Source organism: Ambystoma mexicanum, chromosome 5p (genome assembly GCF_040938575.1).
Source record: "Ambystoma mexicanum isolate Mex_15411 chromosome 5p, UKY_AmexF1_1, whole genome shotgun sequence".
Classification (NCBI taxonomy): domain Eukaryota; kingdom Metazoa; phylum Chordata; class Amphibia; order Caudata; family Ambystomatidae; genus Ambystoma; species Ambystoma mexicanum.
Genome location: NC_090930.1, coordinates 122,938,958 through 123,083,136, shown reverse-complemented (window position 1 = coordinate 123,083,136; position 144,179 = coordinate 122,938,958).

Below are 144,179 nucleotides of genomic sequence, written 5' to 3'. Positions count from 1 at the left end.
ACTAGCTGTGTACGGGCTGCCTCCCCCCGTGCCCTTTCCCCTCCCATGCGCAGCGGCTGTGTATGTGGTTGGGGATGTGGGGCCACCACCATGTCCACGGCCAGGCCCCGGCGTGTTGCAACGTTGTGCAGGACACATGCTGCCACTATGATCCTGCACACTACTGGGGGAGCGTACAACAGCTGCCCGCCAGAATGGTCAAGGGAGCGAAAGCGTGACTTTAGCACTCCGAATGTGCGCTCCACTATGCCCCGGGTTGTAATGTGGGCTGTGTTATATCTTACCTGGGGTGGCGTGGTGGGGTTCCGAATTGGCGTCATCATGTGGGGGCTGAGAGGGTAGGCACTGTCCCCTGTGGAGGTGGTGATTGGTATCATTGGTGGGGTTGTGACCTTGCTCAGTATCTGACATGCATGCATGTGCAGTGGCATTCATACTCACCAAGCAGCCATGTATCGCCATGCCACCCAGCTTCTAGGTCCCGGCTTAGGGTGGACATTCGGTAAATGAAGCTGTCGTGGGTGGACCCGGGATAGTTGGCATATACTGAGGTGATGATTCCCTTGGCATTACATACTACCTGCATGTTGATGGAATGCCAGTGCTTGCGGTTCCTATAGATGTGCTCTGATGCCCTGGGGGGACGTAGAGCCACATGGGTGCAGTCGATGGCACCTAGCACTTTGGGGAGTCGTGCCACACCGTAAAAATCCAGGGCGGCAGCATGCCTTTCTGCAGGTGTTCTGGGCAGGTATATGTGCCTGCGGACTGATGGGCGTGCAGTGATGATGTTCAAGACCTGGTGTAGGCAGCGTGACTGGGTGGCCTGTGATACCCCACCCACTATGGCACTTGTCCGCTGAAATGATCCAGTGGCTAAGAAGTGCAGTACATTGAGGACCTTCTCCAGGGGGCTGAGTGCTTGGGAGCACAGGGTGGGTGATGTGAGGTCATCCTCCCACTCACTCACCAGGTCCAGTATTATGTGTGGTGGAAACCTGTACCTCCCATACACCTGGTCATCAGGCATCCCGAAAAGGCTGGTTCTGGGTGTGAATATTCTGGCCCTGACTATCCTCCTCCTCCTCCTTTGGTAGCCCACGCCCACTGTTGCTAGGAACGGTATGTTCATCCTGGGTCTGAGCTTGTTATTTTGTTAGCGCGCAAATTTATGCGTTGCGCGTGTTGTAGGCGAGCGTGTGACCCGCGCACCCCTGAAATCCAGTACCCAGTCCAATAGCGTGTGGAAATTCCAGCACACCCCGGGATACAGGTGCGCTGACGTACTTGCGTGTGTAAGTGCCCGCGCACCCCTGATATACACGTACATAGGCCAATCGCGTGTACGCGCACTTTTGTCCAATTACACGCGATGACACTCTGACGTGCTGTCCAATTACACGCGATGACACTCTGACGTGCAGTCTTTCCACGTGTGCTCTGTCATCACGTGCTGTGTGGGAAACACCCGTGCGGGTCACGTCACAGACGCGCTTACGCGCTGAGGGCCTTTGGTCCAATAGAATCGCGTATGCGTGCTGACGCGCTTACGCGCTAAGGGCCTTTCCTCGATTTTCACGCTGACGTGCAGGATTTTCACGTGCCAAATCACTCCGTATCTAGCTGGCCACACGAAAACACACGGAAGACCACGCTCCTGCCCAGAAGGCCGAATTACTGCCCCCCAGTGCACCGAGCAGCCTCCCACGTGCCATCTGCCTGCCTGCTGCCACCGTGCCCTGCCATTTGGTGCCTGCACATCAGCCATCTGCAGGGGTCCAGTTGCTGTGTCCACCCCTGCTGGAACTGAAGACTCCCGACTGGGATTACATCGCTCCACAGCCCAGCCCCAGGACCCAGTTGCCCACCCACACCTGCCTCTGGGGTTGCCATGTCGGGCACTTCCACATCTGGCACCAGTGGCAACCCCAGGCCAGAGGGGCAGAGGGGCACCAGCTTCACTGCCACCGAAGTTGGTGTCCTGGTGGAGCATTTCCTGGGGCAGTATGATGCACTCTTTGGATCGTCCCGCGCCAGCAAGGAAGGACGGGAGAGGATCTGGGCCGACTGTGTGGTTGCCATCAATGCGGAGGGGGTGGCAACCCGCGACGACCAGAAGATCAAGAAGCGCTGGGAGGACTTGAGGTCCAGGACCCTCGTGAAGGCCCGGCGCCTCGTGGAGGGGGGCCGGGGCCGCATGAGTTCCATCCAGATGAGGGTCCTGGAACGCGTACGCCCAGCGCTCCACACCCAGATCCTTGAGAGGGAGACCCGTCTGGAGTTGAGCGGTAAGTGTCCAAGCATTGCTGTGTGAGACAGGGCATGTTGCGGTGTGCTGGTTCTCTGATACTTGCCTGTATGTGTGACATAGGCCATGTATGCATGTATGTGTGCAGGGACATCATGGTAATGCATGTGCGACCAGTGATGTGTGAACCACATGGTTGTTGCATGTGTTTAAATGCCACATGGGGAGCCCTATGCAGATTTTAGACATGAGAGCATGCCAGTCTCTGTTCCTGGACATGGGTGGGGGTGAGGGATGGGTGCTGATGGCAGGTACATATATGGTAGCCATGTCTGTGTGCCTGACCTGCGTGTCTGTGACTTGTGCATGCCATGGATGCATGACACATGTGTGTGACAATGCACAGATTCACTGATGCAGCCTAGTTACCCTTGTATCCGCTGTGTTTGGGGTGTATGGGGCCAGATGGATGTGACTGAGGTGAAGTGTGTGCATGTGATAGGCATGACCCATGATGCATGTGAGTTCCATATCATTGTATGTTTCAAGAGTCCATTGGACATGTATGGAAATGTCCATGGCATGCTTCATGCCTGTTACTGTGTGTGTTTTGCCTGGACTGACCCATGTGTTGTGGAGGGACATGATGGAAGTGTACTTTGACAGTGGTACTCATCTGCTATTGCTTCCTGTCTAGGGGACCATTGTACAGTACCCTGATGCTTGTGTTCTTTGTCTCCCTCTACGCAGCGGCTAGTGAAGAAGAGGGCGGAGACGGCGCTGTGGAGCAAGGCGGCGGGGATGCCCCCGCGGCTGCAGTGGAAGGGGTGGGTGAGCCCCCACAGGGGCCTGCTACGGTGGAAGATGGTGAGGAGCCATCCAGGTTGGTGGTTTCCACAGAGGAGGAGAAGGCCGCCACAGGGGCACACATGGGGCCTGGTGGGGGCATCCCTGCTGGTGCAAGTGGTGCAGTCCAGGGCCAGTTGCAGGAGGCAGCACAGGTCACCGTGGAGGGGCCTGTGCATGTCGCTGTCCCTGACCCTGTGAGTGCACCACCATGCACCAGCAGGGTTGCCCCGTCCCAGGCCCGTCCGCAGGTAGAGGGGATGTCCATGTCACCTGACTCCCCTCCACCTGCGGACGAGGGGACCCGTGTCCGTATGGAGAAGGTCCTGATTGTGGTTGCGATGCGCGCGGGTGCAATTCGTGATGACGTGCGTGCTTCCCGGGAGGAGCACGCACATCATCACGAAGAGCACCGTGCCGACGTGGCCCAATTGGGATCTTCCATGTTCGGGGGTTTCCTGCATGTGTCGGCCAATCTGGCGGCCCTCTCCTCCTCTGTGGAGGCTATACGCCAGTCGTTCTCCTTGCCGTCTTCCGGCCCAGATGCCACCAGGGCCCCCTGTGGACCTGCCCTGACCTATGCAGCCAGCTCGGTGGGGATCCCATCCCTGCCACAGTCGGGAGTCGGAGGTCAAGCAGGGGTGGACACCACAGCAACTGTACCCCAGCAGATGGAGGATGTGCCGGCATCATCAGGCAGGGCACGTGCATGATGGCGTCGGTGGATTCCATCAGCCTGGATGCCGTCGTGCTGGCAGAGGCAGTTGCGTCGGAGGCAGCAGCAGAGTCAACGTGGGAGGCATCATGGCTCAGGGCCATCAACATCGGAGGGGCAGGCATCGGCCGGAGGGCAGGAGGACCCAGGACAGGAAGTGTCTTCCGTGTGGCTGCGGTTGGGCCAGCAGATAGGTGCGGAGCGGCGGCGGGCGGAAGAGGAGCGGCTCACGATGGTCAGGGCGGAGAACTCCATGCGGAGGGCCCTGAGGCGGGCCGAGTGCCTCGAGGCAATCCGCAAGGGGTTGGAGGAGCAGATGGCGTCGTCCCTGCGGACCCTCGGGGCCATGGAACAGGACCGCCTCCGGGACATAGACGAGGAGTTTGATGATGCCCTGGCCCGGAACACTACGGAGTGAGCCGCTGGACTTGCCCGCCGCCTTTGTATATAGTTCTTTAGTTTTAGGTTTCATTTGTTTATTCTTATGATTTGGAGTCGACGGACACAGCTCCACTTTTTGTATATAGTTGCATTTTTGTTAGGGTTTTTTGTAGGTTTCCTTTGTTCAGTTGGGCTCATGGACCCTTGGATATTTTGTACATAGTTCTTCATTGGATTGTTTTATTTTTTAATTTTATTTTTTCTTCTCCATGGAGCAATGGTGTTTGGATTTTATTTTTTTTCTGTCGGATTGATTTCATTTTTAATGTGACTTTGAAGTACATTTTTTTGGGTTTTGGTGTTTTTCATTTTTTGGGACGGACATGCACCTTTTCTTTTTTTCATTGGCATTGTAGTTTGTTTCATTTCATTTGCATTCATATTTTTTTAATACATTTTTGCTTTCATACTTCACTGTGTGGTATCATCTCATTGGTTTCATGCATGTCATGTTGGGTGTTTTCAAATTCATTTGCAACCATTGTGTGTGACAGACATGGGTTCATTTGCTTTATGTACGTTGGGGTTGTAACATGTAATTTTCATTTCCATGTGGGTGAATGGGTTACTTGGTAGGGCCTTTTGTCTGTGGAGGCTGATCATTACGCACATGGTTGGTGATTGTGAGGACCTGGGTGCAGGGGGACATGGGTGGGCGCCTGGTGGAGGCTGCCCCTGGTGGCTGGGGGGTGGGGGTGGTGGCAGACATGAGTGGGGGCCTGGTGGAGGGTGCCCCTGGTGGCTGGGGGGTGGGGGTGGTGGGAGACATGAGTGGGGGCCTGGTGGAGGCTGCCCCTGCACTGCTGGGGAGTGGGGGTGGTGGCAGACATGAGTGGGGGCCCGGTGGAGGCTGCCCCTGGTGGCGGGGGGGTGGGGGTGATAGGGGCCATGAGTGTGGGCCTGGTGGAGGGTGCCCCTGGATGCTGGGGGGGTGGGGGTGATAGGGGCCATGAGTGGGGGCCTGGTGGAGGGTGCCCCTGCACTGCTGGGGGGTGGGGGTGGTGGGAGACATGAGTGGGAGCCTGGTGGAGGGTGCCCCTGCACTGCTGGGGGTGGGGGTGATAGGGGACATGAGTGGGGGCCTGGTGGGGGCTGCCCATGGTGGCTGGGGGGTGGGGGTGGGTGGGAGACATGAGTGGGGGCCTGGTGGGGGCTGCCCATGGTGGCTGGGGGGTGGGGGTGGTGGGAGACATGGGTTTTGGCCTGGTGGAGGCTGCCCCTGGTGGCGGGGGGGAGTGGGGGTGATAGGGGCCATGAGTGGGGGCCTGGTGGAGGGTGCCCCTGCACTGCTGGGGGGTGGGGGTGATAGGGGACATGAGTGGGGGCCTGGTGGAGGCTGCCCCTGCACTGCTGGGGGGTGGGGGTGGTGGGAGAAATGAGTGGGGGCCTGGTGGAGGCTGCCCCTGGTGGCGGGGGGGTGGGGGTGGTGGGAGACATGAGTGGGGGCCTGGTGGAGGGTGCCCCTGCACTGCTGGGGGGTGGGGGAGGTGGGAGACATGAGTGGGGGCCTGGTGGAGGGTGCCCCTGCACTGCTGGGGGGTGGGGGTGGTGGGAGACATGAGTGGGGGCCTGGTGGAGGCTGCCCCTGGTGGCGGGGGGTGGGGGTGATAGGGGCCATGAGTGGGGGCCTGGTGGAGGGTGCCCCTGGATGCTGGGGGGTGGGGGTGCAGGGGGACATGAGTGGGGGCCTGGTGGAGGGTGCCCCTGCACTGCTGGGGGGTGGGGGTGATAGGGGACATGAGTGGGGGCCTGGTGGAGGGTGCCCCTGGTGGCTGGGGGGTGGGGGTGGTGGGAGACATGGGTGGGGGCCTGGTGGAGGGTGCCCCTGGTGGCTGGGGGGTGGGGGTGGTGGGAGACATGAGTGGGGGCCTGGTGGAGGGTGCCCCTGGTGGCTGGGGGGTGGGGGTGGTGGGAGACATGAGTGGGGGCCTGGTGGAGGGGGCCCCTGGTGGCTGGGGGGTGGGGGTGGTGGGAGACATGAGTGGGGGCCTGGTGGAGGCTGCCCCTGCACTGCTGGGGGTGGGGGTGGTGGGAGACATGAGTGGGGGCCTGGTGGAGGCTGCCCCTGGTGGCGGGGGGGTGGGGGTGATAGGGGCCATGAGTGGGGGCCTGGTGGAGGGTGCCCCTGGATGCTGGGGGGTGGGGGTGATAGGGGCCATGAGTGGGGGCCTGGTGGGGGCTGCCCCTGGTGGCTGGGGGGTGGGGGTGGTGGTAGACATGAGTGGGGGCCTGGTGGAGGGTGCCCCTGCACTGCTGGGGGGTGGGGGTGGTGGGAGACATGAGTGGGGGCCTGGTGGAGGGTGCCCCGCACTGCTGGGGGGTGGGGGTGATAGGGGACATGAGTGGGGGCCTGGTGGGGGCTGCCCATGGTGGCTGGGGGGGTGGGGGTGGGTGGGAGACATGAGTGTGGGCCTAGTGGGGGCTGCCATGGTGGCTGGGGGGTGGGGGTGGTGGGAGACATGGGTGGGGGCCTGGTGGAGGCTGCCCCTGGTGGTGGGGGGTGGGGGTGATAGGGGCCATGAGTGGGGGCCTGGTGGAGGGTGCCCCTGCACTGCTGGGGGGTGGGGGTGATAGGGGACATGAGTGGGGGCCTGGTGGAGGCTGCCCCTGCACTGCTGGGGGGTGGGGGTGGTGGGAGACATGAGTGGGGGCCTGGTGGAGGTTGCCCCTGCACTGCTGGGGGGTGGGGGTGGTGGGAGACATGAGTGGGGGCCTGGTGGAGGCTGCCCCTGGTGGCGGGGGGGTGGGGGTGATAGGGGCCATGAGTGGGGGCCTGGTGGAGGGTGCCCCTGGATGCTGGGGGGTGGGGGTGATAGGGGCCATGAGTGGGGGCCTGGTGGGGGCTGCCCCTGGTGGCTGGGGGGTGGGGGTGGTGGTAGACATGAGTGGGGGCCTGGTGGAGGGTGCCCCTGCACTGCAGGGGGGTGGGGGTGGGTGGTCGACATGAGTGGGGGCCTGGTGGGGGCTGCCCCTGGTGGCTGGGGGGTGGGGGTGGTGGTAGACATGAGTGAGGGCCTGGTGGAGGGTGCCCCTGGTGGCTGGGGGGTGGGGGTGATAGGGGACATGAGTGGGGGCCTGGTGGGGGCTGCCCATGGTGGCTGGGGGGTGGGGGTGGGTGGGAGACATGAGTGGGGGCCTGGTGGGGGCTGCACCTGGTGGCTGGGGGGTGGGGGTGGTGGTAGACATGAGTGGCGGCCTGGTGGAGGCTGCCCCTGCACTGCTGGGGGGTGGGGGTGGTGGGAGACATGAGTGGGGGCCTGGTGGAGGGTGCCCCTGGTGGCTGGGGGGTGGGGGTGGTGGTAGACATGAGTGGGGGCCTGGTGGAGGCTGCCCCTGGTGGCGGGGTGGGTGGGGGTGATAGGGGCCATGAGTGGGGGCCTGGTGGAGGGTGCCCCTGGATGCTGGGGGGTGGGGGTGCAGGGGGACATGAGTGGGGGCCTGGTGGAGGGTGCCCCTGCACTGCTGGGGGGTGGGGGTGCAGGGGGACATGAGTGGGGGCCTGGTGGAGGGTGCCCCTGCACTGCTGGGGGGTGGGGGTGATAGGGGACATGAGTGGGGGCCTGGTGGGGGCTGCCCATGTTAGCTGGGGGGTGGGGTTGGTCGGGAGACATGAGTGGGGGCCTGGTGGGGGCTGCCCCTGGTGGGCGGGGGGGCGGGGGTGGGTCGGAGACATGAGTCGGGGCCTGGTGGGGGCTGCCAATGGTGGCTGGGGGGTGGGGGTGGTGGGAGACATGAGTGGGGGCCTGGTGGAGGGTGCCCCTGGATGCTGGGGGGGGTGGTGGGAGACATGAGTGGGGGCCTGGTGGAGGGTGCCCCTGGGGGCTGGGGGGTGGGGGTGACAGGGGACATGAGTGGGGGCCTGGTGGGGGCTGCCCATGGTGGCTGGGGGGTGGGGGTGGGTGGGGACATGAGTGGGAGCCTGGTGGGGGCTGCCCATGGTGGCTGGGGGGTGGGGGTGGGTGCTAGACATGAGTGGGGGCTGCCCCTGGTGGCTGGGGGGTGGGGGTGGTGGTAGACATGAGTGGGGGCCTGGTGGAGGCTGCCCCTGCACTGCTGGGGGGTGGGGGTGGTGGGAGACATGAGTGGGGGCCTGGTGGGGGCTGCCCATGGTGGCTGGGGGGTGGGGGTGGGTGGGAGACATGAGTGGGGGCCTGGTGGGGGCTGCCCCTGGTGGCTGGGGGGTGGTGGTGGTGGTAGACATGAGTGGGGGCCTGGTGGAGGGTGCCCCTGGTGGCTGGGGGGTGGGGGTGATAGGGGACATGAGTGGGGGCCTGGTGGGGGCTGCCCATGGTGGCTGGGGGGTGGGGGTGGGTGGGAGACATGAGTGGGGGCTGCCCCTGGTGGCTGGGGGGTGGGGGTGGTGGTAGACATGAGTGGGGGCCTGGTGGAGGCTGCCCCTGCACTGCTGGGGGGTGGGGGTGGTGGGAGACATGAGTGGGGGCCTGGTGGAGTGTGCCCCTGGGGGGTGGGGGCGGTGGTAGACATGAGTGGGGGCCTGGTGGAGGCTGCCTCTGTTGGCGGGGGGTGGGGGTGATAGGGGCCATGAGTGGGGGCCTGGTGGAGGGTGCCCCTGGATGCTGGGGGGTGGGGGTGCAGGGGGACATGAGTGGGGGCCTGGTGGAGGGTGCCCCTGCACTGCTGGGGGGTGGGGGTGCAGAGGGACATGAGTGGGGGCCTGGTGGAGGGTGCCCCTGCACTGCTGGGGGGTGGGGGTGATAGGGGACATGAGTGGGGGCCTGGTGGGGGCTGCCCATGGTAGCTGGGGGTGGGGGTGGGTGGGAGACATGAGTGGGGGCCTGGTGGGGGCTGCCCATGGTGGCTGGGGGGTGCGGGTGGGTGGGAGACATGAGTGGGGGCCTGGTGGGGGCTGCCCATGGTGGCTGGGGGGTGGGGGTGGTGGGAGACATGAGTGGGGGCCTGGTGGAGGGTGCCCCTGGATGCTGGGGGGTGGGGGTGCTGGGTGACATGAGCAGGCGTGCAGGGTAGTCCCCTGTGGTGTGTGCTGCCTGCAGGGGCCGTGGAGGGTGTACAGGGAATACCTGGGAGCACAGAGCCAAATCGCGTGTAGAATTTCCCGCGCACAACTGAAATCCACGTACCCTGACAAATCGCGTGTGGAACTTCCCGCGCACCCCTGAAATCCACGTACCTGGCCAAATCGTGTGTGGAACTTCCCGCACACCCCTGAAATCCACGTACCCTGACAAATTGCGTGTGGAACTTCCCGCGCACCCCTGAAATCCACGTACCCGGCCAAATCGCGTGTGGTACTTCCTGCGCACCCCTGAAATCCACGTACACGGCCAAATCGCGTGTGGAACTTCCTGCGCATCCCTGGAATCCACGTACACGGCCAAATCGCGTGTGGAACTTCCCGCGCACCCCTGTAATCCACGTACCCTGACAAATCGCGTGTGGAACTTCCCGCAAACCCCTGGAATTCACATGCCCTGCCAATTCGCGTGTGAGACTTCCCGCGCACCCCGGTATACACGCACACGTATTTTTTGTCAGCGGGTGTCCGTGTTTGTGGGTACCCCTTTGCACGTCATTTGTCCGTATGGGACATTCATCATGGCAGTATATAGGTGCTATTTTTTGCCGCACCTTTTGGCGCACATTTCTTACAGGCGCAGAGACGCTACCGCCTGCTTTCTTGTGGCGGTCGTGTTTGTGCCTGTGCGCTGGTTTGAGCGTGCACTTTTTTGCCCTATTCTATTCCATGAATACGTGTTGTAGGCGAGCGTGTGGGCGTTCCGCGCTCTTGTACCCTGTACTTCCCCCGTGACGCCCACATTTTGGCAAGTTGTTCCCCATTCCGAGTGTTACGCCCCGTGTTCCGCCTACTTTTGTTGCGTGCGCCGCGCTATGTGCGATTTTCGCTGTGGCCTGTGCGATTTTCGCTGTGACCTGGCGCACGCAGTTAGATGGCCTGTGCGCTAACGTGCGTCGCGCACTTTATTATCGCACATCCGATGGTTTTCTCGCGCACGGCCTTCCATGAATCAATGTGCGCTGCTTTTCGTGCGATTTTCGCACTTGCACTGCGATTTTCGCTATTCCACTGCGATTCGCACGTTTTTGGCCACTTGCGCCGCACTAATTATTCCATGAATCGGCCTGATTATTGGCCCTATCCTTTGAACCATTGCTCAAATCAAAAACTAAAAAAATAGATTTGAATTCAACAAAGCGGTCCCTATCACATGGCTATGTACACAATGTATTGTGTGAATTATTAATGAACTTACATATTTCAATAACTCCATTATGCTTGCAGCTATGAAAACCTGACAGATGTGTACACATTCTGAACTGTATTGTGATTCTGAATATAGAGACCTCAATAATGACACAGTACCATTCAAGGAGTTCTATGGGAAAGTTACATTTCAGTACAATTTGATCCTAATTTCAAATGGGAAGAGTCAAAAGCCTCCCTTTATGACAGGGCACAATACACTGGGTAATTCAAAGCAAAAGGTACGATTGTTGGGGTGTCAGCATGTAAAGAGGGAGGAGGCTTATCCAACAGGAGAAGAGCTGAATGGGGTTCCACATGGATATAGGTGATTGATGAAATCCTGTTTAATAAGAGTGTTCTTAAAGGAAGCGGAATGCAGAAGCCTTTTCCAAGACTGAATCTGGTTACTTTAGAAGGATCTGGGAGCAGGAGACAGGCTGAAAGGAAGACCTCAACTGGCAGAGTTGTGTGGAGCTGTTGATATTCCGGCCTGTCCTAGGATTTTAAAAGGCAAATCATAAGGGTGTACAATAACCGCACTGCATTTAGATATATATCCCAAGAGTCTGTTAACCCTCAGAGAGCAATTAAAGGTCTTTTGGGGAACCATGTTTACTAGCTAGGTCACTAAATTGTGACTGACCCGAAAATGAACTTTGCAGAAGCATATTTAAAATAGAAGGTCATAGAGTTTATTATTTTGCAGTCCTGACAGTATCCAAGTATTAATTCATTCTCAGAGTTTGTTATCTGGACTGGGAGCATGGCGTACAACATGACTCACAGACATTCAGGGGTTGATCTGTGAAAACCACAGCTTGCATAAAATAGAAATCCTTAATAGAGTTCTTTAGTCCCCAAAGTGAAAAATGAAGGGAGTTCATTTCTTCCCTTTTTACCCAGGAAAAGTATTTTGATATGAATAACCAATTATTTTTCATAATAACATTGCTCAGAAAACAAATGATTCTTCCTTATACTCCTTATGCTGATTCCTTTTCTATATCAAATGTGTACTAATGCTTGTGTAACCCTTAAATGAATCTAGATATTGTGTTCTCCAAAGTTAAGGCTTCTATCCTAAACCTTAGCCTCAAGACAAAGTAGCTAAAGCTGTACTACTCCCAATTGTTGTGTCATTGTCTAAATTAGAAACCAGTAATGCCCAAAATGTAGACTAGAATAAGCAGTAAAATAACACAGTTATATGTGCATTCAATGTTTTTCTATGAAGCCCACACTTGCTGATGGTGCCAGAGAAAATTAGGTGAATTATATATTGAACAATTATTGTTTGATTACAGATTGATAATCTGCAGTTATTAATTGTGATTTGTGATTAAATATCCAATCTAAAAATGTCAAAGGAGTTAGAAGTAGATTTAAAAGCAGACCTGATTCAAGCACATTGCTGGATTTGCCTGTATGGGAAGTGGGTGATGCAGGATATGGAGTCTGAGAATGCAAAAAGAAGGTAGAAGCAATATTTGGAAAGAACAGAGCCCACTCGACCTGTCATTGCAGAAGCTGTACATAATGTCCACTAACAAAGAAGAGAGGTATATGCTTGTGAACCTTTCAGCTCATCTCTTTGTCAACCTAAAGCTGGTGGAGGACAGACTATCTGAAAGGGAAACTTTCATAAATGCAATTACAGTAGCTGTTAAAAAAATATCAATGTAAGTGGTCGGTGAGAACAGGAAATAGAACAATTGAAAGAGGCCCTGGGAAACAACCAGGCAACATTGCAGAAACAACACAGTGCGCCTCATTACACGGTAGGCGGTAGCCATGGCGCTATTCGCTAAGGGGGTAATTAGCTATTACCCCCTTACAGCATTGCGGGTCCATGTTCCCGGAATAGGGACTTACCGGGTCATTCCGACCTTGGAGGACCCGGTAAGTCCCCATTCCGGGAGCAATTCCCCATTCCCATTTGAGCCCCCATAGGGCTCAATGGAAATGGGGAAGTAGCTAATAACGGTACCGCAATTTGCGGTACCGTTATTAGCTCTGAAGTCCCTTAACGGGTCCCATCCATAACACCAGGTCAGACCTGGCATTAAGGAAGGGACCCGCTAAGGGACCTCGTAGTAGGGCGGTAAGGGATTACCGGCACCGGTGCCCTTACCGGTGCCAGTAATCCCTTACCGCCTACCTTGTAATGAGGCCCAGTGTCTTTAAGGCAATATAAGACAAATCCAAGGTGTGCAGAAATGCTAAAAAAGTTTAGAAAGAGAAATTTCGAATATTAATAACATTCATGGACAGTGTTTGCAGACACATGACACATTAAAGAGTAAATTACATAATAACACCATTCACACCAATGCATTACTAGAGGACTGTGTGACAATACAGATGCAACACAAAGAAAATCAGGAAAGTAAAGAAAATAGGTTGAGGTCTGAAACACTAGCCAAAGTTCAGAGACAAGTATGTTTCATTGAAGAAGGGAGACTCCCTCACCTACCTGAGACTACATTTCTACTGCCCATATCCTCCCTCATAACAAGCGGATCGGGTACACCTTCTCATAGCCGTAACATAGAGTGCAACAGAGAGCTGATTTCCCTGTCCGATACAGAGCAATATTTAGAACTTCAAGTGAGACGAGGGGAGAGAAGCCCACATAGTATATCAGGAGTGGAAAGGAGAGGAAATGAAAGTACCCCCAAACAGAGAATCAGAGAGGAAATTCATCAAGGTGAGTTAATGGTACATTAATTACGACATATGAGCCAACAGAGAGACAATGGATCCCATCTGCCTAACCATGAGAAATAAGAATTGCAACCTGCCTCAGGAGGGGGCACTGTACCTGATCTGCTCAGCCAGGCCTGGGAGGAGAAGGTTGCCACCATCCTTGACCTCTGCAGACTGCAGGGGATTGAAGATGCAGAGGTTGCAGCAGTATGACAGGTATCATCTAGTGGGTGCTACAAGAGGGGTTGCTGACCTCTCCCAAACACACACCAATAATTATGGGCTACTGGGAGGGGCCAGGGTGTGCCTGATGAAAATCCAGTGGCTCACAAAATCATTCCATTATGCAGCGCCCACAAGAAATGGAACAGAAGTGAGGCCACAAAGAAGGCAAGTCCCCATGCATCAGGGCATCCTTAACGCTAGTGTGAAGCTGGCATGAAAATCCATGTGATAACTAGCCCCATATCATTCCTGCTATTTGTCCACTATTCCCTCCACCCCACCTGGTCAGGGGGAAAAGACAACATTGGTGGCATTGAGAAGTGGGCAGACACAGTTCTGTTGCTAGGAAAGAGGGTAAAGTAGTATGTTAGCAAGTGTGTATTGGGGGTTGAGAGGTATGTCGTGGGAAGAAAATGGGTATGACTATGGCCCTCAGTTATTTTACTGAACAAGTCTGTAAATGAAAATGCATGATAATACATTTCATTCAGAACCATCATTTGTCACTATTCATTGCATTTACTAGATGCATCCCTGGTAGAGGAATTGTTGAGAACGATCCACCAAAGCAGTGAAAGAACACCACTTGCTCATCGTTATTGCATAGACAGGGACAGCATCATTCCTACTGTTGCAATGGATGTAGATTCAGCAACATCAGCACCAATATGCTGCTTTACTCCAGTTGCTGTCCATACTACATTTCGGAGCCACTGTCACATTCCATCACTAGCACCCCATGTTACGTAGCATATTGCTGCCCAGATTCTTACTTGCGATTGCCCTGGTCTCACGGGTACTCCTTCAACATGTAAATCACCACATTTTACTCAACCAGCCCAAAGGCCTTCAATGACATCAATGGGAAGTTCTACAATGTAGCTCTCTTCCAGAACATTATAAGTGCCCAGGACTGCACACATGTCTGTTTGCTCCACCCCAATCGAGCAAGGAGGTGTACAGAAATCAGAAACCAGCAACACACCATCTGCTTAATGAGTTCCCATACCGTGCCAAAGCATATTAGAGTAGGCTGCGACTTCGACGGCTGAAAGATCTATCTAATCTTCTATACTCATATCTATGAGTAGTGTTTGATAGTGAAGATACAAGGTCAAAGTAATAGGGAGAAACCCTGGAAACGGAGTAATACAGTGAGATCGTTTTGCTGAAGAAAGTAGGTGCCCTTGTCACCTCCCATTAGCATAATTTTCACTCCTCCTTTTCTAGCTGTCATGTCGCAGATGTGACAAGGAACCCTCACCACATCGTTATGTGGGATGCCCCATGTTGGGGCACATCCCAGGGGAAGGGATGTTGGGGTTAGGGAGGTGGGTGGCGGGGAAAGGGGCAGTTCCACTTTGTAACACGAATAAAGAAGACGTCCCATAGAACCCCTCTGCCTGCTGTGTCGTTCTTAGGACGAGTGCGTAGCCTCCCGTGCGATGGTAGTGGGCAGTCCCCGTCTACCAGGGACCGCACATTGGCGACGAACAGGTCACAAACCTGCATAGCACAGCAGTGCCCTGCTGGGAAGCTGCCCAGTCCATCACAGGATGGGGAAGAATGAAGTTTGGCATGGTCCTCGCGCGTCTGCCCAACTCCCCATAGTGAGCCCTCGCTTCCTCGCTGACGTCGCAAGCCCTGGTCCCTGCCCCGATGCAAGGAGGGCAAGGGAGCACCATTCCTCCTCCCACTTCGGGCCACATACGGTGCGCTTCGGGAGCCTCAGCCTTGGCAAAAGAGGTGAGGTGTACCCTCCCCCCACCATACCAAGTGCAGCTGACGGCGGCATACAAAAAGAAACAATAGTACGTGCCATGCGGCACTACATAAGGGGAATCAAAAGTGTCATAGATAATAAGGTAAAAAGGAACATTAGTATGTGCTATGCAGAACTACATGAGGGGAATCAGCACGCCCCCCCACCTCAGCATACAGGCCCTGGTGCAGCGAACAGCCCAGGTTGAAGAGGCGAGAAATCTCCCCACAGGGCCCACGAGTGGCCAAGGGACTGAAGGGGCGCAAAGGACAGGGGCCAAGCACAGGGGCAGGACCTGTGCACCCATCACTACATGGGACACTGGACAGGGATCACACAATTTCAAGAGACAATAGAGCTACGCACCACAGGCTCATAAGGGCTACCTCTAGAGTTCACCATGTCAGATCAGGAGGCATCCTCCACATCGGCAGATAGCGCGCCGAGAGGTGCTGCAGGTCCGGCAAATCGCCGGAGGGGCTTCACAAGTGCTACACCTGCCCCATGCTTTAGATCAGCGGGACACCAGCAATCTAGGTCCCAGATGGGCAATATGGGCAATAAGCCAATGCAAACAGAGATAGCACCCGAATCTCCAAACATCACCACTTTCGCAACCCACCTGGGCCTGTTCCAATATAAAAGGCTCAGTTTCGGCATCTCCTCGGCCGCGGAAATATTTCAGGGGGAGATTCACAAGGTCATAAATCACATACCCAACTGCCTCAGACGACGTGTTGGTGTTCGGAAAATCCAAGGAAAAACATGATTTGGCCTTGCATAGAGTGTGTGCCGAACTCCAGGTTGCCAGCCTCATGTTCAACAAGTCTAAATGTGAATTTTTAAAAGGGTCACTTCGGTTCTTTGGGCACATCTTTTCAGAAAAAGGGATGCAGTACGACCCGGACAAAGTGGCGGCTCTCAGTACTGCACAGCCCCCTCAGAACACGTCAGAACGACGTTCCTTCCTGGGCCTGGGGAGTTCGCTACTCACCCGCAAAGATCAGCCGTTTGAATGGTCAAGAGACTGCCAGAGTGCCTTTGAAACAATAGGCAGCAACATTGCCCGGGCCGAAGACATGGCATACTTTGACGCACAATGGAAGACCGAGGTAATCGTAGATGCTAGTCCGGTGGGACTAGGGGCAATCCTGATTCAGAGAGACCCCGCCGAACATTCATCATAGCCTACGCCAGCAGGAGTCTCACGGCCATGGAACAGGCGTACTATCAGGGGGAGAAGGAGAACTTGGCGGTGGTATGGGCATGCAAGTATTTCCACCTGTTCCTGTACGGGAAAGCATTCACCATCATAATGGACCACCAGGCCCTCCTGACAATATACGGGGACCCGAAGGCCAGAATACCCCCAAGATCGCCAGATGGGGTTTGCGCCTACAAGACTACAAGTTCGACATCCAACATCGCCCGGGCAAAGAGGACAATCCAGCTGACTACCTCTCCTGCCACCGGACACGCCAGGATCTTGCGGGACCCTCCATCGCGGATGCCTACATTAGTTACGTGGTTCACCATCTCCAACCGCTCCCAGTAGAGTGGGTTGACTTAGCAGCTGCGTCAGATCAAGACAAGGCTCTTTGCATCGTCACCCATTGCATCAAAGTGGACAAGCCCGAGTTCTTTAAGCATCAAGCCAGGAACGAGGTTGAGTCCGTGAGAGACAACATCCGGTGCTTAGACCTGGTAAGGGACGAATAATCTGTCGTTGATGACCACATCATTCTCAAAGGCTGCAAAGTGGATGTCCCAGTGGGTCTGCATGCAAAAATCATCGGGCTGACACACAAAGGTCAACGGGCGGGGGGTGGGCATGTCAACAAAGCGCCTCCTTCGACAAAAGGTGTGGTTCTCCAAGATGGATACCATGGTGGAAGAAATAGTAGGGAGATGCCCCACCTGTGTGCAAGTAACCCCGCTGCCACACCCGAAGCCGCTACAGATGTCCCCACTCCCTGCACCATATGGGATGAGCTAGCAGTGGACTTCTTTCGATCTGCGGGACACCAGCAATCTAGGTCCCAGATGGGCAATATGGCTGAGGGACTTCAAAATCTATGTGGGGGCCATCGGTCTTACAGACGACACACGCCTAAAGAACACCTTGTCCTCTTCAAAATGGCACCTATGTTCTTGTGCTAATAGACAAACATTCTCGCTTCCCAGAAGCTCAGCTAGTGGAGAGCACATCGGCCACATTTTATCAGTTTATGGAATCCCCAGAGTCATCAAATCAAATCAGACAATGGCCCGTCATTCACTAGCCAGGACTTTCAGAACTTTGCAAAGTACATGGGGTTCCAGCATAGGAAAGTGAACCCCCGATGGCCGCAAGCCAACAGCATCATTGAGAGCTTCATGGCGAGCATCAAGAGGACACTGCAGAAAGCCTCCCTCCTCAAAAAGCTGTTTGAAGAAGCTCTCTATCAGCTGCTGAGGGAATATTGACACACACCTCACAGCATGACAGGGGTGTGCCCGGCTGACCTAATGTTTCGCGGCACATCAAGACGAGGCTACCAGAAGGTCCCACGCTGCCTCGCCAACGCTGCTCGAACAACAAGCAGGGGCAAAGGCCAGGAAGAGAAGACCAAGATGAAGGACCGAGCAGATACCCGCAGGCGGGCTCAGGACTGCATGATCGAGCCAGGAGACCAAGTACTTGTGCGTCAGAACAAGGGTCATAAGAAAGATGCCACTTTTTCTCCCGACCAGCTGGTGGTGATGCAGAAGAAAGGCACCATGATCACGGCTGTCAGGGATGGCCAACTGTCAGTGACGAGGAACTCGTCCCACTTCAAAAAAGTCAGGGCCTTCCCGGCCCTCACAAGGGAGTGGACCTATGACTGTGTTGATGAAGGACAGAGGTCAGTTGGATTCATACTATCTGGGAGATGGGAAGCTGTCGGAAGAGGACAACAGCGGAGAGCGGGAGAACTCGCTTCCCGCCAGTTATTCGCCAGACCCCAAGGCCCAAGCGATGTCACATGAAGTCGCCGCGACTGATTGAAGAAATGGACTGATGAATGTGAGTGACCCCTCATCTTAAAAAGGGGGGAGATGTCATGTTGCAGATGCGACCAGGAAACCTCACCACATCGTTATGTGGGATGTCCCGCATTGGGGCACATCCCAGGGGAAGTGACATTGGGGTTAGGAAGGCAGGTGGCAGGGAAAGGGGCAGTTCCACTTTGTAACACGAATACAGAAGACATGCCATAGAGCCCCTCTGCCTGCTGTGTTGTTCTTGGGACGAGTGCATAGCCTCCCGTGCGACGTAGCGGGCAGTCCCGGTCTACCACGGATCGCACACTTGCCTTAAGGAAGAAGCCAAACCACTTAGTTTATTGGTACAGTAGTTGGGTTTCTTTTTTTTTTTTTTTTAAATATCAATCATCCGTGTCCTGCGCTAAAAGAAACAGTGGCAGCTGAACAGTGGAGTGACGAAGTGGTAAACCCCTACTACGGTAAGTGCAAGTAAGTATGTGGGGCTCAAACAAGCGCCACAAAATGAAAAGTAACACAAAAAGTTGTTGGATTTTCATAAAGTGTATTTAGCAGAGAGTTGCCCTATAGAGACACGTGTTTCGGCGAATCTCTCGCCTTTTTCAAGACGCCGATGCTTGCGAAGGAGACCACCTCTTGTGAGGCGGGATTGATCCCATGAACCTCACCACCTTACTTGAAAATTGACCTATATTTCTCACCAATTGGCCCTGATTGAAAAAGGCTAGCGATTCCCCGAAACACGTATCTCTACAGGGCAACTCTCTTTTGTGTTACTTTTCATTTGGTGGCGCTTGATTTCAAGTGGAGTGGGGTTCTGTTTGAGCCCCACACACTTAGTTAATTGCCTTGCCACAAACAAGGGTATGGTGGCCCCTTCGGTATTGATGTTGAGTTCCTAAGGCAAAGCTCTAGTGCAAAAGTAGAGTAGAAGGAAATGGAGAGTGTCTTATCATTGTAGTCCTTTTTACCCTCTGTCGCTGCTTTTGTGCTGCATGTGCAGTCTGAAGTCTCAATGACATCACCAAATTATGAATGAAGTATCTCAGGGTCTCTCAGCGTATATTCTCCAATTTCGCAAATCTCTCAATCTTTTCAACACCTCCTGACCAAAGCCTAATACCGATGGATGCACAGACTTCAGAGTGCAACTCTCAGTACTGCACTACTGTTACAAGATACTAGCCCAAACACTGGCTACCCACACCCTGTGCAGTGATACGCTGCTCTCGAGCTAGGTGTGGGCTTTCAACAATAAAATACACTAAAAATCCATTTAGGATCTATTTTTATCTAAGAAGAATTGATCAGTAGTATTTGATTCAATGACTTGTGATTAGCAATGTAGCATCCGCTTCATCTCACCCTTATTTGAAAAGGATACCTAGGCCAAGAAAAGCCTTTCCAGCTTTTTATCTGCAGATCCCAGAGGGTTTATTATAAGCATAAGTGTATTATTTGCTTAAACCTGTAATGGGGGTTGAAGGGTGCATCCTGTGCTGCTTGACACAGTTACTCAAGCCCTTCATCTTCCAAGAGATTACACTGCATCCAATCTTGCTACTAGGGATAACATTAACCAGCATCTAAACGGGGCTTGCAGACTAAGAGAAATCAAATGACACTTATTACATCAATCAGTCTCTCCAAAGCATATAAGACGTCATAGCTGTCAAGGGTGAACCAAGCATGGACTGTGCATACTCCTGGCAACTCTCAAAGACATGCTCTTCTGAGAAAAGGTCAATACAAAAGGTACAATTGTCACTGGACATATATTGACTCTCTTTGCATTTATATCATTTCCAAGAACATTGAATACAATACCTTCTAAAAAGATTGATTTCAAAGACTAAATGTTATCATTACTTATTGTGTTTATTAGTTATTTGGTTTTTATTTTCTTTTTTCTTTTATAAACATTATTATAATCACAAAACCAGTAATACAACAATGGCAATCGCTCATTAACATTGCATTAAAACCTTAATGAAACAGATACACCTAAAAATCGAGTTGATACAATTGCATTGTGTAAAAACACCACACCATACTGTGATCTCATAAGCATACACACTCATCTTACTCACTTCCATCCTCACTCACAAAACTCATTCATACGTGTGCAAAAATAAGTTAGTCACCATTTGTTTGAAACAAAGAATAGGCCTAATTTTTAGACCCTTGATGCTGAATGATAATTGATGTCCTCTACCAAATGCATCAATTATTGAATATATTATTGGCATGTGTTGTAAGTCATTCTACCATAGCGAATCGCCACATATAATACAAGCAAAAAATAATCTCATTCCTGAGGATTTCTTTTTTAAAAATTGGTGTCATGTCGACTCGAGTTTTGGGCCTGGCTCAAAAGAAATATCATGCCAGGACCCTCATCAAGACAAAAAGACACTCTTGATTCAAGATCACATTGGTGTATGTTGACTTAGTTCTTTTCGTTACATTTGTTAGTATTTTCTCTGTGTGTTCCATGTTCCAAACAATGAAAAGGTGAATCAGTACCACAGGGAGGAAGAAGAGAGAAACAAACATATCTCAATGAGTCTCTTGCATCAACCCTAACTTCACTAACGAAGCAACATTAAAAACAGAACCATATCTGTGGAATCAATCTTAGGCAAACATGTATAGCTTAATAGAGACTAATCAATTAGACCCACACACCTATCCATCAACAATCATATGTATTGGAGAGGGGGATCTATATGCTATTGCCATTTCCTACTGGAATGTAAGTATTGTCTATCTGACAGGAAGAGGAATATTCTTCCTGTCTAGTCTGAGGGTTGTAAGCTAACCACTACACCAGCGCCATCCACAGCAGGTGTGGAGGGAGAAGGGAGGGGAAACCCACACGCACAATGCCACGGTCAATGGACCTGAACTGGAGAAGGATATGCCGGGATAAACACATAGCACAAATCAGTCATTAGTGCCATCCCTCCTGATCGTAAATCACAAACGGTGTGGTCGATTTGAACAAAACCTACCTAGCATGTTTTATTTGACAGTATTCTATACTGGAGCTCTCTCTTCAATGGGAAGAGCAACTTCTCTAAGTGTCAATCAGGACCATCAACCATCTGTGTTGCCTAGAGACAGCCCGGTCACTCTTTGCTGATCCTGATTCCACACACATGGACCTGTCATGTATACACATGTGTACATCATACCCTGAAAAATACATTCATTTTCTAAAGCGTATTTACGTTTGGTAATAGCTCCTGGGTTGTCTGAAAAGGCACACCCAAAATGTATTCAACTTTTTACCTGGATTACAGGTCCTGCACAACGTGAAACCGGAGAAAAGGTGTCAACAAACAAACACTGAGACAAAAGGCAAAAGTACGCGCTAGACGGAGAAACGCAGTCATGGGCATGGCTACATTCAGTTGCAAAAATGGGAGAAAAAGGGAACAAAAGGTGGGAATATAACAGACCACATTACTCTTGTCCCCTGCCATACTAAGTGATGGTGCAAAATGTCAAATCGTAAACTATATTGTAAACGCAACTTCCCGAGATGCAGATACAGCAAGAAAGGCCATGACCAAAACTATGCAATCTAAGACCAGAAAAACCTCAGCTCTTGTCTTGCTGGGAGATGTCCATCTACTGCACCTTCATAGACCTTAAGAAGTCTTTTAGCGTTTTGCCAGTATCTAGGATGGACATTGGTCCCTTCAGAGAGACCTGAAACGTGCATCGCAGCATGACTACCATGCTGGGCATTCTGTCGCTTTAGAGATGACCGGAGCTCCAGATACCTTCCTTTTAGTTTTGCTATAAGGTGGGGCCTTTGACCCAACTACAAGCTGAAACTAATGCATTGGAGTAAAGCTAGGGAGAGATGAGGAGGGACACAATGCTTGTGGGTGTTATTTGGTTATGTATATAGCAGAATGGGGGCACTATAACTTATCTAACCGCACCTATTATAACATTTTAGTTTATACCCTTACGTCACCAAAAAGGTAACACAACTTGCAAAGGTACTGTGGCACAATCGCACTATATCTGTCTAGTAGTTCATATTAGTCATATACAAAATCTTTGCTTTAATTCAAATTGGATAATGATCAAAACGATAGTATTGAAGATTGTCAACAAATACCACTACAATCATACCAATTCTAGATACTAAAGTTTGATATTACAACAAGATTGTCACTGCTAGTATAAATATGTCAATCAATTGCTCCTAATTAGAACAGAAGTCCATTCAAAATTATCTCAGCAAACACATGTTTCGACCTCTGGGGTCTTTCTCAAGGCTGATTGTGTTAGAAAGTACATAATGGTCATAAGATGTGTGCAGGAACAACCATAATAAATCACATGAACTGAATAGGGTTATAACATGAGCACATATCACATTCATACCCATGCAATCATGTGAAAAAATCCCATTTTCAAAATTGTATTAGAAAATCAAATCTAAAAAGGGAAAAAGAAAGAAAAAGGAAACACAAATAAAAAATGGTTAGTGCTGATACTTCCAATAAATTAAATCAGCATCGTCATGAGCCTTTTTTTGCGTCTCTCTCTTACGAAACAAAAGGTATTGTGCTTATTCTGTTTCAATTTGGTATTGTGTAGTAATGACTCAGAACTAAAGTCCTGGCCTGGTGGCTTCTTTAGTGTAAACCTATTATGTAATAGAAAAGGGTAATGATTAGTTCAATTGAAACATAAGCTTTTAGTTGTTAAATGATCTTAATGTATTGCACAAGTTCTACATTTTTGAATAACCTCTTTAAAGGTATTAATCGTTTCTTAGTATGTATTTCAATGAAGTGTAGTCTCAATGCTTTCAAGCTTCAGGTTATTTCTAAAAAGAAGACCAATGGGTGACAATTGGTCAAAAACGTCACACTTAAAAATAGTTTCAATACAATATACAATACAAGAGTAGATAGAACTGATGGGATCCATCCCTTACCATATAAATAAATGTCGTGATCACTCTTGGCTTATCATGCAGTCTCCCTTATACAGTCAGTAAGAATATTTCAAAGACCATTCATCCTATCTGTCAAAAAACCATAAGCTGTATAGGTTTGCATGTGTGGCGGGTGACTGGACACTGCGTTAATTTATTTCACTGTTTTGTTTGCTTTTTAATACTTTCTTTCTTTGCTCTGTTTTCCTTATACACGCTGACTCCGGCTGGAAGGTGCCTGGCTTCCTCTTTGCAGACACGCATTGCGGTCTGTCTTCCCTCTTCACTCTTTATGTGGGAGGGGCTTGGCTAGCACAATACCATGTGTTGTCAAAAGGGTGGCACCTTCATTCAGCACAGTGGACAAGCGCAGCAGGCTAGACCCTTGCATGCCGAAGTCACGCCAAAGTCTAGCCCATCTGTACTCATCCATGCGCCGGCCGGACAAGGGACGTATCTCAAAGGTAATGCTCCTTTTCATATCTCCTCCAGCTATGTGGGCCACAGTCATTTGCTGCTTCTAGCCACCAATGAGACTGTATGGCCTCCTGGATTCTTCAAATTATCTCCTCCGGCCAAATGTCAACTCAAATCCCCTGCTTTATGCTGTTTCCTATTGAATACTCGTTCTCTGGTCACTCATGCCCTGGACTGTCATGATCTGCTGAATACTTTACAACCTGATCTTCTGCTCATGACTGAGACTTGGCTCCATGACAGCTCAGGCCCTTCCATAATTCAAGCCCTGCCCCCTAACTATGAGCTTGTCCATTGTGACCATCCCTACAGTCATCCCGGGGAGGGAGAGGGGTTGCTTTAATTCATAAAGTCTGCATTTCGGTCTCACCTACCGTCACTTTGTCTGTTCTTGTGGTCTATCACCCTCCGGGCCCTGATAGCATCTTTTGTGCCGAGATTCCTGCCTTTGTGTGCTTAAGTACAGCAACCTTTTGATTGTTGGTGATTTTAATCTTCCTGTCAGTATGGCAGGTCTCCACGTTCTTAGCTTCCATGTCACATCTCGGTCTTCCTCAGCAGGTTGTTCACTCTACCCATCAGGTGGGCAACATCCTCGATTTTGTTTTTTCCCCTGAGACCTTTCTTACCACTACTCCTTCTTTCCCTGTAACTTGGTACAATCACTTTGTTGTGCCGTTCTCCGTTCCAATACTGGCTGCTATTTCGCCTGTGGTCAGACAGGACGTTTTTAAACGCAGCTGGCACCTTGTTTCCGAACCAAATCTTGTGGCTTGTCTCACCTCCCAATGGCTCCTACTTTGCCTTGTTCTCTGATGACTTTGGCTTCTACATTTTCTACTGTTGCTGGCTCCTTGGCTCCTCTTAAGTTTTGTAAAATGAAAAACCGCCCCTCAGAACGGTGGTTCTCTGAGTAACTTAAGGCTTAAATACTTTGCTGTAGGCAGGCAGAAAGGAAGTGGAGAGCTAGCGACAGTGTGGCTGATAACACTCTCTTCCGCCTAGCCACCACTACTATCAGAAGGCCATCTTTTTAGCTAAACAATCTTTTTTTAGTGACAAATTTCAGGCAGCAATAAACCAACCTAAAGCACTGTTCAATTTGGTTCACTTGCTGTCCTCCCTTGTCATGGACAGCGAGTGAACCAAATTCACTCCTACATCATGCTTCCTCACCCTCCTTTCGACGTTCATATGTTGCCCTTTCTCCGCCAGCTTCACTGGCTTTCGGTCGAGAAACGTGTCCTTTTTAAGTCACTCTGTCACAGAGCTTTTTATAAATGTGCCGCTGAATATTTGCAAACTAAATTCCCTCCTTATGTTCCCCCGAGATTCCTTTGTTTGCAATCAGCCTTCCTGATTCAAATCCCTCGGGTTAGACTCTCGCGTATGGGTGGCCGTGCCTTTTCGATAGCAGCGGCCAAGCATTGGAATTCTCTCCCCCTGTCCCTGCGTGCCACCTCTGACCATCTTCCTTTTCGCAGGGCTTTGAAGTCTTTTCTGTTCTGAATCTTGCTTGCTATATCTTTTGTCTGGTGAGCGCCATGATGCTCTCGGGTGAACGTGCGCTATATAAATTCACTTAACATAACAAGTTTCAGAGTAAAACTATAAGAGTTGCTAATTACAGAGGAGAAGGTTGATGGCGTACCCCTACCTTATTTGGAGACTTACTAACAATGGATAACAGTATGTTCAAACTGGCGTTCCACATGCAATTCACTGACATCATGTTTGTTTCATATTTATATTGGCATGATGATGTCATGCGTGTGACGCATGATATCATTGTTATGGTTCTTGTGTGTTATGCGTCCACTTTTGTTTCATATGCTTAACACTGCAATTACCGTGCATAGTCATTATGCATGCATGTATATTAAATGTTGTAAAATGATAGTCATGGTATATACTAAAATATTCAACTGGTATTGATGGAGAGGTTGCCTCTAAATTACTTTAAAGTTCAATCAGTAAATATGATATCGGACCAAAAGACCACACTGTCCTAATATATATCTAGAATGGAAAGTCACTGCTGAGAAATGTCTCTCTGTCAGTTCATTTGGTGGGCATAGGAAGTCCTCCATGCCAATAGCCTGATATGTATTGCACCATTCATACAATGGTGATCATGGTGTGGCTCCTATAGTCATAGTTAGTACCCTGAATAGGTCTCAATATATTATGTAGAGATGGAATGTAGGTATGTCATGCTTCAACAAATCCTTATTGTGCACCAGTACTTGATGTGACCATCATATCTATTAGTAACCTTGTGCTGTCTTAGTGACGCAACCTTAACCACCCACAGAAGCAGAAGGGCTGATGATTTTTACCAAGTCAATTGATCAAAATATACTGATTCGTTACAGACATGTTACAGCCTCAAGACCTTTCTCTTTACCTCTTCCTTCTCCTCCCCTCTCCCTTGCTAATCATACAGTAGCATGACTGGTGTGCAGGGCCCTTATGTATCCCTGGGGCCCTGACCCCCCACATCTCTCATCCCAGCCCTGTCTATTTACTGCACTTGTTTAGGCTCACCCTCCTCACTGCAGGTTGCACTTATGTTTTTCTCCTCTTAGCACTTTACCCAAGCACTTCTCCATGAGCACTACAGCACCTATCCCTTACCCCTTTCCCCTATGCACTTGCACATTCTGAACACTCACAAGGCATAGTAGGTTTGTCTCCCCCTCCCTATCATTCTTCTGATTTGTTTGTACTGTCTTTCAATTATTTATCTTTGTTGGAATTCATTGGGCCTCATTCCGAGTCCGGCGGTAACCCCGCCGGTGCTACCGGCGGGTTGCTACTAGACTCGGAATAATTTGCTGGTGCCTGACCTCCCGGTGCCACGGACTCATTCCGAGTCTGGCGACCGGGAAGTCAGGTGCCTGTAATTCTGTTAATTCCCATTCCTATAGATTCCTATGGGACTCTACGGTAGTGGGGATACAGGAGCACCGACACCATTAGCAATGGTGCCGGGGCTCCAGTGACGAGTCTAACTACCGTGGCCACTGTGACCGTCAGGGTCAGACCTGTCGGGCACAGTGGCTCCGGAAGGCAGACTTGTAGTTTGCTGGGCCGGAAACAAGGGTGCCGGTGAGCTTACTGGCACCCTTGTTTCCATACCGGCAAACTTATAATGAGGCCCATGGTCTCCCTTCCCCTGTCCCCACCATGTTGCCCTGTGGGTGCTTTGAAACAGTTTTGCTAATTGTATAAGTGCCTACCAAGTAGCCAATGAATAAATAAATGTTAGGAACTGGGTTCCCAGGAAAAAGTTCAATTCATGGTCAGTACTGAGGCCATCAAATACGGTATAAAACGTACAGATGTATTTCAACTCCCTATCACCGCCTCGAATTCCACATGTAACAGCTTCCAATCCTACAGGTTTCAGACTTTTTTATCCTCTTGCTGGTGATATTTCTGCCAGTGGGATGTGATGGGGAGCTTTGGGTCTTGCCTCTCCATCATTGCTCAAATGTTCCCAGATCCTTGTTCTAAGCTCGCGTATCGTGCTTCCAAAGTACTTTCTTGCATCCACAGAATATTAAATAAAACACATATTTGGTGAGACAATTAATACATCCTCTAATATTGAAATCACGGTGTCTGCTAATCTTCAAGGTTTTTTAATTCAAAGCAAATTCTGGAAGGTAATCGATATTCATTTAAATGAAATAAGGACTAATGTCCATGCTGGTAGCTAGGTTGCGATAGGCTCACCCCTTAAATGTTCCTTGAGCATCATGTTAATTGAAGAGGGTAGATAATTAACATAGTACTGATTTGCTCCATAGTTTCTGCTGATTGATGATATGTTCAAGATATCCTCACTACATCACCAATTATTTAAACGTGTATTAGATCTTGAGCCCAATGCTGGATTCCCTTGAGCAGGAAGAGCGAAGAACCACCAGACCTCCATGGCCTGTGCTCAAGGACACCGCTGGAATTAGGATACCTAAATTAATTCAATCCATTTTACCAAGCCGCTACACCTTGCCAATTCGAACATAGCCTACCATCATAGGGGATAACAGTGCCTTACTGTCTACCAACCATGCATCCAGTAAGATAGCTCAGCGGGTTGAGCGCTCACTGCTGCGATCTATGTGTGATCTGCAGGTCGCAGGTTTGAATCCCTGCAAGGCCAATTCCGCAGGGTGGATAAATGTAAATATGTTCTATGTACAGCGGTTAGGCATAAGTGCTCCTTCCTCACCTGTGTGTAGAGTGATTGAGAGGGGCTCAAACCCTGATTGCAGCCTCCTTTCCTGTAGATTCTGAGCCACAGTGCACATTGCAAAGATGGTGGACGCAGTTCCAACACATAGAGAGAACGGCTTCCTCATCGGGCAGTCATCCTCGTGTTTGATGCACACTATGTGTGACGCACACTACTGGTACTACTTATGTGCAAGCACCAATCACCTTTGGACCTTCCACTGAAACAGATGGTGGCGATGAGGCTCACAGCCTACAGGATTAACAGTGGAGCAACTAGAATGCAAGCAGCTAAATGTAAAGATGGTGAAGATTTTAAATTGCAGGCGAGAAAAGAGAATCACAAGCATGAAGAGCAGGCTTGAGTGTATGCAACAGCTGCAATATAAACTGACCAGACCGTGGACAATAGCCACAGACATGGAAGATCAAATAAGAAGAGAACGAGAAGATCGAAGCAGAAGAGACAATGTCTGTTTCGTCATAATAACTGAAGAGAAGTAGGGTGATGACATGATTTATAGAATGGCTTATCCTGCTGATATTTGGCACCTCATTTGCGGTGAAGATGATAGATTGCATCTAATAAGACTTGGACCTCCAATGAGGCCACTTATTGTATGCTTTCTACACCATAAATGCAAACAAATTTGCACGCTGGGAGCAAATAGGGGAAATCTTTAATTTACAAAAGCCAGAAGAGTATAGATCACCTCACTTCTCAAACAGTTCCTAGCTAACAAACCAAATCCGGGAAGGTGAGACCTGAGGTATGGTTTGCCGGGTCTGGCCAGGATTCTGCACACCAAAGATGGTGGGAAAGCAAGACAAGTACTGATTCAGAGAAACTATGTGCCTTCCTTCAGCCTTGAAAATCCAAAGTAATGGACACCTAAAAGGTCCCTGGTAAATCACTCACAACCTCCTTTCCTAAAAGTGCCATTCTTAAAGAGTATTGCTGACAATGGCCCTGATATCAATCCACAGGGAGATGCAATGTAAGCCAAAACCTCTGGCAGAGGGGGACTGTTTAAAGGATAAGTCAAGGTCACTTACAGACCAAAACCAGGAAACAAGAAATGACCAGATGGAAAAACTGTGCCGGCCATGTTGAGAGAGGCCTACTTTGAACACCTCCCTCTACTAAACCATAAACCAAGATGTGAGCAACCCTGCTGACAGCGCAATTTTTAAGTCAAACCTGGGAATGTTCTCGGATCTTGAAGAAGACAAATAATATAAGTCCATATCACTGTGAGTGAGACTGATGCACCCCCTAATCACACAACAGACTCCCTGGCACTACATATGTAGTCTTAGGCCTTACACAACAGTGCACAACTACCTCTTTGCTTCTCAATTGCAAATTTGCTACTTTGATTCTTTCAATTTATACAATTTCTGGCATCTCCTGTAGAGGCAATGGTGTTTTTACCTGTTTTACGACTTCTGCTTAAGACAAAGGATTCATGACTTCTACCCTCTTGCTATGAGCATTGTTAACAGGCTGCTTAGCGTAGAGCAGAACAACAAGCAGGGAGCCTCAAGAAAATAACCACACTTATCCAAAGGCCCAGCGGAAACCTCTCAAAGGAGTCTTCAGAGCAGTAAGAGAAAGCCAGTAGTGATTATACTTTACCGAAGCTTACACTTCTGCTTTATTGTTATTCTATACTGATTGCTTGTTGGGCAGATTCATATAATGATTGTGAGAGAATTATTCAGCATACAAGTCATATCTCTTTGTGATGTGACTGAGTGGACTGTCAGAACTCTTGATAAAAACTGATAACTTAAAATGATATTTTTAAATTCTAATGGCATGGACATGTTTCTTAAAAGAGAAGAGGATCATCCCATATTTAAAGTACAAGAGGCCCTTCTTAACCCCATTACCAGACACACATTTGACACAAGTGGAGTCAGACAAGCTCCTCCAGGGCTGAATGAGAAACTAACCTCTAGTAACCTGAAGACAGGCAAGAGATGTGGGGTTGACATCTTAATAAATAGTTTGCTTATATACATTCTGGACAGATGGAGAATAAAGAACCAACGTGCGATAAGAGCACATTTCTTTCATACTGATGGAGAGCAATCACATGCCATTACTGGTGAGGGGAGAACAGAAACTAGCACAAGATGTACTTTTAGAGAGACCAAACGGACATGACTTATCCAAGAACAGGGAAAGGGATATCATAAAAGGTCTGATGATGGATGATTGTCTCATTGAGCCGTGACAAATAATAATGCCTACACGCAAGGATTATACCCACATGTGTTTTCCCCCGTCCATATGCAAAATATGTCTAATTTCATAACTTTAAGCTCATTACTAGTCTTATTTATTGATATACAGGAGGAACAATGCTATATTGATCGGAAAAGATCATACAATAAATAAGAAATCAGATTTCAGGGGAAGCAGTGAGCTTCTTACAATGGGGTGAGTTTGAGGGACATTCTGACCAGGTTGTGGAGGGGAGTAAATGTGACAGTCACCGGGGACAATACATATGTAGACATACATAGATTAAGGACAATGAACATTGGGCATTTTTATGTGCGGGTAGGCGGTACAGCCAACTGTGCTCAGGGTGTGACCATGATGGATGAAGTGCTCGAGTGGAGGCAGAGGAAGTGAGGGACAGAGGCAGGTTAGAAGCAAGGTAAAAATGTTAGCAAGCAGGCAGATGAGAGATAGGTTAAGAGGATACTTCAGAGGTGAGGAGGCTGGATTTTAGTTTGTTTTTGAACAAATCTGTGTGGCCTGATTCTCAGATGTCCGGGGGAAGAGAATTCCATGCAAGTGGAGCAAGAAGAGAGAAGAAGCGGAAGCAACCTCGATATTTGCTTCATTGTCCGTCACGCCATCATCAAGATCAATTTCTAAGACTTTGAATGAACTCTTTGCGAACGAAAGAAACTCTTTGGCAAAGACGCGATAAAGCGGTGAATGATAATCTTTGTTGCTTCTGTCGAACAAATATTGAATCTTCTAAACATTTCATAATTGTCTGTGAAGGAACACGTAGCCAACGTAAGCTGCGTCTAGGGAATTTTGCACCCTGTGATGAAGACATGGAAGCCTGGTGGTCTCAGATCATCTCAGGGAATAATATCAAGCTCTGCTGCGTAGTGGTAGACTATATGGACATGCTATTGAAAACTGAAATTTTATGAAGTGGTGTTTCATTGACGAAGTCTTGAATCGAATCAACTTAATTTGAATTGGTGGCAATCCATATAGTCCAGCCTCTCTGTGTTCGAAAAAACTTGAACTATAAATCAGTGTGGTTATTGGGATAAATAGGTTACTTTTTTGTTAAGAATAAATGTTGAAACAAAAGTTTGAATCTTGTGATTTAAACTGTAGTTTTTTCAATAAAAAAAAGCAGAAGCAAGAGGAAGCACAGGGAGGGCGAGGTGCCATCAGGGTAGTTGAGGACACAGAGCAGAGATTCCGAGAAAACTTGATGAGTTGGAAAGAGGAGGATAGATACAGTGGTGTCTTACTGTAGATAGATTTGTGAACCAGGAGAAGAAATTTAAATCGGCCCTGTTTTGCATCATCAGCCATCCAGCCTGGTGACGGTACCAGGAAGTAGGTGGTAAGCGAGGTAGTTCAAAGAGAGTCCTGGTAGCAAAGTTAACAATCTTGTCGAAAGGACAGAAAGCATAGTTGGGGAGGCCAAAGAGGATGCTGGCACAGTAGTCCAGTTTAGAGAAGATAAGAGTGGTTAGGAGATGCTTGGAGGAGTTGAAAGGAAGGAGGTGCCTGACTTTCCTTATATATAGGTTGTTGAAGTGAGCTACTGTTCCAGTTTTGGAGATAAGAGTAGAGAAGGTGTGTGAATGGTCACAGATGACATCAAGGCTTCTAGCTGAAGAAGAGTAACTGAGAGTGTTAGGTGGGCACTGGATAGGCAGATGAAGACATGAGAGAGCTTTTAGCAGGGAAGAAGAGCACCTTTGTTTTAATAGAATTTAACATCAGAGAATGCAAAGCCATCCAATATCTATAGGCAGAGAGACAGTTGTACATTCTGATGGAGAGATCTGAGGAGAGTTCAGGAAAAAAGAAGATTTTTGTGTTGTCTGAAAAGAGTTGGTATGAGAACCCAAAAGAGGACATTAGTGCCTCAAGAGAAGGGGTGTAGAGTGTAAAGAGGAGCAAACCCAAGACAAGGCCTTGTGGAAAACCAACAGTTAGAGGAGTGAGTTGAGAGGTGTTGTTGCTCCAGGAGACTGAGAATTGGCGTGGTGCAGGTAGGATTCAATCTAGGCAAGGGCTCGATTCTGCATCACAAGAAGAAAGAGAGTGTTAAAGAGATCAGAGTAATCAACAGTGTCAAAGGCAGCAGACAAGTGAAGGAGAAATAGGATAGAGGATAGGTTGGGGTGCTTAGCCAAGGAGATGAAGTTGGACACATTCATGAGAGCAGTTTCCGTGGAGTGACAGGAGTGGAAACCTGCTTGTAGGGGGTCTTGAAGGTTGTGGATATCTAAGAAATTGGTAAGACAGTTGAACACAACTCTTTTGAGCACTTCGGAGTAGTGCAAAAAGAGAGACACAGGGCAAATGTTGGCTGGTAGGTTTGTATCAGCCCTTTGCTTTTTTAGCAGAGGGATGAATGTGGCTGTTTGCAAAATGGAGGGAAAGCAAGGAAGGACAGGTTGAAGAGTTCAGCAAGGTGAGAGGCCACTAAAGGGGCAATAGGCTTGACCAGCTGAGGAGCAATAGTGTCTGCTGGGGCACAAGAAGGGTTAGCCTTCATCAGTAGAGGTAGCAGAACCATTGCCAATATGAATCACAGATCGAGCAACTGTAAATTTGGAGTGTGCTATGGACCCTCTGAGGCCAATTTCAGATGGAGAATGAATTCACAGCGTTATAGGGATTGCATTCACATATCAACTTTCCGAGACACATTGAGAAACTATTTTATGCTGAAAGTCAATTTGGTGATGTCTGGCAAAATACTATGGAGATAACATGAGAAAATGTGCTACACATTTGATCAAAGGAGAAGACACATAATCTCAAACTCGCCCTACCTTTCAATTCTGAAAAATCAGGGATACCTGTGGAGGATACTAGCTTTAATTGGTCTGAGCATTTGTCCACCAGAAATGGTAAAAGGTGAAAGCTACGAAGAAGGAGCACATTGCAAATGAGAGGCAAAGTTGTAGTTGTGCACAGTTGTATAAGTGTGTAAACAATCATTCCTAAGAGTCACACATAATGTACACAAAGCTAAGCATTTCTTGATTCAATAGGTGACCAGATAGGAATGTTCAATCACCCAATTATTGTTTAACTGCCGCTGGAATCTCTGACATTTTCCATTCTGTGCAATGAGTATTATTTGCAGACTCCAGTCTGTTGAACCTGGAAAGGCCCTGAGAATCAATTGAGATGTTAGAATTTTGGGGACACTAATGTAATTAGCTCATATACGAAGAATTCTTGATCGCTACTACAATGACCATGGAAGAATTGTCTGATGACCAATTACAATAGATGCTGAAGGGTCTTAAAGATCTAGGGATAAAGGTTTCCAAAAGATTGTCCCACATGATGGACAACTTGGAAGCACTTTGAAAACACTGTTTCTGGAACTAGACTTATCAATAAGACAGTAATTCCCAAGTTCAGTTATATTTTTGGAATTCCATCCTTAAGGTCCACAGCATCTATTTGGAAGGGTGTTGATATAATACTAAATGCAATTTTGTAGGAGCAGCCAGCCTGACAAATTATATGCTGGACCAGGTTCTTGACGCTTACAAGTCCTGAATGAGCTTTACCATATAATTTAGCAAGTCCCGCTTCTGTTTAAACATTTCCAAGATTGCGGCGCACACCAGACTGGCTTATGATGGAGCAAAATACAAAGCATGCCTCTAATCTCCTAGAGTTACTTTACAGGGTAAAATAAGTTTTGACCAGAAATACAAAATTTGGCATGACCATTCACTTTTGGATGAGGATAATCAGACTGCTCAATGTCTTCCCACATTTCCACTTGGGAGTTCTTCTTTGTAACAATTGAAAAACGACAGGGCCCCTTTAGTTGGAGTGACTGGGTGAGTAGAGGGTTATATTCAATAAAGATGTATTGCAAAATAATACTCTGTCATTTGAGAGATTGCAATTACAAAATCATCTAGAATGTTTCCACATGTGTACATTTGTTCAACTTTAAAGTAGGCCTAAAGGAATCAATGAAGAGTACAAGATTGGTTGTATACATCCCCAAGAGCTGCCTTGCTTGACATGAGATATTGCTTCATCAGCCTATGTGTAGTCACGATAAGCTACCAAACATGTTAAGATGTAATTGGGAACGCTAGTTAAATCTTGCATTTATTGATCATCAGTGGAGTAGAATACTTACTAGTCAAGCATAGAGGATAAGAGAAACAAAATGAAAATGTGTCCAATTTAAATTGCTCTACCTATTATTTCCCGCAGAAATCAGTCAAAGGCGGCCCGCTGGATGATATTATTTAAGAATATAAGTAAAGTGGTCTTGAATATCACCCTTCTTCATGAACTGTTGGTCTTGCTGTGCATTGCTCTTTAAATAAAAGAGGGAGCTTGAATAATGGAGGTACAAGTAATGGGGGGAGAGTTAAATGTTCGGTGCCCTGAGGGAGTACGGTCGTTTAGTGCCGGCTGATGAAGTTAATTGTTGGTTTGCCACATGTTCACAGTATAATCATTTGATTATTTTCCAGATGTATGGAGTCTGACCCAAATGAGCCCAATTGTGATAGGTTCATCAGCAGGATTCATATGGGTTTATAGTTGTTACTGTGGTTTAAAGGACGCATTACCGAAGGTAAGTTTGGGGCAAGTAGGGGTATAGATGGATGATTCTTGTGCCGGTCTCATGATGGAGTTACTGTAATAACCGGGCTTTAGCTGTTTTCTGTAGGTGGGCTTCATCTCTACAGAGGAGCTTGGGAAGGGAACCCATTGTTTGTTTGCAGGGGGACAGAATAGGTATCCTCCATATTGTTTCCTGTTGAAGTTTGATATTGTCACTAGTGCGTTGCTGCTGGATTGGAGTGTACATGTTGAAGAGAAGAGGCAAAAGGCAGGAACCAAGGGATACTTCACATGTCAGGTTTGCAAGGTGGTAACTGGAAAGGGCTGTTTCTGATCTCTCAATCTGGAAAGATGTTACCTACTGTGGATTGAATCCCTTTACCCCAATGTCCTGTAGTCTTCTTAGTATGTTCTAGTCACTGATGGTGTTGAATGTGGTAGGAATGTCCACAAGGGGAGAGCCCTGGTTGAGTCATTGTTGTCCTATTCTTCAGCATGTCCCAAATCAAGCAAAGTGTGGTTTTTATTCCGTTTTGGCCTGAATCTGTGTTGTGATTTATGGCAGGGATTGTTGAGTTGGAGATTGTGTAGTTAGCTGAATTATTTGGGCCATTCGTTTTTTGTGCAGAGGTTTAATTAAGGCTGTTTTGAAAGTGAGCGGCAGAGTCCCCTTATCAATGAAGGCAATAAGGATGGATAGGAAGATAGGTGCCAATCCTGTTTGCTTAATTATAGTTTTTTAAATGTTGGGCTGCACAGGTCTTAAGGAGAACCAGCTGGATTACTCAGTTGACCGTAGAAAGGGCCAAAAGAACGAAAGGACAAAGAAGAAAGTCTACAGGTATTGCTTTTCCTAGTTGGGTATGGAGCTGTTGGTCGTTTCATATACAGATGGTGTTGGGTTGGTCACATATCGCTGGTGAAGTGTGTTGTGATGTATCACAGGTTTCCTGGGTAGGTGTAGGAGTTGTGTTACCGGTTGCATTTTGAAGACTACCTTCTAACTGTGTTGCACTGGATCTATTGCGATTGACAATGGTGTGCTAGCTTGTCTGTTGAGCGGTTGATTCTGCTACAGATGTTATCTAGCATTTTTTTATTTGAATCAGCTATGTGAAAACTTTTTTTGTGACGTTGTTTTGAAAGGCTTGTTTGATGCTTTGGTCTCCAGGGTGATTGTAAATGTTGCTGATTTGATCATCTAGTTTCAGTTGTAATATTTGGTTTGGATGATTCAAGGTTTCTCAGCATAGTGTCCTTTTGGATCTTTTTCCAGGCTTTGGTTAACACTTGAAGTCCTTTGGAGGGTTTTGTGAGTTGCGGCACTTTGGAGAAGATGGTTTAGAGGATAGAAAGGTTGTCTCACCCAAGGTAGGTGGATTGGGGGGAAATGATTGTTAAGTTCTCATTTGAGAAAACGACATCAGAGTTGTGTTCAACTTCGTGTGCAGGTCTTTTAACAAATCGTTTGAGTGGAATCACGCTGAGGTTTGTGGAGAGTAACTTCATTCTGCATTATTCTCCCTCTCAAGCCAGATGTTAAAGTCTCCCAGTAAGATGAACTGTTAGTGTTAAATAGACAGGTTAGTGGTCCCGTCAGCCAGGTCATCTGTGAAAGAAGGATTGCAAGATGGTGGGAAAGTAGGGTATGTTTGATGAGAGTAAGATCAAGCAGATTTAGATGAGGCATTGTAGGATAATATTCAAGGTTGGAGTTGTAACTTTGATTGAGTTTTCTAGCAATACATGAAAAACATCCTCCTCTCCAGGCTGTCCTGTTGGCAAATATATAGTTGTAGCCGGCTTCTGAGTGATCCGTGTAGAGTCAGGTTTCTTTGTTAAAGAGTAATGCTATTCAATGCAAGATCATGGATGTTGGAAGAACATTTGGCAAAGGAATGGGCGTTACTCAGAAGACATCTTATAACAACCCTTCCTGTAAGGTTCCTTCCTGTAGTCTTGAGGCCATCTGATGAATTGTGGTTATTTTCTTCATCCTCAAACAAGCTGAGTAGGTTCTTTGTGGGATCAGGTCGATCATTCTTGTTCCATGGAAGGATGGCTGTGACATGATCAATGGTGACTCCAGGCGAGAAGTGCTTCTGGTAGTTGCTCCGGTCAATCATGTGGATCTAGAAGTCAGCAAGCTGTTTGCTTGAAGGTTGATGTGGCGTTATGCTGGTTTCTCTTGGTTCCGCATGCACTGAGTTGTGGGCATGATGTGACGGTTAATTGTTTGTTGAAAAGAGAAAAATTACAGCCAACAAAACACTCCCTTGGCGACAACCTCTAAAAGTTTCTGAATAGATAGCTATTGTTAGATGACTGTTGTTGTCAGCATGAGTAAATCCTAATGGCTGTGTGGCTGCTACACAGAATCAGTATGAAAGATAATAAGGAATTGGGAAAGGCTTACTCAAATGCGCCAATCTTTTTGGTGGAATGTTCACAGGTGAGTCTGAGTCGTTAATTATATTTTACAAATCTTCTTTATTTTCCAACTTAAATTCAATTTTTTAAACAAATCATATTGAGTTGACTTCACACCTTGTATATATTCTTCAGTTCACATAAACAAATCATGTTCAGTCAGTGTTAGTTTCACACCTTGTGACAAATAAATCCTTACTGTGCTTTAGTTGCAATATATTTCTGATCTCTTTGTTGTACTTAAATTCCAGTACATTGACTTATGTTGCAATTTTAGTTGAGTCTGGCTGTGTAGAATGAGTCTGAGTGTGCAGAATGAGTCTGGCTGTGCAGAATGAGTCTGCCTGTGCAGAATGAGTCTGGCTGTGCAGAATGAGTCTGAGTGTGCAGAATGAGTCTGGCTGTGCAGAATGAGTCTGAGTGTCCAGTAGAGTCTGGCTGTGCAGAATGAATCTGCCTGTGCAGAATGAGTCTGGCTGTGCAGAATGAGTCTGGCTGTGCAGAATGAGTCTGCCTGTGCAGAATGAGTCTGGCTGTGCAGAATGAGTCTGGCTAGGCGAAGATGAATGTGCTTAAGAGGGCAGCTACATCTTGCTACAAGACTAATGATTTGATTCAGTAGCACATATATCAGGCTATGCAAGAGTTGGGTTCAGTAAGCAGCAAATAGACCTGGCTATACGAGTGAGTCAGGCTGTGTAAACATCACTTTGGTTGAGAGAGCAGTAGAGCTGGCTTTGCTCCAATTGTTTGTGTGTCCTTGACATGTTCTGCACCCTCTTCATTCTTCATCTCATCTCTGAAGTGTCTTGTGTATACGTGGTGCATTATAAAACCCAAAACAAGACAAAATAAATAAACCAAATGGGATCAAATAGACGAGAAATGACTAATCATTGGCGCTGATTGGATAATGACGGCCATTAGTGCTACTGAATGCTGTGTTCTCAAAGACTGGAAAATAATTCGCAGAAGCACTTTTCGGCAATTGGAGGACAGGAGCAGCCTCTTTTGGGCACATTTTAAAGGGGCTCCAAGGTTCTGACTCCACCTGCATGTCTGCATGGGGATCATTCATTCTCAGTATGCACCATGGAAGGGATTGAGAGACCTTGCCTAAAGCCCCATAAAGATTGTCCCTCCCACTAGGCCAAGTAGGCACCGGGCTTTATAGGGGCCTGCGACAGCGGATCAAAATAAAGGGGTGCAGAAAATTAATAACGTATTAGGGGAGAATTTGCGTGCGGTAGAGGGTGACATTTCGGCTGCCGAGGGGCCTCCAGAGGGTTTAATCTGGAACTGCTTGGTATGCGAGTCATATGTCCTCTTCTGTTGTCAAAGGAGGCGTAGGGTCCGCTCTACCGCTGCCATCTCGAGCCGTCCTTTGCTGGCCTTCGAAGTGGCCTTGTCAATGTTCGGGTTGATGTGCAGACGGTGGCATTGAGCATCAGGTGGCATATGTTGAAGTGGATTTTGAATCCAACTGGATATTGCAATCTAATAGAGCCATCTCAGGATGCCGCAGCATTTAATTGCATTTCTAGATTTGCCTGTTCCTACGCTACATACCATTGAATGCTTGATAGAATTACCTGTACAAATACTGTTCTCTATACTCTGTTTATCCCTGCAAAACCTTAGCAAAGATTTATGGTTACTGATTAAATTAATACCTTCCAAGCTTGAAAAATCTCTGACTGTTCCCCTATTTCCGAATTTTAGGAAGTAAAACAGACTGGTGTATAATTTATCTGGATGTCTAAGCGTCCCTAATGGACTGACATGTGCTGGAAACACATGTTATGCCAAAGGTATTACCCACATTGACCTTTTACAATTGACCTTTTGCACAATTGACCTAATTATAGTGGTCCTAAATGACCTTCTGCAAAATTGACCTTTATATTATTTTACCAGTACCGCTGCTAGCATCCTGGTCTGCTCGCGGCTGCTGGAATGCACGCCTCGGCTGCTGGAATGCACGCCTGGTCAGACCACACGTGCGCCCGCGAGCAGAACTCGTAATGAGGCGGTGAGGCAACAACAGCGCAGTTAGCACTACGACCGCCATTGTTGCCTTACCTTCAGGGTCGTAATGAGGCCCATTTATTGCACGTCGTAATTCAAGTCACGAAATCAGTTCTTCCTATGAAGGGATATGAACAATGACTCTGAAAAATGAGGTATTGTCATTATGGAAATTGAAAATTAGGACACAGACTTGCCATTTGAATAGGCGGTAAATTGCCATAATCAAGAAATATTCAATGTGCATGAAATGCATGATCGGAGTAAATACCAATGCCGAAATTCTCCAACTTTGAACACTGCCTTTCTCGAGGCTATAATGTTGCCGTAGAAACATTTCCAGGACAATATTTATGAGGGCCTATTGTGTTATGCGTTAGTGACAAGTCCTTGCTGAACAGAAAGGCGCTTTTTCACTTTTATGGGTTCACATCAGCTCTCCAACCCTGGCTTTTCTTCAAAGCATAACGTGGACGGAATGTGAAGAAGAAACACCAGAGACCAGCGCTGAGAAACGAGGACTATATTTCTAAAAATGCGTTTGGAGAACTAAGCCTCTGCTCAAAGAGGCATGCTTCTGGTTAAGGCTGCTGTGTAACCGCGCCGAGAGTATGTGTGCAACACTTCTATTTGGGAGGGGGCTGGGAGGGGGGACACCATATTCTCCAACAGGCATCCAACAGAATGGCAAACTATATTCGTGCGCTAAATTAAAATAAAGCAAATGCGCCTTCCCGCTGCAACAATAATCCAGCGAAAACAAGGCGCTAGAGAGAGAAATTCTTGTCCCGCCATTTGCTCCAAGAGGCAAGACGGAGCTGGAGAAAGCATATTGTTGTAAGGAACTTTAGAGTATGCAACCAGTGGCTCTCCAGGTGTTTTTGGACTATGGCTCCCATGACCCCTTACCATTGAAAATGCTGGCTCGGCTGATGGGAGTTGAAGTTAATGGAAGTTGTCCAAAACCACTGAAGGGAGCAGGAAAATATGTTTATCATGGGGTGCCATTTTGTTGGTCAGGGCCGAGGATGCCAGGCGGCCCTTTGTATGAGATCTATTTGAGGAGAGAGGCAGTACGTGTATGTTAGGATGACTGAATGATGATACATTCATAGATTTTTTTTTTTTTTTTTTTTTGAGCCCCAACTCGGTTAGTTGACTAGAACAACTGAAGTGTGGTTCAATTTAAAAACTTGGCCACACCCTGACATTACATGTTCATGCAACATGTTGCAAACTGTCATCACTTCAGGACAACAAGCATTGAAACAAGCATTGGCAAAGCCAACAGTTTTCGCTTGTGTATAGGTACTAGGAATTTGCCAGACACTGCTGTGAGATGGCCAGGTACTCGCACAATGGCCAGTTAATATCACTAGGGCTTTGTCATGCAAGTTCCTTTCCCATGCCTACACAAAAGCCCAAACTGTTGGCATTGCCAATGTTTGTTTCCTCTTCTCGTTACTGGACTGACAAAGCTGCAGAACGTGCATTACTCTAAAGTGTATGATGTGCCAAGCTACCTATAAGAAAACCAATTTAAGTCAGCCCATTGAGACTAAGCCAAGGGCCAGCAATGCAGAAATGAGACAGACAAAAAAAGGCGAAACAACGCAAAGTGCACCTTGTATGGTAGGATGCACATCAAATAGCTGCGCCTGGCAGGTGCCTTTACCATGTCTAGACAAAAGCCCAAACTCTTGGCATTGCCAATGCTTATCTCATCGAGAGACTCATCCTAGACCTTATTGATTAGGGCCAATGAGTCCTGAGATGTGTTTAGAGTTGGTGGTTGTCCAGAACAGAAAGGACAGGGCCTAGCACTTTGTGCAAAAGGGTGGGGATTTTTGCATAAGGTTTGTCCCAGTCATACTTACCAGGGAGACTAAACTAAAAAACACTGATTAGATTACCCATTCAGGGTTGGCAGGGATGAATCGTGGTGCCTACTGTGATGCCTTGTGGTAGTATGTCAGAGAATGTTTGACCACGTGTGAGTCATCTATACACAGTATGCATAGCCTAACATGCATAGCGTGTGTGAATGTATTCTATGCATAGCACGGGTAGCTAAATGTACAGGAAGCCTCCTCCATCACTTCATCAAGTGCACTGCTGCTATGACAACAGAGGGAAATTCCAGTGCCGGGATCTGCGAGGCAGAAAGGATGCTCTTCGTTGTGCAGAATAAGGTGAACAAGATGAGGATTGAAGGAGAAACCAAAAGTATTAAGACACCAGTGCAATAGTCCCTGATAAACGTTGAGCGAATATGCCGCTACACAGGCAATGCTCAATTACGCTGGGGAAACTCACCCTTGTCACTCGAGAGTGATAACTCTACCCTTTAGTGGTGGGAAAATACATTAAATATAGAGAGAGGTGGGTAGATAGAACCTATCAGCAATTAGGCCATTTGATCTGTCTTCAATACATAATTACAATTTTATTACAAACTCAATATAAAAACACATCAATGTAAAAATATACAATACATACATAAAAAAGACTTATAACTGGTCTTCGTGACAAAGATGAACCATAATCAGGCATCAAAATTAATAAGGTGTTGTACAGAGTATCTTCTTAAATGATGATATTCTGCTGTTCGTTATGAACTTTTAATGCTTTTCTAGGTCTATAGTTACTTAGACTCTTAAACTCAACATGTTTCAGTCCTCAAAACATCACTCTGGGACTTTCTTCAGGGGTCATGTCACGTTGCACTTAAAAACACAATTTCTTTCCAAAATGTATTCGATCTTCATTAATGAATTAGTTATCTTTTCCAGACTGGCATAGCTGCTGATAGAAGAAAAATAAAAATCAGGATCCTATACTTAATATACAAATTCCTATACCTTCAATTTTGGGTATGCTGGGAATAGGTAAAGCCATTACCTTCTCCCGCTTGTAGGTTGGTCCTCAGTTAGCCGAAAAACTGCCTCCAGTAGGCAGGAGTTGGCCCACAGACATTTGGTATTCCAATGTGCCTGTCAAGTTATATATTCATTATATTTTAGGACTCACTATTGTGACTCACACTCTCAATGGCAATTGTCTATTTGCTTGCTTTCATAAGAGAAATGTTTACCTTTGGTGATATCCTTACAGGGAATCACGTGGCCAGTATCTTCCACTTGTTGTTCCACTTGTTGTTAGTCTGGTATTGTCAAAAACCAGTACCTATCCAAGAGGTAACAGGACATACAAAATATCTGTTACTTTCTAAGTGAGTACTGCTTCCTCATTAGTTGTTCTTCATTATAAGTCTGTCAAAAAATGTGGCTCTGAACACTTGCTTACCTTATGCTGTGTGTATACACTAGGGCATGCCCGTTCAGAGTTGTCAAATCCTGAATTATTATATTACTCCTTGCTTAGCATTAGCTGTTATAGTCCTTCCCGTATGGATCTTTACTCTGCGATCCGATCAGGCTCCAGCTATAAAGAAAAACGATATTGCATGAATCCCGCTCATTTCTATCTTTGCTAGCATTATTTTTCTAATGCTCTCAACTACCTAAAGTCTATTTTGCAGTCTCTTACCTGTTTTTCTTCATAACATGTGCGGTGCCTCGCTTCCGCCTTTTAGGTCTAGGAGATTTATTTGTATTCTCCTTAGTTCCGCGTCTCGCGCATGAATAAGGAGCGACCAACATGCGGTCAGCGTTTTAACTCTACCGTGGTCCTTGAGATTGTTTTTAATTAACCTCGGTACTGTATCGCAGTCGCGTTAATTTGTCTAGTCAGTGTGATGGATGAGTCGATGTAGATACCTAAGGTTTTTACATCTTTTGAAACCATGATATTGTTGCTGCCAATATTGCAGATATTGAATTCTGTGTCGAGTCTGTTAAGTCTATTTTAGGTGCCTACAAGGAGCAGCTCGGTCTTGTCGTCATGAAGACATAGACCGTGTTTGGCCATCCAGGTTTGGATGATTTGATAGACGTCGTTTAGGTGTTTAGAATCTGTGTTATAAATACCAGAGATGGGTATAAGGATTTGGGTGTCGTCCACATAGTTTATATAGCAGGCACCCAAATGGTCTAGGTCATCAAAGAGGGGCTTGGTGAAGATATTCTAGAGGGTAGGTGAGGTGCAAGATCCTTGGGGGACTCTGCAGGTGACAGGGGTAGGATTAGCGGAGGCGGAAGATGAGAAAACGTTAGTGGTTCTATTGTTTAAGAAGGACTGAATCCAAGTGGTGGCTTCATGCGAGAAATGTGCTGCAGATAAGAAGTGATTACATGAGACTTTGTGATCCACCAGATCGAAGGCTGCTGATAGATCTAGTACCGAAAGGAGTGCCAAATTGCCTTTGTCATTTATGATCTCCATTGGAGTTACTAGATCTAAAAGAGCAGTGTCTGTGCCATGTCTAGGTCGGAAACCTGATTGGCGGAATCCTTGTAGATTTTTACTTTCCAGATGATGCTGAATCTGTAAGTAAGCAGTCCTGTCCAGAATTTTAAGGAGAAAGGGCACAGTGGTGATAGGGCTGTAGTTCGTTGGGATGTTAGGGCCGAAGGTGGGTTTCTTTAGATGTGGCATGACCCATGCATCCTTCAGATTAGTTGGAACTGTGTTGGTTGCAAAGGAGGCATTGATTAGAGCTGTGAAAAAAAGGTGCAAGATCTATTGCTGACTCTATAATGATTGATGCTGGGCAATTATTGCCTAGGTATCTGGATGCTTTCAGACTCACGATTATATTCTCAACAGCCTTAGTGGTGAGAGGTGTGAAATAGAACATGTGGTCTTTGTCCGGTGGAGGTCATTGAGTAGCAAGCGGGGGTGTACTGGTTATCAGGCTGGTTTTCTTTTTCACTATTTTAGTTTGCAGAAGCTCGATTTTGTCAGAGAGAGCTGTCCGAATATTGGTGCTCCATGTAAAATCTTTAGTGCAGGTTACTGGTGGCTCAGACGGGTTTTCAAGCTCTCTGAGGATGATAAATCATTCTTTTGTATTGGATTTTGCTTTAAAGATACGGTCATTGTAGGAATCGCTTTTGGCTTGGATGATAGCTGTTTTGTAGTTGGATGAGGCTTTAAGGAAATCCTCTTTGTTAGTTGCTGAAGGGAGTCTTTTCCATGATGTTTCAGCAGCTCTTTTAATCTTACGCAAGGTTCTGAGGTGTGGGGTGAACCAAGTGTTTAAATGTGAGCGCGGTTTAGCTTTCCGCATTTTTAGTGGAGCGATTTTATTAATGGTATTCAGAATGGTGGTGTTAAGAAGTGATTACATGAGACTACTAATGATATAAGTCCACTAATGAAGTTCGGTCGTCGCTAGAAGTGGCGAGGTTGGTGATGGGCTGGAGGAGAGGGAGTAATTTTTCAGCAGTTATATTGTGTGTATTTCTTGATAGTCTAGGAGGTGCCACAGCCCTATCTGCAGTAGGCTGGTTGCCATTCTGTAGGTAGAAGAGAATAGTGTGATGGTCAGACCAGGTGCATGGTTGGTTGGAGAGGATGTTAGTATTGCAAATGATGTCACTGATCCAGTCTAAAAGTCTGCCTTTGTTGTGGGTAGGTTGCCAGATACGTTGTGTAAAGCCTAGCTCTGAGATACTGTTGGCAATGGTTAGTGCATTAGCATCTTTGGGGTCATGTAGACCTAGGTTAATGTCTCCCAAAAACAACACTTGCGAGCTTGGCTTTAAGTTAGTTGTGAGAAGTAGGGATATGTCTTCCTTGAAGGATGATAAGGGACCTGGGGGTCTATACAGGAGGTGAATGGTAATGGTTAGCGTAGGCGACAGGGGTACCTTGATAGTGAGGTGTTCGCCTCAAGGGAAGGTTTGGTTGGGGCAAGGCCAAAGTCCTAGTGTTGTTTTAGCAATAAAGGCGGCGCCTTCGCCTTGTGTGGAGGTCCTATCCTGCCTGATGATAGTGTAATCCTACGGAATGGCCAATGAGAGCAGAGGACCAGAAGTCAGCTAGAGCCAGGTCTCTGTACTACCTAAGAAGTCTAGGTCATTAGAGGTAATGCGGTCACAGATGTCAACTGCGTGGGCTGTTAACGATCTAGCGTTGATAAGTCCCCCTTTGAGGCAAGTTGTAGTCTCAGGAGCTGGATTAGTTATCAAGCTGTTGTTGCAACGTGAGGCATTCTTGTTAGGTACAGGTGCCAGTTTTGAGCATGTAGGAGTGTCTTTGGCTAGGTTTTTGTTGGAGTTTTTGGATTGTCAGTGGTTGGCTCTGGAGAGTCTGAATCCAAGTCTGGAGTTTCTAATTTTGGTTGAGCAAGGTTGGTTAGGCGTAGGTCTTGACGCATATAGCTGGATCCATTGGGCGGGAGTTAGTGGCAGGGGATGGTTAGGAGTGAGCGAGCTCTGATAGTTAGGTTTGGTGACTGTTAGGTCCAGCTGTGGTAGGAAGGTGGTGGGCACGATGTTGTGTGATAGTGGTAGTCTAGCGGCCATGGATAAGTTGGGAATGCATCTCCAAGGCAAGCAATGGGCGATTGGTAGAGGGAGTTTGTTGTGGGAGGGAGTTGGGGTAGTGCCTTTGGGTGCTGCCATGGTAGATGAGTTAGAGGCAGTCGAGCTGAGAATCAAACTACAATTTGTCCGACTACAATTGAAACTGTACCGCACTTTTTATTCCTTTGCCCAGGCTATTCCCGAATAAGGGAGGAAATCAAAAAGTGTGCTTAAATAATCATGGTGTCCGCACCCTGCATGAAGCTGAGACCCTGTGTAGAGATTCATCCCTCTCTGACGTGGTGGTCGCTCCCTCAAATTTCATAATGAGAGCCTGGAGACGAAGGCGATCCAAGTTGCGTTCCTTAGAATGATGCTTTTGATACTCTGCAGAGTCTTTGTGATTGAAATCTTAACTGATGTTTTTAATGTTTGGATGTGTTTTTAATTCTTTTTTTGCAAAAATTGTAAGCAATTAATGCAAATAAATAAAAAATAAAAAAATGTTTTTATTTCTTATTTTCTTATGATGATTTTGGGATGTGCTATGTATGAAATGGTGGGATTTTAAATGCTGATCCTGTTTCTACTGTTTTCTATTGTTGTTTGTATTTGCGTTTAAGACTTCATGCCGATATAAAGCTTGGCTTGAATTAAGCTGTCTCTGGCTTTGCTACTTTTAGAGAATCATTTTGTGAGCTCTGTTTCTCTGACAATTTGGTGACGTCACTTGGACTGGTCATGCTTCAAAGGAGTACTGCTGTCCCCAGAACATCTGTGGTGCCAACTGAGAGGTAATGAGTCCTAGGAAAACCTGCAGTGGGGTTGTCGGAAGCAGGCTGGCTGTAGGTTGTGCTTCTTCAAAGCCGCACCGGGAACCAATGGTTAATTCGTTAGCAGGATCAGACACAGAAACATATTTCGGGCAAATGAGTGGTGAACTGAAGTAATCGGTAAAGGACCATGTCTGGTGGATCATTTTGTCAAATGATTCCCTATGGATATGGTCCAATGAGATGTGCCCTTGTGTTAACTGCTGGTCTTGTAACTGAAATAGAGTCAGTTCTCGGTTATGAATGGGGTCTGAGTGGGCCTTGATCCCTTTCAGGACCCCTTAACAGAATCCCTGTCACCCAAACCCTCAGAACAGTGGAGCTCTCCTTGTGTTTGAGTGTGATTGGGAATGGATGTGAAATGGCAGGCAATGAAGTCATTAGTTTCAGATAGAGGAAAGGCGGCATCAAGGCCTATATGTGCCAGAGAGCAGGCAATATAACATTAACTCATCTGCTCATCGATTATTTCTTTTGGAGTACCCATAACCTTAAACAGTGACATGGGTACCCATTTTACCTGTCAAATGGGAAAGGAACTTTGTTGAGCACCACAGAAACAGCTCAAGCTTCACTGCTCTCAACATCACAGTCTGTCAAGGCAGACGAGAGACAGAAAGGTGTACTCACGAATTGAGTAACCAAACTGTGCGCAGATATAAGCCTCACGTGGCCAGTGGATTTTTCTCTCTTACTGAGGGCGATACTCCCTCAGTGGCAGGCCCACCCTGTAGGTAACGGCCCTCTGCCCAAGTGATGGACCAGCCACTGAGGGCCATGTCGCCTTTAGCACCCGTGTAGTTGTCTACACGGGTGCTAATGGTGTATATTTAAAATGAAGAAGACACTTAACTTAGAAGTGCGGCTCGATGCTGTGCAGTTCTGTTGGACAGATATGCCATTTTCTATGTTGATGACATTGGATGGGGGCAGCCCGCGTTCTGAGCCTTCTGATTGGCTGGCGCCCCCTGTAGGATGCTAATGTTCAGTATGCATAGCAAAGATAACAAGAAAATAGGGTTAAGCCCCCTCAAAAGTTTTGTTTGCTCATCCATGGTGCCTTCCTTCCTCTCCACATGTAAAAAAAATTGTCCAGTAATATACACTTCACTGATAGTATTTTGCTTAACTTATGGCAGAGACTTACATGTCTACTGCCAAGCATTAGCACTGACAGGAGCGGAAACAGCTACCTGAAGAACCTGAACAACCCTGCCAGTCCTCCCCATCCCTCCCTGTTAGGTCAAGGTTCAAGTCTCACTGAATGGCAGAGAGTGCTTAGTCTAGGAACCTGAAAAATCATGGCAAATGCTCGAATCAGTGCCAGCTCCAACATAGAGGAAACAGTGAATTTGGGCCACATTATGAGTTCAGCAGTGAAGTCAATTTATGGCAGAAATTCAGTTTCTGCTACTTTTTTGGTGGTGAAGGAATTACTGCCAACTTACTGCACTGCCAAATTCTGAGTTTGGAGGTCAGGAATGCTGGAGGTAAATCCTCCATGTTAGGATTTACCTCCAGCACATAGCTGAAGGTAAATCCAGTGGTGGCTGGTGATTCTTTAATTGGAGGCTGTGAATATTTCTAACAATATGCAAGCAGAACGCATCAAGGGCAGTTTGAGGGGGGATTCTACCCCCAGAGAATTTGTTTAAATGATTGGTTAAAATGGTGCCTTTTACAGCACACTTTTATGAAAAATTAGGTAAAAAAAGCCAAACAGTTTGCAATTGGTTTTGTCAGGTAACTCATAAAAAAATCATTTGCAAGTCACCGACAATGTAGAGAAGCATTTCCCTAACACATGACAGATTTGGCCACGAAATATGCCAACACAAAAACATTTTCACTCTGGCTGTGCCCATACATTTCCATGCTGGCTTCACTAATATATGCCAGTATTCCCACATAAGAACATACACATGTTTGCTTTCCACATTATGCCAGTGATTCTATAAGAAAGCATGTTCACTCTGGTTCTGACACTATATGTCAGTATCTCCTCGTAAGAATATTGACTTCACCATCAAAATTCCATGCCAAAGTATAAAAACATGTTCAAATTGGCTGAACTGAAATGCCAGTCTAGCCACCTAATAATCCATCATGTGTGCTTTATCATACACTCCCAGCAAGAAATGTAGTGCAAAAATAAGAAATAGTTAGGCTGGCTGCACTAAAATGCCAGTCTAGCCAAGTCTTAATACTTATCGTGCTTCCTTTATTATCGATGCCCACTAAAAGATGCCATGCCAAAGAAATACCCAGACTGGCTGCACCAAAATGCCAACCTTATCACATAATAACAATTACCATGCTTGCTTTTTCAGAGATGCTCAATACAACATGTCTTTCCACAGTAAGAAATAGCTAGACTGCTAGACTGGCTGCACCAAAATGCCAGTCTAGCCACATATAGTACTTATCATGCTTGCTTCATCAAAAATGGGCAGCAGAAATGCTATGCCTGCCCCCTGGGCCCCCTACACCCTCACACGCACTCACAATCACATTCATTGTGAATGTGATTGTGTGTGCGTGCAAGGCTCTAGGAGTGTCAGGGGTCACTTTATGTGTGTGAGGTGCTGAGGTGCCCAGAAGACAGATGTGTCATTGTGTAACGTCCATGAAAAACTACAATGCCTGCACCTTTGGTCTCCCTGGGTCTCGTACATATACTTAATCACATACATGATGCTGTTGAGCTGCTGGGGGGCCCACGGGACATCCATGGCATTTCTTTCTGTGGATGGATGCTCTTTAAAAACTGCCATACCTGCATCTCACATTCACAGATAATCACAAGGGGGACCCAAGGTGCAGAAATGGCATTTTTTACTCTCCATAGATGGCCAGTAAAAATGGCATGCCTGCCCCCTGGCCCACCCAGCATCTCACAACCAGACAATCAATGTGATTATGTGGGCATGCGAGGTGCCAGAGGGGCAAGCATGGTATTTATATTGAGCATCTATCAAAAAGTTCATGGCTGCCCCCTGAGCCACCCAGTACCTCGAACAATATTTGCTATTGGGCATCTGTGAAAATTGGTGTACAACCCCCCCCCACCAACCAAACTCAGCTTCCTGACCCAGCACAAACACACACGCGTACACATTCACACAACATTCACTCGCTCATTCACACGCAGCATGCATCCGGACATTCACACCCACACCCATCATCATGCACGCACGCATACACATTCACACAACATTCACTCGCTCATTCATACGCAGCATGCATCCGGACATTCACACCCACACCCATCATCATGCACGCACGCATACACATTCACACAACATTCACTCGCTCATTCACACGCAGCATGCATCCGGACATTCACACCCACACCCATCATCATGCACGCACGCATACACATTCACACAACATTCACTCGCTCATTCACACGCAGCATGCATCCGGACATTCACACCCACACCCATCATTATGCATGCACGCATACACATTCACACAACATTCACTCGCTCATTCACACGCAGCATGCATCCGGACATTCACACCCACACCCATCATCATGCACGCACGCATACACATTCACACCACATTCACTCGCTCATTCACATGCAGCATGCATCCGGACATTCACACCCACACCCATCATCATGCACGCACGCATACACATTCACACAACATTCACTCGCTCATTCACACGCAGCATGCATCCGGACATTCACACCCACACCCATCATCATGCACGCACGCATACACATTCACACAACATTCACTCGCTCATTCACACGCAGCATGCATCTGGACATTCACACCCACACCCATCATCATGCACGCACGCATACGCATTCACACAACATTCACTCGCTCATTCACACGCAGCATGCATCCGGACATTCACACCCACACCCATCATCATGCACGCACGCATACACATTCACACAACATTCACTCGCTCATTCACACGCAGCATGCATCCGGACATTCACACCCACACCCATCATAATGCACGCACGCATACACATTCACACAACATTCACTCGCTCATTCACACGCAGCATGCATCCGGACATTCACACCCACACCCATCATCATGCATGCACGCATACACATTCACACAACATTCATTCGCTCATTCACACGCAGCATGCATCCGGACATTCACACCCACACCCATCATCATGCAGGCATGCATACACATTCACACAACATTCACTCGCTCATTCACATGCAGCATACATCCGGACATTCACACCCACACCCATCATCACGCACGCACCCATACACATTCACACAACATTCACTCGCTCATTCACACGCAGCATGCATCCAGACATTCACACCCACACCCATCATCATGCACGCATGCATACACATTCACACAACATTCACTCGCTCATTCACACGCAGCATGCATCCGGACATTCAAACCCACACCCATCATCACGCACGCATGCATGCACGTTACCATCTTGCCCAGTCCTGATGCTTCCTCTGAGCACTCCAGCTCCCACACAACACAAACTGGAACCAGGCAGCTAAGAGTGCTTCCTGCTCATGCATGCAGGGGCCAAGGTGTTCATGACACGCCAACCCGCTCCACTTCTATGTGCAGGTAGTCGCAGAAGTTCCCCATTGCACATACAAACATGCACTTCCGCAACCACCATCCCCAATTGGCTGTGCAAGGCTGGACAAGCAAAATACCCCCGGCCTTGCAGTCCATTGGACATGGGAAACCATGTTTCCCTTTGTCAGTTTAAGCCAGCACGGTGGGACTTCCTGTGCTGCAAAACGCATCTGAAGGAGCGCTCACTGTTTACACTGGGCTGACTCCTCAGCTTCTCCATAATGGATGAGGGTTCAGGTGGGTCGGCACCCCCTCGCCCATTATGGATGATCCGCTACTTGGTAAATCCTCCACTTTACCCCCAAAAAGCACTACATTTACAAGTGCACAATTAGAACTCGCTGTAAAGCCTCAAAAATACCCCTGCAGTCCTATTCACTACAAATATGGGCCTCAACACTGCTGTTACCCCGCTCGTAATCTGCGTAAATTGCCAGACCGAGTAGTGGTACGGGTAAAGATGTTATGCCGTAATTCTGTGAAAAGATAGTGGAATTACCAATGTCCTCCTATAGAGGCCCATTGTGTTCTGACTGTATTGGTTAATATTTAAATATACTTTTGGGATGTGGCTGATCATTGGTTTGGGCACTGTAGGTAATTGCAGTTTTGTAAAAATCAAAAATGATGAAAATGTGGTAATAACTATAGTGTTCCACCATCGAACATAGTAAAAACATGTTTTGAACACTCATTTCAAATTCATAGTTTTGTTTCTTGCTGCCAGTGACAAACAATAAAACCTGTTCCAGGAATTAGGGTAAAGTATATGTGAAAAAACAGTGATTTGAATAAAGCAAATGATTTTAATTGTCGATGCTGCCGCTCAGTCTCAAGCTCAAATTTTAGAGCAAATATACTTACAATAATAAAGTTGCAATATTTGATGCATCAGGTGGGGTGGATCACCAGTTTCCTCTGGGCTGAATTTACTGCTACTAGTACAGGATGCAGCACAGAACTATTGACAAATAGACTAGCAGTGAGTGCCATTAGCATATCCTCGATGAGTCATGCAATGAGCATTTGCTAGATGAGTAAGTGCCATGAGCATTTGCTAGGTGAGCAGTGCCATCATTTTTTGTAGTTGAGCAGTGTCATGAGCATGTGCTGTGTGGGCAGTGCCATGAGTATTTGCTAGGTAAGTGCCATGAGCATTTGCTAGGTGAGAAGTGGCATCAGCACTTTCTCAGTGAATAGTGACATGAGCATTTGCTAGGTGAACAGTGCCATGAGCATATACTTGATGAGTCATGCCATGAGCATATGCTAGATGAGCCATGCCATGAGTATATGCTGTATGAGTCATGCCATGAGCATATGCTGGGTGACCAGTGCAATGAGCATTTGCTTGGTGAGCCTTGCCATGAGCATATGATGTGTGGGTAATGCCAGGAGCTTTTACTAGGTAAGCAGTGCCATGAGCATTTGCTAGATGAGCAGTACCAGCATCATTTTCTGGGTGAGCAGTGCCATGCGCATTTGCTAGGTGACCGTGCCATGAGCATATACTTGATGAGTCATGCCATGAGCATTTGCTAGATGAGCCGTGTCATGAGTATATGCTGTATGAGTCATGCCATGAGCATATGCTGGGTGAGCCTTGCCATGAGCATATGATGTGTGGGTAATGCCAGGAGCTTTTACTAGGTAAGCAGTGCCATGAGCATTTGCTTGGTGAGCCGTGCCATGAGCATATGATGTGTGGGCAGTGCCATGAGCATTTACTAGGTAAGAAGTGCCATGAGCATTTGCTAGGTGAGCAGTACCATCAGCATTTTCTAGGTGAGCAGTGTCATGAGCATTTGCTAGGTGAACAGTGCCATGGGCATATACTTGATGAGTCATGCCATGAGCATTTGCTAGATGAGCCATGTCATGAGTATATGCTGTATGAGTCATGCCATGAGCATATGCTGGGTGACCAGTGCAATGAGCATTTGCTTGGTGAGCCGTGCCATGAGCATATGATGCGTGGGCAATGCCATGAGCATTTACTAGGTAAGCAGTACCATGAGCAGGGCTTTAAGTGGGCCGGGGCATGCCGGGGTTGGGCCCCGGCAGGCTCTGAAATTTCTTTTTGAGGCGGGGCCCTGCCGGGGCCCACTAATCTCCCCTGGCAGCCCCGGCCACTACACGAAAAGGCATTTTTTTCTACAGCCTGAAGCTCTCGCTCGTGTGCGAGAGCTTCAGGCTTCAGAAAAAAATGCCTTTCAGCCATAATGGTGGCACCACACCTACGAGGCATCCCTTTAATCAAGTGATGCACGTGGGCCGGCGCCACCATTATGGAGAAAACGTGAGGCCGCTGGAAGCAGAGACCTTGCTTTCTAAATACTGAAGCTCCCGCGGATTCGCGGGAGTTTCCGTCTTAAGGAAAAAGGCCTCTGCTGCCAGTGGCCTCACCCTTTCAGCCTTGATGGTGACGCTGCCCCTCCCCAGCTGGCGAGGGGGCAGCACCACCATTAAGGCTGAATAGGCGAGGCGCTGTCCTCTGCCAGGCAAGCCTGTAGAATAGAAATGCAGAGATCAGCACCCTCTCCCCTACAGGGGAGAGGGTGCTAATCTCTACAAAAGGCTGCCTGGCAGGGGTGCCAGTAGCCCATTGAGCCGGGGCTCGCAAGGGGGCTTGGCCTAACCGGCCATCAAGGCCCCCGCTGTTAGGCCACGCCCCCTCAATGAGCCCCGGTTCGATTTGTAGTGCCACTTAAGGCACTGACCATGAGTGTTTGCTAGGTGAGCAGTACCATCAGCATTTTCTAGGTAAGCAGTGCCATGAGCATATGCTCCATGAGCCATGCCATGAGCATTTTCTAGATGAGCCGTGCCATGAGTATATGCTGTATGGGCCATGCAATGAGTATATGATGGGTGACCAGTGCCATGAGCATTTGTTGGTGAGCCTTGTCCTAAGCATAATGCAGGATGAGCCATGTTGCGGGTATTTGCTAGGTGAACCGTGCCATGAGCATATGCTGGATGGCCCATGCAATGTGCAATGTACATATATTTGGTGAGCTTGGTGAGCAGTGCAATGAGCATTTGCTAGGCAAAAAGTGCCATTAGCATGTGCTGAATGAACAGTGCCAAGAGAGTTTTCTAGGTAAGCTGTGCCATGATAATTTGCTGGGTAAGTGGGACTCCCCCACACCACCAATCCCATCTGCCACAGCGTGAGTCCCAGTTTTGCCGCTTTGGTTTCAGCAATTATAGTTATGTCACCGGAGAGTGGTCTTGGAAGTGGTAGTGCATAACATCTGGTTGGAAACCCTTCGTCACGGGGTCCCAAATAGGGGTTTTTGCACCTGCCAATTTTCTAAGCCGATTGGCTCAACTCTTTCCCAGAACAGCTAGGACCAAAGCAGTTATTACATTCTACTACTCATCGCAACATGAAAAATACTTGCTTCTGAATGTGAGAAAGGAAGAAGACTCATGAATCTGGGTGGATGCCAACTCAAGAACATAATATTACATAAACAATGTTCCTACTCAGCAAAACGTTGGGCCTCATTATGACCCAGGCAATAGGGGGTAAACGGCACTGGTAGAGCCCACGAGGTCTGCTCGCGGGACCCGCTAAGGACGCCTGGTGAACCCAGGCGTCCTTAGCGGGTCCCGCGTGCAGACCAGGATGCTAACAACGGGCCCGTCATTAACGGGCCCGTTGTTAGCATCCTCCCCATTCCCATTGAGCCCTATGGGGTCTCAAATGGGAATGGGGATGTACCGGGTCCGGGTTTCCTGAATGGGGAAATACCGGGACCTCCAATGTCGGAATGGCCCGGTATTTCCCCATTCAACATGGCTACCTCCATACTTATAATGAGGCCCTTTGTCTTCAGAAACATAGACTTCATGGCATTATACTGACTGGATGAAGGAAGGAAATGTGAGAAGGTCAAATTCTCCTAAACATTCTTCTGAGCGGTCTTTGCCAGGTTGAAACGTTATGTGATGGAACATTGAAGACATTGTTGATAACAGACCTGCCTGGCTCACTTGGCCACAGTCAAGATCAACATTGCATGTTAGAAGTAACGCCCTAGATGAACACATCAAGAACGCATGCCATAAAGCTTTGGAAATCTCTTCCGCAAGATCTTCAAGCTCCCAAACAGCTCCTCGCTTTCAGGCGTAAACTTAAAACTCATCTCTTCCAATAAATCCTTACATAATTTTCTATTATATCGCTGACCTTTAGCGCTTAGATGCTTTTGTGGCCATAGGCACTTTACAAAAACCCACAGGTAGATAGCTAGACATGTGAGACCTTGACTTGGTAGCATCGATGCCTGGCTTTATCGGATGTTTAGGAAATAAATCCATCCCACACATTGCTCTTTAATAGATGAGATGTCGATAGTGTAGTACTTCTCGAACATGGTACATTTCAAAGCTTAAGTTTCTGTGACTCCTCTATCTCTTTTCCTTCTGAAGGAAATGAGCACTCATTTGTACTGATTTCACAGAATATCCAGTGATAATGTTGCCAGGGAAATGGCCGCCAGGTGGTGACATTTGCCTAAAATGCACCCTCCAGACAATCAAACGCTGTCACGATCCATGTCCCTGACCCCCTCAGGTATAACAGCCTCCTGGCAGTAGTGGGGCTAAAACCATTGACATTGGCCCCAAGGGCCTTAAAGCTCCATCAGAAAAATACATGGGGTCAGTCCTGGTGCCTTTGGGGCCGGGCTCATTTTCAGGAATAAAGCAATACCCACTTTGGACCTTAATCCAACATGGAGGCCTATTACACAGCTCAGTGCTTTAGAACCAAGCCATGCAGTCTAGTGATTTGGGTGTGGCTGGGCCTGGAACTACTTGGCCTGGAACTACTTTACCTTGGCTATTTAAACCACACCCAAACTGAAGAACAAGCTTTGCGTTATTCTGCACTCCTGCAGCGTAACGCTCACCATGTCCAGCTTCTGCTCATCTGCTTCTCCGGCGGCCCAGTCCTGAAGCCCTAGATCTGGATTCCATTAATAACCTGGAAGAACAAGAACAGGATTAGCGAGCAAGAGCACTTACCTGTGAAGTAACCAGTCTTGAATCCATCCTGCGCTCAGCTTACCTCACCCATCTCCAGAGTTCGCCACAACCTGCAAAGGTAAAGAAACAAGGACAGCATTAATAACAATTCTTAACTGGGCAAGCAGCGAGTCCTGGCAGCACCCTGCGCTTCTCTTACCTCGCCCATCTCCGGGTTTCACCGCAGCCTGCAAGGGAGAAGGAACAAGGTCAGCATTAACAAAGCACTTACCTGGGCAAGCAGCACTTCGATCGCTCATCACTCCGGAACATCACCGCAACCGGTACAAAGAAGGGAAGAGAACACAGGTTAGCAATTAACACCAATAAACAGCGCAGCGCTCTGTGCATCAATAACTCACTGTGGTCTTCGCCATCGGCACGGCAACTCCGAGATCGCAACCATCCATGTGAAAAGAATGAGAGATATTGTTAGGGAACAGCGTAGTGGAGCAAGACGCCGAGAAGACAGAGAAAAAGGAGGGAAAGAAAGAGACAGAATAAAGACGGAAAAGACAGTCTGTACCCGACATAAGGGCACACGGGCCAGTGAAGCAACTCGGTCCACAGAACGGCTGCACCAACCACGCACCCCTGCACAGAGACACAGGATGGAGAGTTCAACGCACAAAAACCCAAGGTGAGCAATAACCCCAAGGGAGGGGATTTGGACCAGAGGGAGGTGGGAGTCTGCCCATCACAGAACCAGTATCTTAACCCTCTATTCTCCTGTTATAGGTGCTACCCAACGTCTGGCACATAACCAAGCACAGAGGGGTCCGGGTTAGCGCTTAGACCTCCATCCAGTATCATGTGGTGCTCCCGTGGATACCAGGTGAGCGTAACAGAATGCAAAGCCTCAATTAAAAACATCCACCTGGGCGTCATGGAAACATCAGAGACTGACCAACTAGCCCAGTTACTGGGAGAATTACGGGCCGAGGTGCACTCAGAACAGCAAGAAACCAATGCCCTTAGGAGGGAGTTGATAATCACCAAGGACTGCACCAATGAATTAGCCAGACAATTGCTCCAAACACAGGCTGGGCAGGCTCCGTTGCCAGGAAGTATTCCGTCGGTTGTAGCCACACCCGTCAAGCCAGTGCAGGTGGTCCTCCCTGGGGCAGTTCCTTTGGCCACACCGGAACGTTTTACGGGGGACCCAAGAAAATATGCAGTATTCATGAACCAGTGCCACCTCCATTTTCTTTGTAGACGCAGAGCCTTTCCTAACGATCCGTCGCGGGTTGCCTTCATTCTGTCATATCTGAGTGGCAGTGCCGCGGATTGGTCCATACCGTTAGTAAGTCAGGATGACCCACTCCTGCGGGATTTCAGGGGGTTTCAACAGGAGATGGAGAAGCCGTTCGCCTGACAAACCCAGGGCCAAGCTCTGGATAACAAACTTCTGTCCCTCCGCCAAGGCAGCTAAGATTTGTTAACATATATCGCCACTTTTAACAGATTTGTTGAAACTGGGTGGCCTGAGGAGAAACAAACAACGTTATTCCAACGAGGATTACAGGGAGAATTGAAAGACGTCCTAGCTCAGGTGGTAAACCAGCGAAAAGACTGTGCAGAGTTCATCAACCTAGTGGTGCAGCTAGACCACAGGCTGCAAGATCGAAGGACAGATCGAGCCAGAACGGAGAATCAGACTGTGTATGTACGCTCAAAGGAGAACATTCCGCGTTCATCAGAAAACACTTCGGAACCCATGCAAATTGGGGGCGAGGGGTACGGAGCTCATTAACCAAGGCCGAAAGAGACAAAAGGAGACAACAGCAATTATGCCTTTACTGTGGGAAATCAGGTCCCGTAAAACCCCCTAGGAGAACCGTTGGAGCTACAGAGAAAGGAGGAGAACAAGAGTCGGAAAACTTCCAGGCCCGGCAAGCGTAGAGGTCCATTTGTCGAGCAAAGGAAAAGAGGCATACATAGACAGCGGAGCCTTTGGTAACTACATAGACCAAGGCCTGGCAACAAAGATGTGGCTTCCCCTCTGTCAGAAAACAACTGAAAAGGTCACCACTGTCGACGGCACGGAGATAACTTCTGGTCCTGTAACTCAACGCACAGCAGAATTGACCCTTCTGTGCCAAGACGGAGATGGAGAAGCCATTGCCTTCGACCTTATCAAGGCCCCTCATTTCCGGGTGATTCTAGGGATGCCGTGGTTGGTGGCTCACAATCCTAACATCGACTGGCGAGCCAAAAAATTAGCCTTCTCCAATGAGTGTGCTCATGCGTGCTACCAAGTGGAAAGGCCATTGTCTGACCCAGAGACACCTGTCCAAGATAAAGAGGCACTGGTACTAGGTGTAACAAGTCACTACCAAGCGAATACCACAACTTCCAAGACGTTTTCCAAAAAGAACAGGCTAATACCTTACCCCCTCACAGCCATATGACTGTCAGATCGACCTCGTACCTGGTGCACAAATCCTGTGTAGTCGAATTTATGCACTCACCGAAACTGAAAATCTCCACTTGAAATCATATCTGGACCAATACCTGGAAACGGTTTTATCCACCCGTCCAAATCCCCGGCAGCCTCGCCCCTATTCTTCGTACCCAAGAAGGAGGGAGACTTGAGAATGTGCATCGACTACCGCGCACTAAACCAGGTAACAGTTAAAAAACGTTATCCTCTACCCCTTTTCCCAGAACTGCTGGACCAAGTCAAAGATGCCCAAATTTACACCAAATTGGATCTCGGGGGGGCATACCATCTCATGCGTGTAAAGAAAGGAGACAAATGGAAGACCACCTTTCGTACTAAGTATGGGCTGTACGAATATCAGGTGATGCCCTTTGGGCTTTGCAAGGTTCCCGCCGCGTTCCAGTACTTCATGAACGATCTACTACGGGAATTGATCGACGCATGTGCCCTAGTTTACATCAACGACATCTTGGTGTACTCCTCTTCTAAATAGGACCATGTCAGGCACATTCGCTCCATCCTTGCAAAACTCCAACAGCACCAGCTATACGCCAAACTTAAAAAATGCTCCTTCCATGTCACTGAAGTCAAGTTCCTTGGTTTTGTCCTCACTCCCAGAGGCATCCGGATGGATATGCACAAAGTAGACGCCATCCTTAGCTGGCCATCACGGTCTTCAGTCAAAGTTGTACAAAGTATGCTCGGCTTTGCGAACTTTTATCGCCGATTCATCCTGGGTTTTCTCCCAGATTGTGCACCCGATCACTTCTTTATTACGAAAAACAACAAACTATTCCAATGGACAGAAGAGGTGGAAAAGGCCTTCCAGGAACTCAAGAAAAGATTTACCTCAGCCCCGGTGCTACGATACCCCCGCCCAGATCTCCTATATGTAGTGGAAACAGATGCCTCCAGCATGGCAATGGGGGCTGTTCTTTCCCAAAGGGATCCCGAAACAGGCCAGTTACATCCTGTGGCCTTTTGGTCGCGAAAATGTACTACACCTGAACTTAATTATGCAATAACAGACAAGGAACTCCTAGCGATCAAGGCAGCCTTTAAGGCTTGGCGGCATTACCTCCTAGGTGCCAAAAATACCATCACAGTAATCACCGACCATCGCAACCTACAATACCTCAAGACGTCAAAGGCTCAATCATCCCGTCAACTCCGATGGGCTTTATTCTTCGCAGAATATGATTACATAATCACGTACCGACCTGGAGTCCAGGACGAAAAAGCCGATGCCCTATCCCGCATGGGTATTGATGAGAATGCATAGTCAACCCCAGACCAGGTGCCCATTATTCCAGGTGACAAACTACTAGGACTTATAACAACGTTATTGTCATGATTCCTGCCCCTTATGTCCCCAGCCCTCCAAAATGTCAGGCTGGAGCCAGGCCACGATCACCTACATGGCCCTCAAGGGCCTCTCCATCCCTCCAAAGACCCACTTGGAGTCAGACTTGGCGCTTGTGGCACCAGACTCACTCACTCCCATAGGATAACATTGGGGATTGGACTTGTAGTGCATTGATGGGGACAAGAGGGATACCCCCACATATTTCGTGTTCGGATCGGTTTCCAGTAGGCATGCATCTTTCTTCTGTGCTCAGCTCCTGCAAGAACAAGAACACCGTTAAGAACAGCCTTACCTTGCGGCGCTTCTGCCCATTATTCATCGCTCCTTCTGTTCTGCGGGCATCTTCGGCGGTGTCATTCCCATCCCGGCACGCCGCCTTCTAAGGAAAAGGGAAAAGAACAGAAAAAGGCATTAGTAAGCATTCTGCAAATCTACGCTTATTTTTAAATACTGTATGAGCTTCAAACGCTTACCTGAATCCCAGCCGCTCTGGGGGAACTCTGTCTCCGGAACTTCTCATCCATCTGCAAGAGGGAAAAGACACTCCAGGTTAGCGTGGAAACATCTAGAGGCACCGCATACCGCGCTTACCCAACGCGTATGTTCGTCATAGCCGGCATCCACGCTGAAAACGTTGCGGCACCTAAAAGACACAGAAAAAGAACTCAGTTCAATGCAAATACGAAAGGGGTGCATCGCGCATCGCGCTCTCACTCACCTTCAGCGCTACTCATCTCAGCAGCACGCCGCCATTTCCGGACGCCGACCATCATCTAAGGAAGGAAAGGAACGAAGTTAGAGAACTGTTCAAAAGACTCATTATACTTAGCTGTCGGACTCTTGCCAGTGAAATAACTAGGCAGCAACAAGCCCGCATCAATCAACGTGCCCCTGCGCTGAAAGCAGGACGGAGAGCACACTATCCAAGAAAACAAGGTGAGCTGTGGATCAAAGGGAAGGGTTGGACCCCAGGGAAGAAGGGGTTCAAGCACACAGAGACAATTGGGAGTTCAACTCTACCAATCCTGTGTTTCAGGCCCAGTCTCCAGTCGAATAGCCTCCAGGGAAGGGTTCGAGGTCGTAAGAGGTCAGAACAGGCTGAGTGACGTCCCTGTGGATACCAGGTGAGCGTTACAGTTATCTCTGGACGAACTCCAAAAGGAAATTCGGCTCCTAATGAACACTGAGCCTCTACAAGACTGGACCACTCAAGGTGAACATTACACAACGAAGAACCAACTCCCGTATTTCAGAGGGCGTTTATATCTACCGAATAAGGCACTACAAGAACAAGTCATTTCTGATTTTCACGACCCCCTGATAGAAGGACATCCAGGAATTGCCAAGACCCTAGCCAAGGTGAAAAGAAATTATTGGTGGCCAACCTGGCGAAAGGACATTACGCAGTTTATTCTGTCATGTGGAATTTGTGCACAGAATAAATCCCAGAAACAAAGACCTGCGGGCCTTCTTCAAACCCTTGAAATTCCACCTGCACCTTGACACACACTCTCCCTCGATTTCATCACAGATCTATCTCCATGTCAAGGGTTCAACACTATCCTAGTGGTTGTTAACCTATTCTCTAAAATGGCCCATTTCATTCCGCTTAAGGATCTACCAAGCGCATCCAGTCTGGCAAAGGTGTTTTTAGAGCAAATCATATGATTACATGGGTTCCCATCCGTCCTGATTTCTGACCGAGGGAGTCGGTTCGTATCTAACTTCTGGAGGAAGAGTTGGGCAATTGCCCAAATCAATATTTCGTCTGTCCACTAGTCACCATCCCCAAACTGATGGCTAAACGGAGCGGATGAATCAGACACTAGAGCAATACATGCGGTGCATGTTACATCAAGTGGAAGATAGCTGGAAGGATGTGCTGTGGATAGCCGAATATGCCTACAACAACTCGCTACACACCAGTACCGGACAGAGTCCATTCTATAACGTATATGGAAGGCACCCACATACTTCCGAATTAGATACCCCCATGGCCTTGGAAATGCTTGCGGTGAAGACTTTACATACGATCATCACTCAAGCCTTCAAAAAGATAGCAGAACACTTGATCCAAGCCAAAGAAAGACAAAAAAAGATTATCTGATCAACACCGAAGAAAAGCCCCAGACTACCAAGTCATAGACAAAGTCTGGTTGGCGTCTCGGCACGTGCCCATAAGAGGAACTTGAACATTTCATCCCAGATATATAGGGCCCTATACCATCAAGGCTCTTATAAATCCTGTGGCAGTAAAACTAGCTTTACCACCAAATATGCAGATCCATCCCGTATTCCACGTGTCACTCTTAAAAGCTGTTCAGCCCTGAACTCAGGTCAAACACCACCAAATCCGGTACTGGTTAACGGTGAACCAGAATTTGAAGTCAAGGACATCCTAGATTCTAAGCTCACCAGGTCCAAGTTATATTCCTTAGTGTACTGGAAGGGATACGGCCCTCAGGACAGGACATCGGAGCCTATCGAGCACGTCCATGCACCTGCACCTGGTAAGACGATTTCATCAGAACCATCCGACCAAACCAGGGCCAGGCGGAGGAAATACCTTGAGAGGGGCCTTAGGGGGGAGTGCTGTCACGATCCATGCCCCTGGCCCCCCCTAGGTATAACAGCCCCCTGGCAGCTGTGGGGCTAAAACCCTTCACACTGGCCCCAAGGGCCTTAAAGCTCCATCAGAAACATACATGGAGTCAGTCCTGGTGCCTTTGGTGGCAGGCTCATATCAGGAATAAAGCAATACCAGTTTTGGACCATAATCCAACATGGGCCTATTACACAGCTTAGTTCTTTAGAACCAAGCCATGCGGTCTAGTGTTTTGGGTGTGGCTGGGCCTGGAACTACTTGGCCTGGAACTACTTTACCTGGGCTATTTAAACCACACCCAAACAGCAGAATACGCTTCGTGTTATTCTGCACTCCAGCAGCGTAACGCTCACCGTGTCCAGCTCCTGCTCATCTGCTTCTCCGGCAGCCAGATCCTGAAGCCCTAGATCTGAATTCCATTAATAACCTGGAAGAACAAGAACAGCATTAGCGAGCAAGCACACTTACCTGTGAAGTAACCGGTCTTGAATCCATCATGCGCTTCGCTTATCTCGCCCATCTCCGGAATTCCCTGCAACCTTCATAGGTAAAGAAACAAGGACAGCATTAATAACAATTCTTACCTGGGCAAGCAGCGAGTCCTGGCAGCACCCTGTGCTTCTCTTACCTCGCCCATCTCTGGGTTTCACCGCAACCTGCAAGGGAGAAGGAACAAGGTCAGCATTAACAAGGCACTTACCTGGGCAAGCAGCACTTCGATCGCTCATCACTGCGGAACATCACCGCAACCTGTACAAAGAAGGGAAGAGAACACAGGTTAGCAATTAACACCAATAAACAGCGCTGCGCTCTGTGCATCAATAACTCACTGTGGTCTTCGCCATCGGCGCAGAAACTCCGAGATCGCAACCATCCTTGTGAAATCAAAAAGAAATATTGTTAGGGAACAGCATAGTGGAGCAAGACGCAGAGAAGACAGAGAAAACGGAGGGAAAGAAAGAGACACAATAAAGACGGAAAAGACATAACTCACCTGGAAGACAGCAAGAAGAGTCAGAGTCACAACCTGTCTGGACCTGACATAAGGGCACACGGACCAGTGAAGCAACTAGGTCCACGGAACACCCGCACCAACGACGCGCCCCTGCACAGAGACGCAGGATGGAGAGTTCAACGCACAAAAACCTAAGGTGAGCAATAACCCCAAGAGAGGGGATTTGGACCAGTATCTTAACCCTCCATTCTCCTGTTATAGGCGCTACCCAACGTCTGGCACATAACCAAGCACAGAGGGGTGCGGGATTACGCTTAGACCTCCATCCAGTATCGTGTGGCACCCCCGTGGATACCAGGTGAGTGTAACAACACTTTACCCAAATTTTCTAGGACTGTGGGTAATAATATGCAATGATACCCCTCCTGGAATTTGGGGAAAGAATTCTAGGGGTAAGGAAAAAAACAATGCCTTCTTTTTCACAGCAACATTATCACATGGAACCCCTCACGTCAGGTCTTTGGACTGTCCAATCCATTTACAACAAAACGTCTTTCTTTACTGACCTTTTTAACTCCCACAAGACTAAGCACTCTGCCATGACCATCACTGAAACAGGGATCATGCACCATGACTCAGCTACTCTCGATGCACTACACACTGACTACTTGACCTACTCCCACTCACTCTAAATCTCAAAGAAAGCTGATTATGTAAGTCTCCTAATAAGCAAGACCGCATCATCCACATGAGATAAAGGACTGTGACAAAGAAGAAAGAAGAGTGATGAAGGAGAAGGACTGTGATAAAAAAAAGCGCTGTGACAAAGGGTTGTGATGTGGAGAATGACTCTGATGTAGAAGGGTGGAGATGAAGGAGAATGACTGACAAAAGAGAAGGACTGCAATAATGAAGGACTGTGATCAAGGTATAATGAAGAAAAGGGACTGAGAGGGAGAAGGATTGTGATGGAGAGTGATGAAGGAGAGGATTCTGATGAAAAGGACTGTGATAAAGGACTGTGATGAAGTACAATGACTCTGATGGAGAAGGGCTGAATTGAGGAGAAGGAGTGTGATGAAGGACTATGACCAGGGGGGACTGACGAACTGTAACAAAGGAGGAGGGCTTTGCAAAATGCAAAGGACCTTGACGAAGGATTGATGAATCAAATGGGCTGTGATGAAGGAAAATAACTATGAAGGGGCACTGTGATCACTGTGATGAAGGACTGATGAAGGAGATTATGTGCATTCCTCACTTCTCTGTAGCAATGATTTGGGCACGTTGTGGAACTTGTTTGTTCCTAAAAACAGAGGTATATTACTATGTATCTTTACACCAATTCAACCAAAACTAGAAAGAGAAAGTGTGTGTGTGCGTGTGTTCCTGTGTGTACATGCGTGTGTGTGTAGGTGTGTGTTTGTAGGTGTGTGTGTGTATGTGTGTGTGTGTGTGTTTGTGTGTGTGTGTGTAAATAATGGAAGTCTGTCCTTGGTGGGGAAGAAGGAGATGTAATGGGACTGATTATTCAGAAAGGGCACATTGGGGCTTATTTCGAGTTTGCCTTTATATGGTTAAAGTGGCAGTGATTCCGGTTACAGGCACTTTGAATGTTTCAGCGAATTATGAGTTGGCAGCAATACTGTTGCTGGTATTTCCGGTGCATGTATTTCCAGCTTTGGAAATACTGGTGCCGGTAATAATGGCAAAGGCATCCGATGGCTGAACTAGCAGCGCCTGCATTATCGGCACAATGGTATTACCAGATGGAAATGGCAGTAACACCAATGTGTATTGCCGGTAATACCAGCAAAACCAAGGCGGAGATACCTACACCTGAAAGCAGGTAGTAAACGCCTACAGGTGATGGAAATCAGCCCACAAGTGCACCCAATGCACAGAGGAAGAGAACAAAAGTGCCACACCTTCTCCAAACACACTTCCCTATACTATGATGTTGCCACTGGTCTCTGTCAGCATTCACATGCAGCTGGTCCAGGCCAACATAGAGCTGGAGGGGCTAGAAGACCACCACAGAGAACATGAGGCAGAGGAGAGGAGGAGGGTGATGGTGAGGCACCACGATAGGCGTGCACCCATACCCCGGGTAAAGACATCACCATGGACCATTACTGACATCATGCAATCCACACAGATGACCTACACATGGAACCCATACTCCCATCAGGAACTATGCATTGAGCAATGCACGGGCCCAATCCACCCACCATAGAATGCTGCCCTTTCAATCATCGACCATGAAGCAATGAGTGTTGGCTGTGAGCTGTGTGCAAGATGTACCATGGCAGACTGAGCACACCCCCTGGAGTAGTTGACTCCACATTTAAGGACTGGAACGTTGAATAGTGCTGTGCGACGACAAATGGGCATGCAAGCACAGACTGTCTATCGAGATGCTGCAGTTACAGGCAAGGCATCTACAGATCCTCATGATATACACCTATGTCATTTTCCCTTGTGGGTCCCTCTGGAAACCCGCAGCTTCTATGTCTTCTGACCCCTCTGAGGAATCCCCAGACGCCACAGTAGGTGGCTTACAACCAGGCCCATGTCCAGTCTAGAGTGTCTGTTGACCGCTTCTTTGGCCTGTGGAAGGCTCACTTCTGATGTTTACACCGGACTGGGAGTGTGCTCATTTTTAGGCATGACAAGGTGGGAAAAATTGTGCTTGCATATGCAATGTTGCACAACATCTGCAGCTGGCAGAACATTCCCCTGCTCCCCGATTTGGAAATGGCCCACCTGAGGAGAATGACGCAGTGCTGCAGGTGCCATGCATGCCCGCACTGAGCGGGTAGAGGCCAGGGCCGGGCACCTGACTTGCCAGGAACTGATTGATTTTTTTTTTAAAAGCCATCACATTGCATTCCCCTTGCACCTTTGTGAATATTTTTCTCTCACATTAAACACTTGTACACAATAAGAAATGTCATGTCATTGCTACAAGTGAAAATTAAATTAAACTAGCAACGTGGAATGTGTAACAACCTTCACCAAAAACCCACCCTCAAAACACCCTCCCCAAACACACACCCTCAAAACACACGCTGGCAATGTACAACTGTCAATTTCTGTGCCTCTTGGCCATGAGGCCCTTTATTGCCTCCTTGCCAGTTAGGAGGTGCTGTGAGTGGTACCTTGGGGTACTAGGTAGGGAGCCCTCTGTGAGTGTCACAGAGGTGGTGGCCTCTGTACCCTGGGCCTGCATGAAGTGCAGGGTAAACTGCATGCATTGGTGAAGGGTCTCGGTGGAGGTTGAAGTAGCCCCTGTCCCATTGCAGTAATGGCGGCAGTGGCATTGGCTAAGTGACCGGGCCATCCTGCGGCTGCAGCACTGCATGTACTCACACATGGGCCACATCTCCTACAGCTGGTTTTCTGCAAGATCCTCGATGGAAGCCGGCTGCTCCTCAATTGCATGCAGGCGCACACTCATGGCCGACACATTGGGCAGAGGTGGTGGGCTGTGTAGAGAGGCAAGGCTGAAGCACGGAGATACACCACCCATTCTGTGTTCCACCACATCCTCATCTGTGATGTCCACATGGGCCCTGCCACAATGTGCCAGGGGCTGCACTGCTCATGATGGCGTGGAGGACGTGCTGGAACCCCAGCGTGACACAGAAGGGAATGCAGCACTGTGTCCCATAATGTGTGCTAGCTGTGGCATAGAAGTGGCAGCTTTAGCTACTGCTGTGTCACCTTCCTGGCAGGTGGAGGGTCCACTGAGTGCTGTGATGGGGATTGTGTCATCCTCACGACTTGCTGGTGTGTCCACAGCAGTGGTAGGTGGAGGTGGTGGTGATGGTGTTGGCCCAGCAGCCCTGCCCTGCTGTCTTCTCCTGCTGCCAAGGGGTGTGGCCTGTGCAGGTGTGGGGGTAGATGATGTGCCTGCAGTGGAGGCTCCAGTCTCTTCACTGTCCGTGGACTGTGTTCCTGCTGGGAATAGAATGACATGTTAGTCATCTGGCAGACATGTCTGCAGCTTGCATTACACTCATGTGACATTGGGGGTCATTACGAGTTTGGAGGTAGCCATGATGCTAATAGCACCATGGCTGCCTCCAAACCCGTGTCTGAGTCCGTGGTGTCGGAATGGGGATTTACCGGGACATTCCGACCTTGGCGGGCCCTGTAAGTCCCCATTCTGAATACCATTCCCCATTCCCATTCGAGCCCCCATAGGGCTCAATGGGAATGAGGGAGGAGCTAATAACGGGCCCGCAAATAGTGGGCCTGTTATTAGCTCCTTGGTCCCTTAGAGGCTCCTGCTAAGGGAACTCGGAATGCGGCGGTAGGGGGTTAACGGCACCGGCATCCTTACCGGTGCCGTTAACCCCCCTCACCGCCGTACTCGGAAGGAGGCCCATTGTGTGTTCCAGAGATGCACATTTCCTGTGGTTTGCTTGAGTGATATCGCTCCATTAAGTGCTGCTACAACTAGGTGTTGCTAGTGCCTGTTTTGTCTGTGTACACGGTGCATGCATGTGCACATTGCCTGTTGGTCTGCCAAGGTGAATTGTTGTGAGTACAGAGCAGTTTCAGTTTCTGACGTGGACTACCTTGGCACATATGCATGCTTCTCATGTGTCCATTTATCGGCAGGCACATTTTGACTACAGTGCATGTGCATTGCTATGTTTACCCGCCTCCCCTGGCACGTGTGTGCTCACTGGCTGTTTGCTGTGACTGCCCTGTGTTAAACTATTTCCATGCCCATTCTGTGCATCTCTGCTGGGAGATGTGTGATTTTGGACACTACATTTACATGTACATGGTGTCATATGTACTAACCGCCATCGCCATGGGTCCCTGCTCCAAAGTCCACACTCCCTGTCCCTGCTATGGGGAGGATGGAGCTGGCCATCTCGACCCAGGACATGAGGTACAGGGGTTCCACTGTGTCTTCTCCTGTGTCTGGCTATGAGGTTGCGGACCCTCGTCTTTGGGTTATCCCAGCGCTTCCAACAGCCCCAGGCACTACAGGATACAGTTCCCACTGCCATCACCCTTGCCTGCATGCAGCCATTTGGCTTTCTTACTCTGGGCAGTGGTTATTCTGTGCCTACTGCCAAATAGGGCATCAGTATTTTATTTATTTATTTATTACATTTGTTATACGCCCAGACCCGGGGGTATCACGGCGTAGTTACAGACAATGGGAGAATGCAATCTTAGAAAGTACACAGAGGAAACACAGGAATAGCAGTCAGTAATATACAATAATATGCAAGGCAGTCAAGAAAATACAGCAAAATGCAAAGCAGTCAGATATGTACAGTTAATTGGAGCGGATTAGTGCTCTAGTTCAGTTAGAACTTATTGAAGAGCCAAGTCTTCAGGAAGCTTTTGAATTTAGGGAAGGAGGTTTCGTTCATAATGTGGGTAGGTAGCGCATTCCAGTGTCTTGGTGCCAGTGTTTTGAAGCTACTACCTCCTGCTTTCTCTCTTTTGTATCTGGGGGTTTCGAGGTATGCGTTTTTTTTGGACCTGAGAAGTCTAGTCTGGGGCTTCATCGTGACTGTATTGTTGAGATATTTGGGTGCTTTGTTAGCCCTGCATTTGTGGGTGATGCTCAGGGTTTTAAATAGAATTCTGGCTTGGATGGGGAGCCAGTGGTGGTCTCTTCTGGTGTTAGAGATATGTTCAGATTTTTTGATGCCTAAGGCTGCTCTGAGGGCTTTGTTCTGCATGTGTTGGAGTTTGGCTAAGTTGGCCTTGGACGTGCCCAGGAAAAGGATATTACAATAGTCTAGCTTAGACAGTATGAGTGCTCTGGCTAGAGTAACACAATTTTTGGCTGAGAGGAATTTACAGCTGAGGGAGATGAGTTTGGAGGTGTAGGAGGTGGACGAGGCTAATGTGTTTACTTGTTTGGACATGGATAGTGTTGCGTCTAAGTAGACGCCAAGGGTCTTGACTTGTTTAAGAACAGGGATTGTGGTTCCATCGATGGTGAATGATTTGAAGGCGGGCTCAAGGGTGTTGATTTTGCTGGAGGAGCCTAGTATGAGGAGCTCTGTTTTATCGTCATTGAGACAAAGGCTGTTATTGGCCATCCAGTTTTGGATGAGTGAGTAGATTTGGTTAACCAGGAGGGAGTCTTGTTCATGATTGCCTGAGAGAGGAATGAGGATTTGGGTGTCATCGGCGAAGTTAGTATAGATGACACCCATGGCATCCAAAGCTGCAAATAATAGCTTAGTATAGGCATTATACAGAGTGGGGGATAGGCAAGAGCCTTGCGGCACACCTGCTGGGACAGGCACTGGGTCTGCTGATTCTTTGCCGATGGTCACTCTGGAGGTCCTATCAGCCAAGAATGATTTGATCCAGTTGGTAGCGCTCTGAGCTAGGTTGAAGTTGTTTGCTAGAGTGTTGCAGAGTTTGTCTTGGTCAACCAGATCGAAGGCCGCTTAGAGGTCCAGGAGCATCAGCAGACAGAGTTTAGTGTTTAGTTTAATGGGCGTGGTGTTTAGTTTGGTTGGTGTATTGGGTGTGGTGGTGAGTGGGGTGGGTAGTAGGGGCATTTTAGTTCTAGACATGAGTCTATTGAGTCTTTCATTACCCAGGATAGGTGTGGTCATATCATGAATGCTGATAGGTATGGTGTGATTGTATATGGACGGGTTGGGACTAAGACACGGGTGGTCTGAGGTTGCTCCATTTTTGATGGTAGTGGGTGTAATGTGGGCCTGAGGGGATGGTATGGGGAAAGGGGGGTGTGTGGGGAGGAAAGGGGTGGGGCAGGGGATGGGGAAGTGGCGTGGACAGCCTGGTCTAACTAGTTCTTCGCCAACCTTGATGAGATGACCTCTTGTGCCTGGTGTAGCATTGGGGACTAAACAATAGGGGAACATGATAATGGTAAGGAGCACCAGCATTATATTGGTAGGGGCTGAGTAGTCAGTGATATAGTTCGATGAACTATTTAGGCACATGGACTGGGTACAATAGTCCAGCGCAGACAGACAACGCCTGTGTTGCTAGCAGGTTGCACAGGCAATGGGTCACAGGCAATGGGTCACTTAAATCCGATTTCAGCAATCAAGGCACAAGGGCGCAGGTCGCTATCAAGGTGCATAGGCAGTGGGACACCTAAATTCGATTTTAGCAATCAGGCACAAAGCGCATAGGTCACAGGCAGGGTGCATAGGCAGTGGGACACCTAAATTCGATTTTAGCAATCAGGCACAAAATCATAGGTCACAGGCAGGGTGCATAGGCAGTGGGACACCTCTTTTTGATTTTAGCAATCAGGCACAAAGCGCATAGGTCAAAAGCAGGGTGCATAGGCAGTGGGACACCTAAATTTGATTTTAGCAATCATGCACAAAAACCATAGGTCACAAGCAGGGTGCATAGGCAGTGGGACACCTAAATTTGATTTTTAGCAGTCAGGCACAAAAACCATAGGTCACAAGCAGGGTGCATAGGCAGTGGGACACCTAAATTTGATTTTAGCAATCAGGCACAAAAACCATAGGTCATGCTCGACCAGTGCATCTCCCAATGCAGTTAGTACAGCCTCCATAACTTTTGGCTTCCAGAGCTGGAGATCTGGCAAATGCGCCTTTTTTCCTGGTGCCATTATGTTGCCACAACTTTGGGGACTGGATGCCAGCCGGAAATGGGTGATTCAGGGCGGATTGTGTTTGTAAAGATGGCCACCGCTGAGCTTCCCATTCCGGGGTTGACGCTATTTCTGATGCCGGTAATACCAGCAGGTATGGTGGCATAAATGGTATTACTGGCATTATTTTGCCAGTATTACCAGCCAGTGGGCCTTGATGCTGGTAATACCAACTGGCCATATTACCATATCGGGCGGGGTGCCCGCGTTGCCGATAATTTGTAATACAGCGGTAATCCAGCCAGTCACCCCGCCGGTAATGGTAACACCACTGGACCAGTATTACTGCTGTTTTACCGGCAAGCTCGTAATGAGCCCCATTGTCTTTTTGTTAGCAATCTTCAATTTTGGGAAAACTGCTGCATAGAGGATATGTTTCTCAAAGATAGTCAACAATTACCCACTTGTATCCCCGGCTTTGGGCTTTGTGCAAATATAATTAAAAATGCTGCCCCACAATTCATCTTACAACCTGGCAGGCCACACCGCTCATCACAGCGTTATTACGCTCTATGCCACGGGGGTGATTATTATGCAGGCTGATCATTTTACCGATATGTGTGGAAATGAATACACCCATGAGTTTGCCTATTCGTTTTATAATTGGAGCGTTACACATCAGAAGCAATTCTAAAACAGCGGAATGTACGTATATGTCATAGTAGCGTGAAATAGATCACAAACATCTATGTATTTATTTATAAATAAATAACTTTTATTTATTTATTTGTTTTTCTTATTTATTTATTCTTTTCTCTCCTCTGTTCCGCACTTTTCACCTCTCCCCCTTTCCATGCACTTTCCCGCTTTTCCCTATCCCCTGCACTTGCGTGTTCTCCATGTCACTGGGCCTAGTAAGATCGTTGTTTTTGTTGTCCCCTGTTCCCCTCCATTTGCCCGGTTGCGCTCTGAAACACTTGTGTACGAGCGCGAAATAAATAAAATATCATTTCATTTATTAATCAATTTTCATCACCTATGTAATCTGGCTCACACTATATACATTGCAAACTGACAAGTGACAAACTGGGATTCAGAATGTGTTCCTTTTCACTCAAAGGCTATTGGCAGCACAGCAAACTACTGCTGGATTCTGGGGGACGGAGCAGGAGCCTGATGTCTCTAATTGGCATCAGAGCATATGGAACATATTAGAACATGAGAAATTGCCCTTTGACTTAGGGCAAGAAAAGAAATGATCTTCTTTGCCCGTGGGGTCAGCTTCTTGAATCGCCTACACCAGGGTTGTCCAACTCCAGGCCTCGAGTGCCAGAAACATGTCAGAAATTCAGTATACCCCTCATTAATATTCACAAGATACATTTGCATACAACGATTCTAAATGTATGCAGATTTGTGCTCATAAATATTAATGAGGGATATCCTGAAAACCCGTCAGGGTTCCGGCCCTCGAGGCCTGGAGTTGGACAACCTTGGCCTAGATCTTCATAAGAGAGAACAGTACATGAGCAGCAAGACTGAGCGAGGTAGGACTGCTAGACCCCTACATACCCTTCCCAGAAGACCATAGTGGGATCATACCTGTCATGTGTTCTCAATAAAGCTAGGCAAACATCTCCAACAACACAAAACAGAGTGCAAAATGTCTCCCCTTGTTGTCTATGCGCCCTTGTGTTGATGTGTTGTCATTAGAGGAATCGGCAGTGCACACCCCAGAGAGGAGCTCTCCTATCCTGCAGGGACGTCATTTCACCAAAATTCCAGGGGTTGCGGAAGTGAAATCACACACCCAAAGCCATATGACTTTTGACCTTGATGCCATCACATGACATTTAACACCGTTGTTGGCACCTACAGTGACAGACGGGGATAAAAACGCACAAAAGCTTACATTTCATGACTACCAAACCAGCACTAAAGCGAACAAAAGACTTTTTTACATACCAACCACATTTTAAGAAAGTAGCTGCCTCAATGGCCTTGGAAGAGGTCATGTTTTGCCAGGGCTAGACACAGTAGTACCAACATAAGCCAGGGGCACTGCCATGCATATGTTACTTGACCCCCCGATGGCAATTTATTGGGAACTTTTACCAATCATTGCTGCACATGTCAGGTCCAAGCAGGAGGTGCGTGCCTTGATGGCACTTGCCCTCTCACCCTTACTCTTCTCACTCCCACGTTTGGCTTTCAACAATACTCTGGTTTATAAAAAGAACTTGAAAAGTACACAAACCATAATAATTACTTACCCAAGTATATAAACCCTTATAGAAATTCTGGCTGGCATTATCCCACCCACTTTGAATGGAATACTAAAAGCACCAGCATGCAATTCAGCAGAAGGCAACAAAATGACCTGTGGGTTTTAAAAATGTACTTTAAGCATTCATAACAAAAGGGGATGTGGGAAAGGTCCGCCTGTGTGTGTGTGTGTGTCAATGTTTGACAAAGGCATGCTTCATGTACATAGCATTCAGACACCTCCGCAGGCCCCCATTGTTAATTCAATGATGCCTGTGTATCATCAACTTCTGCCAACCAGGCCTTCACCAATGTAGGCCAATCTTTCTGTAGCTGACTCTTTCTGCCAGTGGTCCCTGCACTTCTGTCACCTGGCTCCTATATGCACTTTCTCACGTTGTCCTGTCGAAGCACCAGATCGCCCCTCTCCTTCTCTTAATAGCTCAGTGCACCTCCAATCATGCTCGCAATATCAACCCTTCACTTGCTGAACTTCTGCAGCTGAATCTGCAGTCAGTACTTCACGTCATGTGTCTCCCGCTATTTATTTATTTATTTATGCATTTAAATTTTTATAACGCGCCACTCACCCTTAGGTCTCAGGGCAACAGTAGTTTCCCTCACTTTACTTTACTGTTACCTTCGGAGACCCCACACTGTTCGTCTCTGCAGTTGCCCCCCATTTTTCAAGGGAACCCTTGAGCTCCAGCAATCTGCTTCTGTCACTCAGCTGCGATTGATCACAGCTCTATTTTTTGGACAGGTGTTCGAACTAGAAAGTTGCACAAATATCCTAACAAGTGTTTAATGAAATATGTAAGTTGCATTGATGTTGGCGTTTTATATAGCGCTCTCATCTTTGTAAGGCTGATTCGCGGCGCTGTCATGAAAACGGAGAGAGGCAGGAGCAGATGGGAGAGCTTTGACCAAGGGAGGGGGGTCGTTCAACCTTTTATAAATATGATTGATTAAAAGGGACGGATGAACTTTGCTTTGGAATCTCTGGAAACCTTACGAATATGCCATACGCTCAGCAGTGTCGTGCGCTGCATAGACGCGTGGATGCGCCTAAGGGCCTGATTCATGGAAGTGTTTTATAATGGCGCAATCCCGTATGAAAACGTTCTCCTCTCTGAATATTTCAACCCAGAACCATCTTATCTAATTGAAAGCAAGGACAGGTTAGCCCTTATTAAAAAACAACTCTGGGTCACGAGGAATGTAAATAGGTGCATGTCAAACCCAAGCCCCTGTGCCTGCAGTGGACAGTACCTCTCTCCCTGCCTTGCTTCACCCCATGTCCCCTTTCCCTTCCTGTCTGACAGCTCCACGCCTTTTCAAATAGAGGTATTCATTCTGACAAAATGGCATTTCAATCATGTATTTAAATCAGAGTTTGTGCAAGCAGCCTATGGCCCGAAAGGGTGTCTTACTGCCTGGCGATCGGAAATGCCAGTGACGACGAATGGAGCAGAGCAAAATGGAGGAGGCACCCCGATAACCAGGGCAATGTCCTCTTCCTGTCCTCCCCCTCCTGGGAAGAAGGGGATGCGCCGGCCAAAAGCGCGGTGGAATAAGGAGAAAGCCCGCGAAAAGGGAAAGCGCGGCGAAACACGAGGAAAGCCCGCGAAGGGCAAACAAAAGAAAGGGGAGGGGCTACCCCCTTTATAACGAGCAGGCTCCTTACTGCAGCTAGCATCCAGCCGCAGCAGAAGGACTCCCGCCCGCCTACACGGAGAAGAGAATTTTGTTTTCCACCCACCCAACGAACAGAACAAGCAGAGAAGCCTGGTCGTCGACGTTGCAGGACGACAAGGCGGTGTGGCGGTGTTTGGCCGAACAAACACAAGAGACAGACTCCGGATGTGCCAGGAGAAAGCCGGAAGGGTCTTCGCTCTTCTCAGACCAGCACCCCTTGGGAGCCTAAGCGACAGGGGCATCGGGGGGGGGGATCAACAAGGGCTCCACTTCTCCAAGGACACGGCACTCTCCCCACCCAAGAGCGCCTGCAGGGGCAGGAGAGGCTCGGACACAACTGTTGGGAGAGTTGGGCCTATTCTGGACTCTTGGGGAAGGAAAAGGGGAAGCAGGTTATTTGGACACGGAGCAGTCGCCGCATCTTCTGAGTGTTTTCCACTAATGTGTGCAGTGTGTATTATGATATTGTGGAAATACATCTGTGGCCTTTTATGCCAAAAAACAAAGCAAGACTCATTCTACACTTTTCTGGGGGGAGAAAGGGAATGAGCTATTGCTGTGTGTTGGGTCCAAAATGGACGAATGCCTGGGTTATAGAAAAACGCTGATTTAAACTTGCGGGTCGTTTAAATTCAAATGAAGCAGCCGCAAATACAATTTGGAATTAACAGACTTGCAAAGAAATGAACAAGCTTCTTCTCGTGGGAGCGTTTTTTAAATGCGTGCTTCACCGTTAATGTGAGAAAATAATATGCTCTGGGTCAATTTGAATGTTTCCTCTGTAATTCGCTACACAGAGGGCGATGGCAGCCAAAGCCTAGTATGTGACTAGGAAGGTGTCATGATCACAGCCTCCAAGGAGCAAGGACCAGCCCAACGTCCTTGGAAGCAGGCCCCTAACCTTGATCCTAGGCACCAGCCGGTCCCCACAGGGACCTTTTGGACCTTGTCCTGGCGCCGGTGGCACCAGGCTCATCAGAAGCATCGGTCCCGGCACTGGAAGCGCCGGGCTCATCATTGGTGTGAAGGTGCTTGGGTGGACTTACCTGCGGCAGACCATGCTGCTTACTTGCCAGACTCTTAGAAGTCCTCGGTGAACTGGGACTACTTTCTTACCTGGGTGGGGCAGCTCCACTCCCTGGATACAGCACTGGAACTCTTCTGGAAGCAGGAACTCTTTTCTTACTTAGGCGGGGCCGTGGAAGGAGATGCCGCATCACTCCAAGGCTATTTAAACCACACCCGATTGAGGAAACGTGCTTCACGTTATTCTGCATCTGCAGCAGAACGCTCACCGAGTCTGTTCCAGCATTTCTTCTTGGGATCCTGAACCTGCAAGAATTATACTTACCATACCTGTACCTGAGCAACCTCAGCACCTGCAAAAGACCAGAAACAACAGGTTAGCAGAACGAACTTTCACACGCAGCGCTTGCTTACCTGATCCATCGGCAGCGGCCGTGTCTAACGCTGCACCTCCGCCGGCAAAGATAAACAGTATTATTATACTTACTGGCACGCTGTGCACTCCAGATTCTTCACGCTGCATCAGCACCTGCAAAGATAAACAGCATTATTCTACTTACTGGCACGCAGTGCATTCCGGATTCTTCACGCCGCATCTTCACCTGCAAAGACAACAGCAGTGTCACACTCACCGGCACGTGGCGAATTCCGGATTTCTTCATTCTGCATCGTCTCCTGCAAGGACAAAGAAAGAGACAGTAAGAGTGCTGCCATACTTACGCAACTCCAGGCGTTTCCGTACCACGCATAAAAGACTACAAATACTAAAGGTGTCCAGAAACTTACCGGTCGTGCAGTCAACGACGGTACCCATCCTCTGAAGTCAAGAGGCCCACGTTTCACCAGTGAAGGAACTGGCGACGGCACCCTGCACTAGACGCAGATGGAGAGCCCAGCATTCACCTATCTAAGGTGAGCACGTTGACCTGGGAGGGGGGTTCAACGGTCAAGTTGGGAGGAGAGAGATAGGGACATTCAGCAACCCAGACCTTTAATCCCCCATATTATTTCACCTGCAGAAGCCTCACCCTTCGAGTTCGACACATAGTGCGGAGAGGGTCGACCCCAGAAGCCAACCGAGTCCTGCACATCACGTTTCGTGTTACAGACACCTTCCTGCCAAGACCCGCGCCTCCGTGGGAATCAGGTGAGCGTTACAGAACGCGAAGCCAACCACTAAACTCCTACCCAGGCGCAATGGAAACTTCAGATACTGATCAACTAGCCCAGTTGCTTGGGGAATTAAGAGCAGAAGTACATGCAGCTCGCCAGGAAACGAGCTCTCTAAGAAGAGAACTGATAATTTCTAAGGAGCGGACAGAGGACCTTGCTAGGCAGTTGTTACAAACGCAGGCAGGACAGACACCTTTGCCGGTACCAGGAGGAAGTTACCCTTCTGCCTCAGCTTCAAATCCAGTGCAAATCAATCTGCCCGGTAATGTGCCTTTGGCTCCGCCCGAACGCTTTGCTGGTGATCCAAAGAAATTCGCAGTGTTCATCAACCAGTGCCGCCTGCACTTCTTATGTCGACCGGCTGCATTCCCAACTGACCAGGCCAAGGTGGCTTTCGTGCTTTCTTATCTCAGTGGCAGCGCTGCAGATTGGTCGATCCCTTTAGTCACCCAGGATGATCCGGTTTTACACGATTTTCAAGCCTTCCAGGCCAGCATGGAGAAACTGTTCGCAAGACATGCACAAGGGCAGGCCTTGGACAATGAACTTCTCTCATTACGACAGGGTAACCAAGACCTCTTGACATATATAGCCTCTTTCAATAGACTCATAGTGGAAACACAATGGCCCGAGGACAAGAGAATAACGCTTTTCTACAGAGGTCTGCGTGGAGAGCTCAAGGATGTGCTAGCGCAGGTTGTGAATCCTCCACAAGAATGTTCCGACTTTATTGACTTAGTTGTCCAACTAGACCATAGACTACAGAACAGGAAGGCAGATCGCTCCAGATTTGATACCCGAGTGTTTTCCAAACCACAGACCTCGAATAAGGGAGCTGACACCGCGGAACCCATGCAAATAGGGGGCACGAGAGGACCTTTAACCCAGAAAGAGCGGGAAAGAAGAAGGCAGCTGCAATTATGCCTCTATTGCGGTAATTCAGGACACTTTCTTCGGGACTGTCCCGTGAAACCAGCTAAGAAGATTGTAGGAGCCGCGGATACCTGTACCCCAAGGTCTGAGCAGGGAAACGACCTCGCCCGACAAGAGTAGAGGTCCTCTTGCCGAGCGTTAAGATCTGTCCCGTGACCTCGCATTTCGTGATACCCATGGTCCTCATTAGTCCTGAACGTCCGGATCGTTTGCACGCAATTGAAGCTTACATTGACAGCGGAGCAATCGGTAACTATGTGGACCGTGAAATGGTGTCAAGGATGAATCTACCCCTTGTCCCTAAGGCAGTAAAAGACGTCATCACTACTGTGGATGGCACGGAGATAGCCTCCGGACCAGTAACGCATGCCACCCAAGAAGTGACGCTGTTGAGTCATAATGGACACCGGGAGAGAATAGTGTTCGATGTAATCAAGGCCCCTCAGTTCCAGATCATTCTGGGAATCCCTTGGTTAGAGAAGCACAATCCCCAAATTGATTGGCGAGCAAAGACGGTTCAGTTTCCAGAATGTTCTACCACGTGTTATCCTCGGCCTGATGTTTCACTGGCAGCGATCTCTTCTGAGGAGATTCTCAAATTACCTCCCGAATACCAGGAGTTCCAAGACGTCTTCCAGAAGGATCAAGCTAACACCCTACCCCCTCATAGGTCTTACGACTGTCAAATAGATCTGATACCGGGAACAACTCCTCCTTGCAGCAGAATCTATGCCCTCACCGAGCCAGAGAACCTTCACCTCAGACAGTACCTGGACCAATACCTAGCTAACGGGTTTATCCGTCCTTCCAAATCTCCAGCTTCATCGGCTTTGTTCTTCGTTCCGAAAAAGGAAGGAGACCTTAGAACTTGCATAGATTACCGCGCCCTGAATCAGATCACTGTTAAAAACAGATACCCGTTACCTTTGATCCCTGAACTCCTGGACCAAGTCAAAGACGCCCGTACACAAAGCTGGATCTCAGAGGAGCCTACCACTTGGTAAGGATCAAAGAGGGCGATGAATGGAAAACGGCCTTCCGCACCAAGTACGGGCTATTCGAATATCAAGTGATGCCCTTTGGACTGTGTAATGCTCCTGCTGCTTTCCAATATTTTATGAACGATGTCCTTAGGGAACTCATTGACGTGTGTGTAGTTGTCTACATTGACGACATCCTCGTCTATTCATCATCGGAAAAAGAACATCAGAGACATGTTAAAAAGGTTCTCGAGAGATTGCGTCAACATAGTCTTTTTGCTAAACTTGAGAAATGCGTCTTCAACGCAACAGAAGTCGAGTTCCTGGGATTCATATTGTCACCTAACGGAGTCCATATGGATTCAAAGAAGGTTGATGCAATTATCAAGTGGCCATCACCAACCTCTGTCAAAGGAGTTCAAAGCATGTTTGGATTCGCTAACTTTTACCGCAGATTCATTCCTGAATTTTCCCGGATAGTCCAGCCCATCACCGCTCTGTTGAAAAAGAACAAACGTTTTGAGTGGTCTTCTGAAGCGGAACAAGCTTTTCAAGACTTAAAAACTAAATTCATTTCTGCACCTGTTTTAAAACATCCTCGCCCAGAACTTCCTTACATCATGGAAACAGACGCTTCTAGTCTTGCTATGGGAGCAGTGTTATCACAAAGAGATTCGGTCACAAACCAACTACATCCGATTGCCTTTTGGTCCCGCAAGTTTTCGCCTCCTGAGATCAACTATTCAATTACGGACAAGGAACTTTTGGCCATCAGATCGGCCTTTAAAGCCTGGCGACATTATCTTCTAGGTGCCAGACACACAGTCACCGTAATGACTGACCACCGCAATCTACAATACCTAAAGACAGCCAAAGCTCAGTCTTCCAGACAACTTCGCTGGGCCCTGTTCCTGGCAGAATTTGACTTTATAATTACTTATCGACCAGGTAGTAAGAACGGAAAGGCGGATGCCCTCTCCCGGATGGGAGTAGATGAACAGTGGATCAATCCAGATCCAACACCCATAATCCCAGAACAAAGGATTTTGGGTTTGGTCAGCACTCAATCTTTTGAAGACATCAAGAACACGGTGAAATCACTCCTAACTCCGACCGATTTGCAGGACTGGCAATCAAAAGGAAAAGAGTTCTCAGTAGATCAAGACCTACCATATTTCCGAGGACGATTGCACTTGCCCTGTGAGAGACTACAAAAACAAGTAATCTCCGGTTATCATGATTCTCTAATGGAGGGGCACCCTGGCATTACCAAAACCATGGAAAAGATTAAAAGAAATTTCTGGTGGCCATCGTGGAAAAGGGATATTAGAGACTTTGTAATCTCCTGTGGTGTGTTTGCCCAGAATAAAAGTCAAAAGCAAAAACCAGCCGGCCTATTACAGCCACTTGACATCCCTCCCTGTCCATGGCATACCCTGTCCCTGGATTTTATCACAGACTTACCTCCATGCTTGGGATATACTACCATCTTAGTAGTTGTGGATCTATTCTCGAAAATGGCGCACTTCATACCCTTGAAGGGTCTACCTTCAGCCGCAGTATTGGCCCGGGAATTCTTGGCGAACATCGTTCGCTTACACGGTTTTCCTTCGGTTTTAGTCTCCGATAGGGGAAGTCAATTCATCTCCCACTTCTGGCGCAGTTGCTGTCGTCTAGCCCAAGTTGATGTAAGACTTTCAACCAGTCACCATCCCCAAACGGACGGACAAACCGAAAGGACAAACCAGACACTGGAACAATATCTACGCTGCATGCTCCAACAAACAGAAAACCCATGGAAGGACATTCTTTGGATCGCGGAATACGCGTACAACAATTCGACGCATTCTGGAACCGGGAAGACTCCTTTTTTCCTGTTATATGGACACCATCCTAGAACCTCCAACCTGGATCCTCCCCAAGAAATTGAAGCACCTGCTGTGGAACACTTGCATTCGGAGATTACCTGTGCTTTTAAGGAGGCCACTGCCCATCTGCAAAGAGCTAAAGCTCAATTCAAAAAGGCAGCCGATCGGCACCGTAAAGAGGCTCCTCACTACGCTGTAGGAGATCAAGTCTGGTTATCCACAAAGCACCTGCCTTTAAAAGGACCCCGCACTTTCATTCCGAGATACCTTGGGCCCTACCTCATATCTGCCATAATCAATCCGGTGGCTGCCAAATTGGAATTACCTACGCATATGAAAATACATCCAGTATTCCATGTCTCCTTATTAAAACCAGTACAACCAGAAACCCGATTGACTGAACTCCCAGAACCTGTTGTGGTAGACGGAGAACTCGAATTTGAAGTGAAGAACATCCTAGACTCCAAGATTTCCCGGTCTAAATTATACTATCTGGTTGATTGGAAAGGATACGGTCCCCAGGAGAGGTCGTGGGAACCCTCAGAACACGTCCACGCACCTCGTCTGGTCAAGAGATTCCATCTGAATCACCCCGACAAGCCAAAGCCCCCGGAGAAGTCACACTTAGGAGGGGCCTTGAGGGGGGATACTGTCATGATCACAGCCTCCAAGGAGCAAGGACCAGCCCAACGTCCTTGGAAGCAGGCCCCTAACCTTGATCCTAGGCACCAGCCGGTCCCCACAGGGACCTTTTGGACCTTGTCCTGGCGCCGGTGGCACCAGGCTCATCAGAAGCATCGGTCCCGGCACTGGAAGCGCCGGGCTCATCATTGGTGTGAAGGTGCTTGGGTGGACTTACCTGCGGCAGACCATGCTGCTTACTTGCCAGACTCTTAGAAGTCCTCGGTGAACTGGGACTACTTTCTTACCTGGGTGGGGCAGCTCCACTCCCTGGATACAGCACTGGAACTCTTCTGGAAGCAGGAACTCTTTTCTTACTTAGGCGGGGCCGTGGAAGGAGACGCCGCATCACTCCAAGGCTATTTAAACCACACCCGATTGAGGAAACGTGCTTCGCGTTATTCTGCATCTGCAGCAGAACGCTCACCGAGTCTGTTCCAGCATTTCTTCTTGGGATCCTGAACCTGCAAGAATTATACTTACCATACCTGTACCTGAGCAACCTCAGCACCTGCAAAAGACCAGAAACAACAGGTTAGCAGAACGAACTTTCACACGCAGCGCTTGCTTACCTGATCCATCGGCAGCGGCCGTGTCTAACGCTGCACCTCCGCCGGCAAAGATAAACAGTATTATTATACTTACTGGCACGCTGTGCACTCCAGATTCTTCACGCTGCATCAGCACCTGCAAAGATAAACAGCATTATTCTACTTACTGGCACGCAGTGCATTCCGGATTCTTCACGCCGCATCTTCACCTGCAAAGACAACAGCATTGTCACACTCACCGGCACGTGGCGAATTCCGGATTTCTTCATTCTGCATCGTCTCCTGCAAGGACAAAGAAAGAGACAGTAAGAGCGCTGCCATACTTACGCAACTCCAGGCGTTTCCGTACCACGCATAAAAGACTACAAAGACTAAAGGTGTCCAGAAACTTACCGGTCGTGCAGTCAACGACGGTACCCATCCTCTGAAGTCAAGAGGCCCACGTTTCACCAGTGAAGGAACTGGCGACGGCACCCTGCACTAGACGCAGATGGAGAGCCCAGCATTCACCTATCTAAGGTGAGCACGTTGACCTGGGAGGGGGGTTCAACGGTCAAGTTGGGAGGAGAGAGATAGGGACATTCAGCAACCCAGACCTTTAATCCCCCATATTATTTCACCTGCAGAAGCCTCACCCTTCGAGTTCGACACATAGTGCGGAGAGGGTCGACCCCAGAAGCCAACCGAGTCCTGCACATCACGTTTCGTGTTACAGACACCTTCCTGCCAAGACCCGCGCCTCCGTGGGAATCAATGAAGCAGCCGCAAATACAATTTGGAATTAACAGACTTGCAAAGAAATGAACAAGCTTCTTCTCGTGGGAGCGTTTTTTAAATGCGTGCTTCACCGTTAATGTGAGAAAATAATATGCTCTGGGTCAATTTGAATGTTTCCTCTGTAATTCGCTACACAGAGGGCGATGGCAGCCAAAGCCTAGTATGTGACTAGGAAGGCACCTATAGGATGTACATTTCAGTTCATCACTGATGACGTGTTTTCGGTCGAATTTTAGCGATCTCCTTCCGTGGTTCCGTAGATAATAAGCACATATAAACTGTCGTGACGGTTGCAATCACTCTGTAACGATGGACTGGGCCTTTCTCATATACACGGCAATCCATGCAGGTACCAAATGGGGTCGATTACGTCCGATTGATGGGAATCTTTAAATCCGTTTAAAAGTAAGGCTGCGCAGGGAGGTTTACAGAGGAAAAGTCAAAAGCCTTCCAAACCGCCCTAACTGGACAATGCTGAGAAGCTTCGCTTCCCGCACTCCCTTGCCTCAGAGACAGCAGCCAGCACCTACTCTTTGATGGCGGTGGAGGAAATCCTTTCTCATTCATTCTCCTGCAATACCACCTTTCTACTGCAGAACCGCAGTGAGATGTGCGCATGGCAGAGATGTCATTTTGGGGTCGCCAGGAGTCGCAACTGCGACTCCTGAGGTCTGCCTTGCTACCCCTGTGGTCTCCATTGCTACCCCTAAAAAAATCTTGTTTTTGTTCAGGCCTCTTAAAAAAACAAACAGGGTTTGGACAAGTGCAACTCTTTGAACAGTGACCCTAAATAAGAAAGAATAGGAATAACAAATAATGTGTCTTTCTGGAATTCTATACAATAATTGCTAGACTCATTAAAGGTTTATTTCAGGAACACTTCAGGGGATGAGTCACTGAATTAGTCTGTACTTAAACACCTCAACTCAGCCTTTCATCCTGCAGAGGTTGATAAATGAGTACCAACAAAGGTTGGGTGATATTGTATGTATATTTGTTCTATATGAAGAGCTTAAGCGTAAGTGCTATATAATAACACATCATTATCATTTGGCCCTGGACGGCTGCTTGCATTCACAGTAATTTGGTAATATTGGCCTATACACACTGATCCATTCTTGTATGACCTGGCCGTCCTCCCCCCAGTACTAGGCTCCACACACACATCTCACCTGAAATCAGAACTTCGGGGCACCGGGACTGGCAAAGGAATTGCAGAATCAGCAAGCTGCTGCTAGCTACTCCTAGTGGTGGCTGCAACAAAATGGAGCCCAGCAACGTGTGTCGTCGCGCCTTGGCGCATGCAATACCACTTAGCCACACCACCAGGCCATTTGTCCAGCCGCTGAGCGGTGGATTGGCCGTGGGGTTGCAGGATTGGCCCATAGGTCGCAAAAACAAAACCAGGGGTCGCACTTGCGAACCCTGGCGACCCCTAAATGACGTCCCTGCTATCCTGCTGTCTGATCTGAAGCAAACCTGTCAGAAAAAGAAACACCTCTTCTTTTATGGTCAACTGGGCACCAACAAGTACGCGGTACAACAAATATACCTATTGCTTGTAAATGTATTTTTCCTCGCATACAAATATCTAATTGAAATTGAGTGGTACATTTTGGTCCCTGAAAAACTGTTTACCATCACCCAGAAACCTTATCTGGACCCCTGCCGGTAGCTGTTACACAGCTGGGAATTCTCTGACCCCAAACCCTTCAGGTCATTGTTGCATACACTCTGGGGTAGTGGCATGGAGTAGGGGCCTGAGCCAGTCGCATCGTGTGTTGATGGGATGCTTAGGTGAGGTTAACTAACTATCTCATTTCTTGTGCAAGAATGTCTGTGTTTCATCCCTTGCGTTCCCTATAGAGCCAAGTCAGGTGCCCCTTCCTCAAACTTTACAAATGTCACATAAATCCGTGCACACTAACGAATGCCAATGGCAGCACTTCATACACACGTATCAAAATCACACAGTTCATTTATATTGCCTTAACAGTGTTCATGATTTAATACGCTTATTTCAAATGTATTTATTTATTTGTGCACTCAAGTATGTATCTATTTATCTATTGCTAATTTGCACAGTGCCCATATGGCTAACAGCTGCTTTATAGTTACTTGTGACAGACAAATACATTTTTAATGTAATTAGTGTCACCGAATTTCCCCTCTGCAACATCGTGGAGTGATTTTAAATTACACACGCATGCATTTTATTTGCAAGAATAAGAGTAAAAGAAAAGCTTCCTCAACATCGGCCTGAGGTCTTCGGGGGAGTTGGCGTGTAACAAAAATTTCAATAAATAAATAATTTATACTCATTCATAAAATGATACTAGAGGGCTAGTGTGTCTTGCCCCGTTGATTTGCACTCTGCAAACCAATGCCTGGCGTTTTCGACCTTCGCTTTACATCCTCTTAAAAACCACAGGGTTCTTGATATCCAAGCCTTTTCGATGGCGAGTGTTGAAAGCTGGTCAAACCTAAACTAACTGCAAACGCCCCCTAGCCGTCCCATTGCTATTTTAAGGCCAAGCTGCATTACCGTTAAAATCTCATCCCTAAAATACTCCTATGGTATTACTTCCTTGGCTAAACCGGTTAGGTTATAAACCAGTTTGTCCTCTTGCAACACCTCCTTAAGCCTCTAATTAAAAGCTTAGGGGCTGAGTCAGAAAGGAGTTAATACCGGTAATTTGGTCAATACGATATATTTACATTCACATAATTAAATAATTATTATTGGTGCCATTACTGTTATTATTATTATCATCAGATTATTTATTGAGTGCAGACCAAGCTACAGAAAGCAATAGCGACATTTAACATACTAAACCTAACAGGTGGGAGAGGGTGAGCAATTTGGGGTTCACAAGCAATCAAGGGAGGAAACGTGGTGGAGCAGATCACCCATTCTCAGGTTGGGTGGGGAGTGGAAGGTGTGTGGACTTAAGTGTTAGAGAGGAGCCATTCCTAGAGGAGGAGGGTCTTGAGCTCCTTCATGAAATGTAGAAGTAAAAGGGTGGCCGCGTGTTAATGAGGAGGTTCCAGAGTCTGGGGGCATAGACAGAGAGGGGCCTGTCCTCGGTTTCTTTCCTTCATGCACCAGCGGAGTTCAAGTCTGCACATGTCCTTTCTTTGGGTGGATCGGAGGTCTCCAGAGATGCTGAGTTTCTCTGCAAGGTACCTTGGGGCCTCAACGGCCACACACTTGTAGATGATGCAGCCGGATTTGAAGATGGCGCGTGCTTGCAGCTGGAGCCAGTGCAGTTCGATGGTTGTCAGGCATCCATTACACTTGCGAATACAACAACGCTCCATCATAGCATTTCAAAGAGTCACAACACTCTCATGCATAACTGAAAAACAATAAACTGAGTAGCTGATCTAAAAGGGGCATCAACAGAGTTCCATAGGAATCACGAGACAGCTGACATGGGGGATTCGAGTCACACAGAAGTTCCTATGGGAACTCTGTCTTAGCCTTCACTTTCTCCAGGAGAGAGATATGGGATTTGCAAAGACGGTGCCTTATGATGATGACATGTGACTTTTGATGTACTCCAGGTGAGAGCTATTAGATTCTCAAACATTTTACTATGAGAAACTATGGCTTACCCATGACTTACTACTACACAGAGCAATTTGATTAACAAATGATTACTAGGAGTAACCGATTTACCCATCACTTACTCCAGATAAAGGCTATTCAATTTACTCGCGAGTAACTCTGACTTGTGTTGAGTTCAGGGTCTTTATCAATCAGCCCCTCAATAATCTGCCTTTTTTCCTTTGTCCCCAAATCCTATGCAATGCATTAGCTTTCTGTGCTACTTGCTACTGAAACCTAAGCCATGTTTGCATTGACTTTCTTGTTTATCAAATACACCGCTGAATGCACGCATAAATGCCCGTGCATTCTTCAGCTTCTGCCACATTTCAGATATCATTCTGGGTGGTTCATGTCACCGTTTCTGCCCTGATTGTGGTGACTGCCTCATGTGGCCACTGTTAAACCTTGCGCCCTTCCTTCTGCCTTGTTCTTTCTTAACGAGGTGAATCCCGCCTTAGGAGACAGGATTGTATAGCGTGTCCAAAAGAAGAAGAAATAGTATCCTCTCCTTCTGGAATTAGGCTCCTGCCCTTATTGCTCAATGGCTAGAGAAAGTGGGTCTCCTACCCAGAATTCCATCTGTTGTTTTCCTGTTGCAGGCCTGAAATGGTGTGTCCATAATACAGCCAGTTTTGGATCTGAATCAGTAGAGTCCTCGACTCATTCTTCTTGCCAGGCTCTGGGGTCCAATGAGGACCTGTGCTCGGTACTCCCTGAAGTCGTACTACGATTGCCGCTTGAGTAGAAAGGATCGTTGGAAACTTGAGTCAGGCTAGGCTTCCATACTCGCTTTTCACGATGAAGGTCCATGCAGGTAAGAAGGAGGTGATTCCTGCTGCTTGGAAGGCATATCGGGTGCTAATACAAAGACATGGTGCCTAATTCACAGAAGCATTTTATAATGGTAAAACCCCATTGGAAAACATTCTGTGACTTATGCCCATGGTTGCTTGCGTGTGCTCCCCCGAACACTTACAATGCTGCAGATCCCAAGATGATTCAATGGCTCGGACGGGTCAGGGGTGTCTGTCAATTTTCTTATTCTCTTGTGGTATTGCACAATTTATCATTTAATTATAGAAAAGCACTTACTGTAAAGGAAGAAGCCTGTTTGATGGAAAGATGTGTCCGCCTCCTCTTACGCTTCTGCTCCGTCTTCTTGCAGATACAGAAGGAAGAGCCGCTCCATTGGGCACCATGGAGATGCTTCTCTCTGGGAGAATATCATCAGGGAGAGGAACAATGAGGGATGTTCTCCCCACCTGCCCAAGAAGGGAGATCAGAGGGTTTACCCACGTGACCAGAGGCCTCATGAGGAAGTGGACAAAACCAAGCTGAGTCATTGGCATAAAGATGGATTTCCATTTCCGAAAATGGACATTTTGGATAACCTTTCTTTGATCTTATTTTGTATAAATCTGGCATGCCTTTATTGGTTCCATGACATTTGACTGACACCTGTTGTTACGACGGGTGTGTTGCTGCGGGAGTTTTTCCCAAAACTGTCAATGACATTTTTTCAATTTTTAGGGGGCGAGGGTGTTTCTCCCCCAACCCCTGCCTTCCTTTAACTACTTTTTTTTATTTCCCACCGCCCAAACCTTTTTTGCCCTTGCCCACCCCACCCCAAAGAAAATACGCAACATGTCTCTGTATTTCTACCAAATCATCAAACTTCATTGTGGCTGAAGTTATAGACTTTGTCCCTGCAGATGCTGTCTTTCCATAGATGTCATCATGTTGTCATGGCGTACCAAAATTCCCTATACATTTCAAACTGCTGCCTCCCAAGATCCATAAAAACAATATATTTGTCCAATTAAATGGTATTTATGTCCCCCCATTTTGGAATCTTCCTTGATACCCCCACTATATTATTTCACATTCGCCAATGTGTTGATATAAACAGCCTGAAATATTTTTGATATCCCAGGTGCAATTTCTCGTGCATCCAGTTTTGAGCACAGCGACTATGTGCATGTAATGGAATCCACAAATGCAATGTGCACAGATGCAGATCCTGGTGTCAGCGACCTGGCTGCCTAAAAGGCAAAAAGCTGCCGTTTACTAAGACCAAGGTCCCTTTTTTGCAGGTCCCACTAAAGGATTGCATCGTTGTGGAGTCCTACATGCATTCTGCCACATGAACCAGCAGAGAATATCTCAGCGACAGACTGTCGCCGACAGTTGTAATATTGGCGGACACACAACGACCCGAATGCTGACGCGACACCCATTGTCTCGTCAAGTGACCTATGCTTGATTTAAAAAAAAAATCTTTCATTCCCGATGGTGAGAAGAAAAAGGAACAGCACCTCACCCATCTCTCTATACTGTGGTGGAAGGCAGAAGCCATGCTGCCAATGGGCAAGGCTGTGTCTGAGTGAAGTGCATGGTGACCTATTGGGATGTGGGAAAGGCCCTAATGTGTATGTATGTATTTATTTATTTATTTATTTATTTATTTATTTATTTATTCATTCAAGAGCTACAGAAGTGGAATAGGCAGACTGGTGTAATGGGCAATGTAGCCTGCAGCTGCTCCCGCGGCTTGGATAGCCAAGGAGTAGCGCTCCATGTAAATAAGCATGTTTCAAACCCACTTACCGTCCAACTCCAATTGTACTTTTTATTTTTTTTGCTTTCGCAAACTCAATTCTTAATCTGCAAACAGTAGAAATGAGAACGTAGATTCTGCATGTCTTGATTTTATAATCACAACTTGGGAAATGCGGTACATGCGGGTCTGTGTAAATTCTGCAGTTTGGGGAGCTGTCACAACCAACTGTTCAAACAGGCACTGTAAATGTCATTCTGCCCTTGGAATCCTTAAGTGTCACACTTTCCAACAACTCGGTCCCATATGCAATGGTGCCCGTGGTTGCCGTAATCCATATTTCTCGCCTTTGTCCCAGCTAGTAAATGAAACAATGCAATTCAAAAGATGGTCCTTACCAAGGAGGACTGTGTTATTCATTTAAAGGTCTCTACATCAAGGTGAGTTGCCGGTACTATCACTAAGAGCCCCCTGCTTCTCAATGTGGGCAACCATGCCCATCCTGTCTTGAAGTTATAAACTGTTAAAGCAGGCATGGCTTGGCACGTGAACATGGCAGCCCCATTTTAGGATAGATAGCTCAGCAGTGGCGGTGCTTTTCCTGTGAAAAGGACCTATTTGCATCCATTGATTGGGGTACAGCTGGCGCAGGCCCATGACTGACCATGCTAGCGTTGTGGATATCTGGATGTCGATTACAAGAGAGAAGGGGCCACATCTCACCCACCTACAGAGATGAGTTACTTGCCGGGACGCCGGCTCAAGATGGCGCTCAGAGACTAGAAACTTCAGCCTCGTGGAGGCCTGCACTTGGAAGATGGAGGTGGAAGCTGGAACAAGTTGAGCATGGGGGGCGTGGCTAAATGAGCCACGGAGTAGGACGTGCTTCCTGAGATGCTCCTGCAGATCCTGAATCGATGCGCGTAAAAAGCATGCTAAATGATGGCCATGATCTCTTCAATTGAACATATGGACGTATGAAGATGTGCTGCTTAGCAGATGTGCTCGGTGAATGAACTATATTTATGGTTTGCACAGAACAAAGCTCATTATGTCACAGCCGATCAGGTATAAGAAATCCAAGATGGCGGATCCCTACAGACAAAGGGATCGAAAGTAGAGGTCGCTGATGTGAAAGAACTGCTGCCCGTGGTCTCGCCGCGAGTGAGCAGGAGATGATAATAACAGTTTGCAGCTATAAAGGAAGCAGCGACCCAAGGACTGCTCAGCTCAAGGGTCAGCAGAAGTCCAATGCGGGGCAGACGAAGAAGCAGCCTCTGGAGAAAATGAGAAGCGCACACTAGGAGGTGGACTGGTGGACCCTGCGACCGATCACTGAGCCCAGGAGTGTAAGCGTACACATCCGATACCCTTTCAAGTTGTGGCGCAGGAGCCGAGAATGAGCGCCGACGGGCATCACACCGAATGAAGCAAAGCTCCGGACTGCCTGCAGGCCTGTGACACAAAGTAACAAGGTACGCACGGGCTAGGAAATGTACTAGGAGCAGCTACAGGCTGGCAGGAAGCTATGAGAACGTGGGATACTTTGCTAATGGTATACAGAGGCGACAGCATGCTATTGTAGCATGCACTGGAACGAAGGCCAGTCGAGCCCTGAATGGAGGGCAACGTTCCATTCGCAACGTTGTTGCTAACGAAGGTTCGTAGAGTGGACAGAAACAGATGGGGTCGGTGGCAGTACGGAAGTGAGGCCCGTGCGTGGCTGCAGCACTCTGCAACGGGCTGTGAGCAGAGACCTCGTATGCTGTAACGAGGACACTGCATACAGGAAGACTTCTGGCATGCTTGGAGTGATCCTGCTGCCTGTACCAACATAACACTGTATAATAATATTGAGGCCATCAGATAATACAAGACACTTACCGACCTGCTATAACGTGCCTGGCTAGATGGGGAACAGACCTTATATGCCTATCTGAGACGAGTAGACCCCCACAGCACGGTGTACTGGTGGACACCTGAATAATTCAGCTGATAAGTGGACATTCAGACGGCCAGTCCAGGAAGACACCTGGCGCAGAGATAACGGCACAAATGATGCAGAAGTGCACCATGGCAAATAGAGGCGACGCCACGCTGACCCAGTGTGACTTAGGCCAAACAAGGTGCTTGGGCGAGAGTGGAGCAGACAGCACACCGGTTCAAGAACCTGAGCTGAGTGACAGATTAAACTGTGCACAGGCTGGAAATGCAAGATACGTACGAGGCGCCTATTGCCAGTGATTATTGCAAAACACGAGGCTTTCTGGGGGCGCGAAGGACATTCATGGTATGTGCAGTGATGCCGTCCAAGGTCAGCAAAGTCAAAGAGAAACAACCCACGCAGGATATCTTTGCTAAGAGTTCACAGTCACCGGACGCATCCGCGAACACTGAGGGAATCCGCACCGAGTAGCCACCCCATCGCGAGGCGATCAACAGATCATGGAAGCCATAGCAGATTTGAAATCCTCGTGGGAGGCAAAGCTCAATGTGGCCATTGCCGAATTGAAGACTTCATTGGAAGTCAAAATTGATGCGGTCAGTATAGACGTCAACCTCCTGTGACAGGATGTATGAACGCCGGCAGAGCGCACAAATGGGTTGGAGAGGCAAGTGAAGACCAATACCGACACCAGCAAGGCCAACGCTACAGGGGTTCACATATTGCAGCAACAGGTACGCAACCTGGAAAGCCGAGCGGAGGAGGCAGAAGGAAGGGCGCGCGCAATAACATACGGGTGGTGGGACTACCAGAGGGAGAAGAGGGTATGGACCCGACAAACTATGTGGAAAACATGCTGATAAAGGAGATAGGCGCAGGAGCGCTTACTCAAGGGTTCACGGTGGAAAGGGCGCCCAGGGCCAAGCAAGGAAACCCCAACCTGGAGCCCCTCCCAGAGCGATCATTGCCAAGATCCTGAACTATAAAGATAGGGAGAGAATCCTGGAACACTTCCGCAAGGGTGGGACAATGACTAGAACATCAGCCATGGTCCCAGCGTACCCGGACTACACCTTGGGGGTACAGAGACAACGACTACAGTATGTGGCGAGCAAGAGGAGTCTGCGAGAATCCGGCTTTAAGTACATGTTGCTCTACCCGGCAAAACTAAAAGTCTTTCACAAGAATAAGGTATTTTTCTTTGAGACGCCCGGGGAGGCTGCGAGCTGGCTTGGGACGCTGGGTTGCCCGGATGGTACGTAGAGTCAACCTCGGAGAGAGCAGAATAAGTTACCCAGTATTGTTCTATATTGTACTATAAACCGATTAAAGGGATGCCATACCCTGCAGTGCATAAGGGGAATGTATACTGATGCAGACATTGAACGCTGTTCGCTCTTGAGAATAGGGTCTCTGGGCACACATACATACCAATGGTAACATGAGCATAATGCGGCTTTTAAGCAATTTAGCTTAATGCAGGAGGAGATAAGGAAATGTGTCCTTACCCCCCTAGAAGTTGGTTTAGTAGGGGTACCAATAGCAGCGTATCCCCCTGCGGAGCTCCGGCACCGACGGAGCTGAGGGCTAGATGCAGGGATGGAGCAGGGCAGCTAGGAATGGGAAGGGTGGGTCGAGGGGGGGCATTGGGGAGTTGATGGGGACGGAAGGGAGGGGTGTTGGGGAGTTATTGGGGTACAAGCCTACATTCACAAGCCACGGAGGAAGACTAGTAGAGTGGGGGCGGAGACGGGAGGAGTGGGAAATGGATAGAATGGGAGATTTGAGGATCCTGACTTGGAATGTGAGGGGATTGAATTCTTATATTAAACGCAACAAAGTGATGATGTATTTGAAAAGGCTGAAGGTGGATATTGCATTACTCCAAGAAACTCACTTGAATAAGGAAAGGATGTGGGTAGTAATGATGAACTGGAAAGGAACAACACTGGGGGCGACATACTCGGTATATGCTAGAGGAGTCATCACATGGATAGCACCACACGTCCCGTTTAAACTATTGCAATCCACCATAGATAGAGATGGGAGGATGGTACCGATTAAGGGATTAGTGGAAAATAAAGAAGTAAACATTATAAACATTTATGCCCCGAATCATGATACAGCGACCTTCTTTAATAACCTGTACGTAAAAATTAGCCCATACATGGATAGGGCAGTCATATGGGGTGGAGACTTTAATTGTACCTTAGACCCAAGATTGGATAGATCGGACGAAAAGGTTGACAAGCCTGCCCCGGCGGCAAGAGCCTTGCTTACCCTGCTAAAGGAATACAGATTAAAGGATGTGTGGAGAATACAGCACCCATGGGATAGGGGGTACTTGCATTATTCTGCCCCACAAAACCTACATACTAGATTAGATTACGTATTCATTGGCCCAGAGTTACTGGAAGCAGTGACACGAGCAGAATATAAGGCTATAGTTCTCTCTGACCATGCACCACTGATACATGGCAGATCTCACCCCCTAGGGTGAAAATCCTGACTTGGAAACTTAGGGCAGAGTCATTGAGGATACCGCGTTCAGGGAAGACCTGAGAAAAGACGTAGTGGAGTACTTTGAATTCGACACCCGGAGTGTGAAAACAGCTAGGACACTGTGGGAGGCATTCAAGGTGGTAGCAAAGAGAGCGGCTATATCAAAATCAAACGGGATATAGGGTAGCATTTTACAGGAACTGAGCAACGCTGAGGGAGAGCTAGAAACTAAAATGCAGGGGGGGCGAAATCCCCTGATGAAACAGCGACCATAAACCAACTACAGCAAACGTGTAGAGCGCATTGGGATCAACTATGCAATCTAAATTACGTGAAATATGTGGTGAAACAACATGCTGAAGGGAACAAGCCTGGCAGGTTGTTAGCATGTTTATATAAGAGTGAGGCCCCTAGGGAGGCAATCAGAGAAGGTTAAGGAGCAGACGGTCAACTACGAGACACTCAAGAAGGGGTAAATGAATGCTTTTACGAATGCTACAAGGAACTCTACGCAGATGGTGTGGTGGAGGAGGAAATAGACATGTTAGAGGCATTGACAGAGATAACTCTGCCTAAGCTAGATGAGACAGAAATGGAGTGCCTAGAAGGGCCTGTGACGCTGGAGGAACTAGATTGTGTTATTAAAACACTACCCACTAATAAAGCTCCGGGGACAGATGGCCTACCGAGTGAGTTCTATAAGGCATATAAGACAGAGTTACTCCCTCCACTGCTAGCCATGTTAAATTAAGCATTTAATGCCGACATGCTTCCCACATCCCTTCGGGAAGTGATAATCATCCTGCTGCTGAAACCCAACAAGCCGGAAAGGGATTGTGGCTCCTATAGACCACTCTCGATGCTTAACCAGGACAGTAAAATACTTACAGCAGTAATGGCACATAGATTGAAGCACATGATACACAAACTGATCCATTCAGATCAGTCGGGCTAAGTCCCGAGAAGGTGTATATCAGATAACCTTAGGAGGCTTCACCACGTTGTAGACCAGACTGAGAGGAGATCCCAGGAAATAGCGATAATTTCATTAGATGCAAGAAAAGGCTTTTGATTTGGTTAAGTGGCCCTGGTTGCTGGCGGTGCTGAGGGAGTACGATGTTGGGCCTGGATACATGAAGTGGGTCCAGCTGTTATATAGCAATCCATTAGCCCGAGGTAAAACGGGAACGACTATATCTGTGCAATGGCAATTGTGCAGAGGAACTCGACAAGATTGCCCGTGGTCCCTGATACTTTTCATTCTAGCACTGGAGCCCCTGGCGGCGTATCTAAGACAACAATATGGCGAGGTTGGGATCAGCACTAGAGGAGGGCGACACTTAATCTTGATGTATGCGGATGATATGTTGCTATATTTAAAATACCCGGAGGAGAATCTACAGTACATCCTAGAAGTAATGGAGCAGTATGCAAAGTTGTCGGGCATAACAGTTAACCCTAAAAAATCTAGCATATTCCCTCTAGGAAGGTATGCGGGGGTGCCGGAAGACAGACTTCCAGTGCTACAGATAAGGTGGGAAACAGAAAAGTTCAGATATTTGGGAATAGACATATACCACAAGGTTGAGGCGGAGCATGAGCAAAACTCAGTGAAGGCTGTGGCTAATATTAAGAATAGTATGACATTCTGGGCTAAGCTACCACTAACCATGATGGGGAGGGCAGCTCTGTTGAAAATGGTTGTGCTGCCCAGGCTGTTGCATTATTTTGCCAATATTCCGTACATGATATCCAGACGTTTCTTTGTTGACATGCAGTGTATATGCAGGGGGTTTATTTGGCATAATTCCAGGAACAGAATTGCGTTATGGAAATTACAAAACCTGTACGAACAAGGAGGTATTAGACTGACTAACTTTAAAGTGTACTATCTGGACAGCCAACTCCAATACGTGGCACGGTGGCTGGCGGGTGACCCCACGCCTGAGTCTAGGGTGCTCAGAGTAGAATGTGCCCCATACTTTCTGAATGAATGAATGTGGTTGTCGACGCAGCAACAGATAGGAAAGACGAGATTGCTAGACGTGGGCAGAGGAGTATGGCAGAGGGCTTGCCGGATGCTGGGGACCCCGACGCTGTGCTCTCCGCAAATTCCACTGGTGGCATTGGATGGGATTGATGACCAGATGAGAGGGATACTTAGGGGACAATGGGAAACAAAAGGTATAGCGACCCTGGGCGATGTATGGCAAGATGGAAAAGTGATAGAGTTTGATATGTTGGTGAAGGATACAGGATTGCACCGAGGACAGTACATCACATATGCCAGGTTAATTAAAATGGTTATGGGCAAATGGCCAGCATCAGTATCGACTCAACAACCTGATACGGTTATAGAAACATTCTGTGATGTGTCGGAGGGTGGCCATAAAGACTCTCGGATATATGAGTTGATGATGCCACAAATAGGGAAGGAGGTGATTAAGGTAAGACGTGATTGGGAGGAGGAGGGGGGAGAATTGATGGTGGATGGGTTGTGGCACAGAGCGCAAGGGTATCATAAAAAGGTATCTAGGAATATAAGGCTACAACAAATTCATTGGTTTATTACCCATAGAGCGTGTATGACCCCAGGGAAGATTGCCAAGTTCAAAAACACTGAGACCCAGACATGCCCAAAATGTGGAGAAGAGAATGCTGGAATGGTGCATATGTTTTGGGTATGCCCCGAAATTAGAAGATTCTGGGGGAGGTGGTGCACCTCCTGGCAGAGAAAAAGATAATCTTGGACATAGATTCCCTGTGGGCGGGGATCATAGGGGGTTCCCTCGGCCGCATCACTTTTAACATGTGATCAAGCTTAAAGACCTAGCGTACATACTAGCCAAGCGTAGGATTGCTATGAGTTGGAAGGTGAATAAGAGGCCAAGAGTGGAGGCTTGGTGGCAGGATCTCCAGAAATGGGCAAATGCAGAAACAATGGTATGGCAAGAGGCCACAAACAGCGGTGGGGAGGAAAAGGCAAATACACTGATGGCCTGGAGACACCTGGTGGCATCTTTGTTTGGGGGTAGTTCGGGAGGCTCGGAGGAAGGAGACTCTTCAAGCGATGGAAATGCAGAGCGCCCGTAAAAGAGGCTGAAGTTGATAAAAGTGTGGGGTAGGCTCTGGGGGCTTGATGAGCAGGAAGTGGTGCTGAAGGCTTCCCAGGTAAGATCAACAGTGCTGGTGCTTCATCTGACGATGCCCCAAAGAGGTGAGATGGCAGCGGCTAGATGCTCTACATACCCCAGTGGCGTGAGGACACTCAGAGGTGGCCATGCTCGTGAAAGCTATGTTGGACCCTGCACTCCTAATCTAGACACATTCTGGCACTCTTCCTGCATCCACAGGCAGAGGCTGGGATATCACAGAAGTGTCATTGCCTTAGCAGTTGTGTATTCTTCACAAAGATACAGAGAAACAGCAAAGTGACTCAGGAACACCAAAGTGGCCACTCCACCCACACCAGAGATGCCTAAGCAGACAGATATTCCCAAAAGCAGTGGTGTGTTGGCAACGATGATGGCAGCAGAAACTCCTAAAACCAGGAGACCATCACCTCATCTCAGTTATACAATCCCCCCAAACCAAGAGCCTCTGCTCAACAAACTCGACCTTGAAAATCTTATCAAAGACTGAACATATACATTCTTATCAGCATAGCAGAGTTAATGTGTAGGTGGTAAAACGAGTTGGCGGGATGGAAAACTCCTCATGAGACCAAGCCTACTAAACTGATTTGGCGATGATGGTCATGGCATTCCAGTCGCTGGGAGACGCGTCACACTCAAAGCAGATTTGGACAACTGCTCGAGGAGGAGTACACTGCACATAAGTGGAATGCCCAGAGGGGTTCGGGACGAGGAATTTGAGAGCTATATACAAGATCTACTTGGGAAAATCCTATCACTTTTCAGATGAAGTAGCCTTGGATTGCACTCACCGGGTATGCTCAACCAATCAGAGGTCTGCAACCAGATGTGCTCACCAGGGCTCACTATTTCTAACAAAAAAGGAAATTCTAAGAGTCCCCAGACACAAAGGGATTCTTCACTTCATATTGCAATATCTTGATATTTCAACATGTATCCCCGATTACATTGTCAAAACGCGGACCTTTATAAGAGGTTGCAGGAAGGTTAAGAAAGGAGTCAAATAGTACTGGTGTTTCAAATGTTCTCTCTTCTTTTCCTACAAGGTCCCAGCCCCGGTCCATTTTATCGCAACCCCTTGATGCCTCCTGAATGGCAGACCCACAGTCGACATATCTGCGACTGAGAAAGCATAGCAAAGCATCCAGAGGGTGGTCCCGAACAAGTACAAAAATAAATCGTGATACACTTTCTTGTCTGCCCATTGAGCCGAATGGTTCTGAAGCCATGGTCTCATGATTAATAATACAAATGGCCATTGTTTGCAGTAATAGCACTACGCTGCTCCTCCTATCAGTAAGATCTAATAATCATTTACACAGAAATGGTGGACTGTCCAATAATTATGACCTGTGGTTCAGAATGATGGCCCGGGGCAGGGGGGCAAGCTGATGTATGTTAGCATCACGGTTTTGTTATGTTAGGTTCCTCTTGGTCAATAAAAGAGAGGAGAGAGACTGATATGCATTTTGGGAGGTGGTCACAGAAAGTCCAGAGGGCAGGACCCTAGAGAATGCAACAAGATGAAGGGTTGATGCTCCTACAGTAACCTTAAATGTTCTGGGGCAGAACTCCCCCATGAAATGATGGAGCTGTTCAATTAGTGTTGCTTCAAGAGACCAATTACTTCAAGAGATCCATTGCTTCAATAGACCAATTACTTCAAGAGATCCATTTCTTCAAGAGACCCCTTTGCTTTCAAGTGATATGCACCACAAACATTCTAGACAAACACTATATACATTTCCCAACTAAAGCCCTGATTCTCAGAGCGTTTTCCAATGGGGTTTTTCCATTATAAAATGCGTCTGTGAATTAGGTCCTAAATGTTTAGCCTCAGGGAGAGGGAAAAGGGTGGCGTAGCTCTTTTGAAAGTGAGGGAAGTAGCCTTCACCAAACCGTATTACTGCGAACGTAAAAATGCAGAATACCAAAATGTTGAATTTCGAAATGCATATTTCCCTGCAATTATATCTGGGGCCTGGGGGTTTAGGTTTAAAAAAAAATCAGGGGTTCATGGGGGGCTTGCAGGAGAAAAAATGGGGGGCTTTGGGGAAAAAATATGTTGACATTTTTGTTTTCGGGATTAACAATTTGCAGTGATCGCACAGATCCCACCAAAGAGCATGTCCTGAAAGGCACAACAGGTCGCTTCCTAATGGTTAGAGGGTTTCCTATTCAGACATCATACACTTATTGCAGAAGTATGTGGGCCAAGTGAGAAGGAGGCTGTCCTTTACTTGGACCTTTTCTCCAGTGTAGCTGTCTATGCTTCAGGCTTTCTGATAGTAGACGGGGACTTCACCACATTACCAGACCAAGTTAATGATAAATCGCTAGCTCATACCCCCCCCCCACTGATTTTAAAAAGCACTCATTTTATTGAAACCTTTGAAAGAGCCAAACTTGGTCAACATCTGGAGGGTAGTACACTTAGTAGATTTAGATTTCACATATTTCTGTCATGTCCACAGATAGCAGACCCAAATGGACCTGACTCTCGCCTCTGCTGCCTTGGTCCTATTCATAATGAAGGAGGAGATGGGGGTTAGAGTCCTGATTGCCACCCTCCTGGTTGACCATCTTACGCCTCTGCCTAAACCTCCCTGGTGGCTGAATGGTTCCCCACTAATGGATCCAATTCCCCAAGGTGATCACTTTTGATAAGGAAAGGGAAGATCATTGACTGAAGCTTGTGTATGTAGTCAGTAAATGCAAAAGGGCCCACAAACATAAAGATACTCTAAGAGCCCAGAGGGACCTCAAGTAAACTGAGCAAAACTCGAGGCTCATTTAGCTGAGCGCACATCACACTCCGTGATGCACACCAAACATATGTATTCATTCATTCATTCATTCATTCATTTATTTATTCATTCATTCATTCATTTATTTATTTATTCATTTATTGCTTCAAGCCTGTGCAGAGTGAGGTTTGGCATCTTTTAACAGTAGCACAGTATTGTGAGTTGCAATGTGTGTGTGTGTGTGTGTGTGTCAGTCTGTGCATCCATCTGGATTAGTCCTTGCTCCTTGCATTAGTCCTTGGCCTTGTGTAATTGGAGAATTGTGAGATCATTCCGAGCCAATTCAGAGACTGAGTTCCAGATGGTGGGTGCAATACAAGAGATTGATTGTTTTCGGGCCCTTTCCTTGTTGGCCTGCAGAGTGTACAAACTCAGGAGCACTAAAACCCACGATTACATTACTAAATGGAAGGATGCTACTGGTATCACACACCACGGCAGAGAGAAGAAAGCACTTATACATATTGCGTTCCAACTCTTCTCTCAACTTATGTCGGAAGACACTATCCATTGGCGTGATATAGTCCTAGAGCAGTCAACCAGAAAGTCCCTCACCCATATCAGTGCTGTATTAACCACTCCAGTTTCTCACAGTCGCGTGGGCAGAATTTGGATATCACATGGCTTCAGCGGCCGCTAAGATCATGAAGATGATCAAGGCGGCCGTACATCCAAAATCCAGGTAAAGCCTAATATCTCGTACATGTCGTCGTGTTATCTCAGTTCCTCTACCTGCCGGAATCCCTTCTGCAAATTGTCAAAGAGACAGTTATCTCGATATATGCCTGCAGCTGTAACTGGACAATCCTTTCAATTAACTTGGCTGCATAAAGAAGATTGCAGATGGACTGATAGATGGCAAATTCCTCAGGAGGAAAAATTCATACAATTTCTTGCTCTTTTTTTTTTTTATTTATATCTTTGGATTGATTCTATTCTATGGATGTTTTTTGTGTTTTCTTGGCAGCCCATCCCCTGAAAGGTTATTATAATTAATGCAGTGCAGGGAAGTCATTTGGTGGTCGCCAGGGACCACAACTGCGACCTCTGGGAGTTCCCTTGTGCCCCACCTCCCCCCCAAAAAACATTTCCCCAAAAAGTAGAATCTCCTGGTGTAGCAGCAGCCCCCACAATGCGCGGGGCCTTCCACACTAGGGGGGTAGTTACGAGCTGGGCGGTAAGGGGTTAACGGTGCTGGTAATGGTGCCGGCGCCATTAACCCCTTACTGCCTATTACGAGTCTGCTCGCGGTGACCCGCAAAGTGCACCTGGTAAAACCAGAGGCCCTTAGCGGGTCCCGCTAGCATACCAGGGAGCTAACACGGGCACCGTTATCAACGGCCAGCCGTGGAGCAGACCCCCTCCTTCACCAGAGGAGCAGGAGCTCCCCCGGACCCTGCAGGAGCAGTGGTCTCCCTTTCCTGGATCCATCCTGAATTGCCCTCGAATTCGGGTAAGCATCATTATTCCGTGCGAGATTCGTTTTTTCTCGCTGCTAATTGCATCACTGATCCACCGACCTGCAAGAATATCTACACAGCCTGCATGTTTTAAAATTGATGCCAACAGCTGCTGTGTTTGCCCCTGCCACCATCAGCCACCACGAGGTTTTTACACTTCCAAGATGGCCGCCCGCCATGTCTCAAGGAACCCCAGTGCCTAACTGAGCACAGCCGACTGTCCTCGCATCCGATTGGCCATTGAGCCACCTTAAGCAGCCTATCGCCAGCCGGTAGGCGAAGCCGGCCCACTCCCAGCAAGGCCCAGGATAATAAGGCCAATACCTGTCTTCACCTGTCCTCAGCCTTCCTCGCCATTCGCCCGGACCCCTTGCCGGATTCCAGACCAACCACAACGGTACATGCCACTTCGCTTATGCAGCCCGTGGATAAATTGAACTGCTTTGATTCTTAAAAAGGCTTTGTTACCACAAGCTTCTTAATGCCATTCTCATGCACTCATGCCTTATTGCATGATGTATCTGTGCCCAAAGATACTTCGCACTGCATATGTTGCTCCCCTTGCTCCTAATCCATGCACAGCATCAAGCGCAACTCCACACATACCTCTGTCCTCCCCCCCTTCGCAGCCATTCTGTCGACAACGCTGCCCGTAGGTTTAGATTTGCAATGTTGCATCACTCTCTACTGTAAACACTTTACCATCATTTTTATGCTCTGCATGCTTGGCCGCACCTACCTCTCTACCCAACCTGATCTACATGCTCTCCATTGAACTTCTGTACTGCCTTTACCACTAGCCTTACACTATGACACTCGCTAACTCTTGAACCTAGGTGGCTGCACCTATTGTTACCTCATCTTGCTATGGTCCCCCATGATCAATGTCTTGTGTGCTGCCCGAGATTATAGTCTATAGACCTGAGCCATCTGCAGCCCTTTATAGGATCCTGCTACGATGCTGCTGGCCTGCTATGCATACTCTCCAAGCCGCACTAGGTCAGCCCTCTCTGGGGTTATTTCTTAATTGACCCTGCCGCAGCAACCCTAATTGTGTTGTGCCTTAAGGTCGCTTACAGACCATTCAATTGTGTTGTGCCTTAAGGTCGCTTACAGACCATTCAATTGTGTTGTGCCTTAAGGTCGCTTACAGACCATTCAATTGTGTTGTGCCTTAAGGTCGCTTACAGACCATTCAATTGTGTTGTGCCTTAAGGTCGCTTACAGACCATTCAATTGTGTTGTGCCTTAAGGTCGCTTACAGACCATTCAATTGTAGGTTAAAATTGCATTTAGTGATATGTTTCTAGTCGCTAAAATGGAACTTAGAACCTAGCTATGTTTTTTAGTTGCATGCTACAACTGCATACCTTTAGTTTAAAGCTGAATCTAGCTGTGCCTCGATTCGCATGCCGCAACTCCCTATCTTCAGGTTAATAGCGAAAGCTATATCTAACTGTGCTGCTATCTGCGCACCTGACTTAGTCAGCTAGCATGTACTCTCCAAAACTAAACATACTAAGTATCACTGCACTAGATAGGACAGCTAAGTTACCTCTCTACGCTGCCTCCCTCATCATATTAGTGGTATTATCACTCTCCTACCTGACCATGCCTATTTCTCAACAACCCATTGGATCTACAGTAAACCAATATCAAGATGGTACTACCACATACAGGGCCTGTAGTACCACAGACAGAAACCTCAAACTTCGTGCTCGCCTACCAAAATTGTACGAACTACCAGCAAAGCAAATTGAACAAATCAACTTCCTAAAAATGAACATACAGCCGAAAACCACTGCAGAACACACTAGGAAAGCTCATATCCCTAAAAGACCCACACAAAAATGCTCCACACCTACCATTATAGCAAGCACCATGCTCACTAAACATCACCTCAAAGGTGCACTCATAAATGCTAGGTCCCTAGTCGCTCATGCTACAGAAATCTCAGATATTATTCTCGGACACCACCTAGACTTCCTAGCCATATCAGAATCATGGCTTCACGATGCAGCGGGTCCCGCCCTCTCCTTAGCAGTTCCCGACAATTATACCATCATACGAGCTGACAGACACACCTCCCGAGGCGGGGGTCTAGCCATTATTGCCAAGATCAGTCTCGACATAAGAGTCTCCACATCCCCCATCACGAAATCTTGTGAATGCCTCTCGGTCAAAATAGCCACCGCCAGCTCCCAAACATTAAACATTGTCCTTCTCTACAGACCTCCTGGTCCTATTGGAACCTTTGTTGAGGACCTCTCCACCACCCTGTCCAACAATTTGAAAAACACCTCCCAAACTATAGTGCTAGGAGACTTCAACCTAGGCTACAATGATATTAAAGACACCCAGTCCACAGCTACTGCTCTGATCCTAAAAGAGCTGGGCTTTGCCCAAAGAGTCACCTGTCCCACCCATAATAAAGGTCGCATCCTTGACTGGATAGCTGATCACAACTGTGGAGTAACCATTACAGACACTGTTCCCCAGATCTGGACGGACCACTTTCTTCTTCTATTTACAGTAGATACTAACTTAGCCACAGCCAAGCCCACACCTGCCCCTCCTATACCCACGAGGAACAAAAAGCTAATAACCACGGAAAAATTGTTGCCAATCATACTACCCCAACTAAACTCGCTCCCAGCTAACACGGAGCCTGATATGTTAGTTGATAAATTCAATGAAACTATGAACTCAGCCCTTGATCACATAGCACCGCTCAAATTACGGACTAGTAAACCGAAAAAACATCTCAACTCATGGTTCACCCCCCACCTAAAAAATCTCAGGTTAACCAAAAGAAAACTAGAATCCAAATGGAGACTTACTCCTACAGTAGAAAACAAACTAAACCTTGCAAAGATATCATCCCAATGCAAAAAAGATATCCTACTAGCCAAACAGGAAACATACAATACCAGAATATCCCAATCTAAATCAAGTGTCAGAGAACTGTTCAGTATCTTGAAAGAGCTGGAAACACCCATCGTTCCCCAAGAAATCTGCACCAAGGACAAAAAATGGTGCTCAGACATTCAGTTTGCCCTTACCAACAAAGTATTCAACCTACAAACTAAAATCGCCTTCAAAAAAGCATCTCTCACACCTCAGGACGCTCTAACCCGAGCACCCCTACTTAAATCTAAACAAATAACACGTTTCTGCTTCTCCAAGGTATCTACCACTGAAGTCGAAAAAGTGATCCTGGGACTTAAACCATCCAACTGTAAAGGTGACCAATGCCCTGCCCAATTAATTAAGGATGCTGCGAGAGAACTATCGCCATTCATAACTAAACTCATCAACTCATCCTTCACTACCGGCATTGTACCGAAAAATCTTAAAGAGTCGTGGGTCCTGCCACTCCTAAAGAAGCAAACCCTCGACCCTGCCATTCCCACCAATTTTAGGCCTATCACGACTGTGCCCTTTCTTCTAAAAATTTTAGACAAAGTGGCATACATGCAAATACAAAATTTCCTTGAATCCAACCACCTGCTCGGAACCCGCCAATCTGGATTCCGTCCCCAGCATGGAACAGAGACTGCCCTTATCGATCTCAAGGCCCAAATTGATCAATGTAGGGACAATGGCCAAGCAGCCTTACTCCTCTTGCTAGACCTCTCAGCAGCGTTCAATTTAGTCGACCATACAGTCTTATGCAGCCACCTGGACTCTGCTGCTCACTTCTCTAAAGAGGCCATATTATGGATCAAATCCTTCCTGAATAACCGCACCATGAGAGTTTTCTCTCCATCAGCCTCAGCTGACCCGATCCCTATAACGTGCGGTGTACCCCAGGGATCTTGTGTATCACCAACCCTCTATAACATATTCACAAAGCCGCTCTTTGACGAAATGGATCATCTGGGTATTGCCTACACCAACTATGCAGACGATACCCAGATCCTCCTTCCGCTTTCAGGAGATTACGTCGTAGATCTGGCCTTAGTGAATAAAATTTACAGCATCGTTCAGGCATGGATGGCCACACACGGCTTATGCCTGAACGACGACAAAACTGAGCTCATAATCCTAGGCACCCGGACATACATAACTAAACTTAACACTGACTATGCCAGCTTCATTATCGATGGGAACAATATCAAAGTAGCAAAGGAAGTTAAGACCCTAGGCTTTTACCTTGACGCCACCTTAAACTTTGGCAAACAAGTCAACTCCCTAGCCTCTTCTACAGCATATACTTTCAAACTCATTAGAGCCAGCAAGCAATTCCTCTCTACAGACAGCTGCATCACGCTTGCCAGAGCCCTTATACTGTCCAAACTGGACTACTGTAATGGTCTCTACATTGGGACTAACAAACAGACTATCCAAAAAATCCAGGTCCTACAGAATAATGCCCTGAGAGCCGCGCTTAAGATCAACAGGAAAGAGCATATCTCCTCTATAAGAAGAGAATATAAATGGCTATCCACTCAGGACAAAATCCAACTCAAAATTGCCTCCCTTACTCACAAGTGCCTCAATAACATGGCACCACCCTACCTTATGGACATGCTACACTTAAGAACCTCACCTAGACCAACAAGAATGGTCAATGCGAATTGCCTCTATGTCCCTCGCTTTAAACGTGCCACTATTGGAGGACATAGCTTCGCAGTCAAAGCAGCACAGCGTTGGAACTCCCTACCACATGACATAAGAGAACCGCAGCCCTTTGCGAAATTCAGGCAGAATTTGACCAAGTGGCTGAGAGCTAATGACATCTAACTAATCCGACCTGCTTGACCTGACTGTCCCTACTAGCGATCCACCTGCATGCCCCAGCTCTGATACCACGTTCTGTATTTTACACCATTGTATATTACTGTACTTATTCCACTGTATATCACCTCCACATTGTTAAATATTCCTGTACCCTTATCACCTCTTGTCTGGACCTAGCTCCAGCCCTGCTCATTCTTGCTTATTGTATACTGCATTATGACCATGCACATGTACCTGTATATATTTTATTTATTGCAGAATGTACTATGACTATGTAGATGTACCTGTAACAAAGTTGAGCATATTCTTGTCTTGTGCGCCCTGATGCTCCAGGGCTTGGCGCGCCCTACAAATAATAAACTAAACTAAACTAAACTAAACGGTCCCGTTGTTAGCTCCCTCCCCATTCCCATTGAACCCTATGGGGGCTCGAATGGGAAAGGGGATGTACCGGGTCCGGGTTCCACGAATGAGGAATTATCGGGTCCTCCAAGGTTGGAATGGCCTGGTAAGTCCTCATTTGAAGAACCCGGAACCGGTACCCGGTAAGGAGGTAACCATGCCGCAAATTGTGGCATGGTTTCCTCCAACCTCGTAATGACCCCCCTGGTCTAGTGGGTCCCCGGCCCAGTCCTCAACCATCAGGGTGAGGACTCATTAGGGAAAGATGTGTAGAACAACCTTCATTTAAGAAGATTCTCAAAACCTTTCCCACAACGATGTCGTTTGACCTGAATTGCTGGTCTCTTGCATGGCCTGTTGCACCATCTTCTATGTCCCTGAATTAGATTTCTATGTGACGCTGCACTTCACAGTATGCACTTAAAGGGCCTCATTACGACCCAGGCGGTAAGTTACCGCCTGGGCCGTGACTTTACCACCATGGCGTAAACTACGTTTACGCCATGGTGGTTGGCGGACTTACCGCCCCATTCCGACCTAGGCGGGGCGGTAAGTCCCCAATCCCCATTTACCCTTCCCCATTCCCATTTTTGCCCCATAGGGCATAATGGGAGTGGGGAAGGCGTTAATTACGCCACCGTAAATTACGGTGGCGTAATTAACTCCATGGTCCCTTAGCGCCATGGATTTTAACACCTGCTAAAAGCAGGTGTTAAAAGCACCATGGCGCTAGGGGACCTCGTAATCAGGCGGTAAGGGTCGGCGCTGTTAACGCTGCCGTAAACCCCTTACCGCCTGAGTTGTAATGAGGCCCAAAGTGTCTTTAATCCCCCGCCATCTGTTTATTGTTCCTGGTGTTTGTTGGTTCATACTTTTTGCCTTTACCCTGGTCCTCACACTTGTCGTATCTGTAATTTTCCACTGCCCTAGTCCCTAGCTCTGAACTGATCCGAATCTCTCCAAAGCCTGTGATAGATCAGTACTCCACTTCCAATCCCCTTTGCATTGGAGATGCTATGAAGTGTCTGTGCTCGCAGCTTGTACCGTCACAAACTTGAACCAATACATAAATACAATTCCTGTAGAAATCAATGAAATCTACAAAGATGTACTGATCATTATCAATTTTTAATAGCAACAACAACATCTGTTGTTCAACAACAACATTTCACTGTTGACGCTTTTCAAGCCTGCCAAGCTTAATGGGTCTACGACCTCCAGTACCGTCAACTCCACATGGATTTGATCCATCAGCAAAAGTGGCCTCATTGGGTACATCTGGCATGGTGATTAGCTATCACATATTTCCCTCCCACTTTCTTTCACAGGTATACACCTTTTTTTAACTTCGAATAAGAGATGCTTTTTATCAGACAGAATATGGTCTTTTTGCACCACCTTCTACTACCACACAGCATTTTGGCATGTGCCAATGGGCTATGTGACTTACTTCTGTGCTCTCCCGGACTTGGCCGTTGACACATAATCAGCTGGATCATCATGCGTGTCAAAGGGTTTCGTGAATGGTCACTCTACAGCATCATGCTCTGTGGAAGCAGTATTGCAGCACATCATGGCAAATACTAAGACAGCACCTCCTGGCAGACTCCTAATTCCATCATTCTCTAACTGGTATTATGACACGATTCCTTAATAAGTCATGTGACAATGTAGATATGTTTCTGACTTGTTTTCTCAAAGGTTTTCCAAAACCTGGCAATTGAGGATCCCAGTCTAGGGGTAGACTGTTTACCATTTCCCTCAACCTTGAAGAGGACTTCCACCTCCTTAGCCCAGGCTCCCTATTTCAAAACAACATGCTCCATAACTTGCGTATTACTACAGTTTAAGTATAATGGGGATTGGGGACATGAACGCCGTCATCTGTAGCCTCTTCTCTGGTCCGCCTTCTCCAACCGTCTTCCTTGCTCGCTCCATGTTCCATCCACAAACTCCATCCTACGTTCCGCTGCTGACGGCATCATGCTTAATAGATACTACATATCCCCTCTCTTTCATAAAGAACACTGCCCAAATTAAGATTTCACATAGTTCATTTAGTATCTGGGCCTCCAGTAGCTCCTGCCAACTCTTGATGTCCCCCGTGGCATATCTGTATTCTCTGCCAAGGAAAACATCTTCACTGAGCTACCTCCTGCAGACCCACACCCAACATCCACTCTGCTCTGCACCACACCTCTTTCATGCACAAAACCGGCACCCCCATTTTCCTCCTCTGCCAACACCATGACCCTCTCATTGTTCCACACCCTACCATCACAGTGTAACGCTCACCTGGTTCCCACGGAGGCGTGGCGTCGAAGGCGCAGAACTCTGAAGATGGACAGGAAGGGCCCCTCTATTCTGGCTTCCCTGGCTCGTTGGATACCCTCCTGTGCGTGAAAAGGGAGTATTACCAACTGTGGAACAATGGTCAAGCCTCCCACTCCCTTCCAACCCTCCACGATACCTCCTCCACGATTCCCCGTGAAGCCTCACCTTAGGGTTTGGAAGGATGAGCTCTCCATCCTGCTTCTGATGCAGGGGCGCGTTGAAACCCAGTTACTTCACTGGATTGAGGATTGATGGTAGTTCAGGTAAGCTTGACTGTTCAGGTAAGGCGCTGTAAAAGTTCTGTTCAAAAGTTCAAGCTTAATAATAATGTTCGTTGTCTAATTGCAGCAAGCGCTAATGCTTATGTCTTTTTCCCCTTAGGGGCCGGGGTTCGGAGTGCCGGAGATATGGCGCCGACCCGAAGTGAAACAGTTCTGGATGAGCGCTCAGGTAATGTCTTTGCATTCGCTCATTCAATGTCTTTGTCTTTTTTCCCCATAGGGGCCGGGGTCCGGAGATGCCAGGAAGCGGCAGGACCCGAAATGCAGTGGGAATAATCCAACAGGTAAGACTTAAAAGGAAACTGAGCTTTCCTTATTCCTTTTCTCCCTCTCACCTTTGTTCTTGTCTTTTTTCCTCTAGGCGCCGGGGCGTAGCTGAATCCGGAAGATCGCTGCTGAAGATGGAAGCGCCTTGCAAAGGTGAGTAAAATGCAGCGCTGCAGTGATCGAAACGAAATGCCTTAAAATGATGTCTTCCTTTTCAGGGCCGTTGGAGAAATGACTCCGGGATGCAGATTTAGCAGGTATAGGCTTTTCTTCTCCTATTCTCTTCCTTTCTCCCCTTGCAGGTGTTCCAGGGTGCTGGCAGGCGTGGCTGAAGTCAGGATGCAGGAGCTGACATGGTGAGCGTCCAGCTGCTAGGTGCAGAACAACGCGAAGCATGTGTGGCTGTTCGGGTGGGGTTTAAATAGCCTTGGAAGAAGTTCCTGGTATGTATCCTTCCACCAATCAGGTATGTATCCTTCCCCGACCACACCCGGGTGGTGAAGTAGTCCTACAGGTTAAGTAGTCCCATTCAGGCCTCAAGAGGGCCTGGATGAAGCAGCAAGGTCTGCATCAGGTAAGTGTGCACCCAAGCACTTAAACACATATCCTCTTCTATGAGCCTGGTGCCTAAGGCGCCAGGACTGAGTCCAAAGGGCCCCGACTTGGGCCCGCTGAGACTTCCCTGGGGAAAATGATGTCTGCCTCTGGGGTTGCTGGGCCCGGCCTGGCTCCTTAGAGGTAGGCATCATGACAGTACCCCCCCTCAAGGCCCCTCCCAAGGTCTTTTCCTCCGGGGGTTTTGGTTTGTGCGGGAATCTTCGATGGAATCTTTGAATTAATCGTGGTGCGTGAACATAGTTACTGGGTTCCCAAGATCTTTCCTGAGGTCCATATCCTTTCCAATCAACAAGATAGAAGAGTTTCGACTTAACTATCTTGGAATCTAAAATGTCTTTCACTTCGAATTCTAATTCTCCATCAATTTGGACAGGGCCTGGGGGCTCAGACAGTCTGGTTCCAGGTTGTACTGGTTTTAGAAGAGATGCGTGAAAAACGGGATGAATCCGCATGTTGGATGGTAAATCGAGTTTAAAGGCCACTGGGTTGATAATAGCTTTGATGGGGTAAGGCCCAATGAATCTGGGATTAAAAGTTCGCTGACCCTTGAGGGGTAGATGTTTAGTTGCTAGCCATACCTGATCTCCTACTTGGTAAGGAGGAGTTTTACTTCGGTGCAAATCAGCGTTTTCTTTATACTTTTTCTTGGCTTGCTGTAAGTGGGTTGTAGCTTCTTTGAAGGCTTGGGTTATTGTGGAATGTAGGTGATTTACTGCAGGCATCTCCAGGGTCAGAGGTGGATCTAGGTCAGAGGTCCGAGGATGGTGACCATACAGGGTATAAAATGGAGTCTGTCCGGTTCCAGAATGCACTGAATTGTTGTATGCATATTCTGCAATCCAAAGGATGTCTTTCCAATTTAACTCGGATTGGTGTAACATGCACCGCAGATATTGCTCGAGAGTCTGATTGGTTCTCTCGGTTTGTCCGTCGGTCTGGGGGTGGTGGCTGGTGGATAACCGCACGTCTATTTGTGCTAGTTGGCAACATTTCTTCCAAAAGTGGGAGATAAATTGACTTCCACGGTCTGAGACTAATATGGAAGGGAAACCATGTAACCGCACTACATTTTCCATAAATTCCTTGGCCAAGGTGGAAGCTGACGGCAATCCTTTTAAAGGGATAAAATGGGCTATTTTGGAGAATAGATCCACTATTACGAGAATCGTGTTGTAACCACCACAAGGAGGCAGGTCAGTTATAAAGTCCATTGACAAGGTGTGCCAAGGTGCTGGTGGAATGTCCAAAGGTTGAAGTAGGCTGGCTGGCCTTTTCTTTTGACTCTTATTTTGGGCACAGATTCCGCAAGACAACACAAATGACTTTATGTCTTTTCTCCAAGAAGGCCACCAGAAGTGGCGTTTGATCTTTTCTTCTGTTTTCGCGATACCGGGGTGTCCTTCCATTAATGATTCATGATGACGGGTAATGACAAGTTCCTGCAATTCTTTACTTGGCAGAAATAACCGCTCTTGGAAGTAGGGTAAATCATCCTTAACGGTGTAGTGAGGACCCTTTTGACTCCATTCCAGTAAGGCAGAAGAGTCAAAAAGCTGTTTTACTTGAGCTTGGATGTCCTCAATGGTTTGCAATGAAGTCAAGCACAGAATTCTTTGTTCCGGTATGATTGGCACAGGTTCTAAACTCGAATTGGGTTCTTCCATGCCTATCCGGGATAAGGCATCTGCCTTACCATTCTTGCAGTCAGGGCGATAGGTAATTACAAAATCAAATTCCGCAAAGAATAAAGCCCATCGGAGTTGTCGCGAAGATTGAGCTTTGGCCGTCTTTAAATACTGCAAATTTCTGTGGTCCGTAATTACGGTGATGGTGTGTCTTGCACCGAGAAGATAGTGACGCCAAGCCTTGAAAGCTGATTTAATAGCCAGTAGTTCTTTGTCGGTAATTGCGTAATTGAGTTCGGGTGGAGAGAATTTTCTGGACCAAAAGGCTACAGGGTGTAGTTGGTTAGTTTCTGGGTCTCTTTGCGACAGGACAGCTCCCATGGCCGAACTGGATGCATCGGTTTCCACGATGTAAGGGAGATCTGGGCGCGGGTGCTTCAATACAGGTGCAGAGGGGAATTTGGTTTTCAGGTCCTGAAAGGCTTGTTCAGCCTCAAGAGTCCATTCAAAGCGTTTGTTTTTCTTTAGGAGAGCTGTGATGGGTTGAACAGTTCGAGAAAATTCCGGGATGAACCTTCGATAGAAATTGGCAAAGCCAAGCATGCTTTGCACTCCCTTCACAGAGCTAGGAGATGGCCATTTGAGAATGGCGTCCACTTTCCGCGAGTCCATTCGGATTCCTTGAGGTGTCAGGATGAATCCGAGAAACTCCACTTCTGTGGTATGAAAAACGCATTTTTCGAGCTTGGCAAATAATTTGTGCTGGCGCAATTTCTCAAGAACTGCCCTAATATGGTTTCTGTGATCAGATTCTGAGGAGGAATACACCAGGATGTCGTCAATATAAACGATGACACAAACATCGATAAGTTCCCGAAGAACATCATTCATGAAGTACTGAAAGGCGGCAGGTGCGTTGCACAAACCGAAGGGCATTACTTGATATTCGAAGAGCCCAAATTTGGTGCGGAATGCAGTCTTCCACTCGTCGCCCTCTTTTATACGTACCAGGTGGTAAGCTCCTCGGAGATCTAGCTTGGTGTACACACGAGCATCTTTTACTTGGTCGATAAGCTCAGGTATCAGGGGCAAAGGGTAACGATTCTTAATCGTTATCTGATTTAGGGCGCGGTAGTCAATACAGGCCCTAAGGTCTCCTTCCTTTTTAGGTACGAAGAACAAAGCGGAAGAGACTGGTGACTTTGATGGGCGAATGAAACCATTGGCCAGGTATTGATCCAAATACTGGCGCAAATGCAGGTTCTCAGGTTCAGTAAGAGCATAAATCCTACTACAAGGTAGTTGTGCATTGGGTATCAAGTCGATTTGGCAATCGTAAGATCGATGGGGAGGTAAGGTGTTAGCCTGCTCTTTCTGAAAAACGTCTTGGAATTCTTGGTATTCAGATGGTAGCTGTACAGGGGTGGAAGTTACAGAGGCTAGACCCATAGCTGGATTCCTTGGGTAACAGGTTGGTTCACAATCAGGAAAAGTTATCTTCTTTGCTCGCCAGTCTATTCTCGGATTATGTGTTTCTAACCAAGGGATTCCAAGAAGTACTTGAAATTGTGGGGCCTTGATCACATCAAACACGATTGCTTCCCGATGTCCGTCCTGACCCACCAGAGTGATTTCAACTGTGGAATGCGTTACAGGCCCTGAGGCTATTTCGGTTCCATCAACTGTAGTAATTACATCTTGGGCTACTTTCGGGCGGAGAGGAAGCTTAATCCTGGAAGCCAATTCACGGTCTATGTAATTTCCAATAGCTCCACTGTCTATGTATGCTTTTATAGCATGCAACTGCTGAGGCTGTTTTGGGTTCACAAGCACCATTGGCATGACAAAATGCGAGGTCAAAGAGTTTGTTTTCAAGCTCGGCAAGAGGACCCCTACGCTTGTCGGGCTAGGTCGTTTCCCGAACCAGGTGTCAATAACTCGTTATCAGTGGCTCCAACCACCTTCTTGGGTGGTTTAACTGGACAACTTTGAAGAAAGTGACCGGAAGTTCCGCAATACAGACAAAGTTGCATTTGTCGCCTTCTCTCTCGTTCCTTCTGCGTTAATGGTCCTTTAACACTGCCAATTTGCATAGGTTCGGAAACGTCAGTACTCTTGGAGTTAACGTGGGTCTTGATAGGTACTCTGGTTTCATACTTGAGCCGATCTGCTTTTCTATTTTGAAGTCTGTGATCAAGTTGAACCACTAAGTCTATGTAGTCTGCGCAGGCCTGGGGTGGATCTACTATCTGAGCTATAACATCTTTAAGCTCTCCGCGCAGGCCTCGATGAAACAATGTGATCCTTTTATTTTCAGGCCATCCGGTTTCCACAACTAGTCTATTAAAGGTGGCGATATAGGACAAAAGATCCTGATTACCTTGTCGTAAGGATAGCAGTTCGTTGTCAAGGGCCTGTCCCTGCGAGTGTCGAGCGAACAATCTTTCCATGCTGGCCTGGAAGCCCTGGAAATCCCGGAGAATGGGATCATCCTGATTTACCAATGGAATAGACCAATCGGCAGCACAGCCACTGAGGTAAGATAGTACAAAGGCTACTTTGGTCTGGTCGTTGGGGAAGGCCCCGGGCCTGCATAAAAAGTGTAAACGGCATTGGTTCATAAAAACGGCATATTTCTTGAGATCCCCCGCAAAACTTTCCGGCGGGGCCAAAGGCATGTGTCCAGGTAGATTGATTTGTACCGGGTTATTCGAACCCATTGTTGTAGAAATATCTCCGGAAACAGGTAAAGGAGTGTGCTCTGCCTGGCCCTGCAATAACCTTTTGGCCAGATCATCAGTTCTTTCCTTGGATAGGATTAGTTCCCTTCTGAGAGCATTAGTCTCCTGGCGGGCTGAGTGCACTTCTGCCCGTAATTCCCCTAAAAGATGGGCCAGCTGATCTGTCTCGGAAGTCTCCATAGCGCCCAGGTGGGAAATTGTGGTAAGTCTTCGCGTTCTGTAACGCTCACCTGGTTCCCACGGAGGCGCGGCGTCGAAGGCGCAGAACTCTGAAGATGGACAGGAAGGGCCCCTCTATTATGGCTTCCCTGGCTCGTTGGATACCCTCCTGTGCGTGAAAAGGGAGTATTACCAACTGTGGAACAATGCTCAAGCCTCCCACTCCCTTCCAACCCTCCACGATACCTCCTCCACGATTCCCCGTGAAGCCTCACCTTAGGGTTTGGAAGGATGAGCTCTCCATCCTGCTTCTGATGCAGGGGCGCGTTGAAACCCAGTTACTTCACTGGATTGAGGATTGATGGGAGTTCAGGTAAGCTTGACTGTTCAGGTAAGGTGCTGTAAAAGTTCTGTTCAAAAGTTCAAGCTTAATAATAATGTTCGTTGTCTAATTGCAGCAAGCGCTAATGCTTATGTCTTTTTCCCCTTAGGGGCCGGGGTTCGGAGTGCCGGAGATATGGCGCCGACCCGAAGTGAAACAGTTCTGGATGAGCGCTCAGGTAATGTCTTTGCATTCGCTCATTCAATGTCTTTGTCTTTTTTCCCCATAGGAGCCGGGGTCCGGAGATGCCAGGAAGCGGCAGGACCCGAAATGCAGTGGGAATAATCCAACAGGTAAGACTTAAAAGGAAACTGAGCTTTCCTTATTCCTTTTCTCCCTCTCACCTTTGTTCTTGTCTTTTTTCCTCTAGGCGCCGGGGCGTAGCTGAATCCGGAAGATCGCTGCTGAAGATGGAAGCGCCTTGCAAAGGTGAGTAAAATGCAGCGCTGCAGCGATCGAAACGAAATGCCTTTAAAATGATGTCTTCCTTTTCAGGGCCGTTGGAGAAATGACTCCGGGATGCAGATTTAGCAGGTAAGGGCTTTTCTTCTCCTATTCTCTTCCTTTCTCCCCTTGCAGGTGTTCCAGGGTGCTGGCAGGCGTGGCTGAAGTCAGGATGCAGGAGCTGACACGGTGAGCGTCCAGCTGCTAGGTGCAGAACAACGCGAAGCATGTGTGGCTGTTCGGGTGGGGTTTAAATAGCCTTGGAAGAAGTTCCTGGTATTTATCCTTCCACCAATCAGGTATGTATCCTTCCCGACCACACCCGGGTGGTGAAGTAGTCCTACAGGTTAAGTAGTCCCATTCAGGCCTCAAGAGGGCCTGGATGAAGCAGCAAGGTCTGCATCAGGTAAGTGTGCACCCAAGCACTTAAACACATATCCTCTTCTATGAGCCTGGTGCCTAAGGCGCCAGGACTGAGTCCAAAGGGCCCCGACTTGGGCCCGCTGAGACTTCCCTGGGGAAAATGATGTCTACCTCTGGGGTTGCTGGGCCCGGCCTGGCTCCTTAGAGGTAGGCATCATGACACACAGGTTCTCACCGCATGTCGAAACACTTCCACAACTTCAACCGGCTTCGACCATTGACAGCCATTCTCTCTCAACACAACAGGAGCCTTGATTCTCACCCAGCACCCAACACATGACACCCTTCCTGTTCGAAATTTCTTGCTATCATGCTGCATCTTGTTGGTTACCTGCTTCTGCCAAATGTTGCTCTCCACTCCATCTAATTCTACTTTCCTGGCAGACATCGCACTCATCCATCCCAGAAACAATTTTGTGTTAGCCTTCCTCCCACAGCTTAGTTCAAAGGGAGAGACCCCTGTGGTACAGTGCAGTGTAAATCTATGAGCTATCACAGTCTCCCTCACCACTGCTCTCCAGTCTCTTCCATTTGACCATGCCCATCTAATGGCGTTCTTGATCACTCTATTATATATCTCTAGCACACCATTGGACTGGGGGTGGTAAATGGCACTGACCCTATGAACAATAGATCTTTCTTCAAAGTATTTCTCAATCTCCCTAGACTTAAACTGCGACCCATTATCTGTCAGTACCTCTTTGGGATACCCCTCCCATTCACACAATTCTTCCACAAATTCAATCAGTTTCCGAGTCGTCACCTGAGAGCTCATCTTTATATCTACCCATCTCGTTAACATGTCAATCATGACAATACAATACGTAGCACACCCCTCACTCCATATCGGACCCAACACATCAATGGCTATTTTCTTCCATGGCCCCTCCCCTATGTCTCTCAATACCATGGGATACTTCACCCCCACACCTACTTTATCACTTTTCATACAAAGGATACAATTCCTGACTCTTCTTTCCACTTGCAGGTCACATGCTGGCCACCAATACGTGTTCCTTATCGTGTGTTTCCTTTTCACAAAGCCTTGATGGCCAACAAGACCAAGATGAATGATGTTCTCTCTAAGACACTCCCGAGGTACTAGCTTGTCACTTCTCATGAGGCATCCACCTTGAATATATAGTTAATCTCTGACACGCCAAAAAGCACTTGTTCCTGCTTCTAGCATTTCAGTTTTGTGCCACCTTTCTTCCTCCACATATTTCATGACTCCTAATAACACAGTATCTTTCAACATCTGTTTGTCCCATTCTTGTCTTGATATTATCACATCTGACAATTCACATATCATTTCATGTTCATCAACTTCCTCAGTCAACTCTTTATAATTGGTGAATCTTGACAGGCAGTCCGCCATGTAGTTCTTTGCACCAGGAATGTATACAATGGTAAAGTTGAACTCTTGTAACCTCGATACCCACCTCCGAATTCTGCTTGAAACTTTATCCAGACCTTTCGTAGCAAAGACCTCTACCAAAGGCCTGTGATCCGTGCGTATTCCAAACTCGACACCCCAGACGAAGCTCCTGAATTTCCCGGTGGCTCACCTGATGGCTAATGCCTCTGTCTCTATTGTTGCATATGCTTTCTCTGCCCCTTTGAGCAATCATGAGGCAAAGGCTATAATAAGTTCTCTTCCTTCATGAAATTGTATTAAAGTCGCTCCCAACCCCACATTGCTGGCATCCGTGGTGATTACTGTTTGTCTTCCCCTCACATAATTTTGCAGAGTTGGAGCCTCAGCAAGAGCTTCCTTAATATAATTGAATTCACTTTCGTACTCTCCATCACACATGAATTTCTTGTTCATCTTCAACATATTTCTGAAAAAAACGGTGTGATCTGAAAATCCTCTAATGAATTTGGCATAGTGCTCAGCCATGCCTAGAAAGTTCCCGAGTTGCTCCTTGCTACTGGGTGTCACCATGAGTCTGATTGAATCTGCTAGCTCTTTTTTTGGTGAAATTCCTTCTCCGGAAATCACATGTCCCAAATACCCAATCTCTCTTCTATTGATTTTTGATTTTTCTCTACTGAGTTCCATTCCTGCCACGTGCAGTAGCTTAAATACTCTTTCCAACCTCCTATTGTGCTCCTCTTCGTTCTCTGCATAGATCAACATATAATCCTGAAAGAAAATAACCCCAGGTTCACCATCCAAAATACGGTACATGATCTTCTGGAACACAGAAGTCGCAGAGAATAGCCCAAATGACATCCTTCAATACTGATATAGCCCCTCTGGGGTGATGAACACCGTTAAATGCCTCGATTCTGTATGCAATTTCACTTGATGATAAGCAGCAGTTAGGTCTACTGTCGAGAATATTTTCACTGAACCCATCATTGAGATCAACTCCTGCATATTGGGTAATGGGTGCCTCTCAGGGATAATGAAGTTGGTCAGTGCTCTCAGATCAATAGACACTCCAACAATTCCTGAGCTTTTTCTGACAACCCCCAACAGAGATACCCGTTCAGATGCATCAATACTTTCTATAATCCCCTGTTCGTCTATTTTTTTAAGTTCCTGTTTCACCTCTTCCCTAAGTGCTAATGGTATGTTGCGTAATTTCTGTGCAATTGGCTTTGCATCACGTTTAAACAGAATGCAATGAGTGAAACCTTTCACGCAGCCTATGGCATCCTCTTTCAATATTTCCGCACGTATCGTCTCTGTGTTTGCTTCTGAGCCTTCTACTAGAAACACTGATTCACTTACATTAGGATCCAGCCGGACTTTCAGTAACTTCTGGTGAGTCCAACTGAGAAGTGAGGATCCTCCACTTTTCGAAACATTAACACAGCATTCAGCTGGCCTTTCTTTGAACATTAATATAGCACTAAACCATCCTATAAGCTCAATCTTCGCTCCCCCACATGCTTTCGGTCTAACATCCACTTCATGTAGAAACTCTGGTCCACAACTCTTCCATATTTTCTCTGGGATGAGTGTATATCAGGCTCCTGAATCTATCATCATAATGATGGGATATCCATTAATCACAATGTCGTTCTTGGGCTATCAACTTCGTTGCCATCATCCGATACCATGAATACACATTCTTCTTCTTCGTCAGTTTCCCCATTTCCAATCCAATTAGTGCTTGAGCCTTCCCTTCTGCTTCTACAGCACCTGACTAGATGTCCTCTTCCATTACAATTTCTGCATATAATCTTTAAAGCAGGAAAAGTAGGGCTGCTTGCCCAATGCGATAGATCCCACATCTGTAACATGTTCTCAACAATGTTCGTCCTCTGCCTCTCTGTGCACCCTGCCTTGGTTTTGGCTCTCCCAATCTTGTCTCCTATTTCTGTACACCCCTTCTCGGATGTCTCTTCTCTCAGTGTTGAATCTTCCATCATACCTTGTTTTCCCATCCATTTGATTGCTGGGACATGTTCTCCTATCTTGGTTGCCAACCACTGCTATGGTCTCCTCTGCACTCGGTTGTACAACATTGACAGATGTCTTGACCTAGATGTCCTTTACTCTGCTCTCCAATGTTTTCACACATTTCTCGGTGTGCTCCACTTCTTTGGCCATTTTCAGTACTACATCCAATGATGGGTCATCTTCAGTTCATAGTTTTTCCCTAACCTTGCTACTGCTACATTCCAACATAAATTGGTCTCTTATTCTCTCCACTTGCTGGTCAAATTTACATGTTGGGGCCAATTTTCTCAATGCCGTGATGTACTGTTCAACGGTTTCTCCTTCCTCTTGCACCCCTTTTCCAAATGTATACCTCTCTAATATGGTGCTAATTTTCTTTTCATAATGCTTGTTCATCTTGTGGATAGCCTTCTCAAACTCGTTCATGTCCCGACATTTTCCTAATGGAATGTCTGGCAAATCCTCATATTTCTCTTGACCAGCCAGTCCCAAACAATGCAGTAGCAGGGATTTGTTTGTCTCCCCACTGTAGTTAGTTCCACACGCCACATTAGCATAGTGCTCTAACGTTTTGAGCCATCTCTTCCATGGCAATACGGGTTCTCCCAACTCTGGTAAAATCCTTTGAGGGGCTGGGACACTGTGTATGGACATGTCCAGCACCTCTGTGAGCCGTGGTAGTTTAACTGTAATGCTTGGTTACTTGGTTCTAGGAATTAATTGTACTGGTTCATATATGTTCGTGGTGCCCGATGATTGAAAAACTCCTGTTTTTTTTAAAATTCTAGTAGTTAAAGGCACTGTCTAACGCTATCCTTCACTGTGACGAAGAAGATGATGAATAAATGATGATCCGACTGACTGTGCCTGGCTTTCAAATATGGTTGCAAGCACGGTACATTCTTTCTTCTAAAGTAACATCATTTTATCAGCGTGCGCTTGTGCAGCATTACGTTACACAGTTTCATTTTTCAATTATGGCTCTGCATCGTTTCGCGACGCTGCGCCCCACCAGTACTGCGGGCCCCTTCTGCTGCACTCTCACCTGACTCATTGGCCAGAGATCCCTCTCAACGGCAGTGGGCAAACCTCATCGCCACTGAAGTATGGGCGAACACGGGGTGAAAAGTAAATGGGGCTTTATTAAGGTAGTTGATAACAACAGAATATAACACGCGTACTACTACAATGTAAGTATAATGGGCATTGGGGACAAGAACGCTGTCATCTGCAGCCTCTTCTCTGGTTCGCCTTCTCCAACCATCGTCCTTGCTCGCTCCATGTTGCATCCACGAACTCCATCCTACGTTCAACTGCTGACGGCATCATGCTTACTAGATACTGCACATACACAGTCTTCCCCTACTGTCTAACCTCTCCCTGCCCTAGAGAGGCCTAAAGACGATAGCCTTGTATATCTGACTTCCCAGGTGGCCTAAACAGGGTAGTTGGTTTGCTCGATCATGCCTTTCATCAAGATGACCATCCCTCCTCTCACTACCCCTGGCTCCACTATTCCAATCCTAACTCCTATATCTCTTTGTCTTTCTTCGGACTTCACCATTTCAATTCCTTCTCCCTTCTCTACTCTTCACCTCCCTCCAAATCCTGGCATCCTTTCACTGCTCCTATCTCTACTCCGCGCCATCCACCTCTAGGGATATGGTGCCCTGCTCACTTAAATCCTTTTCCTCATACCTCCACTACCCCTAATTCAAGTCTTACTTTTCTCTTTCACACAATGACCCACATACATAGACAGAGCCACAATTGGTACCATTCTTTCAATCCCAACACCATTCCTTCACTCTCTCCAAAACACATTAAAATCTACTCCATTCTCTCCCATGCCTGCTGCACACTCCTAAATGATATTTGGGTCCCCTGCTCGCCCACTCTGATCTCACTTGTACACATCTAACCAACAACTGACTCAGATGACTTTTTTTATAGCCCCCCCTTCTTGTCTCTACATACAACGCCTGTGACCCACTCACCAAGCAAAGTAGCCACTGACCCTAGACAAAGACTTGGCCCTGTGACCACTTCAGGTGGCTTTCTGGAGTCTGACCCATGGCCCATGGAAAAGGGTCATTTTAGTGGGCCACAGACTCTGCAATGCGGGCAAAGTAGACACTAGTCCTGTTTGCAGACCAAGTACAGTGGCCATGTCAGTTGCAGGGCATTGTCAAGGGCCAGGCCATTAGCTCTGAATCCTGCTTTTGGGCCAACATAAATGGATTGTCGTGGCCTGGGGCATGGCCCAAAAGGCCATGTCCTGGGCAAAGTGCCACAGTGTCTATCTGCAGCTCAGTCCGAGTTGCCATTTCGGGTGTCTTTGTGGGATATCAACATTGAATCTGAAAATCTGCTTTGAATTACATGAGACGGATGTTATTTCACCCTCCAACGTTTTATTTATGTATCTGTGTATCTATATTTTTGTGTTAAATCAGTTGTTGTATGATAATCACTGAATGTATATTTGAACACTCTGTATCCTGTGTGAGTAAATATATTTTATTTTGATTTGACAACATCTAACATTCTTGTTGACTGATTTATTCAGCATTGATGGTGTGCAGGGGACGGGAGTGTCTCTAGAGTAGACACTTTTCTTTTTTGGGTTTGATCTGTGGTCATAGTGGGAGTTTGCTGATGTCAGAGAACACCTTAGCTCACACTTGAATTTAGGTTGAAGGAAAACAGAGTTGATTTATTAATAGACTTGCAAATCAAGGAATGTATTGTATTGTATTGTATTGTATATTTATATAGCGCTCTTGCCCCACTTGTGTGGCCTCAATGCGCTTTTTTTCTCAGTTGAACGCCCTTGGTGACCGTAGTCTGTGTGGTTGGAAGATGCTTAGTTTAGTAGATGCGTGTGTGCATGTTGCTGCTCTATGAATTGGGTGGCTACTAAGCAGCCCAAGAGAGGACAGACACATGGGTGGGTGCTGGTGGGGGTTAGAGATAGTTTGCTATTGTTGTGAGAGTCTATGTGTGGCCAGCTATACCAAATTCCTTTCGGGTGGTGGTCGCCATATGCTAGTGGCAGAGGTGTTGAGGTACGTCAGGTGTTTCAGTCTGGACGGCTATGTGTGCACAAGACTGGATGTGCTTAGCCGTAGGTGTGTTCTATCATGAATGGATGCTTGGCCGTGCCTGCAGCCCATGTCCACGCTAGTGGTGTGAGATATACGTACCTAGGCTGCGGTGTTGCTCCAGGTCTATAGCATGGGGGGATGGCTTTCATAATGTGCTAGGTATCTGCATAGATTGAGCCGTGATGGTGGATACACCTGGAATTTCGAGGGTCCTGTATAGTGGGAGAGATGCCTACCAGTACAGTGTGAATAAAAGGCTAACCACAGCCAGATACTAGAGTCCTGCCCAGTGAGAGAGAGGCCCACACCCAACAGTGCATAGTTAGATATAGACCTTTGCCTCACAGCACACTGAAGCACAGCAAGATACCAGAGACCTGCCCAGTGGGAGAGAGGCCTGCACCTGGCAGTGCATATTTGGATACGGGCAAAGGACAGCTAGAGTTGGGAGTCTGGTATGGTGAGTGGGAGGCCCACTTACAACAATTCGATTTGACTACCAGGCCTTGAGAATCTGCAGCAGGAACTGTGAATACTGTACCATTCAAGGATGGGCCACACCATCGGCCGTGGGTTTTCAGCCTTGTGTATAGTAGGTATCCGTAATGGGCAGTCATCGCTGGCTTTTTGAGCCTGGTTTTCAGAAATAGGCTAGTGGTGGGCCACTTCTCTCATTGTATTATGTCTCTCATGTGGTCTGGTGCGTAGGGTAGGGGGAGGGTAGGAATTCGAGTGCAGCCACAGCAAAGGCTGCTGGCTTAGCTCGGGTGCTTGACGGTTGTAATGTTGTTGCGGGAGGGGTGATGGTGGATCAGGAATGCCACAAAGAAAGCTGCTGGCGTACCTGGAGCTCTAGTAAGCAGGTAGTGTTGCTGAGCGTTAGGTGGTTGTGTGTCAGGTGAAACCACTGGGAGAGCTGCCGGCCCCTGAAGTATGATCAAAGGGGTGGATTTTGTTAGTGGTGTATTAAAGGGTGGAGTGGCTTAGGAGAGTGTTGGGAAGAGCCAGGTTTTAAGGGCCTTCCGGAATTTCAGGTGGTTTTCAATCTTGCGAATGTGTAGGGGGATGGAATTCCAGATGATTGGCGCTTGGACAGAGAAGGAGGAGCCACCAAGTCTTGTCGAGTTGTGTGGTGGGATCACTAGGCGAAGTGCGTTGAGAGATCTTAGGTTCCTGGATGGTCGATAAGGGACGATTCCGTCTCGCAAAAATGCAGGGCCTGTGTTGTGAATTGCACAATGGGTGATGCACATGGTTTTGAAGGTGGTGCGACGAGCAATAGGGAGCCAATGGAGGACTCTGAGGCTAGGGCTAATGTGCTCCCTGGCAGGCAGGTTGATGAGAAGGCATGCCGCCACATTTTGGATTCTTTGGAGTTTCCGTAGTTGGGATGCGGGGGCTCCTAGGTAGAGGCAGTTTGCGTAGTCAAGGCTAGAGAGGATGATGGCGTTGATGGCTGAGAAGCGGTGGGGGTAGGTGAGGTGGGGGAAGATCCTCCTGAGGATTTGTAAGTGAAAGAAACAGGTCTTTGATAGACTGGTGGTGTGTTGGTTGAGGGATAGATCTGAGTCTAGTTGGCATCCAACATATTTGACCACGTTGGAGGGTGCTGGTGCTTGTCCTAGTGAGTTGGGCCATGGGATTGGTTGGAGAATGAGAGATGTTTTGCCCACAAGGCAAAATTTCGGTTTTCCCAGGGTTGAGGATGAGATGGTTGGTCGCATCCAGTGATAAATATCGGAGAGGCATGATGACAGGTCCTTCAGGATTTGGGATTTTGAGGATGATCTGGGTATCATCTGTGTAGTTGTAGCAGGTGAGGTTGTATGAACGGATGATTTCGGGCATGGGTTCTATGTAGAAATTAAAGTTAGCTGTGACGTGGATGCTCCTTGGGGAACCCCTTTGCAAATTGGACGTGAAATGGATGTGAATTGGTCAAGATGCATGATTTTGGACCAGTGAGATATGAAGGAGGAGATCCACAAGAGGGCTGTGCTTATGATTCCTAGAGTTTTTAATCTGTCTAAGATAATCATGTGATCAATGGTATCAAAAGCTGCGGAGAGGTCTAGCAGGATGAGAACCGCGCAACCGTCTGCGTCAGCTGTTCTTTTTAGGTCATCGCAGATGGAGAATAGGGAGGCTTCTGTTCCTCTTAGTGGTCGGAAACCTGATTGTGCTGTGTCTAGGAGGTTATTGGATTCAGTGAATTGACCGAGCTGTTTGAAGGCCGCACGGTCAATCAATTTGGCGATGAAACACCTATTGGAGATGGGTCGGTAGTTTTGGAGAAGAGGAGGGTCAAGCATCATTTTTTTAAGGATTGGTTTGGTGTAGGATGTTTTTAGGGCTTTCGGGAAGCATCTTGAGGTGAGCAATGTGGGTGGGCATGGGTCTTCTGGAGAATCTGACTGGCGGCTGGCCGCTACCAGTGATAGGAATTCTTGGTGTGTGATGGGAGAGAAGGAGTCAAAATAAGGTGTTTGCGGTGGGGTTTGTATGGTGTGCTGTTGGCGGGTGGGCAGTGGTGCTAGGGTTTTTAGTTTGGCCGTGATGGCATTGTGTCTTTCATTGGCGGCGTTGTAGAAGTGGAGCGAAAGAGTGTCTCATAGGGCTTGGTAGCTTGGGGTGGTCCGGCGAGAACATGATGGCGATTTGAATTCTGCTATGATTTTATGAGGTTCCTTACATGGGTTGCGGGCATTTAGGATTCGATTTCTGTAGAATGATTTTTTTTTTTTATTTCCGATCTGTAGACTCTGATTGTCCTTGCTAGGTTGGTTTTGTTATGGGCTGAGGGGTGGGCTCACCAGGCCTGTTCCAGTCGGTGCTTGAGAGTTTTGAGGAGTTTGAGATTGGTGGAGAACCACTTCGGTGATGGTCCACATCTCGGCGAGGAGCGTTTTGAAGGGGTGAGGGGTTTGAGGGCATTGATAAGCCAGAGGTCAAAGGTGTCAATTGCTGGTGGTCCTTCCACTAGGTAGAGAGGGTTGAGGGAATTGAGGAGTGAGAGTTCAAGATCTGGGGTGATTATCACTTTGTTCCATAATGGGAGGGAAGAGGGGGCAGATTGCAGAGGACAAATTGGGTATTGGCCGCTGACCACTGTGTTGAGAGGTATGGTAAAACAGAGTGCTAAGTGATCGGACCATGAGAGTGGGCGCGGGGGGTGGGTGGCTATGTTTGTGGTGCTGAATATTGCATCGAGGATGTGACCTCTCATGTGGGTGGGAGTGAAAGTATGATGTTTAAGATTGAGTGGGTCTAGGCTATCTGTGAGTTTGTTTGTTTATTTATTTGTTAATGCGCGCCAAACCCATGGGTAGCCGGGCGCAACAGTTTACATGAGGACTTAAGCTTGTTACAGTATTTGACATGAATATATACAACACAGAGGCAAGAAAAGCAAATATATGTGAGACTATATACAAGCATATACATATGAAACACAACGGGAAAAAGCAAATATATACAGGAATATGTGCAGACTTAAACCCTGAACAGGGCATGTCTTGGGGTGTCCGGTGAAAGGCTAGGTCGTGGCTGAGTCGGAGGCTGGGTGTAGGTTATGTGTCGTTGGCGCGCAGCCAATTGATTATTTTATGCCTAAATTTCGGGTTCGGTTTCCATTCTGAGGTAAAGTGGCAGTTTGTTCCAGCAGTGAGCAGCTTTGACAGGAAAGCTAGTTCCTCCCGCAGTGGAGCGTTTAAACCTTGGAATCTCTAGGTTGGAGGTGTTAGCAGATCTTGTGGGTCACGTAGGGATTTTCCTGTTTATCTTTTCCATAGAATACAGGGGGCTAGGTTGTTTAGACACTTAGATGTGAGGGAAGCTGTTTTAAGTAGGATTCTATCCATTATTTTTAACCAGTTAACCTCTTTCCTGAAGTTAGTGATGTGTTCTCTGTAAGGGATATTTAGTGCATTGTTCTGTAGTCTTTGAAGTTTATCAGTGATATATTTATTGGTTCCAGAATACAGGGCATTACAGTAATCTAGCCTGGACATGATAAGGGCGTTAGCTAATGTAATGCAGCTGGTACTGGAGAGGTAAGGTCTAGCTGCGCGGATGAGTTTGCAGGTGTAGGTAGTGGAGGAGGCGAGGGGGTTGACCTGCTTTTTGAGAGTAGGGGAGGAGTCCAGGTAGAATCCCAGGGTTTTAACCACAGGCATCACCTTGATAGGGCTGTTATCAGTGCTGAAGGATTGCAGTTTGGACATAGTTTTTGGATGTTGGCTTCAGAGCCTAGGATTAGTAGTTGTTTTATCGTCATTCAGGCAGAGGCCATGTGCGGCCATCCATGCCTGAATGAGAGTGTATATCTTGTTCACCAAGGCTGAGTCTGTCACGTAGTCGCCCGAAAGGGGTATGAGGATATGGGTGTCATCTGCGTAGTTTGTGTAGATGACACCCGATCTTATCAAACTAGGCTTGGTGAAGATATTGTGCATTGTGGGGGAGACACAGGATCCTTGTGGGACACCGCAGGCTATTTTGATAGGGTCAACTGAGTTGGTGGTGGAGAATACTCGCATAGTGCGATTTGCTAAGAAGGATTGGACCCAGGCTATAGCATCTCCGGTGAAGTTGGTGGCAGATTCGAGGTGGTTGCATAAGACTGCATGGTCCACCAAGTCAAACGCAGCCGACAAGTCCAGTAGGAGAAGCAAGGCTGTTTTCCCGTTATCCTCAATTTGTGTCTTGAGGTCTAGCAGAGCTGTTTCCGTGCCATGGAGTGGGCGGAAGCCAGATTGCCCAGAGCCAAGCAGGTGGTTGGCCTCCAGGTAATCCTGGATGTGTATGTAGGCAGCTCTGTCTAGGATTTTTAGTAGAAAGGGCACTGTGGTGATTGGTCTGTAGTTGGTGGGGTTGGTAGGGTCCAGAGTTTGTTTTTTCAATAATGAGAGGACCCATGATTCTTTGAGGTTGGTAGGTACCGAGTTGGATTTAAAGGAAGAGTTTATGAGCTTGGAAATGAAGGGAGCTAGATCCCTAGCTGTGTCCTTTATTAATTGTGACCTGGCCACAGGTTTTAAAGGGGAGTCGAACCATATGTTGAAATCTCCTAGGATGGTGAGAGTTGGGTGTTGGATGAGGTTGGCAGCCAGCGCTTCACCAAAGCAAAGTTTTTGTTATAGCCGGGGGTCTATAGATGAGTAGGAAGCTGTGTGCAGTGGAAGGTGCGAGTTGGAGTTTTACCAGGAGGGATTCTAGTCGGTGGTGCTGGTGGAGGTGTCGGTGGTTATTATCTTGAATTGGTCTTTGTGTAATATTTCGAGCCCACCTCCCCTACGGGATCTGTTCCGAACGGTGAGAGTGTAACCCGGTGGGAAGGTCTCATGAGCTATAGTTTCATAGTCGTCCGAGAACCAGGTCTCAGTAATGAAGAGGATGTCTGGGTTTTCTTCTGTGATGAGGTCGTAGATGTGGAGTTTATTTTTTGAAACAGACCTGGCATTGATGAGAGTGCAGGATATTTGAAGGGACGCCATTGTGGGTGGAGGGTGGCTGGTGAAAGAGGGGGAGTGGGGTCTGCATTGGGGGGAGGCTGTGGCGGAGGAGGCGGAGGGGGGTGTGGTGTGGGGATGCTGGGGGAGTAGGGTTTTTAAGAGAGTTAGGACTGGGTTAGGAGCAGGCGGTGAGGTTTCGCTCCTGTATTGTGGTGGCAATGGTTCAGTACCATGTCGGAGAATGGGAGATGCTAGGGGGGGCATTGGGTGTCTGCGGTCTCTCCCTTTCCTTGCCCTGTAAGCAGTAAAAGGGGTGTGGGAGGGAGTGGGTGGTTCTCTGGTGCGGGTGGTGTTGGATAGAGCTTCTCTTGCTGCACTGAGAGAGGGGAAGTGGCAGTTTAGCAGGGCCTGTAGATGGAAGCAGGGATCTGTGTGGACTGTGTCAGGTGTTGTGTGTTCCGTTGGTGTGATCTATCTGATCCGTCTCTCCATCTTAATGCTCTTAGTTGGGCAGATCGGGATCTACGGGTAGGGGAGAGAGTTACAGTTTGAGGCTGGGGGGTAAGGAAGGTGTCGGGGCAAAGGTGGGGTGGCGAGTTAACAGTTGGATGTGTGCTGTGGAAATAAAGTATGTGGTAGAGGGGATAGGGAGCGAAAGCAGAGGTTTTCAGTTGGGCTAGTGGTGTGCAAGTGAGCTGCAAGGATGTGACCGGTGAGTGACATGGTGCCTCGATGACTGTGCTATAGATTGAGGACTGAGTTTCACGATGCCGGATTGCGTGGAAGATAGAACAGAGCATGACTACTTTTGTGCACGAACAAGGCCAGCCAGAATTTGTGCTTACTTTGCAGTGGGAGAGGGGCTACTCGTATGTGTACAACACTAAACACAGGTACCTGGCAATGCAATTTGTGTACAAGACTAAACACAGCTGCCCAACGGTGCAATTTGTGTACAAGACTAAACACAGCTAGATCTGAGAGTCCTGTATAGTGGGAGAGAGGCCCACCCCCAATAATGTAATTTGTGTGCAAGACTAAGCACAGCTACCCAGCAATGCGATTTGTGTACAACACTAAACACAACTACCTAGCAATGCAATTTGTGTACAAGACTAAACACAGCTACCTAGCCATGCAATGTGTGTACAAGGCTAAACACAGCTAAATCTGAGAGTCCTGTGTAGTGGGTGAGAGGACTACCCCTAACAATGCAATCTGTGTACAAGTCTAAACACAGCTACCTAGCAATGCAATGTATGTACAACACTAAACACAGCTACCTGGCAATGCAATTTGTGTACAAGACTAAACACAGCTCGACTTGAGAGTCCTGCACAGTGAGAGCGAGGCCTACCCCTGACAATGCAATTTGTGTACAAGACTAAACACAGCTAACTAGCAATGCAATTTGTGTACAAGGCTAAACAGTGCTGTCTAACAATGCAATTTGTGTACAAGACTAAACACAGCTAGACTTGAGAGTTCTGCACAGTGGGGGAGAGGCCCACCCCTGAAAATGCAATTTGTGTACAAGACTAAACACAGCTCCCTAGCAATGTGATTTGTGTACAAGACTAAACACAGCTACCTAGCAATGCAATTTGTGTACAAGGCTAAACACAGCTACCTAGCCATGCAATGTGGGTACAAGGCTAAACTCAGCTAGATCTGAGCATCCTGGGTAGTGGGAGAGAGGACTACCCCTAACAATGCAATTTGTATACGAGACTAAACACAGCTACATAGCAATGCACTTTGTGTACAAGGCTAAACACGGCTTGATTTGAGAGTCCTGTATAGTAGGAGAGAGGCCTACACCTGACAATGCAATTTGTGTACAAGACTAAACACAGCTACCTAGCAATGCAATGTATGTACAACACTAAACACAGCTACCTGGCAATGCAATTTGTGTACAAGACTAAACACAGCTAGACTTGAGAGTTCTGCACAGTGGGAGAGAGGCCCACCCCTGAAAATGCAATTTGTGTACAAGACTAAACACAGCTACCTAGCAATGTGATTTGTGTACAAGACTAAACACAGCTACCTAGCAATGCAATTTGTGTACAAGGCTAAACACCACTACCTAGCCATGCAATGTGTGTACAAGGCTAAACTCAGCTAGATCTGAGAGTCCTGTGTAGTAGGAGAGAGGACTACCCCTAACAATGCAATTTGTATACGAGACTAAACACAGCTACCTCGCCATGTTATTTGTGTACAACACTAAACACAGCTACCTAGCAATGCACTTTGTGTACAAGGCTAAACACGGCTTGATTTGAGAGTCCTGTATATTAGGAGAGAGGCCTACACCTGACAATGCAATTTGTGTACAACACTAAACACAGCTACCTGGCAATGCAATTTGTGTACAAGACTAAACACAGCTCGACTTGAGAGTCCTGCACAGTGAGGGAGAGGCCTACCCCTGACAATGCAATTTGTGTACAAGACTAAACACAGCTAACTGGCAATGCAATTTGTGTACAAGGCTAAACACAGCTAACTGGCAATGCAATTTGTGTACAAGGCTAAATGCAGCTAGATTTGAGAGTCCTGTATAGTGGGAGAGAGGCCTACCCCTGACAATACAATTTGTGTGCAAGCCTAAACACAGTTACCTTGCAATGCAATTTGTGTACAACACTAAACACAGCTACCTGGCAATGCAATTTGTGTACAAGACTAAACACAGCTAGACTTGAGAGTTCTGCACAGTGGGAGAGAGAGCCACCCCTGAAAATGCAATTTGTATATAAGACTAAACACGGCTACCTAGCAATGTGATTTGTGTACAAGACGAAACACAGCTACCTAGCAATGCAATTTGTGTACAAGGCTAAACACAGCTACCTAGCAATGCAATTTGTGTACAAGACTAAACAGTGCTGTCTAGCAATGCAATGTGTGTACAAGACTAAAATAGCTAGTTTTGAGAGTCCTGTATAGTGAGAGGCCTACCCCTGACAATGCAATTTGTGTACAAGACTAAACACAGCTACCTTGCAATGTGATTTGTGTAGAAGACTAAACACAGCTACCTAGCAATGCAATTTGTGTACAAGGCTAAACACAGCTACCTAGCAATGCAATTTGTGTACAAGACTAAACAGTGCTGTCTAACAATGCCATTTGTGTACAAGACTAAACACAGCTAGACTTGAGAGTCCTGCACAGAGGGAGAGAGGCCCACCCCTGACAATGCAATTTGTGTACAAGACTAAACACAGCTACCTAGCAATGCGATTTGTGTACAAGACTAAACACAGCTACCTAGCAATGCAATTTGTGTACAAGACTAAACACAGCTGTCTAACAGTGCAATTTGTGTACAAGACTAAACACAGCTAGACTTGAGACTCCTGCACAGCGGGAGAGAGGCCTACCCCAGACAATGCAATTTGTGTACAACACTGAACACAGCTACCTACCAATGCAATTTGTGTACAAGACTAAACACAGCTGTCTAACAATGCAATTTAGTGAGGGGAGGGAATCCGAGAAGAGGGTGTGGGGTGAGAGAGGGAGTGCAGGAGGGGCTTCAGGCTAATAAACATGATCCCATCTAGATGCAACACAGGCTAATCCTCACAGTTCCCTCCCGATGTGGCACTACCTGACATTGGCAAGTAAGTTAGTATTGCCGGGCAACATTTACAGTCCATTTTCAGTGGTCACAAGTCTCTCTAAGTATGCATTATGTAAGAGTATGCTATGGAAAGGTAAGGTAGAGTGGCAGGGGATTTCTGGAGTAGAGTAATTGCTCTACACCCCACCCATGCTACGCTGTTATGGTCATGAAGTCAAAGGCACAGGCATGCAGGGGTCGCATGCAAAGGAGACCTGTGTGGACACTGTCCTGGCGCCTTTGGCGCCAGGCTCATGAACAAAAGTAAACAAGAACATCCATTTAACACCAAAAAGCTTTTATTATGGACATAGCACTTCAGATGCATTAACCTTAAACATTCCATCCACTAAGCAGGATGCATTAACCTTTAGCATTCCATCCATTAAGCAGCCCAAGTGCATTCTTGGGTGTGGCTGCTAATGGATTTCCTTTGCACATGTTCACTCTCTAGGAGTGGCAGGGTGTGGCTGGTAAACCAGCCCTAATGGGAGTGCCCACGATCTCAGCTATATAAGCTACCCCGATCCTCAAGACAGACACTTCGCGTTATTCTGCCCTTGCAAGCTGCATAACGCTCACCATCATCTGAGGTCAGACTTACCTTTGAAGATCCTGCTTCCTGGACATCCTGCTTCCTGCCAGCATACTTACCAACTGTACATCTCTTCGGCGAACCAAGTATTCATCTTTACACTTTCCGGAACGCCAAAATCTTCATCTTGGCACCGCAGCACGACATGCTCCATCGTCGACAGCAGCGCCTGCAAGGAAAAACAGAAGACAAGGTTAGACGTCGAAAAAACTGTCAGTTTAAGGTTGCGCTTCGCCATACTTTACGCTTTTCCTTAAACCATCACTTTCCTGCTGTCGAACATTGCGGTAGCATCCATCTTCCATCCGGCCACGTCTCGCGCCTCACAGCTGCATTGAGGCTGCATTTCCATCTAAGGGAAGAAAACAGAAGAGAGACATTATTGCGGGCATAAATAGGAGCAACATATAAAGACATTAAACAGAACGAACAGCATCACAAGAGCTCAAGAAAGACTTACCAATCATAAGGAGAAGCATAGTCGCAGCTGGACTGGACTAATCCTTATCGGGGATCAGTGAAGGAACAGGATCCCATTCGACGCACCTCTGTCAGAAGTAGCAGGTCGGAGAGCTTATCTTCCATAATTCACAGATGAGTTTTATGGGCCGGCATATGCTCACAGAAACCGTACTTCGGGGTGAAGGATTCGAGAGGTACAAAAATCACAGATTGGCGCACTCACACACAATCTCCACACAGGAGCAGTATCACCACGTACCACCGCTCACAGATTTTCTACTGAGGGAGAGGCCTGAAGTGGTGATTCAAGTTCAGGGAGGGCTGCTGCAACCATGCCCCAACACCTCCGCAGAGACCAGGTGAGCGTAACACACACTCACAGTTTTTGTTGGTGTCTGCTGACTGCTGACTTCATTGGCTTCCCCTGCGAACACCTGCTGACACTTTCTGGAGCCACCTCGTTGGAGCCGCCCTTTGTCTTGGGCCCTTCTTCGCAGGGTTGCACGGGCAGAGGGCTGCCCTCGGATGCTCGATTATGGCTTGGGCTGCACGGGCCGAAGGCCCAATCTGAGCGGGGGGGCGGGATGGGAGGCGGGAGGGAAGGGAAAAACAGGAAGAGGGCGAGGGGAACAGAGGGTGCCTACAAAGGGGAGCTTCGGTAGACTGGGGGGCCGCAAATTGAATTTAAAAACACGCTGCCAGGAGGGTGCACTGAGTTAAACGTACTGTGCTTCCTCGGAGAGAGTGGACGAGCTGGGGAACACACGGGTCTCTAGACCCTGGCTGCATGGGCCAGAGGCCCAATCAGAGCAAGGGGGTGGGTTGGGAGGCGGGAGGGAAGGGAAAACAGGATGAGGGGACGGAGCGGGCCTACAAGGGGAGCTTCGGGGGCCTGGAGGGCCGCAAATTGAATTTAAAAATGTGCTGCCAGGAGGGTGCACAGAGGTAAACTTACTATGCTTCCTCGGAGAGAGTACACCAAATAATGGGTCCATTCATCTGAAAGACAAGTCAATCTATAATGTTCATGAAAAGAAGTGACGTACACTGCCGTACTTGTGGTGGAGTGTGACCTGACAGGAAGTGGGACTCCTCTTGGAGAAGCATTTCCCATCTTGCCTCATCACCCAAAGGGGTATAGGTCCTCCAACCTGTGATGACTTCTTTTTTATCACAACAATTCATTGAACAGCCCAGTATAGCCTGGTTTGTTCTGCTCTGCTCAAGCACGCAGGCTTGCTCCAGTAACTCTGCAGGGAATGGAGCCTGCAGTCTCTGTGAATGCGTCCTTTAATGTTCAGTAGAACAAGCATTGGCTTTAGCCAAGTGGGAAGAGGATATCTAACAAAAGTCAGCTAGTAGGAAAAAGAAATAAGGGAAATGAAAGGGCACCACGTTATAGGGGAGGGGTGAATTGTTGCTGTACTTCACATGGTATAAAGTCAGATCCCTATTGCAACTAAACCCCTGCCCCTCATCAGAGATCAGAGGATTTGTGGTCTGCTGTTGTGCAGCACATCCTCCTTTATACAGAGTAGCACATTTTCAGAGTAATCTTGCACTTCTGTGCAAAGTGACAAAGCCTGTGAACTGGCATTGTCAAAGGGGAGTGGGAACCACTCATCAAAGGAGGTTAAAAGAGTTGGAGATATACTGTCAAATTGCTTTCCAATCTCTTTCTCTCTATTGTAAAGCATGTAAAGCAAATGGGCAGCAGAAAGCCAAACACCCACCAACTACCCATGTCCACGACAAAACCACAGAGACTGAGACACCCATGAATGGAAGCAATCCTTCTGGATGGCATGAATCTACTGTCCCGTGGTGGCAGCAAGGAGAGCCTGACGTATTGAGAGTGGCATTGCAGTACCCACGCAACCGTCTGCCAATTAGTGGCTCACTCTGGCACCGAAGTGTGTGTTCCACCAGCAACTTATGCTCAAACCCAGATGACTAGGGACACTACAGGGGGCAGACCTCCTTCAGAGACTATATTTACCAGGGAGAAAGACCTCCTTGGGAACCCAGACACAGGCTGGGACACTGTGCTGGCAGACCTGCCATGGTCCACCCACAGTGTCTCTGTGTGTAGAAAATGGGCAGGGCTTAGTCACATTTTGAAACACATACAGATCCTTGGAGGCAAAAGAGGAAAGCAGATGGGATAGGGAAGGCTAGCAGCAACAGGGGAAGTGTAATGAAGGAGGCAGGAAACAGGACGGTGTGCATTGTCCTGGTGAGGTCAGAGAAGGTCAATTTGGTGGACCAAGAAGCTAGCAGAACAAAGGAAGGAAAGGTGGAGCATGGAGTTGTTTATTGGAAAATGTGAGGTATTGGCCTAGTCAGTGCAAAGGTAATGTAGTGTGAGAGTGTGTGTTTGTGTGGCAGGCGAATAGAAGTTGGAGTAAGGAGTGAATGTGAAATGAATGGCACTGGATGATAAGAGGGCTTTTTATGTAGCAGAGTAGGATGAAAGTGGAAGTGGTAGGAGGAGAGTAGTAGTGGTAGGAGGAGAGTAGAAGTGGTAGGAGGAGAGTAGAAATGGTAGGAGCAGAGTAGTAGTGGTAGGACTCCCAACTATTGTTAAGATTGGAAGTCCCTTCCAGGCAACATCCTATATATCGATGTGATGTGAGGGCCATGACTCAACTTCTGCAGAGGTCATCACATAAGATATCAATTATATTTTCTTCCAAGCCCCAGCACTGTGGCAATCGGCTTCAATTCACTTACGGGGAAATTAACAGTTTGAGATAGCAAACCAACGGTTGAAGATCAAAGTTATTTGGCATCTTGCTCATTACTCCAGTGCTACAGTGCATTAGCATTTCATAGCATGCACCTGTGTGGGGATGTATATTAAGTAATACCTGGAGCGGCCCATGCCACCATGGTGCCAATGCAGGTTTCTGGTAACTCACTGGTAAATCTTCACAGACATAATCGCTTGGTTCCAGAGAGCATCAAGCTTTAGTCGGTGCATTCAGAAGGGTCTCCTTCACCTGTTCATGGCCAAAACTAATGGAGCAATTTAGATGCTTCACATAATCGAGCACAAAAGTATTATCGGGCAGATGAATATTAATGCATGTAGATTCAATGGAGGGTAGGTGAAGGCAGCCTTATCTGTCTTCCAGAAAACATCTCCTGGGGGCTCAGTCCTGTCCTTCAGTTTGGGGAACTTCGAATAGCAGAACTAACAGAAGGGAATCACGCTAATTCAACCTAGTCTCTTGACACAGCTTAGATACCCTATTTTCAATCACATCATTCTGGCGCTTCACTGTCCCTGCTGACTCTGGATGGGGTGGACAGTGGAGATTATGCTGTACAATAAAAGCAAGGAGGAAAGTCAGTACCATAGTCACTGTTCATAATGATTGGGACTCCAAACCTTGGTTTAAATCTTGTGTGAGGATTTTTTGAAACTAATAGCATTGGATCATTGCACAGGTCAGCTTCTATGCAGCCTGAAAAGACATCCAATAACCAGGATATATGAAAGGTTATTGCATCAGGTTGACTGAAGGAAATCCATTGTGAGACAGACAAATGGGCCATAGGGTGTTGTGTGTGCTCCAAGAAAAGCTACCTTATATTGTTCTGGAGGCAGAGAACACTCCTGCTACAGAGGTCTTGAGTCATGATGGAAATCTCAGGGCCCAACCAATATTTTCCTATGGTTGAGATCATTCCACTTTTTCCCACATGTGATGATATGATATGATGGTTTATTTATATGGCGCCTATACACAATGTGTTTCAAAGCGCTTCATGGCAGGGGAGGGGAAAATACAATGACATTCTTAGATGGCCATGAACAACAAGAATGTGAAATAACTATCATACTCGGCCTAGCGACATTTCAGATAGTGAAAGAGCTCAAACACAAATTTTTAGGGAAATGGGAACAGACAGGCGACTACTGTACTGGGCCTGATGACATTTCTGGTAAAGCTGAAGAATCACAAGAGGTGAGAGGGAAGAGGAGGAGAAGGAAAGAGAAGAACAAAACAAGCAACTATCATACTAGGCCTGACGACATTTCATATAGTGCTGGAAGGGGGTGGGGGGAGTAAACAAGTAAGGGAAGCTGAAGGAGACAAACATTTGATGCTATCATACTAGGTCAGGGACAATTCTGATAGAGAAAGTTCATAGAAAAAAGTAAGGGAGGGAGGAAGGAGAGAGGGAGAGAAGGAGAGAGTAGAGAATAGGAGTTAAAAGAGCGGAGAAGCATAGGGGAGAACGAAAAATAGTTGCAGAGGTCAGTGAAACACAAAATGTTGCAGGGAACAGAAAATGTGAGCAAGGCTTCAGGATGATGATGGGCACAGCATGGTTTAAGGCCAACCCTGAGTAAGAGATCGAGGGGACGTCCAGCATGAGAGTTGAAAAGGTAAGCAGCAAAGTCAAAGTGTCAACAAAGTCAAATCCAAGCGATGGCAACAGGTCGGTGATGGTGAACCATAGTGAATCAAGACAACTCTTGCAGGGGTTAAGGAGAAGTGGGGGATGGCATGGTGGGTGGGGGGGCAAGTAGGAAGAGGGCCAGAGAAGAAGGGGGAAGGGGGCACAACAGGAGACAAGGAGGGGGGTACAACAGACATCATGGGGGAAAAGGAGGGGGGTGGGGGAACAATGGACAACACGGGGGACTAGGAAGCGGGTGGGGGAAAGACACTGGTGCCTCTGCTGGGTAACGCTGGCGCTGTCTTTAGTGTTGGCCTGGGTGCACCCAGGCCATGGCAGAGCCTGTGCCTTAATGGGCTGGCAGGGTGCCCCCTGTCATGGTACTTCTGCTGGGTGCCCCTGGCATGTCGGCTGCGTGCCCCCAGCCTGAGTCTGCCTGGCCTGCGTAACTGCCAGCCAGGACCTAACAAATATGATATGATAGTTTATTTATATAGCGCCTATACACAATGTATTTCAAAGCGCTTCAAGGCAAAGGAGGGAACAAGGGAAAATACAATTACATTCTGACAGGCCATGAACAGTAAGGATGTGAAATTAACTATCGTACTCGGCCTGACGACATTTCAGATAGTGCAAGAGCTAAGACATAGATAAGGATGGGAGCGGGAGAGTGGGAAGGAAATGGAAACAGACAGGCGATTACGGTACTAGGACTGATGACATTTCTGGTAGAGCTGGAGAAAACAAAAGGTTAGGGATAGGGGTGCAGAAACGGAGAGGAGGGACAAAGCAAGTGATTATCGTACTAGGCCTGACAATATTTCAGATAGTGCTGGAGGAGGGGTGTCAAGTAAGGGTAGGGTGAGGAGATAGTTTGCGATATAATCTGACTAAGTGTGACAGCAGTATCTTCTGGACCACCTTGTTCCAAAGAGAGTCCTTCTGGAGTCTACACCCTTTGTGAGCCAAGGGAGTTCATGTATCTGTGCTAGTTCTTCAGGTGTCCTAAAAGGAGGTGGCTTGGGGACCTTTCTCATGGGGTGCATATATTCATCCTGGGAATCAGATGTTACTGCTAGCTTGACAATGGAATCAGCAAACACGTTGCCACAGCTTACTTCATTGTCTAGAAGTTAGTGAGCTGCACATTTTATTATGGCTATTTGTTTAGGGAGCATTGTGATATCCAAAAGGTCTTTAACATAATAATGATTCTGAATAGGAGAGTCGGAGAAGTTAGGAAGCCTCGCTGCTTCCACAAAATTGTGCGACCTATGACAAAGTATTTATGTTCACAGTTTGTTTCTCTGCCAATTCACAAGCTCTGGTGAGTGCTACAAGCTCTGTCACTTGTGCTGAGATAACCTGGGGTTATTTCCCCCCTTCCACAACTCCCCTGGGGTACACACAGTGTACTCCCATGCCAATTTACCATTTTGATCATGATGGCAAAACCCATACATGTAGTAATTAAAGTATGCATTGTGTAAGGGGGTGTCAGTCAAGTCACCTCAAGGTGTTAGAAGAGAGTCTGTAATGGCAACACAGTCGTAGGGTTCTGTTTCATGTGGATCCCCATCCTCAGCGCTGGGAGCATGGACACTGGGTTTAACGCTCTGCATCAGGTAAGAGTAACATTTGAATTTTTATTTAAGTGCCTTGGTTACAATTTGTGACCTTTTAAAAATATAACAATTCAACCAATACTGCAAATCAAACATGTAAAAAGAATGTAATAAAAACATACATTTAAGAAGAATTCATTATCCTGTTAAAATTCAAAATTCTATCCATAATAAAACTAAAAACCCATGGATAACTTAAAAATGATTGATCACCTAGAAAGAAGTTCAGCACTTCATTGGATTTCAAGAGACAGCTTTCTAGCCACCAGTTGTGATATGTGGAAGGCTGCCGAAGAACACCAATTATTCAGCACAAAAAACTGCACTCATTGTGTTAGAATGTGACTTGTCAATTCTACCTGTTTGGGGCATAATCTGCAAAGTCTGTCACCCTAGGTATACCAACCCAACCACCTGTATTTTCCCAGAGTGAAGGCTTGCTGGGAATAAATCTCAAATTTACGGAGTTTAGCCAGATAATCTAATGCTACCCCCACGTCGTGGCATCTAGGCTTCTCTTCAATTTTTGCTAAATTAAAATCCAGCCATGATTCAGGAACTCTCTGCACACTAATCTCTGCAAAATAAGACTGCACCATTTTCTCCAAATCTAAGTACCAAACACTCTTGCTGATACATCTAGAGTGCACTATCACCCGACTCAACAATGTATCACCACCAAAAACAATTATAATATATTTTGGCCCATAAAATGCAAGCTGTGACTTTCCAGAGCGAAAGCAGGGAGGGGTTCCCAGCTCCATCCTTAATGGCTCCACCTGGGCACTGCCGGGCAGAGACAACACAGACCGCAGAATTTCTGCTTCCAATTTGGGTAACCATTTGGGTAAGAGCAGTATTGGAAGAGTTCAATATTAGTACTTCATGTTTGTTGGCTCTAGACCCAGACTTATATTGTGTTTTTGCTTTCAATGTCTCGCATTGTTGCACTGCTATTGCTGATGCAGCTAATGACAGCATGCAAGACAGCATACCTTCTGCAACTGGATAACGTTCCCTACTTTAATATGTGATAGGTCTTTATGGGCTCCCATATTCATGGTTTGCATTGCAGGGCAAACCCCATTCTCTCATGACAATACAAGGTAAACCTCTTCTTATAGTCCGGTAAACCCAAGACCGGTGACTCAAACAATTTCCCCTTTTATCCCGGAAAAGGTCTCTTTAGCTTAGCTTCCGATGACCATTTTGAATGTTCAATCATTTTGACTCTTCTATAGGATTTCACAGCATTTATCAGCTCTGCCTAACCCACGATCCAATCTCTACAGTAGCCAAACATAACAAAGAAAGGTTGTTGTTTGTGTGATCATTTGGGCTTTGGAATTTTGCATACAGCCTCTTTTCCGGAAGAGGCCATGACTCAATGGTCCATTGCAATATCATGACCCAGATGGACACTTTCTCTGCACAATTGTAACTTCTGCTTATAGGCTTTGTGACCCTTTTTTCACCCAAAATAGTCAATAAGATATGTGTGTCCATTTTGCAAGAATCATGGGAAGAGAAGGTGAACAACAAAATTCTTATGTACTGCACCAGCACTGATTTTACCAGGAACCTGATCCATTTAAATCCTCCTTTAACACCTACGAAAACAGAGGAGGGGATTCAGTATAGTTCTGGGGCTGCCAAGTCCCGATGTACTGGATTTCTCTGTGGGGAAAAGGCAAATAGGTATTGAATGTTGTAATGTATTGGAACATAAAAGAAAGCAGAACACAAACCTTTCACTGTAAAATGGTATTCATGCAAGGATAGCAGCTGGGTTAGGGACATCAGGGAAAGATGGAACAACTACTGAGTCCACTACTCTCAGGTCTTGCACCAATCTATTGGTGTTTCTACTGGCACTATCGAAGTGCTGCATGGTCTAGTGGTAAGAACGATGAGGTCTTGCTTCTAGAGTGATTCAATGACCACAATGCCTTCTTCTGCCTCTGGTTTCAAAGGGCACTGCGGGATGTGGGGTAGCCTTTTAGAAGGATCACCTTAATCTTTACAGGTTCTGCATTATGAATATAACCAACCTCATTATCGTAGATTGATCTTATGGACTTAGGGATTGAACCTATAAGATCTTGATCATCCACCAGTTTCTGGCTGTACATTCTTTTCTGTTGTGACTTGCAGGTCTGCTAAACATGTTTCAGTGTTCTGGCTTAGGATGCTCAGAAACATCCCTTCTGGAGTGCAATAAGTAGTGTCCCTGAGCTGCACAATAAAACCCTACCAGAAATGTTAACGGGAGCAGAAGGACAGAGGAGGAAAGCATGTCTACCCATTATAGGACCAAGTGTGACGGTGTGGGGTTCTGTAACATGGTGTGTCACCATAACACAAGAATATTAATTTTTACTTATACTAAACACCTTTCAAATACACATTACACCCTATTTTGAAAAAGACAGCAAATATTAAAATCTGTTCTCCATTACAATTCCCTTTCTCCATTAATTTAAAATACTTTTTTGTTATGAGAAAGCAATATAATTTTTGTTTCAAAAGTAAAGCTTTCACTTAGTTCCATATGTAAAACTGATTTTAAACATACCAAAACAATCCTCTACTTAACGTAAACCACAGTTAATTTTGAACTTCACTTAGGCTGATTTCAATCATAAGCACTATTTTAATGAACCCTTATCATGTATTATTTTGCTTTCTTCCTTTTTTTCTGGTATACTCAGAATCAGACTGCTGCAAGGTATACATCAAACTCCTCTTAATCTCACATAATTACCCTATCATGTATGCAATATGGTCCCTGAAATATTACCTATTTTTCTTTAAAAGATCATATGTGTCATGATGCCCGCTCCCGGGGAGCCGGTTCAAGCCCTGCGTCCCCGAAAGCGAACATCTAGTCCCCAAGGAAGGACCCAGCAACCCCATATAGGGGCCCTTTGGACAGTGTCCTGGCGCCTATGGCGCCAGGCTCATAAAAGACATCAGTCCTGGCGCCATAGGCGCCAGGCTCATTATGGAAGTGCTTGGGTGCACTTATCTGATGCAGACCATGCTGCAGGATCCCGGCCTCCTTGAGGCCTGAAAGGAACTACTTTACCTGTGGGACTAATTTACCATCCGGACGTGGTCGGGGAAGGATACATACCTGATTGGAGGAAGGATACATACCTGGAACTTCTTCCAAGGCTATTTAAACCCCACCCGAACAGCCACACGTGCTTCGCGTTGTTCTGCATCTAGCAGCTGGGCGCTCACCGTGTCTGCTCCTGCATCCTGACTTCTGCCACGCCTGCCAGCATCCTGGATCACCTGCAAAGGAAGAGAAGAAGAGAACAGAAGAAGGAAAGGTCCTTACCTGCTAAATCCGCATCCCGGAGACATCTCGCCGACAATCCTGAAAAGGAAGACTTTTATTTAAAAGCTCATCGCGTCGTTCGCTGCAGCGCCGCATTCCACTCACCTTTACAGGGCGCCTCCATGTTCAGCAGCGATCATCCGGATTCGCAGTCACGCCCCAGAGCCTAGGGAGAAAAAGACCAGAACAAAAGGTGAGAGAGAGAAGGGAATAAGGAAAGCTAAATCTCCATGTTAAGACTTACCTGTTGATTCATTCCCTCTTCATTTCGGGTCCGTGCCGCTTCCTGGCATTTCCGGACCCCGGCCCCTAAGGGGAAAAAAAGAGACATCAGCGTTAAAGAGCGAATGAAAAGACATTACCAAAAAACGCTCATTAAAGACTTACCTGATTTCTACAAGGATTTCACCTCTCATCTCGGGTCGGTGTCTGTTCCCCGGCATTCCGTACCCCGGCCCCTATGGGGAAGAAGACACTAGCATTAGTACATTAATGCATGGACACAAGGGGAACCTCTTATCAAAAAACTTACCTGGAAGCCAAGCAAGTTTGGTTCTCACCAATCTGAAAATCCAGTGAAGTAACTGGATACCAACGTGCCCCTGCATCAGAAGCAGGATGGAGAGCTCGTCCTTCCAGACCCTAAGAAGGATACTTCTGCGAGCCAGACAAGCCAGATTTGGGGGCCCGGTCCAGTCCGTCTTCCGAACCCTGCGCATCACCTTAGAAGAGGTCACAGCAGCGCAAACCAGGCCAGCGCCTCCGTGGGAGTCAGGTGAGCGTTACAATATGTGACGCATATATACTGTAAACACAACTGTATATACTTAAAATACTAAAATAAAACAATTGTTTCCACATGTTAAAATTTGGCATCCTCTGTTAAAATGTTTGTACCATACTGAAAAAAATTACCCATATATGCACAGTAAAACATGGTGAGCACTCTTAGAATCTGGGAACACGATGTGTAACGTGTAGCATTTATTTCACATGGGAAAAAAACAACATGCACTTTTTAAAGATTTACAATAGTGACTGCAAAGCATAATGACTACCATTACAAACATAAACGTCCACAACCAAACAAAAAATGTATTACATTTCTACGAAAAACTACAGCAATTCATACTTGATTGGATGTTGGCTAAATGTCTTTCTTTGAAAAAGCAATAGTCGGAAAGATTTCGGTTCTCAGACAACAATTGCCTTTTTTTATTTTTTATTTTTCCTTTTATAACACGCCACATGCTCAAAGGCCTCAGGGCGCACACAGAACAAACCAGACACACAAGAGAGGAAAAAACATTAGCCAGCAGGTTCACACAAGAGCAAACTCAAGCAAGGGGAAGTTTGAAGAGGTGGGTCTTCAACCTCTTCTTGAACTCAGTTGTCATTTCAATTGTTCCGAGGACAATGGGAAGGATATTCCAAGTTACAGGCTCTTGTACATCAAAACTTACTTGATCTGAAAAATCAAATGGATGATGCAAGAGATTTGGGTAAACCCTGTCTACTCCTACTCCTAGAACTCTCTGCGGTATTTGATCTTGTAGATCATAACGTCCTCTGCCAACACCTGACACCCACAGCCAACTTCTCACCAATCGTAACGGCATGGATCACCTCCTTCCTTCAAGGCAGGACCATGCAAGTCTTCTCCGACCTAGCCCCCGCCTCAACTACTATCATCCTGTGCGGTGTACCACAAAGGTCTTGCCTCCCTCCGACCCTCTACAATATTTTCACTAGACCCGTCTTCCACATCCTGGATTCACTAGGTATCTCCTACACCAACTACGCGGATGATACTCAAATCCTCCTTCCACTAACAGGGGACTACGAAGCCGAGGCCAGAGCCCTCAACGCCATATACACCACTATCCAAGCCTGGATGGCCATGAATGGACTATGTCTCAACAGTGACAAGACTGAACTTCTCCTAACTGGGTCTCCTAAAACCCTCAAGAAATTCAACACACAATACAGCCAATTCACTATTGACAACATCAATATCCCAGTCTCTGAATCTGTAAAAACTCTTGGAGTATACTTAGCTTCCAACCTCATCCATAACTAAGCAAGTCAGTGTCATTGCCTCTGCCACTGCATACCACGCTAAACTCCAAAACGCAGCTAGACCATGCCTGTCTAAGGACAATTGCCTTACCATTGCCAGAGCCATTACAGGAGCAAGACTTGACTACTGTAATGCCCTTTTTCTGTGCACATCAGCAAAAAATATGAAAAAACTGCAGGTTATCCAAAATAGCGCTCTCCGTGCAGCCATAGGCATCCCAAAAGAGAACACATAATGGACACCAGGAAACAGGCGCAATGTCTACCCATTAAAGAGTGCGTCCTCTTCAAAACCCTTGCGCTATCCCACAAATGTGTGCACCAAATGGCCCCCTCCTACCTGTCCCAAAGAATACACATATCTAACTCCACTAGACCTATTAGAACTCCCTACTCTAACTTGCTCAGAGTTCCGAAAATCAAGAGAGTCAGGGCAGGAAGAACCAGCTTTCCATACCTACCGGCCCTACAATGGAATGCCCTCCCACCATCAGCCGAAAAACTCACACATGGCCTTCCGCACACATGGCCTTCCGCAAAACCCTCAAGATCTTACTCTTCACCTA